At 34.9% G+C, this 127,500-nt stretch overlaps 5 protein-coding genes across 13 annotated transcripts; 3 read left to right on the forward strand and 2 right to left on the reverse strand.

The window, feature by feature from the left end:
* Positions 1–5,181: 5,181 nt before the first annotated feature.
* Positions 5,182–41,132, reverse strand: LOC125650660 (uncharacterized). 4 transcript variants are annotated; one of them, XM_056166827.1, is made up of 3 exons: positions 41,003–41,132; positions 12,703–16,300; positions 5,182–9,282 (listed from the first exon to the last, which is right to left on the reverse strand). In XM_056166827.1, the coding sequence occupies exons 2-3, from the start codon at positions 16,283–16,285 to the stop codon at positions 9,011–9,013; spliced, it is 3,855 nt and encodes a 1,284-aa protein (XP_056022802.1). In that variant the 5' UTR covers positions 16,286–16,300; positions 41,003–41,132; the 3' UTR covers positions 5,182–9,010. The 4 variants fall into 4 exon arrangements, with proteins under 4 accessions (XP_056022802.1, XP_048735077.2, XP_056022803.1 ...); XM_048879120.2 differs by having other exon boundaries at positions 12,703–16,304; positions 41,003–41,108; XM_056166828.1 differs by having other exon boundaries at positions 40,999–41,098.
* LOC130055165 (uncharacterized) lies at positions 39,157–47,534 on the reverse strand. Its single transcript, XM_056166830.1, has 3 exons — positions 47,115–47,534; positions 45,418–46,892; positions 39,157–41,155 (listed from the first exon to the last, which is right to left on the reverse strand). The coding sequence occupies exons 2-3, from the start codon at positions 46,792–46,794 to the stop codon at positions 41,042–41,044; spliced, it is 1,491 nt and encodes a 496-aa protein (XP_056022805.1). The 5' UTR covers positions 46,795–46,892; positions 47,115–47,534; the 3' UTR covers positions 39,157–41,041.
* Positions 47,535–47,566: 32 nt separating this feature from the next.
* LOC125650649 (uncharacterized) lies at positions 47,567–59,294 on the forward strand. Of its 3 annotated transcripts, XM_048879106.2 has the most exons (8): positions 47,649–47,689; positions 49,352–49,440; positions 52,381–52,453; positions 52,607–52,643; positions 54,091–54,669; positions 56,346–56,512; positions 56,945–57,041; positions 57,312–59,294. In XM_048879106.2, exons 5-8 carry the CDS (start codon positions 54,153–54,155, stop codon positions 57,530–57,532), a joined length of 1,002 nt encoding a protein of 333 aa, XP_048735063.2. In that variant the 5' UTR covers positions 47,649–47,689; positions 49,352–49,440; positions 52,381–52,453; positions 52,607–52,643; positions 54,091–54,152; the 3' UTR covers positions 57,533–59,294. The 3 variants fall into 3 exon arrangements, with proteins under 3 accessions (XP_048735062.2, XP_048735063.2, XP_048735064.2); XM_048879105.2 differs by lacking the exon at positions 49,352–49,440 and having other exon boundaries at positions 47,567–47,689; XM_048879107.2 differs by lacking the exons at positions 47,649–47,689; positions 49,352–49,440; positions 52,381–52,453; positions 52,607–52,643 and adding an exon at positions 53,845–53,966.
* A 695-nt stretch (positions 59,295–59,989) lies between these two features.
* On the forward strand, positions 59,990–83,126 carry LOC125650648 (DNA repair protein RAD51 homolog 1). Of its 3 annotated transcripts, none has more exons than XM_048879102.2 (10): positions 59,990–60,077; positions 64,971–65,083; positions 68,021–68,158; positions 68,803–68,920; positions 70,887–70,978; positions 75,081–75,175; positions 75,427–75,540; positions 77,614–77,743; positions 81,232–81,353; positions 82,182–83,126. In XM_048879102.2, exons 2-10 carry the CDS (start codon positions 65,000–65,002, stop codon positions 82,303–82,305), a joined length of 1,017 nt encoding a protein of 338 aa, XP_048735059.1. In that variant the 5' UTR covers positions 59,990–60,077; positions 64,971–64,999; the 3' UTR covers positions 82,306–83,126. The 3 variants fall into 3 exon arrangements, with proteins under 3 accessions (XP_048735059.1, XP_048735060.1, XP_048735061.1); XM_048879103.2 differs by lacking the exon at positions 59,990–60,077 and adding an exon at positions 60,120–60,391; XM_048879104.2 differs by lacking the exon at positions 59,990–60,077 and adding an exon at positions 61,163–61,202.
* Positions 83,127–104,337: 21,211 nt separating this feature from the next.
* LOC125651554 (interleukin-17D-like) lies at positions 104,338–108,925 on the forward strand. 2 transcript variants are annotated; one of them, XM_048880208.2, is made up of 2 exons: positions 104,338–104,658; positions 108,284–108,925. In XM_048880208.2, exons 1-2 carry the CDS (start codon positions 104,536–104,538, stop codon positions 108,704–108,706), a joined length of 546 nt encoding a protein of 181 aa, XP_048736165.1. In that variant the 5' UTR covers positions 104,338–104,535; the 3' UTR covers positions 108,707–108,925. The 2 variants fall into 2 exon arrangements, with proteins under 2 accessions (XP_048736165.1, XP_048736166.1); XM_048880209.2 differs by having other exon boundaries at positions 104,338–104,599.
* The last annotated feature ends 18,575 nt before the right edge of the window (positions 108,926–127,500 follow it).

The following is a 127,500-nucleotide window of genomic DNA, read 5'->3' on the forward strand; positions in this document are numbered from 1 at the left end:
ATTCAATTATTGCTCTCATCATTTGATTTAATGCGCGCATTATATCAATTATTGCTCTCTTCAATTGAATTGTAGCGCGCATCAATTCAATTGTTGATATAATTAATTCATTTGAAGAGATCATTAATTCAATTAAAGCGCGCATCAATTCAGCAGAAGAATTAATGCTATCATCAATTCATCTAATGCGCGCAATAATTCAGAATTGAAGATATCATTAATTATTTGAAGAGATCTTTAATTCAGTTGTTGCGCCCATCAAATGAATTGATGATATCTTCAAATAACTGAAGATATATCTTCAATTATTTGAGTTTATGTTAATTTGTCGCTCCATACTGTTCAATACGTTCTCAACGGTATAAACACGAGTTTTCATCTCCACAGTTTTAAACTTATAGTCATTTCATTAGAGCCAGTCGTTGGCCACTGCTGTAAAAATGGTTGGGAAACGGGTTGAGAATATTAAAGAAATTAGAGTTCATATAAAAGTTCACACAAGTTCGTCTATGGCCCTCGTATGTTCAAATTTTTTTTTATATGCTATAGATTCTTCTGGTATGTCCCCAATTTTCGTTGGTCGCTGTTTATATGTAATATAGATTTTCTAGCAGTTGACGCGATTTAAGTTCTGTAGATCCGTTGGATCATGTTGATTTAATCGTGTATACATGTACATACTCAAGTGTACTTATTCAATCTCTACCCAGAGTTATCATTCCCGCTACGCTCCACTAATACTTCTGTCAACGTCTAAAAATCATATCAAACCGTACTAAAACTAACTTAGCATATCAAACTGTAATGATCATATCTAAGCAAATCAAACACTTGTATGAATTTTATAAATGCAGAAGCTGGTAAATACGAGACACCTGAGCGAATTAAAAGGTTTTATATAAATATTCATTCATCCAATAATACTAGAATAATCATTGAATTCGTTGTTTTTTGTGATCTTACTGTAAGATTTTAAGCTTAACACTAAAACTTGTAAAATCATACTTTATAATGCAATAGGTAGAAATAAGTTTTGTCAAGATTCTTGACATTCAGACGTTGACAGAGGTGTTGTAGCGCAGCGTAATACGCCCTCTGGTGAGAGCTAGGTTTGTACTTATTTTCATCAACCAATTTTCTTCGATTTGTAAATGCAGAGCCAGTGCTGCATCATACGCATGTAGGGACCCGACTGCTTCGAAATAAGGAAGCGGATCATAGGACCTGCATTTACAAATCGAATTGGTTGATGAAAATAAGTACGCTGTTTCTGCTGCCTAATTTCATTCATGTACTGGGTATTTGGCTATTTTTATTAAAATTGTGTACAGCAAAGTAAACACTCGAACAGACATTTAATTGAGTTTTCAATGGACACCTTTGGATTTCAAAGTATTGGCTTTTCAATGGATATCCTAACGTTTAATATTAGTTGCTGTCGATAATTTATGATATTTAGGCACGGCCATAGTCGGAAGCCCACGGTTGATTACGTGGGTTTCCGACGATGAGGCGCGGCCAGGGTCAATCTTTTCATCAATGCTGCCCTATCTAGAACTGCCGTTAACGGATTTTGATTTCATATAGTCCATGGAAATACCATACATATGTGATTTTCTTTTCTTTTTGTTGTTGTTGTTCCTTTTCCTTTTTATACGCCCGTCAATAGACGGGACGTAGTATGTTAAAGAGCTACCCGTGCGTCTGTCTGTCTGTCTGTCTGGCTGGTCGATCGTCCATCCGTCCAGGGTCCTGTTTTCAGGACTTTTCCCGTAACGGATGCATGTACAACTTTGAAATTTGGTCACAATATCTCCTTCAAGGATTGTAAGAGTGAGTTTGCATTTCAGCAGGATTGGTCTATCCTTGATCTACTTTAGGGCTATAAGTAGGTCAAACAGTTTTCCGGACCTTTTTTCGTTACAGATACAGATATTGCCCTGAAAATTACACATAACTTCCTTTCAGAGGAATACAAGTTTAGTATGCATTTCATATGGATTGGTCCATCCTTGACCTACTTTTGAGCTAAAAATAGGTCAAACAGTTTTCCGGGCTTTTTTCCATTGTGGACACAGGTATTGCCCTGATATTGAGTCAAAGGCTTCCTCTTGGAGGAATACAAGTTCAGTTTGCATTTTAGCTGGATTGGTCCATCCTTGACCAACTGTTTGGAAAAAATAGGTGAAACAGTTTTCCGGATTTTTTCCCATTACGAATACAGATATTGTGCTGAAATTTAGACACAGGGTTCCTTTCAGAGGAATACAGGTTCAGTTTGCATTTGAGCTGGATCGGTCTATCCTTGACCTACTTTTGGGCTAAAAATAGGTCAAACAGTTTTCCGGGCCTTTTCTCATTACGAGTACAGATATTACCCTGATCTTCAGTCAAAGGCTTCCTCTCGGGGGATGCAAGTTCAGTTTACATTTCAGCTGGACTGGTCCATCCATGACCTACTTTTGGATTTAAAATAGGTCGGACAGTTTTCCGGGGGGGGGGTGTTCATTATGGATACAGATATTTCCCTGATATTTAGTCAAAGTCTTCCTCTTGGAGGAAGACAAGTCTAGTTAGCATTTCAGCTGGATTGGCGCACTATGACCTACAGTACTTTAGGGGTAAAAGTAGGTCAAACAGTTTCCAGATTTCTTTGGGTATGGTCACAGGTATTGTTCTGAAATTTAATCACACCCTCCCTTTCAGCGAAATACATAATCAGTTCACATTTCAACTTAGTTGGTGCACCATGACCTACTTTATGGCTAAAATTAGATAAAATGGTTTCCTGGACTTTTTAATCATCATAGATAGATATTGCACCGACTTTTGTCACAACCTCACGCTGAGATAAATACATAATCAGTGCTCATGTCAGATGGATTGATGCACCATGACCCACGTACTTTAAGGTCTTTCTATAATTCAGAATGTGTGTTGTATCAATTCAGAGTGCACAACATATGCTTCGTACCGATTGTTAAGCCGTTCTTGGCACACTGATTTTGACTGCGGATAACTCCGTTTACCTGATCAGGATATGGGGCTCACGGCGGGTGTGACCGGTCAACAGGGGATGCTTACTCCTCCTAGGCACCTGATCCCACCTCTGGTGTGTCCAGGGGTCCGTGTTTGCCCAACTATCTATTTTGTATTGCTTGTAGGAGTTATGAGATTGACCACTGTTCGTTATCTTCACCTTGCATGCTTCCAGGTTGAATTTCTCTCTCCGACAAAAGCATATTGTACCGTTTGCGGTACTCTTGTTCTTTCTTTCTTGTGACATATAATTTGCTAACAAATCTTTTTGCTGATTAGCTAATTATTAGCTAATAATTAGCTAATTGCTAATTAGCAACAAATCCAGTTGACCCTACAGAAGCGTATTACATGAAGAATCATGCACCAATATATTTCTTCTGAATTACAAAAATGTTCGTTATCATGAAAAACAATTTATAACTAGTCCTCGGATTCATACAGGGCGCCTGAATACAGTATCAGTAAATACACAATTAAAAATACAAATTTGAAACTACAAATGAGTCATTTGCATTTTAGAATTTTGTAACTTCAAATAACTATAATTTCAACTTAATAATTTGTAAATTTGTTTCATTACAAAATTTGAACACCCTTGCCTTAGGGCCATCTTTCCAAGTCAAGGGTTTCTGATCCGTTCCGCTCCACATAAGATCAGAAACCCTTGACTTGGGAAAACGCCTTAATTAGGACCTGACTATAGTAATAGGACCTACATTCACAACCCGTTGTCCTTGTAGTTATTGATTATGCTCGTTCTATAGCAGTGAATATAAGATTAGAAATTTAGACATCGAGAGTTTCAATCTTGTGGGAATACAATACATGATGAATTAATGTTTTAGCTCTTTATCCAACCTGTCCAGTTTGACAAGATAGGATGGTTTACTTTTCTGCAAGTCTCAAATGCAATCCGACAACAGATTATTGGAATTAGGGAAGCAGATATGGCCTACCAGTTGAACAAATGATGTCATCTGTCTTGCAAGATCTGGAAGATCCCTAAACCGTCTATTCGGGGGATAATGCACTCACAAGGATGGTTCGACGAAACGTTTGTACCAATAGCTCAGTTTAAAGAGGGAATGCAGTAGTTGCCACATCGTTTGCTTTCAAAGAGATCAGTGCGGAATCAACTGAAGTCATGGTGCAAGAAGACCTATACAGAGACGTTTGCTGTTAATGGCAAACTAACAACTCAACTTGATGACAAACGGGATGACTTCAGCTTGTCCATTGCCAACTTCCCTTATCTACATATATATGTAGCAATATTCCATTATCACCTGCATATGGTGTTTATGTCTCTCAATTTATTCGACACACAAGAGCTTGTTCAGCGTATGATTTTAAAGTCAGTATTTCGCAAATTCTATGGCAGTTTGAACGGTCTAGTTTGCCAATACAGTCTCCAATAGGGTCCTATGTTGTCTGGCGTGGATAGACTGTTCTTTACACACTGATTTTGACTGAGGATTACCCCGTTTATCTGATCAAGATATAGGGCTCATGGTGGGTGTGACCGGTCGACAGGTATTCCTTATAGGAGTTATGAGATTGATCACTGTTCGTTATCTTCACCTTTTCTTGTCATAGTGGAGCACTAAGTTAGCATAAACTCAAATAACTGAAGATATCTTTAACTATTTGAAGATATCAATTCATTTGATGCGCGCAACAATTAAATTAAATATCTCTTCCAATAATCAAATTAATGACAAGCGCATAGCCAGAAAGAAAATGAAGTGTCTGCAAAGTATGGCAAGGGGGTCTGGGGGCTGCCTTGAGGCCCCAAGTGGGTCCAGGGCAAAGCAATTAACCAATATTGCACTTGTTTCAATTCTTTATTACACATAATACTTGAGCAGAAAGGGTTTCCTTTCATTTTCAGGGATCCCTGAATTTAAGGAAGTAACATTTCAGGGCTTTGCAAAAGGAGACCATGTCTAAAAACAATATGCGGTTTGTTTATTTCACAGAAAGAGGACTTTAAAGCAATTTTCTTTTTGGAGTAGGGATTCAATTGATGTTTGTTTGAGAGACTTTCGTAGCAATACCCTGTTATGACACAATTATTACTGGATGTATTCATGTTTTTGTATACAAACTAGCATTGAAAGAATTTCCAATAAACCATAGTCATAATGTTTTCTTTTATTATCAACAAGTTTATCTCAAATATGCTACTTTTCTCAACATGCTGCAGCACACACTGCACATAACATATATCAGTGAATTCACCACATGCAGATATACATATATAATACCACTGAACAACAGTCACAGATGTACATATTTACTTTTAAAGCAAGAAACAATATCAACTGTATGGACAGAAGTAATGCTGCTAAAACAGCTACAGTACAACCCAAAATTACGGAGAATTACTGTAATAATACATAAAACCTTTGGCTTCAAATTAGTAAAAGTCTCTAATATTACAAAAATTAAACCCAAAACAAACAAAAGTTTGGCGGCTATGGTAACTATGAGCAGTCTAACACAGTGCTGAGGCAAGCACCATATGTCCAACATGTTGATGGGTCCACTGAATTTCCAGTCTTGTATAGAAAGCCAATGTATACTCTCAAAATACTGGTATCACTAGCAGTAAAAAGGTGACAATAGCAAGGAATGGTGGTCTTCAGTTGCCAAAATGCAAAATTAATTGATAAATAAAAAGTATATGCATGATAACTTTCAAATTCATAGAATCCATACAAGACTATTGTTGCATGGTGCTATACCAATTAGTACTGTGCCAATAAAAAATTACAATGACAATCTAATATTTAATACATTGTATACACGTATTCCTGTCTTAGTTTACACATTGCAATAAGGATTTTGCATAAATATTTTGACTACCGAGTACTGTATATACCGTATATAATCTTGTCTATAAATTAAGATACATGTACATACACATTTCCAGGTTAAGAAAGGTGGAGAGCAAAACAAAGAAATTCATCACATCTATAAATGCAAAAAAAAGTATGCTTATCAATGAGTGCTGGACCAACATCGTGTGAAGATATATTTTTTGAAAATTTCATTTCCTCATAAAATCCCAGTGTGATTACGGGTACTGACAAAATGGTATTAGTGATCCTCTTCTGTTGCTGCCTCTATAGTGCAAGAAAGGACCACAGATCTGTTATCAATAAACTTACAATAATCCAACTAGAAAAACTAAAACTCATTTGTGAACAGTCAGATTCACTGACTATCAATAAATATCTTGGAAATTGAATGGTGTATATATATTATTATACCTGACCAACAAATACTGATAATATGAAATATGTAGTTATTATGTACTCATATAAATGTAAAATAATAAAACTATGTAATACAAATAAATATATTATACATGTATATCAGTTGAAGATTTCACATTTATTTCAAAGTGCTTTCGCGCTATGACTCTTCATGGTAATTTGAAAACAAGAACATAAACTGATGTCGTTATCATGACGTGATAGTATAAGACAATGCAAACTTTTGGTGTAAGAAATGTCCAAAGAAGCCAATAACAAGTACTTTTTTTTTTTTTTTTTTTTTTTACTTTTTTACAAATTAAAGGTACAGCCATGGGTACAAAGGTTGCACTGATGTAGGCCAGCCTTGTTTTAGGATTTCTGGAAGAAAAAAGGCATACCAAAACAATCGGATCCAATTTTTCTAATTATAGAAACCCTATTTAGATGACCGTTTTATTTTCTGGAAAAAATTTATAACTCTATGAAAACATCAAGTTTACCATGGAAACCAGCCAAAAGGAACTTCCATTTTGGGACATACTTATCATCAATCAAAATAACATTTCAATGGATTTATTTTATAAGGAAATGGACAGGCACAGTCATCAGTATCTTCTTATCAATTCCTGTCACCCATCACATACGGAATGGAACATACCATTTAACTTAGCCAGGAGAATTTCCACAATACATCAAGGACCTTAGAAGTAAAAGATTAAAAGAACTCAGTAATTATCTCTATCGCCAAAAGTATCCCTGTGATCTTATAACTGAAGCTATCAGAAAAGCAAAACAAATACCAATCACAAGAGTTACTGAAAGTTAACAGAAAATCAGATTCTAAAACATTACGCACAGAAATCCCTTTTGTCATCACCCATAATCCGAGAAATCGCAACATCTTCAAAACAATGAGAAATTGTTTACCAATACTTCAACATTCGGGAAATCTAAAGGACGTTATTCAACAAAAGGACATCATCTATTGCAGAAAACAACCACAAAATTTGAAGAAACTCCTTACCAAAGCTAAATTTCCCTCTAATAAAGAAATAGCTCCTGTCTTCAAATTCCGGAAATTCTATAACATTTAAAATTGGAATGAAATTTGATATTCGATCAAATATGAACTGTAAAACAAAATATGTCATTTACTGCATGACTTGCGAAGGATGTGGCAAAAACTACATAGGACAAATATACAGGTAATAAAGTAGCCGAATGAGTACTTGTCCATCAACAGCAAATCACGGACCCATCCATGAGAAACACCCCAATCATAGCGAGCACTTTGATGTGTGCGGCAGAGGACATTTGAAATGTTCCCATTATAAAAAGATATAGAAAAAAATAAACAATTATGGTGGGTATAAGAAAAATATTCATTAATAAATTTAATCAGAAACTCCGCAGATAATTTACTCTAAATGTTATAAGTGACTTAAATTCATAACATTTCGTGAATTGAAATGTTGTTTATGTGAATATGTGTTACACATTATCATATGTATATTACTTTGGTGCCTTCTTCGGACATTTCTTGCACAAAACGTTTGTTTTCTTATACTATGATAATAACAACGCCAATTTATGTTATTGTAGTTTTTCAAATTCCACTGATTCAGAAGAGCTGTAAGGCAAAAGTGCTTTGGAATATATATATATATATATATTATAACACACATTATCAAATAATCTCTGGGTAACAAACATATCAGAATGATAATATCATAAATTAATGTATAAACTTCATACTGCAAAACAATACAGATCCATTCAAAGCAATTATAATCAAACATGCCAAGCAGAAGCTTGTGAATTATGTTTTTCAATGATGAATTAAAACGAGTCATTTAACAATTTAAGATAAGATTCCATTTACCAGTACACTGTTATAGGGAAAATCACATCATCAATATGGGGATTTTAATTTGTAAACAATGTGAACAAAATCTGAAACCCTTTCAATAAATTAAAAAAAACTTGTATCACAGCATTTGTTATAAACAATAATATTTAATGAATAACTAATTCTCACAAACTTTTCAATCAGATTAACACTCAAATGATATCTATACAATCATATTGGATCTTGCAAGAGATTCTCACCTTAGTGTGGTGCAGGTTCCTCAAAATAGTTAAAACTTAAATATGTTTATAAACATTCCAAGAAAAATATCTTTGTGTATCAACCCTGTATCCAAATACAGCATCTAGCCAAATAATACAAATAAATATGTGTATATTATACAAACGTTTCTGCTGTGTGCATTACTACAAATAGCTACAGGAGAGATGCATGTACGCTATGGAAAATTTGTCTTTTTGAGAATACCCTATGAAAATGATAGAACACATGTAGTAAATAAGACAACCATATCATTGAAGAGCAAATTCATTACCAAATAAATTGATTGGTTAAAATGCACACATGGAAACTGAAAAATACGTTTTACTCGGTGGAGTCCTTAAAAAACTTGAGATACTGTCAAATCCTCTAATTTTATGAGATTCTAAACTTAAATCTCTAGGTCTACATGTATATGAAAATGCCTAGTACTCCACAGTAGGACACAAAGAATACCTTGTTTGTCAACCTTTAGTTAGTGGAATATCTACTATCAAGGTACAACCTATAAAACTGCATTGTCAGAGTTTAAAACTTCCATTCGCTGTCACTTAATGCCACACTAGCTGTGTAGATGTCACTCACTATCGCTGTTTGATGATACTTTCGATGAAGAAACTCTTTCGTCTCTATGATCTATCTCGATCTTGTAGTGATATTTAGCGACATACTTGACCCATTTTTCTGGCGGGGTGGGGTTTTCCACAGATATGGAGCGGACCTGGGACTTGGACACTGTACAGGATGGCATGGTGAAGTCCACAGTGGTAAACTGCTCAAAAGAATCGGGCATCTCATCATGAGCTCCAAATTCCAACGTCAGTTTGAACAAGTGGGAGGTATATGCACCTGTTGGAATAAAAAAACCAAAGTCAAATCATAGTCACTCTGATTAGAATTTAGTACTGGATACAGAATTACTGGCTTTGCCTGATCGCCTCTGGCTGAAAAATGGGTATACACTACATGATCTGATTGATTGATGAGCCTCAGCTTGAAAACTGCATTTGAATTAGTGCAATTTATATAAGTGTATATATTAAACTTTTTATGACATAAGCCTTGAATATTTCCATGATCTTCTAACTTATCATAGGTCTGATATCTATATACACTCTTATGGTCAGATTAAAATCATGATCTATGTGTACCAAAACATATTGCACAAATACATTTAAATTTATTTTCAATACACTCGTGTACACCTTTGGAATTATCTCCCTTTAAATGTGAGATTTGACACCATCCTTGAACCTCATTAAAACCATGATGATCGTGACGATTTTTAAATATTTCCTCTAGTTTGAAGCAGTGTCTCTCTTTTGTCATTCCCTATATAGTCTTGATATATTTAATATATTGATTTTTTAAATCTTTCTCTGTATTTGTATCATATTATATCACTTGTACATGTATCGGTTTATATATATTTTTAAGGAGGTATGCTACACCAGAGAAATTTGATAAGGATGAAAAATGGACGATATGTACAACAATATTTTGAAATTGAAAACTTTCAAATTTACTTTATTTAGTAAAAAAAAATGCCATTTTAGTAGAAAACAATCTGGGGGGAAAATTAAAACTCCTAGTGGACTAAAACCCACGATCTACATCAGCAGTCGAAATGCTATTAACCTACTGAGCTACTCCGCTAGGCGATGAATTTTAGAAATGAATAGACAAATATTGCTGATATTTATATTTTCAGCCATGTTTTAAAAGGAAGTCGGCCATAATGACGATGTAGTATACCTTCTTAATAAGCAGCTAGGGTATAAAAGAACGTAAACTTATAGAGTAAAAATTACTTTCATTCCTTATAATTTAATGAAGAAAAGCAGATTTAATGTAATTTCATAAACAATTATTTAGAAAATATATATATTATAATATATATATATATGTAATGCTAGGAGATTTGGTTCCGCAGGTCTTGAGTTCAACCACGGGTAGGGGCGGAAGTGGGTATCCAAATAAAGTGAAATTTTCTGTGCTTTATATCAAATATTTCTTCACTTAGGGCAGTTATGTTCATTTAAGAGTTCATTGCTATTTATGTGCTTTATATATATAATCCAGAAATAGTATAGAAAAATCTACTTGTAGTACATGTAGTATAATAAATAAAGTGCACTGCCACGGCACATGATACGCCCGTCACATATTGTTAACAGTATAGATTCTAAGATGCATTAGTTGACCAATTTTGGTGATTCTAGGTCTAATAGTTTTCAAGTTATGAGCCGGACAAGTTTTTGCCATATATGGCCATATCTTCTTAATGAAAAAGTTTGATGATTCTAGGCCTTGTAGTATTTAAGTTACGGGTCGGACACGAAAAAGCTAACAGACGGACGGACAGACGGATATCTTCTTAATGAAAAGTCACAGTGACCTGGTTTCAATGTGCGACACACCTTCTACCCAAGATGTATCTACAGACAAAGTTTGATGATTCTAGGCCTTGTAGTATTTAAGTTACGGGTCGGACACGAAAAAGCTAACAGACGGACGGACATGATAGCCATACCATAATACGTCCCGTCTTAAGACGGGCGTATAAAAATGACTCAATTGGCTTTGTGATATTTTCATATATATTGCAGTGTAGGAGAGTCTCAATTATGCTGTTGAACTCTTCTTAGTTTAAGCACCTCCACAATTTAAATGAGTCCTCTACCAACAGTGCATTCTTAACAGTATATTTTATGAGAAAACATCAGTAATTTATACATAAATTTGATTATAGTGAAATCACCACTCCAAGGATACTTTTAATTAGCAACTTTGAGCAAGGCATTATTGGAAACAGTTTATCATACATACACTTAGAGGTCCAACAGTAGTTCTATTAGACATAATGTTGTGTTTCGTATGATCAATATTTCTGTGTTAGACCTAAACTCAATCAGAATGACAAGTTGTTAATTAGATTTATGTACTTTTTCACAGAGTATGTCAAAATCAATTGCCTTCCAAAATCCTGAAGTGTTTACAACAATTTGTATGTTAATCTTGGCATTTTTCTTAACTTAATGAAACTGAACCTTAACATCCATATTCCCAATATTTTGGGTATTTTCAGGCAATTACATAGACCTTGATTATCAACTGAGCATGAATGTGATATTATATATAGTGTGTTCAGCCATGGTAGCAATTTCTCATATGTCCCTAAAATATTCAAATTTGAGCATATTCTTTAAATTCGATCATGGCTTGTGTAAAGCTTCTGACGAAACTGGAGATATGATATACTCATTTCAAATGTAAATGATTGAATTCAAATAATTTGAATGGCATTCATTTATATAGATTATATCATTCATTGGTTTGCTGCCAAGCAACATAATGACCACTGTGATTATTGTCACAATGCAGAATTTCAATACAAATCCTAATAATCAGACTTGTGGACCCATTAATAAAAGTATAATTCTATGCTCATGTGACATCAAAAGATTTTGCTAAATCAATGATTTATTTAGATTTATACATGACAGGAACATAATTTTGTTGGTCCAGGAGTCTTTTCCAATAGTTATTGTAAAATAAAATATTTCAAAAGTCTAAATCAATGATTGAATCCAAGGGCAATAACTCTGTTTTTATTGATTTCTTGCACAAGATTTCCTTTATTTTTCAGACATTTTCTGTCAAAAAACTGTTTCATGAAATTGTTATGAATATTATTTTGTCATTATAGCCAGTTTTTGTGAAATTTTGATGATGCTGTTTAAGGAAAATTGCAATTTTCTGACATTGATATATGATTCTGTTTATGTATGTCTTGCATCTTAAAAAGTTCAATGACATGTATATTTGATTTGATAATTTATTAGTTTTAACTCAATCAAATAGAAATATACTTTCTATAAATTAATCAGATAATGTAAATATTGAGTTACCTTAATTAAATTCAGATTCTCTAATTGAAATGATAAATATCGTTTTTAAAAAATGAAAGAGGCTAATTTACATACTATGATAGTACTTTGGAACAGTTCACACATTTTTAAAACCATTTTCACAAAACAACTGAGCAATAACCGTGAATTCTTTACAATTACCCAACTCTTGTTAATAAACAGACTTTTTTTCTTGTGAAATTTACCTCTCTACTAACAGAAATGTATGGCAATAGTTGTCCCTTGTATCACATTCAATTCATAAATCAATGTAATCATTATCAATATGAAAAATGCATTAAGAAGTAAAATTAATATTGCACTCCCGACATTAATAGCAACCTATGAAATAGGTTACCTTCATTCCTCTCTGGCAGCCTGGGAATTCGCCACACGACAGCTCTGTTTAGATGCTCGTACTTGGCACTTCCCACATCTGCTTCCATCAGAGTTGGAGTTAGCAGTCCTTGTGCAATCATGGTCAGTCGCTCCAGTCCCTTGATTTTACCAGGCTTACGTGTGGAGGATTTAAATGATCCATATCTGAACCTTTTTTCATATCTGAACAGGTAAATCCACTGTTCTGGAATAGGAAAATGTACCTCGATATCTTCACAAGGAAATTGTCCATGCTTTTTACTGAATGAATGATAACCTGTCACTAGCAAATCACATCGTATTTCACATTTCTTTTCTTTCAATGTCTGCTGAATTTTGAGTTGCAGAGGAAGTTCTTTATTCTGACGTAGCCTCACTCGGTATCTCAGAACCTCAAAATGACAGGCATCAAGAGGATGAAATTTGATGTTGTTCGTCTTATCAAATTCCTCTTTATCCACACAGCAATGAAATTCCACATCCTCCAATTTGATCCACTCCTCTGTTTTGATTGGGATGATGTCATAGCGTCCAACCACTTCTTTCCCATCTCTTCTCTTGTCATTCAAACCAATCTCGCATGTTGGCATCCCAGTGACAAAAGCCAAGAAGAATACCCTAACTCTTGCCTTTTGCTTGAGAAGTGAACCTCCTCTATCTAGCTCTGCTTCGTATTCATCCACCACCTCTGCACATGCTTCTTCCTTCACATATGTCAATGTTTTCTCTCTGTGCGCATCCAGATTCATAAGAGCATTTTCAATTGCCCTTCCAAATGACTTAATTTCATTTCTATCCAAAGAACCATACTTCATCATTTCTGAGACCTGTGGAGCATGATCTAAAATCATCGTTGCCTTTGGTTTTTTGACAAAAGAAGGGGTGATCCTATCTGCTTTAATGCCCACACGTTCACGATAAAAGATGTATTGTATCTTTAAGGTGTAGATTTTCCCATACTGATCATAATGCTGCTGGGTTACACCAGATACTGAATAGCAAGGCTGAAGAGGAAGTTCATGAAAACACTCACCATTGTCTTTTTCACTGAACACTTTGATGACAGTACCTTCCTCTGATTTAACTAATCGTACAATGACACTTTTCCAGAAGCGATTTGTGGTAAGTTTCTTCTTGGTTGGCTGTCTAAGCATGAGTTTCCAGCCATCCTTTTCTTCTTCAGGATAGAAGGGTTCTAATGGTTCCAAATTCTGCTCCTCCTCTGGGGTGACACTCTCTGTTGTCGACACAGTTGTAGAAAAACTGATAGATTGTTCTGGCATTGTAGCTTCTTCAGCACCTTCTTTTTCATGCATGATTTCGAACTTGGCAAAATCCTCTTCTGGGGGTGAGTCCCTGTTGAAGGGATTTTCCCGTGGAGGCTGTGGTGACTTGGGGATCTTAGGAGGTGGTTTCAGTTTAGGCATAGCCCCTAGGTCAGTTGGAACTTTGGGTTTATTAGGATCTGATCCAATAGGTTTGATTTTTAATTTAAAAATATCATCATCATCATCCTCTTCATCATCTCCATCATCTACAATCTCCTTCTGATTTAATTGTGTACCTTCCACTTCAGAAGGAGTTGAGAAGCCTGTTGCTTTTTCATACGTGATAAAGTCTTCATGAGATTCCTTGATTGTTTTGAAAGGATCAAAGTCATCCATTCTTGTTTCTATTGGTTTAGTTTCCTTACTATTATTACCCATTAGAAAGTTACTGACATCTGACACGCCAAAGTCTGTCATATCCTGTGTTTGGGTGGGTGCAGAGTCTAAATCTAAAAATGGATTTTTTGAAGTGTCGGTGCTCATTACTGTTTCACACGAGTTATTCAGAAAAGGATTGTTCTGTTCAAGTTTCTGTTCATTCACAATTTCTATGGTACTGTCTGTTGCAAAAATGTCATCTTTGAAAGGATTGATGGAGTGCTTTTCCATTGAACTGTCATGCTGAGAACCCCAAGCTGAATCTGCAATGGATACATTTGGATTGTTTGCCAGCTCAAGAAATTTCTCTTCAAAAACATCTCCTCTCATGGGATTCTCATCTGTTAAAAATGGATTAAGGTTATCGACCTTTCCACACTCTTTTATAACATCTGAATCAAGTTTTAAGTTTGCATGATCAATGTTATCTTTATTGGTTTCATTTTCATCTGATGCATTTGTTAAACCAAATCCAAAATTGTCATACACATGAGGAGAAATCGAGCGACCAATGGTATTGTCTTTACAGCCATTGAAAGGATCAAATATTGGAGCACCATCAGTTGTTAAGGGTATCTCTTCTTCTAGAATAGCTTCCTGAGGTTCCTGTTCTGTGGGGATGTCCACATTGTTGCCAAATCCAAATGGATCTAGAGATGCGGCTTCGTCAGACTGCTTTTGCTGAGTGTTATTAGTTGATGAGTTTGTTGATGTAATGCATGTATTTACATTTACAGTACTAGCAAAGGTTTGTGAGGTATTTACAGTAGCAGATTTGGATGAAAATGGATCTAATGAGTCCAACAAATCAATGGATTTTGAAGTGTTTTTATTTGTATCTAGTTCCACAGATGCTGCTGCCTCTTTCATGGTATCCAGCTGTAGAAATTCATCCACCAGGTCACTGACAAACTTAGAAGTCATTGTACTAGATTGAGTAGATGATCCTATCCAGGAGCCCTGATCAAATCCAAGGGGAGTAGTTCGTGCTGAGGATCTTGCACTGTGCATGTTGCTTCCATAAGTCATGTCTGGCTCATCAAAACTACTTTGCATGCTACTTCCATAGGGAGAGTCAATGGATGACATCAAGCCATCTAATTCTAGAAGGTCTGGGTTAATGTAAGTGTTTGTGGGCTGTGAACCCACTTTTCCATTGTCCACATCATCTGACAAACCTAGTAAATCCCCCTCAGTGTCTGCAGAAGTCTCTTCAACTTGTGACTCACTCAGATTTTCCATGCTTGTTCGTAAACTGTTTGCTGGAGGTTTGGGAATTCCCCTTGGACAAGGAACTGGAGTTACAGAAAGCTGCTGCAATTCCAGATTTAAAAGTTCTTCATTATCACAGGAAGTCTCATTATTAGCACTTATACAATCATCCAAAATTAAAGTATTTTGGTCTACAGCTGCTAACTTCTCTCCCTCCATGTCATCAGCACAATCCTCTGATGATTCGGAAGTTAATTTTGTTAGACTAGATTTGGTTTTGAGCACATTTTGTTTAATTCTGTCCTGCATCTGTTGAAACATTTGCCATTCTTCTGACTTCTTTTCACTTATTTTCTTTTCAATATCCTTGTAGTCCTCAGTCAAGTGCTCTTGATCAGATTTGGATGTTTTAGATGAAGTCTTGGGAGACTTAAAAGGTGATTTGATGGGTGATTTCAATGGATTTCGAAATGGTGATTTTGCCCTCTTTTTGATGAAATGGAGCCCACCTTTATGTTTTTCTTTGAAACTGGACTTCTCTAATTCACCATAATCAGCAGATTCAGCACCAGCACTGTCTGGCTCTGTAGGGGATGTAACTTCTATCACCAAATTGGAGGACTCATCGAATGATTGAGATGACATCTCTAGGAAAGCTATCTATCTGGAAAAAAATAAATAAAAATGAATGTATAATGACAACATTTCTCACAATATAACGAAAAGTCATGATGCTTCAAAATTTTAATATACTGGTATTATTCAAAGAAGACATTTAAGAATAACATATACATATGTAGCCACAAAGTCATATACATTGTAATCAATATTACTAGTCAGAACATGTTGCCATCAAAACAAAGTGAACTGATAACAAATATTCAATTATAGTAAGAAAACTTGAACACCATCATATACACAATTTCCTGGCTGATCTGTTTGGATGAAATTAACTCTGAAAAACAAGTACATGTTTGCACACCATACATTCACTGTGTCCTTCAGAATCAGCAGCAATGCAGATAGGTATCTCAGTACAGCTGGTCAGAGCTGCAGTACTGTGTTCATGATTGCTAAGGAACTTTACATTCCCATTTATAGGTGGATTTGAGCTGTCAGACAATGATTTTCTCCCAGTATTGATAAGCCTGTATATTAGTTAACAGCATTGATCACGAGACCCGCAGTCTGACGGTCTAAATCTGGGGGAATTTTCTCTAACTGCATTTATAGTACTTCTCTCATTATTGATTGTCATTTTCAAGTGATGCAAAAATTTCCAAACAACCATTGGCTGCCATGGAATTTCTTTCACAGAAACAATGTCCTTGAGTCATTTCATGATGGAAAATGTACATTATGTCAAAAATATTAATGCAGTTAGATGTAGTCATCTTTATGAGATTACATTTGTACCCATCACGAATGTCAGGATTAAAGATAACAAAGACTACCAAACATCATTTTCACCAACACACCATGATTTTCAGTGTTCCATAAATAGTTAAAAGAATTAGTGATTTATTTGATCTATTTAGCTGAGTCATCTGTTTATCAAACCTACAAATGGATGAAATGAACTGCTCCAAAGATCAAATGATAATAATAAATTTCATAATAAAAATTGTTCGGGTACATGGTGGTGCAGTGTAGGAGTGTTTTGTAATGTGTATGCATACTGGCAGAAAAAAGAAATGCATTCCAAGTTTATTTTTGATAATCAATATTTGACATGATTCATTGATGATTAGTCAATTGTTTGGGTTTCTTGATTATTTCATCATTACTGAATACATTTTGATGACTTGTTGTCCTATCACAGATGGTGTTTGCGAATAGCGTTAAAACCAGGGTACCCCACGCTGTTTCCGGGTCCAATTCAGTGGCATGTGTGCCTACCCCTGGCTTCCGTGGCTGCTCTTACTCTCCTTTACATTGATCCCATTAGGGTGTTTATTGACCTTTGAGGGATATTATACCACTCCTAAATAAGGGCCTGTGTGAGATGAGCAACACTATATGGGATATTGACACGTATGTCGCTTTCTAACTGTCCAGCTCCTCCCACATATGCTTGATTGGTGACAAATCTGGACTGTATGGTGGCCAATCAAGAACTGGGATGCTGTTTTGAGCCAGAAAGTCGTGACAAAACCTAGCAACATGGGGTCTAAGCATTGTTTTGACATGAAGAAACCAGAACTAACGTTCTTTCAACCCTTATGGGAAAGATTTTTTTCAGGTGGAGTCTTTAACACATTGATAGAAGGGGACAAAATATCGATATTCTGGTGGAAATCTGAATTTAAGTCAAAACACGTTAGTTAGACCCCCTTCCTTTTTCGATCAGTTCACCTCTCCAATGTCGAATACTTGCCGACACTCCTGTACTGGACTGACATTGCACTAATAAGTGCTGCAATTAATTGTGAATACAAGATTTTGTTGCATTTGTTTCAATTAAAACATTAGCTTCATTTGGGCCATATAGATCTTGCATATTATAGTTATATGTATATGGTCAAGAGAGTTGACTGTAAGATTAAGACTTGATGACATGAAAAACATAACACTTCTTCTACAATTCTGAGATGTAATTGAAAATGTCATTAAAAATCATACCCTGCATTAGTCACAGTCATGAATATTTGATGTTAGCTAAAAGTGGTTGCTGAATAAGAAATCGTTAAATGTAAGCAAATTTCTGAGTGATGGCCTTCTGAGGCAGAAAGCTTTCAAATTGGTAGTCATATCACTGTAGCACCTCCATAAAATCAAAATCCACATCCAGTAAAGTATGTAAACAGAGAAGAACCTTGTCAAATATCATCTTAAAGTTCCAATACATTAATTATGCAACTTAGGTAAGAGTGCGATTCTGAGCAATGTTTTTACTTAAAACATAAATGTGAAGATCATTCCCTCTGGATTTATCTTTAATTTTTATCAATAAGTATAGAGGGGAAACAAAAGCAAATGAAACAAGAAATGCTTGTGAAGCACTTTTTCAAGTGTATACTTGTATATTTATTTCAACTATTGTATTTTATATCATTTGATTGTACTTGGAACTTTCTTCATGCACATCATGTTTTATATTTTAGTAATTTTACTTCACATTATTGATGTTTTGTTAATGTTATTATAATTTCCTTTTACTATTTTTATAACATGCTGTATCATTTTTATTGTGTGCAGCGCTTTAGAGTGGTTATTTATAGTCATATAAGGTGTTATATAAATAAATATTATTATTATTATCTATGCCCCCCGTAGTGCAGAATTAAAAAGGGTTATGCATATAATGCATCATTTGAATGATAGTAGTGCCAAACCATTTCAAAATACCTGGTACAGCAAAAGGAGTGGATGACCCCTATTGACATAGGAGATTGACCATGTGAACTAAATATCAATAGGGGTCATCCACTCCTTATACTGTACCAGGTAGTGCACCAAGTTTAGTGCCAATCAAGCAAATGATTCTGAAAATAAAGGAGACAATTATTACTATGTCCAGTTTAACCCTTGACCTTTGCCCAGATGACATTAAAATCAATAGGGGACATCTACTCCTTAAGATGTACTAGTGTACCATGTTTGATGTCTGTCAAGCAAAGGGTTCTCAAGATATTAAGGGGACAGTATATTCCTATGTCCAATTTGACCCTTGATCTTTGACCTAAACATCAATAAAAGTCATATTCTCCTGAAGATGTACCAGTGTACCAACTTTGATGTCTGTCAAGCAAAGGGTTCTCAAGATATTGAGCAGACAGTATATTCTTATGTCCAGTTTGACCCTTGACCTTTGACCTCAAAATCAATAGGGGTCATCTTCTCCTGAAAATGTACCAGTGTATAAGTTTGGTGTCTCTCAAGCAAAGGGTTCTTAAGAAGGATATTGAGCAGACAGTATATTCCTATGTCCAGTTTGACCCTTGACCACAAAATCACTAGGGGTTATCTTCTCCTGAAGATGTACTTAAGTGTTCCAAGTTTGATGTCTGTCAAGCAAAGGGTTCTCAAGATATTGAGCAGAGAGTATTTTCCTATGTCCAGTTTGACCCTTGACCTTTTGACCTGAAAATCAATATGGGTCCTCTTCTACTCGTATCCAACTCACATATGAAATATCATTACAATGAAATAAATGGTTCTCAAGATATTGAGCAGACATGTGGTCTACCGACCAACATAGCGACCGACCGACAGGTGCAAAGCAATATGCCCCTCTTTTTTGAAGGGGGGGGGGGGGGGCACAAAAAGGCTATCAACAGAATCATGCATGCAGTCTGCATGCCAAGTTCTGTTACTGCAATCAACATATATATTTAATGAAAGAAAAAGTGAGCAAGCTCACATACCCCATGCTCCAACATTGCTTGACAATACTTCACATAATGAATGGTAATGCTATATGCAATACTGCAAGAACAGGACATACAGGCTTCAAATTCTTAAGTTCAAAAGGGGCATAACTCCCAGAAAAATTATTGAATCAGAATTTCCTGGGAACATGCACATCAATACACAGTCTGTCCTTATTAACTACAATTAAGTTTCATGAAATTCTGTTGAGCTGTCTCAGAAAAGTTGCGCTGACAAGAACAGGACAGATGGGCTTGAAATTCTAAGATCAAAAGGGACATAACTCCCAGAAAAATTATTGAATCAGAATTTTCTGGGAATATGCACACCTACACAGTGTATCCTTATTAACAACAAAGTTTCATGAAATTCTGTTGAGCTGTCTCATAGGAGTTGCACTAACAAGAAAGGGACTGATGGATAACTGATTGACGGACGGGTCAAAAACATGCATTATACCCTCCGCAACTTCATTGCGTGGGGTATAATTATACTCTGTTACAAAGAAACCATGTATTCCATGGGTAGTCTGGGGTGAAGATTTGGACATTGATTGAACATGATTTTTCATTGGTCATCTGGTCAAGCTACATCATCTAATCAGAAGCTTCATATGCATTTAGTCTAATGAAGTGTACATGTATTTGACTTTATGTACTGTATGCTGGCATGATCTCAGCGAGTCCCAGTTTACCCTAGATAATAAGCTTCATACAATAGTGTTATCTGTTTTTCTCCATGCCGAAAATCAATTCTAACCTGAAGAATAGTTCAGAATTTGCTTACTACATGTATCTCTGAAACAATCAAGAGAAATTGTTGGTTTGGACATTGGAGGTTAACCATATAATCCCCTTTATTGCGCCAATGTAATATTTATTAAATAAATGACAATAAATTGAATTGACCTCATGATTTTGTCCAAGCTGGTGTTCAGTATTTCATATTCTTAATCAGAAGGAGGAAATTAATTGAACAGTTTGTACCAGAGAGCACTATAATTTATTAGTTAACAGAAACAACACAGCTTAATTTGAATATGTTTACCGAGAAAAATTGCAGTGCTGTACAGAAATGTACCTTGATGCACTTCACATTATATGATGCACAGTGAAACTTATCGGTAATACAGCAACATACATTTAGTCATTATAGCATTTGTTGTTATTCACTATTACTATTATCAAGTTTTAACCTGTGTATATATATAAAATTAAATATATATCCCAGAAAAAAATTCTTCAAACAATATATTCCTATATTCAAAAGCTTTTTTAAACAAGGAGAGCTTTTTTTAAAATTATGAGCACTATATAAACATGTAGATATGTTTGAATCGCAAAATGATAGGAAAAGATTATTCACACGAGTTTTTTCTTTTATATTTGTAAATTTGAGTATCACATGCTCAACACTATATGGACAAGTTCATACCTGATTAGAGGGATTGACTGTTAATGTACGATATCTCAAAAGCATTCGACTCAAATAGTGAAATGAACATTACATTCCCTTCAAAGTATTCTCTGGAGTTTGAAATACATAAATTTCAATCTCTGAATCCATTTCTGAAATGCGTCACGGTACGCTGATTTAGGTAGACCTCTGAGACACTGACAGATGGCCGAGTCAAGGGCTTGTTGGGACTTCTAACGACGACCAGATAAGAACTTTTTAAGTTTTGGAAAAAAGAAAAAGTCGCATGCATGGGGCTAGATCTGGAGAGTATGGTGGGTGTGGCAAGATGGTAACCTTCTACGACTTCAAAAATTGCTTCACAAGCTCAGATGTATGTGATGGAGCATTATCATAGAGTAGATGAACATGCCTAAATCCTGACACAGGGTGTCGTTTATGATATTTCTTGAGCTTTTTTAGTATAACATCTCGGCAATACCGAACTGTAACACTTTTACCCTTCGGCACTGGAATGTGTACAGCTATACCATCACATGAGAAGAATATGCAATAAAGAACCTTCTTTGTGCTTATGGTTCTTTTGGCAACTGCAGGTCTTCTGCCGTGCTCAGTTAGCCATATTTTATTTCCAATTTTTCTTACTGGTTCGAAATAGTGAACCCATGTTTCATTACCAGTAACAATGTTTGCAAATTGTCTTTGATTGTATTTGGGAAACATTTTGAGCAATTGCTTAGCGGTTTGTACTTGTACCTGTTTTTGGTCATCTGTCAATATATGTGGTATCAATCTGGCAGAAATCTTTCGTACTTTCAAAATACGCTTCAAAATGAAATGCACCCGCGATAGTGTTATGCCAACAGCTTTGGCAATATCACAAATCGTGTATCTGCCATCACTTACAATTATTGCCCTGACTTAATTTGAGACAATGCCAGATATTGCTGCATCTTTGATGGACTCAGTGCCAGTCAGAAATTTCTTTCTCCACCTACGAACTGTCTCGTAAGATACCTTATCAGACCCATAAACTTCCCTAATTCAGTAAAAAAAACTGCATTACCGAATGACCGAGTTTTGTGCGAACTTTTATATAAGCTCCAATTTCTTTAATATTCTCAAACTGTTTCCCAACCATGTTTACAACAGTGGTCAACTACTGGCTCTATTAAAATGACTATAAGTTTAAAACTATGTGGAACTAAAGGCTCGTGTTTATACTCTTAGAAAGGTATTGAATAGAGCTATTCAAGAGTATCATCATCCACAAAATCGTGCAAAGCGTTATCGCGCTGTGGTACAATACACATTACATATCGAACAGCCCTTGCTCTCATATAAATATTAATTCATTGAACTAATATTACATGTACTGTGCAAATTTAGTGAAAATAAATCAGTGTTATATATATATATATAAATCCCAGTGGAATTGCTTTGATATATACATGTATAGTAATTAAGTATATATATTTCTGCTTTAACCAACTGCCACAGAAATCCATCAAAATTTGTACCCTAGCTGTACCAGCAAACTGACATTAAATAAATAGTTCAGTCTATATCGAACATAGATTTTTTTGAATCTGTGGACTGAACACTGAGGCAGAAAATATAATTTTATCTGTGGACTTTTAACCCCTGGAAAAAAGTTTCTCATGCACACTAATTTCCATGCTGCTATAGTCTAATAACAGTCTATTACCACTTGGGGACATGAAAGGACACTGATAATTGCATGTACTTCCACGCTATTTTTCCTAAGTAAACAGATAATGTAGTGAAATTGTTTGTCTCACGAACGAATAAGTTGGTATTTGTACAGGTAATAAAATAGCAATTTAATAATGGTTATACAGCTTATTCAGAGGAACTTGTATTGAAAATATCTCTAATAAATATAATTCTTCTACAACATTTTCTCTTTTTCTTTGCTCTAAAATATCGGTTAATTTGAGATTGCTTATTCTAAAATATTTACATTCACTGTGTGCATCTGCTTACCATTGCTTTCATTTGAGGCTATGAAGACACACTCGTTTCAATCTTGTTAGGTCCAGTGTTTTAGTACAAATTATGTCCACATATGAATATATATATTACATGAACTCTGTGACCTAGCTACTTTGAGACAATTTGTTGAAATTGCAAAAGTGAAAAGATGTTTTCTGGTTTACTTTTTACCTTTCATCTGATTTAACGTAGTTCCACACTCGTGTGACGTCATAGGATTTTGCAAAGTCAATAATTTAATGATAGGAACATAAATTTTGTTGGAATCTTTTTCAATAGTTATTGTAAAAAATCTTGTTAGCCATAAAATATTTCAAACTTCTTAGTTTTATTTGAATAGTCAATGATATGTTTCAAAATATTGAATCCAAGGACAATAACTCAGTGTTTTCATTCAATTATTTATCAAGTCCATAATGCGATAGATTTCCTTTATTTTTGACAAACAGTTTACCAAGGTGATAAGGAATCATTATCTGTGTCTTTTCATGAAATTACATACAATTTTAATCCCGAGTGATTTAAATAGCTCAGCTGTATGGTGCCAGACTTCAGTTTTTGATGGGGGTATACATAATCTGGAAGCTATAGATTTGAAATTAAGGAAAGGTATGGATTTTTCCCCATGAATAACTATAACAGATGTAACTCTACTAATATAAACAGAAAAAATGATATGTAAACCATGCTATAAGGAAAATGCGTCCACATTTGTTTGTTTTTAACATTTTGGGGAATAACGCTAATTCAATAATTTTCCACATATTATTCTAAAACTTGATGAACATATTGAAAATGACATGTGTTTTAGTTATTGACATGTTTCCCAATAAAGAAATGCAATTCAAAAAACATTTTGTTGTTTTTATATTAAAATAACAACACATAACTGTTTCCAATGAATTTCATAAAAATCTACATCGGGGTATATGACTTTAGTGGTGTATGTAATGAAAATTAATATGGAAACCCTTAACTGTTTTGCCTTTTTTCATTACTCTGAATGTTACTTTATTGATTCCAAACAAAAAAATGCTACCTAAACCCCAAAAATCCAGGACTAAGGACCCACCTTAAGTATATCAAATAATGCTTACATCTCATATGATGGTTTATATTAATTGCATTTAGAATTTGCCTTTGGACTATCTTCCTTTACCATCATTCAAACATGAAAACCATTACAAAATACGGAGACATTAAGTCAAGGTCAAATGATTTTCAGCTGTAAAATCTAAATAACTTAACATGTTAATAATACAATGTATAGATCTATATTTTACAAACTCAAAAGTATCCATATTAGAAAACAAGAGGCTCATGGGCCACATCGCTCACCGAAGCTACAGTTACTAGTAATAAACAAGTTTGAGCAAAACTATCATTATACAAGCAGCTTGGTTCAGAAAAACTTTTAAAAGGTATAACAACTATAAACTCATTAATTATAAAATTTAATTATCAAACTTGACCACAAATTCATTAATTATCATATGCCCTTGTAGATGGGTATGGCCTTTCATATTAACAAATTTCATTTAAGGATGTTTTGTGCCAAGTTTCCCGTTCCCTATACATTTGCATGTAAAACTTTCATTCCCTATTGTAGTCCCACCCTAACCCCAGGGGTCATGATATTTACAAACTTGAATCTCCATTTTGTCAGGAAGATTTCATGTAAATTTCTATTTTTGTGATCATCTTCCTCTTGAAGAGGCATGGCCGGGCCTTCATTTGAACAAAATTTAATCCCCTTCACCCAAGAATGCTTTATGTCAAGTTTGGTTAAAATTGGTCCAGTGGTTCTGGAGAATACTTTCCTATATATCAGTATGTAAAACTTTGATCCACCAATGTGGCCTCACCCTATCCCAAGGGGTCATGATTTTAACAAACTCCAATCTTCACTATGTCAGGGAGCTTTCATGAAAATTTCAGCTTTTCTGTCCCAGTGGTTCTTGAGAAGATTTTTAAATGACCCCATCCTATTTTTGCATTTTTGTGATTATCTCCTCTTTGGAACGGACATGGCTCTTTATTTCAACAAACTTGAATCCCCTTCACCTAAGGGTGATTTGTTTCAAGTTTGATTGAAATTGGCCCAATGGTTCTGGAGAAGATTTTCCAATATACATGTATACATGATATCCTATTGTCGCCCAACCCTACCCATGGGGGCAATGATCTGAACAAATCTGAATCTACTCTATATCAGAAAGCTTTCGGGTAAATTTCCACTCTTCTGGTGCAGTAGATCTTGAGGAGAAGATTTGTAAAGATATTTTTTTATATGTTCACATGTACAATTTTGATCCTCTATTGTGGCCCCACCCTAACCCCCAGGGTCATGATTTTAACAACTTTGAATCTCTACTAAGTCAAGAAGCTTTGATGTGAATTTCAGCTTTTCTGGCCCAGTGGTTCTTGAAGATAATTTTCAAATGACTCCACCCTATTTTTGCAATTATGGTATTATCTCCCCTTTGAAGGGAGCAGGAGTCTTCATTTGTGCAAACTTGAATCCCCTTCATCCAAAGATACTTTGTGCCAAGTTTGATTAGAATTGACCCATTGGTTCTGGAGGAGAAGATGAAAATGTTAAAAGTTTATGACGAATTGTCAAATTTCAATCAGAAAAGCTCATGAGTCTTTGGCTCGGGTGAGCTAAAAATACTAAAAAATATAATGTATTTCTTGGTTTGTTAAACAGAACACAAAGGTTGCAAACATTGTAGAAAAAATTTGCATAACCTGCTTGTGCAGGTTAAATTTTTTTTTCTCTGCAATGTTTGTGACCTTCACCCTCCTGTTTAACAAATTAAAAAAAGCATTTTATTATTGAAATATCATTTAATCTGAAGTAAATTAACAGTCCTCTGAGCTGATAACTGAACTGTTTTCAGTAACGGTTATATTGAAGTACCCCACGTTGGTTGTCGTCATAATCGATGAATCTGTACTCTTACAGGTATAGCTACAGATAGGTGTCAAGACTACAAATGTAGTTCTTTACCATGCTTTTATAAAAATGAACAAATATGTAAATAATTTGGTTCGATAAGTATTGCTTAGGTTTATCAGCATTATTTTGGGATTGATTGAAATCAAAAATTATTTTTTCCGAAATGGACGAAAGATTTTTTTTTAACTTTGGATTGATATATTGTAAATAATCATGCTGTTCCCCTGTATTTCAATTCATCCAGAGTAGATTGCAGTATTGCTCAAGATAAGCATGTGCAACAACAGTCACAGTACTCAGATAATAAAGAAAAGTTAATCACCATAAATGACTCAATGAATATAAAGGAAAATTATCAGCAAAACATGAGGCCCATGGGCCTTATTGGTCACCTGAGTATTAATCAAAAGTATCACTAGTCCGAAAGGCAATGAAATCCGGAAAATATTTCCTGTTCTGAATTCTAATATTCTAACAGTATAAAACAAGATGTGTTCTTAAAACTTGAATGCCCTCAAAAGTGTCTATACTGATGGAAGAGTACGATATTGACATATATTATTTCATATATAACATTAACATGACATCATTCATTTTGATCCGTCCTAGTGTCAAACTCTGGGGTTGTGAAATTTACAATTTTGGTAGATTATACCGTATCAGAAAACAAAGAAGTCTTTCAATGATAAAGACAATAATCACTATAATAATTTTGGCCCCACCCTGAAACCAAAACCCTTAACAGCCTGGGATCAGGAAACTTACAATTTTGGTAAAGGACTACCTACTCCTAAAATTCTATCTAATTTCAATTTAGTATCAATAGTAAACAAGATATTATTTGAATGTTTTATACATATACACTATATATACCAAGTTTGGCCCTGCCCTGGAGTCAGAACCTCTTCCCAGGAGGTTATGAAATTTACAATTTTGGTAGAGGCCAAATTAAGTTCCTGCTGAGCTACATCGCTATGCATTTAGTTTTGCTTAAAGAGGTTGTAAAGAAAAAGAGTTTTGAAAATTGGTCGATATTTCGTAGTTTTTGCTCCAACCCTATAGCCCCAAGGGTGCAAGAGTACTGAAATTTACATTTTATGTCATCCTTGTCCAAAAGATGCTTCATAACAAATTTGAAAAGAATTAGAAAAGTAGTTATCAAGAAGTTAAAAAAAATTTCAATTGTTAACACATTTAATCATTGAGTCAGACCATTTTGGCCCCTGAATATTATACCAAAACCCCTACCCCTGGGATCATCAAATTTACTTTTTTTGATAAAGGGCTAGCAGTTTATTCTAAATATCTCTTTAATTTCAATTAATGTTCTTGTCTGTATAAGCTTTGAACTCTGACAACACATTTAGTTGCAAACAATTCAGTTGCTCCACAGAATTCTAATTTATATGACTCTGCACCCAAGGTATCATAGTCTATTTCTACTATTTTAATAACAAATTTGTCACAGAAACTGCAGAAATAAGCAGTCTGATTCTTTACTATAACCTGCTGAATGCAGCCATGGAGTAAAAACTGCATGACATTGTCAGCTTAACATGTCAAAACAAGACAACCATCTCTATTAATAATCAAATAGTACATAATAATCATATTAAAATTTTACATTTCTGAACCACAGAATAAATTACATGTATTGAACTGTTGGTAGAATGTACCTTCCTAGTCCTATATATAAGTAACTGATAACACCAACCCCTTACCAAAAATCAATTCACAAGAACCACTGCATTGTTCCTCTAAACTGCTGGCTTCATACAAATTACACTGTGAATGGAGTCTTGGAGTGGAATCAATACAAAATCCAATGATCCAAGTTTAAGCCCAAAGTCTTGAACATGATCTAATGAATATTCTATAACTTTCCTACTTAAAAGTGATGCTGCATGTCAGATGTTCAGAAAATCACCGAAGAGAGTAAGAAGTCCACACAGTTCTGTATCTCTACACAGCCATTGCTTCCTCCAAAATATGTCTGCTATAGTCTGAGTAAAACAAAAAATCAATTCATATTGATCCAATGTGTATTTTCATATTCAGTGATGCCAGGATCCACCGTAGAGATCCACAATGTCTTTCCAATACAGAGGAACCCGGTCTACCATGGCAAACAAAATTGATTTTATTTGAGAACTGACACACTTGCTCATTTGAACATATATATGTATTAAATCATATTATATTTCTATTGCCTAACAAGTGATGATCACAAAGATCATGTATTTTCTCTGCAAACAGAATAGGGCACATTGTCTTGCATAAAGCAACATGCTATCCCCTTTAAAACACCATATATCCATGATCATAGTTCTGTAATTATCATCAAATTAATTTTTCTGTTACCTACTCTTTAGGGCTAAATGGTTGAAATGCATTCCTTATGTTTTCTTGACAAAAACTAACTATAAAAGCCATTAATGGACTGTTACAGTATGATTTAAGTACAAGTTTAGAAGTCAATATCCTGCATTACTATAGTTTCGACTTCCTTGTATTTTCAAAATCATCTCAAAATTCATATTTGATAAATACAGTCATACTGGCATATGATATATATATTCATTAGAAAATGACAATCTGTGACTATGTAAAGAAAGACAACTCCATTCTGTAGCTGCATGCAGTCATGCACTCGCTGAGATCGATTATTGTCACCCTTCACACAACTTATATATTCTAAAACCGTAATATGTTGAGATGGCGCCACTGTTCGAGTGAGTGCTGAGTGAGCTACGTATACATATGCAGATCCATAATATTATCCCAGGGCAATGGGGCAGATCCATAACATTATCCCAGGGGAATGGGTTCCACCTATTGCAATTTTTCATGGGAACAGAACCAATACTATAGGGACTAACACTTTGTGTTTACATCTGACAGTGCAATAGTAAAGATAATTATATTTATTTTCTATTGAACTCGAGGGCGGGGTGTCAGATCCTCCCTTTATATCCTGAACACCTAACACATATATCCTCTTCCAATGGAATTAAAATGTAAACAATATCACATGGTATAGAATCCTAATTTTTGACACAATGATTAAAAATATTTCAGTAATAGGAAATGTAGCTATACATATTACCCCCCCCCCTTCCCAATTTTTGTATTTTCTAATTCTTTGAAAATGATAGATTTTAAAAGATCTATTCAAAAGCCTGAAATTAATGAAGCTGATCATGATCATTTCATTACATATTTTCATCTAGACATGAGTACAATTTCTCTGTCATAGTAACAAAAGTGGCATTATTGATTTTCCCCTTCTGTGAAATGCTAAATTAACCATAAGGGCAATAATGGGGGTGGGTGGGTTGGTGGGGGGTCACCATATTGTGCATCAAGGAGTAGAAACTGAAAATACAATTTGAGTGGTTGCTATTAACCAGGTTTTTATTTTCTGTTGCACAAAGCATTATATACTCCTCAATTTGATCCGCCACTTCATCATTTTGTTACATGATGACAAAACAAAGACTGTGAAGTCACATCCATCATCTGCCCTTAATCAATCTTACATTCTGCTATACAGTGTACATTCATTATAAGGTCTGCTTATTTCCAATATATATGGAGCAATGTATCATATGACTAGGATGAAATTCATAATCTCAGGTTAACGATATGCAACTTTGCGTGATATAAAAAGGACACTCAATAGGATTATGGAAGTGTTTTTTATTAATGTCAAAAATTTATTGGATGTACAATGTGTATATGTCCTAATCTTTAGAGTTTGCTGCACTTGCTATAAAGGCTATTCATAAATTTACCAAAAGTCAAACAACATACAGAACTCAAAGATGGGGGTTTATACAGAGTCCACATCTCCATGTTCCTGCAGTTTTTTTTCTCGGTATTTTGGTTACCAAGTATTGTGACAGGGGCAATAACTCTTTGTACATATCAAGGTGATAAAAGAAAATTATAACAGTTTCTGCGCATTGTAGCCCCAACTTCATGACATATAACTGCTTTTCTTTCCAACACCACATTATATCCAAACAAGACAATAAGAGTACCAAAAATGGTACATAATACGCCCATGAAAACGCTTACAGAAGATGTTTTTCTTAAGCCATAATTTGTAGAAATTCGCTTCAGGTAGTATCAGACTGTGACATACTTCTTTGCATAATATGAATTAAGGGTCTTTAGCTTAAAACTGTGACAGGAGTTTTGACCAAGTTCAACCTGTAAATATTCAAAATGTCAAAGAAAATAAAAAAATTTTGAGAATCAAAATCCTAGCACTATGCACATCTAATTTATTTACAAATACCATAGCTTATAAACTGTGAGAGGAATTATAAGGGCAAACGATTTCCTTTATTTAATATAATATTTCCCCAAAATGGACTAAAGCCCCTTTCACACATTCACCGATGAGACGCTGGTTCCTCCCCGCTCATCAATCTGTGATAATCCACCATCACTGTGTACAAACCATATATGCATCCATCTGGCTTGCTGGTCAAGCCAAACCGTAAAAAAAATTAAACACGTCTAATCCCCCCCCCCCCCTGAATCGTCGCAGAAGAAAATCCTCCATATTGATCCATGTAGGCACCGTGTATATCTGTGTATCAACCGAGAGGTCCGTGTATCAACCGAGAAGTCTGTGTATAGCTACCATAGTAACCTTGTAAAGTCTGGGGTCATCCGCCGGTGCGAAACTTCTCTGCTGAAGAAAGCAGATGTCTAAGGTTTGTACACGGATTGTTCACGGTAACTATACACAGACAGTCATGATAAACACAGGGAAGAAAGACCATGATAATCCGTGGACATCCATGTACCATGTATCTCCATGAAATAACCATGGATAGACTGGTAGAAACCGTGAACATGTGTACGCTCTGTGATCATGCCGGCACCAACCAGGATTTTTTCAAAGGACGTACGGGTAGCTACCATGCTTATTCATAGGAAAACTGGTGTTTTCCGTGTCTGCATCATGATAAGACTGTGTTGATATCGTCATTACGACGTCACAGAACCCAAAGACGCCGGATCAAGCCGGATGACTGCAATTTTGCATCTGGCCTCGACCGGCTCCTCAGGTCCGTGAATGTGTGAAAGGGGCTTAAGTTCAACAAACCTGTAATTCTCTTAAAAATTGAAGAAAATCTAAATTCTTGCCACATGCACACCTTCCATACCCATACAAATACTCTGAAAAATAACAAGGTCCTCACATGAAAACTGGAAGGGAAAATAAAAAACAAATCATGTACTCTCTATGCAATAATTCCTCCAAACTGACTATGTTCAATAACCTGTAATTTTCTCAAAAAGTGAAGAAAATGAAAATCCTTGCCAAACGCATATCTTCAATACCCAAATAAACACTCTGTAAAATAAGATGGTTCTCACTTGAAAATTGTGGGAGGGGTTCACAGAATAAATCATGTACTCCCTTTGTAATATTTCTTTAAAACGGACTAAGTTCAACAACCTGTATTTTTCTCAAAAATTGAAGAAAATCAAAATCCTCACCACTTGCACATCTTCAATGTCTATACAAATACTCTGTAAAACAAGATGTTCCTCACTTGAAAATTTTGGAGGGAGTTCACCGGACAAATTATGTATCCTCCATATAATATAAATCTTAAAATAAAGGGGCAAAACTCCAGCAAGAGAGGTAGAAAAAGACCAAAATCACATGATAGAAAGTGATCCACAAAGAAGCTACATAGCAAGTTTCAGCTTGATATGTGGCAGAAAACCCCAAATGGACGGACAGACATTGTTGTACCATAATACATCCCATCTAAAGACGGGCGTATAAAAAGATATTGAATCAGATGTTGACAAACTCAAAAAGTTTAATGTATTCCTTGAAACTACGAACCAGTTCTGAATTAGAATTAAAGTAAAGATGAAATAGCATTAAGCCATTTTATCTAATATGTATTTATCATATACATGTAGCACAAAAATTTCTGATTGACTATTGTTTGAAATAAATTTATTCAGGGTACACTATTCATTAGTGGAAGGGCAAAAGGAAGAGAGTTAAAATCTTACAATTAAAGAAAATTGAAGTACATTCATTTAATTAATTTTGTTAATGAAAATTGTGAAATTACAAAAAAAATTTAATCATCAAAATAAAATTATCAAATCTTGTCTGGCATATTAAATTTTGTGAATAAGAAAGCTCTTTCAATTTAGAATATTTAGTTCCCTTCCCTTCAAAATAATTTAAAATATCTTAATCATCATTAACTAACCAGCAATCTATATGTAGTATATGTAACATTATAGTTTCCACTTTTTCACAAGAATTCAAGCCTGAAAGAGACTTGAAATGCAACCTATATACATGTAGTTGCAAATATGACCATCCAACTGGTATGCAAAGCATTCTTATGATAAATCAACAGCAGTCACACTCTTTTATCATGTGACCTTATTAGCAATCCACTGCACAGGCTGTAAAGCTCTTTTATCATATTAGCCCATGGTACAAATATGTCACCATCCAACTGCAAAGCATTTTTGAAATAGGTAGTAGTTGCTAACCAAATTTCTGATTTTCTGAATCAGCTAGATCAGCAGCTGTATGAGTGTATTGATATGTGATCTTTGTTTGATTAACATAATACAAGGAAGGAATATTTCATGACAAAATACATGCACATAAAAATAATGGCAACCATTATGATTACATTTGATGGGCTATATCTTAATTACTTCAGTTATTCACTTTCACAGTTTCTATCATTCACAGTGTAATAAGTCTTGAACAAATGACATCATAAAGTCCTGAATATTAAAAAAAAATCAAAATGGTCCAGAGTTTTATTCTTGTTGTCTTTAATTGTTTTAACCCTGCACAAAACTTTCTGTTAAAAAGCGCAACCTGTGAAACTTTCGGAGACACACTACTCGCTGTCAGTAGAGGAAGAGGATAATTCTCCAAATGTAAGACTTTAAAATTACGGAAAGGAAAAACAAAACAAAATTTTCCATATATTGGATTGGCAGTCATGGCGGATATTCATGAAAACTATGAGCATGAATCTAACCTCACAACGAGTACAACATTTCAGAATTCTGCTTTATATTACTTCTAGACTCTAGATCTATGGACAATTAGCAGGAGTCATGCACATTCCTAATTTGTATAAAAGACCAGGCCCAAAAATTATTGTTGTTCATTCTAAGCTCCCTCTTAAGTAATGTGTTTATAAGGAAAGGTAGGCATTATAGACAGTAGTCCCAGCTGGAATAAATGCACAGATGATTAAATCATTTTCTTTGTGTTTGACAAATTGTGTTTTTAGCTTTTAATTCCAGTTAAAACCAGACAAGATTTCCATTTATTTTATAAATTTCTTTCAATTCTGTTTTGGATCAGAAATATCTTGACCCATTAAATTGTAAAGCTAAAGGTATTTTAATGTAAACCATTAAATCCCTGCACCAAAGAAGCATTTTCAAGTAATTTTCCTGCTTTTCCAAGACATTGTCAATAAGCTATTTTGGGGGGTAAGAAAAAAGGCTAACTTACTTGTTTAACTTACTCTTAAAAGAAAATGATACGAGTCGATATTAGGAAAATTTAATGTGTTCTGAAAATGGCACATTGTGGACACCTTGCATATTTTATGTTTGCAGATGGGGCTGATATTAATGCTTTAGGTATTGTACCCATTAATGGTGGCACTAGAACATGAAACTCTTGTGCCTAATTATCATCTACACTTTGTTATTTCATTGGGTGATGAAGGTAGCAAGCATTGCAGAAAAAAATTAGCGGTTTATGCATTTTTTGGGCAATATTTAATGATTGATACCTCCATCATCCAAAGAAACAACAAAGAAAGACATAATTATTGTTTATATTACATTTTTATGTATTTTTAAAAGATATAAACTAGACTAAAGTACTAAAATACCATATGTTTGACTCATTCGTTATGTTAAACAGAACAGCCAATGCACCCTTTGACCTATGATGAAAGGTGAAGATAACAAACAGTGATCAGTCTCATAACTCCTATAAGCAATACAAAATAGATAGTTGGGCAAACACAGATCCCTGGACACACCAGAGGTGAGCTCAGGTGCCTAGGAGGAGTAAGCATCCCTGTCGACCGGTCACACCCGCCATGAGCCCTATATCCTAATGACGCTCCAAATTTGGTAATGATTGCGCAGACAGGTGGTACTAAAAAACCGGATCGAACTAGTTTGCAACAAACATGCATTCATTGTCTATGATGAAAGCAATGTCAATTTCAAAAGAAAAATAAGAGAAAACATTCAGTGAATGTAAAATATTCCAAATTTCTATTTACATGAATGATACACTCGTTAAATAAAATTGCACCAAAACATAAAGATTTCAGACTTAAAACTTTCTGAGAAAAATCAGCTCTCATCATTCTCAATACTTGATTTCTAACTGTGCATATACTACATATAAATATGCTAGTGTAATCACTTGCAGTCCAGCAATATTTCCTGTTGATATAATATCATTTTGGAGTGTATTGTCTTTATTCAAAGAAGGAAATAAGAAATAATACATGTTTTTTTCCAAATGTTTGCCAAGCAATCAGACTCAAGATTTTGACATTAAAGCACATAATTCATAAGATCATAAAATTAAATATCTAAAGCATTATCAAATACAACATTGTATGAATGTGAATATCATTTTACATAAAAGTGTGTTAAAGTACTAGTGAAAGGTGAAGATAACGAACAGTGATCAATCTCTAATAACTCCTATAAGCAATACAAAATAGTGAGTTGGGCAAACACAGACCCCTAGATATACCAGAGGTGGGATCAGGTGCCTAGGAGGAGTAAGCATCCTCTGTTGATCAGTCACACCTGCTGTGAGCTCTATATCTTGATCAGGTATATCGAGTTATCTGTAGTCAAAATTAGTGTACCAAGAACGGCCTAACAATCGGTATGAAACAAGTTAGACAGCATTTGACCCAATGATAGGTTGTATTGGCAAACTAGATTGTCATAACGACCATAGAATTTGCAAAATGCTGACTTTTAACAAGACTATTGAAACCCCTGCACCATCAACTTGTTTGTCAGTAGCCTGCCTCAATTTAAAATCTGATCATATGCAGAACAAGCTCTTGCGTATCGAATCAGTTAAGAGATATAAACACCTTATACAAGTGATAACGGAATATTAATTGCTACATGAATTTATGAATGTCTTTCATTTTGAGTTCACAGGGATATATCGAGTCGATATATGAATGAAAATTAGCATTGTTAATAGATAAAACCTCATCGATATATTTAAATGTCGCATTAAAGGCCACAGCAAGAGATTTTTTCTTCTCAAGCAGAAGTTTCTGGTGTGTCCAGGGTTCCGTGTTTGCCCAACTATCTATTTTGTATTGCGTATAGGAGTTATGAGATTGATCACTGTTCGTTATCTTCACCTTGCAATAAATTCTGCTTCATATGAATAAAAAACAGGTCAGCTAGTATCATTTTTATATGTCCATCAAAGATGGGACGTATTATGGTACGGCATTGTCTGTCTGGACCTTGTAGGCAAAATGCAATATGAACTGATCGTACAACTTGGTACATTTGATCAACATGATGAGAGGAAGATGCCTATTGGTTTACAAGGTCCGGGGTCAAAGGTCAAGGTCATAGTATCAGTTACAAGGAAAACCTTGTAGGCAGAATACTGACCAATCTATTGGAGCTAGGATCTTGTAACTTTGTACATTTAATCACCATGATGAGAGAAAGATGTCTATTGTTTTTTAAGGTCAGAGATCAAAGGCCAAGGTCATATCAATTAATAGGAAAACCTTGTAGGCAGATTATACAGACCAATTTATTGAGACTCAGGACCATCAAACTTGATACACATACTCCTCATGCCAAATGGAGGACACCTTTTGTTCTTTGTGGTATAAGGTCAAAGTCGTAGTATCACTTAGTAGGAAAACCTTGTAGGCAGGATACAGATTGAACCATTGAGGATCTGATTATAATAAGGACTGTCAAACTTGGTACACATACACCTTATGCCAAGTAGAGGATGCCTATTGTTTCTCAAGGTCAAACACCAAGGTCATTGTATCACTTAGTAGAAATACCTGAGGAATATAAGTTCAGTTTGCATTTCAGCTGGACTGGTGCACCATTATAATATGTACTTTTGGGGTAAAAGTAGGTAAAAAAAAAAATTCTAGTTGTTTTGGTTATGAATATAGGTATTGACCTGGGATTTTGTCACAACCTCCCACTCAGAGAAATACATAATCTGTTCACACTTCAACTTGATTGGTGCACCATGACCTATTCTGGGGCTAAAAGTATGTCAAATAGTTTTCTGGACTTTTTCTCATTATGGATACAGATATTGCACTGAAGGTCTAACCGTGCAGGGATTTTTTTTACCCCATTGAATCCTGGGGCCAGGGCCTTCAAGTTTGGGGAAAATAATGATATTTGATTGAAATTGGGAAATTTGTTTCATACAAATAAATAAGACAAACAAGCAAAAAGTTAACCATTTGATATTTTATTATCAATGTGCCTTAGACAAACTTTAAATTCCGGTCTTTGGCAGAGAAAAAACTGTCAAAAATGTTTTGCAACAGAGTGGCACCGAGGTTGAATGCATGGCCCCTCATGGCATATTCTCATCAAAGCATCCATCATTTGGGAATTTTTAGGCATCATTTTGGGAAAAACAATTGCTTTTCAGCATTGGGAATGGGGCCGAATTTCAGCCCTCTACAGACCCTAAAAAAATCCCTGTAACGGGTGTATGTTATACTGTTTGCGGCGCTCTTGTTATGCATGTAATTGACTAGCTTAATTTTATAGCAAAATTTCTTTCTACCACAAAAAATATTCATCACATATTATCATGAATGTTTTGATTACTGTAGAATCACTTCATGGAGTCAAATTTTAATGATAAAAGTTTAAGAAAAATATGGAATCCTTTGTTCATGAGATTGGATTTCATGGCTGAAGAATCATTATTCCAAATTATAGATCAGTTTCTCTTGATCATGGGTTAATATTTACTGAAGTTATGGAGTACGTGTAATTGAGATTTGAAAGACAATTATAATTGATCGAAAGGATTTGGAATCCGATTCCTGATTAGGCAGACATCCTTTTAATTATGCAATATTGGATCAATGTTATTGTCATTTAATCAGAGGATATTCAAAGAAGTCTGCTTTTGCAAACACCTTCAACAGTCTGCAGTATTGATTACAGTGTGCTTCCTTTATATAATCTTAACCCTGAGAACCATGCAACCCACACACTTTGTGGAATCCCATCGTCTCGTGTCTTGAAAAACAATCATTGTCTGGAACACTGCCGTGGAAGAGCAACTGAAACATCCTCTGCAACTTGAAGAATACTATAATTGCATTGAAGACTGATCATCATCCATTATTTTTGCCACCTAAGCATCATTCCTTTCCTCTAAAAAACTTGATAAGATTCCAATAACAAGGCCCTTGGTATTGACAAATAGCTATCATTATGCTTGATTCAAAACTCAACACAGCATTGGCTAAGTACAGCACATCAAGACATTTATAGAACTGATAAAGCAATTTGTTCCCTCTTGTTTGGATCAAATTCAGTTAAATGTCTGCAAGTTTGAATAATTGAGTATTGAATGGGTGAAAACTGCAGCCCATAACATCAATAATTGTTGTTGTTACAGAAATTCAATATATGCGTTAGTATTAAACAAACAAGAGGCCCATGGGCCACAATGGTCACCTTTGAATCTTCTTGCTTTTGTAGACGGTTTACAAGCAGTAATTGCCAATAAAAGATCTATAAATACATTGGACTGTATATACTATATGAGGATAGAAGCATAATATGTTGACAAATTGTAACTAATATTGCAAAAAAGATTATATGGCATACATTCCAATAGAAAATACCTGTGCCATAGATGCACTTTGGTCTACATGATCATAACTTAATGCACAATTAACTTACAGTGTGCAATTTAATTAAATCTTGACTAACAGCTCCAATCTAGGATCAGGCTGTTGGATGAATCTGAATTGAAATTGACCAAAATAGCTACTCTAAATTCAAAGAGATGTTTTCCCAGAGCTTCAGATCTGCAGCTAGGTGGTGGAGCTGGAGAGATTGATAAAAAGAGTCCATCTTGTATGCCATGAGTTATCCCAATCTAAAATAGGATGATCCAAAAAAAAATATCCCAACACTGAGGCATTATGTTGCGCTGATTGAACTGAATTAAATGTATTATACATATGGAAGCTTCAATGCTTTATGTTCTTCTGAATCAGAAAACTTAAAGAGATTTTATATATAAACATATTCCTGTATTCCAAGGTAAAAATTGCACCCCTAGTGTCAGCTTATAGGCTCCCCCCTAATCCAGTGAATTAATTAGTTCAGAATTTGTTGGCATATTTTGACAAATTGTAGTCCAAGTACTTAGAGAATACTTGAGAAGAATTTTGAATGTATTCTCAGGTATATATTCATATATCAAAAAATTCTTATTGTGGCCTTAATTCCAATTGGCCCTCAGGGATATTGGTTTGACAAAAGTTGATTAATGTGAATTTGACAAAATTTACTCATGCAGTTGACTCGAGAAAACTTTTTAAACTTAAATTATGTCTTTCTGTAAAACTTAAAATTTCTATTGTGGCCTTTAGGTCCTGCCTGGCTCTGGAAGCTAGTCATTCATTCATTTTTGATTTTCTCCTTTTGGAGATTATTGAAACAAAGCAATTAATACAACATATTTACATCAACACAAAAATGAATGTACATACATAACATTATGCTGTTTGTACAATATACATACACGTATACTTTAACCATTTAGAGTGTTGACTTTACATGACGTGTTTACAAGCAAACAATCAATGCTGGACGTAACAAATGAGTAACATCTTAACATGAACGTTTCATGTTATTTGCACAAGAGATGTCCAAATAAAATCATTTAGGGTTTATATTACATTTTTTCTCCATAAAATGCTTAACCATTAATACTTTGAAATATACTGCTTACTCTGTACATGTCAACAGTAGATGCTTACTCCTCCTATAGGCACCTGATCCCACCTCTGGTATATCCAAGGGTCCGTGTTTGCCTAACTCTTTATTTTGTATTGTTTGTAGGAGTTATGAGATTGATTACAGTTCGTTATCTTCACCTTTAATGTTTGTGAAAAAGACAGAACTGGAACAGCTGATTTAACCTACTCAATACCAGATTAACTTTGTCTACAGTGCAGACTGTTAAAGTCCTTGATTTTTAATACCAGATTAGCTTTGTCTGAAGTGCAGACTGTTAAAGTCCCGATTTTTCTGATGGAGAGTGGGGACAAGAATATTCTCAGTTTTCCTGTAGAATAAAGCACAGAATTGGAATGGGGAATATACAGTGGCATGTAAATATTCCTATGTAAAACTTTAATTGTCCTTGAGCAAACTTGAGTTTACATATTACATGTATTCCAGGGAAGCTCAAATGCTTGTTCTGTCTTTTCTAGATGAAATTTATACCACTCTGCATTGCTGTTAATGATACCAATCAATAAACAGTATGTAACAAACATAAATTTTTGTTCATTATAGGGTATTTGGGCATCATTGATGTTTTGTCAAACTCCAAATTACTCAAACTGTCACCATCAGTCTTACTATAATAACCTTAATTAGTTTGGTCTATGTTTGACACAACACATATACTATCAAGTTAACAAATCAAGAATAACATATTATTCATTGAAATTTCATATCAAATGCTTGAACATGATTGGCTAAGAAACATGTGTCATATCCAGGGTAAATATTTTTTAGCAACAAAAAAGATTATCCGACAACTTGCACATGTAGCATAAATAATGTTGTGGTGCAAATTTGAAATGGGTTAGATACACATGCATCATTTAATTGATAGCAGTGCCAAAAGAATTCAAGATATTGAGCAAATAATATCTTCCTATGTCCAGAGTGGACTGATATTTGACCATATTGCATGTGACCTAAAATCTACTCCTAAGGATGTATAAAGTTTGGTGTCAATTAAGCAAATGATTCTATTAAAAATAGGAGACGATATATTACTATGTACAGTTTAATCCTTGAAATATGACCATGTGACCTCAAAATCAATAGAGGTCATCTACTCCTTACAATGTACCAGTGTATCAAGTTTGATGTCTGTCAACATGGTCAAGCAAAGGGTTTTCAAGATATCGAGTGGAAAGTATCTTCCTATGTCCAGTTTGATCCTTGACCTTTATCCTTTTGAACTGGAAATCAATAGAGGTCTTCTTCTACTCAGAAGTGAATGGTTTTCAAGATATTGAGCGGACATGTAGTCTTACCAACATACCGACAGGCAGACATACCGGCCGACACGGGTGCAAAGCAAAATGCCCCTCTTTGAAAAGGTGCGTATCCAGTAATAAATGTACTGTACATGTATTAGTACCATTATAAGCTGATCAGGTAGATTTAATTCACACCATACAGATATAGTATAAACCTCCATTTTATATAACCAGAGTACCGGTACTTACCTTAACAACAATAAACTAGATACTATCAGAAACTTTGGGCTATGATGCGGGCATGTTGGGAGAGTTGGTTCCTTCCACAGGATGGGGAGCAGACTGTTGCCTTTTCTTCATTTCCAATTCTATCTCCTCGATCAAGTCAAAACTGTGACCCTCCTGTTTGGAGTATAACAAAATACAAATTTATATACCTTCATCTGCACACTATCAGTATATCAAATATCATTACCTGCTCTAATCTTAGATTGTGGTAATCATCCATCAGTTCATATTTTTAAATTTAATTTATCAATTAAAGCATCTTTACCATTTTCTTATTAAACAGGATGCCACCTATATAACAAGTACCAATTTAATTAATCTGATCTGCCCACTTATACGTACAGTTGCCATAGATACATTCATTATGTTGTATGTATGTACAACCTTTTGTAGAGAAGTTTAGAGGATTATCAAAGGACCCAAATTCACATGTATATCATGATATCATTGAATTGCCTAAAAGTACAGACTAGGGCTGCAACGGGTACCCGAAATAGCCGAAAACCGTGGGCCATGTTGTTCGGGTCGGGTTTGACTCCATTTTTCCGTATTTCGGTTCGGGTTTGGTTTTTAAAATAGAATCATTATGTCTTCAAAATCCTCAAAGGTGGCTGTATTTTGATCAATTGTTAAATGATGGCATTGTGAACAAAACTTTAAATAATGACAGTATATTAAAGATATGTTAGACGCACTGAAAATACGCTACAGGAGCAACATCGTCAATGACAAAACATTGAAAGCATGGATGGAAACGAGTAGAAGTGACAATGCTGTTTCTAGTACCATGGATGTCGAGACTAAATATCAGTCCACGTCCCAGAGTAATTATTGTAACAAAATACAATAAAGGTTTTTGATTTTAACTGTATATTAGATTTTTGAAATAGTTATATAGATCCGAACCGAAATACCCGAACCCGAAGTAAAAAATTTAGAACCGACCCGACCCGAAAATTTTTGGAACCGTGACAGCCCTAGTACAGACTGTAATTAGAGAATGTTGCACTGACAGGTGATGACATTTTTGTTAAAAATCAATGACTGCGGTATAGCAGACTCACAGTTTATATGGAAATAGACTTACAAATATAACCTTATATTAGGCTCTTCCCATGAAATTGTTTTTGATTTGTTACATGTAGCTGCCACACCATTTTCTTGTAACAGCTAGCATCAGAAAAAACAAGACTTGTAAACTTTAACCATGCCTTATACTATTGCTGGCATGCTGTACATGAAACTGAAGCTGGTGCAAATTAAATCTGGTACAGATATTTTTCATAAATAACTAAAGTAAGCTAAAGGATCAGAGATCTATATAAACAAAGACCAAAGTAAATGCACATTTTACATGAATATTACATGTCTGAAGAATTAATTCAATCCCCTTTATAATTTTTGCAGTACATACACTATACATTTGGGTTACACTGCCAACTCAGAAAGGCTGCTGGTTCAAATCCCAGAGTGGTCACTGGCAACTTAATGATATTGTGTTTATGGACACTTAATTGAGAAAAAAATCATTTTTGAAAATACACGAGGGTAATGAATTGCATGCTTCATCATGTTCATGCCAGCATACTTCACGAAATGTGTTAATGAAGCACGAATTAGTGCTTCATGAAAAGTAAGCCTGCGGGTGATGAAACATCACAGTTCAATTGATACCCTCGTGTATTTTCAAAAATGAAATTTAGTTTTTATATAAATTACATTCTTAACTTTCATTTCTGTCAGAATTTCCAGCCATTAAAATTGACAAACATGTAATATATATCTTAGTATATAAGTGTATAAAAATGTTCACAACTGCACCACATTCATTACAATTGGTAACAATATCAAATGCAAAAAAAATGGAAATGTAAATATTCAAACAATAAAATGCTTTCTTTATTGTTTTATCTGGTGATGAAGGTAGCTATAGCATTGCAGAAAAAATTCGTAACTCATGTCAGTTTTATTTCTTTGTATTGTTAGAAAATAAAACAGTGATTGAAAATATTAGGTTTGTTTTGGAATGATGAAAGATTTTTGATGAACCATATTTGAAATTCACAAGTATTTGTAATTGAAAAAATCGCTAAAACGCATCAAAGATGCATATGGCCGAGTTGCAGTTTGGAAAATTATGCACGCTTGTATTCACAAAGTAAAAACATGCACGTATTTAATATAGTTTGTAAGTATGAAGCTTTGAATGGTCGCAATAGGTATTAAGTGTGATAATGACCTTGACCTTTAGATTTCAAAAGCAACATGAATGTCATCAGGATTTGAAGTCTACAATATATAGTGAAAAAGAGACCTTGACCTTTTGACCTCAAAATAAATAGGAACCTTCCTCTTTTGGATGTGATCAAAATATGCAAGTCTGACGCACCAAGTAGTATAAAAGTTTTGAGACCGGACAAGCTCAAATCTATGGCATTTAGTGACAAAGTGACCTTGACCTTTGGACCTCAAAATAAATAGGAATCTTTCTCTTTTGGATGTGATCATGTTATACAAGTTTCACAAAGATGTCCCTAGTAGTATGAAAATTAGAGACCGGACAAACTGACTTTGACCTAAAAATAAATAGGAACCTTCCTCTTTTGGATGTGATCATGTTATGTAAGTCTCACAAAGATGCACCAAAAAGTATGAAAGTTAGAGACCGGACAAGCTAATTGTGGACGCTGCCCACCCACCCACCCGACTGGACGCGCTGCCATCCTTCGCAAATTTAAAAGCCGAGATTTGCTACACAACTCAGCTAAAAAGTTCGCAATGTTACATATCTATTTTAATTAAGTGAAATAGTGAGATACTGGCTAAATTAGTCAGAATGGAACAATATCTAAAGTCCATACACTTCTCAAGTTATTTACTGACAAACCAAATATCTACTTAGTTAACAAAGGTAATGCATTTTGACCCTGTGACCCAAAATACATTTATGATGGTGTTAATATGATGCCTCTGTCTCTTATTTAGCCAAAGTTGAAATGGTTGAAGACAGACCAAAAACAAAATGCCCCTTCCACTGCTCTTTAATTAGGAGGGGGGGGGGGCTGAAAATTTAATATACGAATTACCATATTACCTAATTTGAATAAACCCAGGATTTTGCTTGAGCTTAAGTTAATACCAGTATACATTTTGCTGTGTCAGTGAACATAATGCTGTCCAAACATACAAAAGGTCATAATGTATCATGAGAGGTTAAAGTAACAACAGTTGATCAAGCATCTTGTCCTAGGCGGTACCTGCATTTAAAGTACCATTACTCAGGTGTGGACAATCCGTATCAAATTCTGAAAATCATCATTCCATGACATTTACTTGACCCATGTAAAGTCTACTACATGACATTATGTTTCTGATATATAGAATTGAGTTTGTTGCATTTAACTAACCCATGGATAAGAAAATGTCTAGAGATTTGATAGTTGTCATTTGAGAATTTATCATGCACTAAAAGCTTTTTTGGGGGGTGGGTGGGTTATATATATTTTCAACATGAATATAAAAAAACCAGCTGGAAAGTTACTAGTTTATTGTTGTTTTAATGTAAAGCGCTTAGAGTAATTTTTTTTATTATAATGCACTATATAAATACTGTAAATAATAAATAATAATAATAATATATCTACAATGCTTTTGATTAACAGTGGTGGATTTAGGGGGAGGGGGCATGTGCAGCCCATCCCCTCCTTTTTTCACCACAAATTTATGAGGCATTACTGGCATATGTAGATATAAAGTCCAGATTTGGCACCCAAAATGGCTGAGAATTTTGGCTAATACTTGACTTTCACATGTGGAATGCCCTTTTCGGAAATTCTGGATCTGCCAAAGTGACTGACATAACACTGCTATGGATTTTGTTTTGAAACTTGCCATTAACTATCTTTGTGACAGAGAAAACTGAAAAACCAACTCTAGACAAAGCAAATAATCTGCGAAACACTTTAGAATGGTATCATATGCATGCATCACTCAAGTTATATATGGCATAAAGTTTCAAGCTCTAGATTTTGTGATACTTACATCATTTTCAAAACAATACTCAAAGCTATAATATTATAGGGAATGGCCTTTGACACATTAAATTGTGAAGTGTGAACCATACTACATGTACATAAAATACAAGTTTAGAAGTGTACAGAGACTATTTACTACTATCTGTATGGATTTAGAGATACTGTTGTGAATGTGTCAATTTCAAATTTATGTTGTGGTTGACTCGATCCTAATAGAGACAAGCAGCCAAAAAATTAAATCGTCTTGCTCAAGCAAAAGTAACACTAAATCTGGATGACCAGTATACCTTATCTTCTTGACAGTCATTTTTTGGTACAGTGTATTATGCAAAAGCATTGTACCTGTTTAGAGTTTGCATCTGGCAGACCAGTGGTCTCTCGAGCTATCTTTGGTTCAGTGGTACTTTGGCAATTATCATCAATGTGGTCTCTGTCTTTGTGCTCATTTGTCTGCTGCTGACACTTGATATCCACCACTTTCCTTCCATCAACTTCTTCAATATTCACAGTTAACACATCCTCTTCTTCATTATAACGTTTCTCTCCAAATAAAGCACTAAATGAAGCAGAGTTAGAAATTGCAGCTTGATCTCCAACTAGCTGAGTATTAATTAAGCCTTGGTTAAACCAACTGTCATTTAGTTCTGATGATTTGCTTTGATCAAATGCCACCCAGTCCAATGCCTCCGAAGAATTATTTTCACTAGTAATGTTCACGGTGGGAGAAAAGTTTGTACTTATTTGAACATTGCCTCTTGTCAGTACAGGACTTGATGTAGGGGTCTGGGAAGGAGGAAGAAGCACCCTCCTGGGTGAAGGAGTAGGACTTACCCCATCATCATGCACAACAACAGCAGACTTTGTTCTTGAAAATAAATGATCCTCATTAAAGTTAAACACACTTAAAATCTCCTGACTAGATTTCAATCTCCTGGGACTTTTATGCTTATGAATGAATTCCTCACCAGGAAGTTTTATCTGTAATTTTTCAGCACTTTCTGAACTTGATTTTTTCTCTGGAGAATCAAATTCCTTCACATATTCATCAAGAGTGTGAATATTTATTGGAGTAGTACTACGGGGCCTTTCCACAGGTGTATTTGTTACCTGCAACCTTTGAATTTTTTTCTCTAATGCTTTCCTCTTGGACTGGATTTTTTCATTTTGTAGTTCACCTAACAGTGTTGAGATAGACACTCTTGGTAATATGGGGGAAGATGTTGGAGTCGGTTCACAAGAACTATCATTAGAGTGGATAGAATCAGATATATGCTTGAAGTAAGAAGTTTCAACGTGAATTCCAGAATTTGAATCACCTGATTGTCTGCTTTCTACTTTCACATACCCAGAACGCAAATATCCACTATCAGAATCCGAACTTTCAGAACTTGAATCGGAACTGTTACATTTTGTGACATCATATGATTTTGAAACAATATCTTTCTCACCTTCATGATTCTTCTCTTCTTCCTTTGTTTCTGATATTTTCTTGTACGTTTTGACACTTAAAAACTTTCCAATTTTCTTCCGAAGCTTTGAATCACATTCATCAAACACATTTTCATCCAGTGGGTTTTTGATGGATTGATCAATTTCATGCTGATTATTTGTTTTTGAAGTTCTAGCAGTCTCTAAAACATCTCTGAAGGACCGTTCTTCTTCTCCAAGGTCAACTGTATCAAAGGATGCTAAAGGAGCCCGAGATGAGTCATTCTGCATTATGCCAAGGAATAATTTGTTCCCATGTATAGAGTGACAGTTAAAACATCAATACTGGATCGAGAAAACACTTCATTGATGCTTGCTTTCCATGAAATCTAAGTATACACAAGTGAATGCATTTTTATCTATAACAGTATATACGATTAGTAAAATCAATAATACTAAAGTTAGATAGCTTCACATGTGATGTATAGTTTACTATGTACATAATCCTGGTGTGAAAAAGTTTATTGATCATGCCATTTTCCTGAGAAATGATCCCAAAAGAAGATATTTATGTCACAACAAATTGCAGTGGATGATTTGTTTTCACAAACCTGTAAACTCAGTAGCCAACACATCCAACTAAATTATGAGACATTAGACCAAAGTCATGTCCTACAAAGACAAAAATACGAGTGCATCACTGAAAATATAGTTCAGTCCAGTTCAGTTCAGCGTCGGTTGATTCACATTAGCATGATTAAGACGCAGTGAATCCACAAATGTCCTACAGGCTACATGCTGTATACACATGTACTGAACTGTCAAATGTGAAATGAGATCTGCCTAATATTCTAAGATTGTATGTTGAATCGTGATGGCTTCAACCATAAGCAAAAGCTTGATTTCTACAATTCATAGATTGCTTTCCTTGCTCATTTATGTACCCAGTCTAAGTAAAATCACGATATCGATCATAACTGGTTTTCTGCTTTTGACAGTTGTCTTCCGCTTAAAGTGTTTACGGAAATGACGTTTCGGATGTTTCGATAAAAATGTAAGGCGCATGCGCAGCTTCCTTATCAACAAGTGCTGTACATGTGCTATTGGTGTCGTTCGCATTTCCACCCAGATATATAAGAGAAACCGATGGGATAGCAAACGAATCTTGCTGCCGAATCTTTTAAAGGTATGGGCATTTTATTTTCGTGATATTTTATGAAATATGAAAAAAAGGTATTGATATTTTAAATGAGATGATTGATCGCCTACTACTTGTTGAAGATTATACATGTAGCTATAGGCGTGAGGCCACACAAGGTTTTGAAACAATCTGAGCAAAGTTGTATATATAGTATCCTTTTTTACTATAAATACCAGTTTGCACAGATTGTATCAAAGCCATGTGGTATTAAAAGATTGGTAGATAAAAACAACATGATTTGAGGGTTAAAACCATTTACAATGTAAGGCATGTGGATTAGTATTGATTATGAAGCTGAAACAGCTGCTTTGAATGATTCAACTGAGATTGTAACAGGTTTTTAGGTTGATAATAAACAACTCCTGTATGGGTTCAGGGAATTTAATATCACAGTGAAGGATATCTCACATGTACATATTTTTACAGCCCTGCAATACATGTAAAATAACAATAATATAATATCACAGAGTGCATTAATTAATAATCGACAATATTACTTAAATATGATTTATGAATGTAATTTCCATCAAGATAAATGTATTACTTATCTCTAAATCACAATCAAGGGAGACAACTCTTAAAGTTACATATACTGGTAATGAACAGATTTCTCCCATAAATAGTCATAAAAATACATTATCATTAAAACTTAAATCATATATTTACCATTTTATGGGAATCTTGAGGCTTCCACATACATGTACAGGGTATATATCTATCTATGTGAATATGTACATGGACTCTGCAATTTACATACATAGGCCAAGTCTAAAAATACTATTTATTAAAGTTAAATTCAGTTGCTCACTCTGAACAAGTTAATCAAATATTCTAATTATAAAATACAGGGTAACTTGATAGATTCACCAATTTACTCTAATTATAAGCAATTGATTTATGAAATCAAAAAGAGCTTTAAACAAAACTATCATTCTTTCTAGACCTAGCCTTTCTCTCAGTTCATATTTGTGCAAAAGGAATCTCATTAAATTTGCAAATATATATAGACTGGACATATTAATTGACATTTACCAATAAGGATAATTAGTAATGAATTACTTACCAGAAAAGAAGGAAAAGTCTTTGTAGAAGGTCGTAGTCAATGTTTTCAATTTGTAGTCAATATGAAGTCTGTTCTCTCTCAAAACTAGACAAAGAATGCCCAATTTAGGAGGTAAACCCCAATGACCAAAACAATTAAAACCAACCAAAAAGCAACTTCACAAAACACAACCAATGAAGTTCAAGAACACTACAAGACCTTTGACATATGCCTTAAGGTAATGACTATAGTAAATGTGTTCACCTATATATGTACATGTACATGTAAGGGCTAGAGAAATAAAGGAGTGGATCTAGGTTTTTCTAAAGTAAAATACATTGAAGCATATATCTATAGAAAAATTTATTCATAAACCAAAGATCACTCTATTACAAGATGGTCATTACAATGGAATTGGAATTTTACAAGATTGACATCTTGATGCATGACTTTAAGTTCAAGGCAACAATTTGATTAGATTTTTGCAGAGACCTGTAAATCTCGCAATCTTTACTTTGATTATATGATGGCTCGATATCTCTTTCAATTTCTCCCTGGGTTCAAATCCCTGGTCCACTGTATTTTTGCCCTTAAAATTCCTTCAGAATAGCAGTACCTTTGCTAATCTCAGCAAGATTTGTTAAGGCTGGATATTTGGACTGACGCCTCTTCGGAACTCTTCTGTGTTGAGAAGGTAAATATGAAATGGTGGCCATTTGCAACGGCTTTAAAAAATAGCAACTTTATTTACTGTGGGATTTACAATTCATAAAGGTAAGAAATGCATGTTTCATTGTGATAGGGAATTAATAGGATGTCTATGGCGAAAAGTTGAAGCGGACAAGAAATTCAGTTTAACCCATTTTAATAGCAACAAGCAGCCGAATTAAGTTCAGGCAAAATTTCCTGAATCACTTAGTGTGACACTGGTCTGAGATTTGAAAGATGCATCAGTCCAAATATCCAGCCTCGACGAATCTCGCTGAGATTATACCTCTGCATGACTACTGATTTTTAGACCGCACAACACCAAGCTAGAACAGATGTACAAGTGATGATATGTCTTGGGTTGTGAGGCTTTGGATTTTAAGGAGTTAAAAATTTGGAATAGCTTAATTGATATCAGTTCATATATGACTACAGAGATTCAGTGAGCCTGTGTTCAAATCCTATTGTGGTCTGTTGCATTTTCTTCATACCTTCCTATTACAAAGCTTTGGCATTGAATACAATCTAAAACTTTCACATTTGGCAGATTCATGTACTTGTGGTTTCTAAATATTTCTGGGAGGGGGGGGGTGATTGATTGACTGTATATTGTTTAACATCCTGCTCGAAAAATTTTCACTCATATGGAGATGTCACCATTGCCAGTGAGGGGCTGCAAAAGTTAGTCCTATGCTCGGCGCTTACGGTCTTTGAGGGGGGTGGGGTGTCTTTATTGTGCCACACCTGCTGTGACATGGGGCCTCAGTTTTTGCAGTTTCATCCAAAGTACTGCCCCATTTAGTTGCCTCTTATGACAAGTGAGAGGTACTGAGGACCTATTCTAACCTGTATCCTTGCGAGACTGGGGGATGGGAGTGGGGGTGTTCAAATCAAAGTTGCTCTGTTATTGCAATATTATGCATGTAGTGGTTTAAGCTATATGGACGAAGGATAATGGCCTTGATAGCTCAGTGTAAAACACCTGTAATGCAGGGGTCCTGGGTATAATAACATGATTACGCCCTGTAATGCAGGGGTCCTGGGTTTAATAACCTGGTCCAGCCATAATTCTTCTCCTTTCATATTTGGTGCAGATGACCACGACACCCTTCCTGGACTTACAGATGAAAGTCCTGCCAGGGGCAAAAAAAATTGGGTTGTATGCCTTCAAAGATGAAGACAATGTAAAGAGTGATGAATGTAGTGGTTTGGGCTTTGATATGGACTGTGGATGTCAGCTTCTATATCTCAGTGGTTAGAGTCCCTGATGAGTTATGTAGGGGTCCTTACAGGTTCAATTCCTGGTCCAGCCATGATTTCTTTTCCTTCCTGTCACATGCACATAATGTACTTGCATATAAAAGAATAAGAAATTTCATCATTACATATGTATCTTACAATTTTAAAATCCTATTTTTGCATGTTAGACTTCCAGTCTGAACAATGAAATATTTGAAGTGGCACTTTCCACCAGTCAGAAACAATTTCCCATCAACAATTAATTAAACCTTCAAACTGGCAGTTTTCAATTTTAAAATTGTGATATTCAGTACTTGTATATACCAGCCCATCAAACAAATGAGCTAGCTTGGCATGCATTGTAAATGCATATTTAGATGGGGGATATGCTCATTAATTGTTAAACCGCTCATGCAGTTTAGACAATCATTTGCAATAACTTCAAGTATTGTAATGTAGAAGTCAAGGGTTTAGCAGTCCATGTGCAGTTTTTGGATTAAGTAAATGAAGACATTTAATAATTCCTTCTTACCATGCATTTTCAGTAATGGGGAATCTCTTGTGTGAAAATATCAATGGTAGAACATTTAACATAAGAATTTGAGCATATTATAATGTGATTTAATTGCTTATAATATCATAATTGATGTTAGTGTGATTATAAGAATATGATTCACTCAGTCAAGGATGTGCAATACTGTATAATTACACCAGAGAAAATTGTTATAAATAGAAAGTGGAGGATATATGGAACAATATTCAGAAATTAGAAACTTTAAGGTTTTAGTTAATTTAATAGTGAAAAATTCAGTTTAAGTACAGCGTAATCAGAATAAAAGTCAAAACCTTGGCAAGATTCAAACTTATGATCTATAAAACAGTTGTTACATATTAATTCAATGAGCTAACTGGCTATATAGGCATTGAAAATTAAGAGATATGTATTGGTTCAAAAGGATATCTTTCATCATGACAATGTGTTAATCATCCTTAAAGAACTGAGGTTGTGTATAGTGTAACATCTCTTTGAGAATTTTTCACTCATATTGAGACATCCCAAATGGTAGGTGAAGTACCACAAATTTAGACTTTGATATGCTTGGTGCTATGGGGCTTAGGCAGTGAAGGTTTTTTGATGTGACAATGCTTGCTATGAAATGGGAGCTCTGTTGTTAAGGTCATCCAAAAAAACCCAAAAAAAAAAAACATGTGTTATTCTCCTTTCATTGTACATACTGATATTATTAATTATACAGATGCAGCTGGCATTCAAATCACTTAGTTTATGGTACGATACTGTCCCATTACTTATTTATATCTGTGTAAAATTTGTTTTCACTCTCACTTCATAACTGAAGTAGGATAGAAAAACTCTATTTGCTTTCTATCCTGTTTCCTCTTAAATTGCTATTGACTATGTCAGGTTTTGTTCATTTTGAAATTGTTACAGATATTGAAGACAATTTACCATTTTTATTAAATTCTCAAAGAAGGTAAAGGTTTATTGAATGGATTTTAAGTGGATCCTGCAGACAGGCTTTAAATGATCTCCTTGAAATAAACTTCCATCTCAATCAACTTGATCAAGTGTTAGTCAGATAAGTTAACCTTGACTACAGTTGTAGAGTCTTTGTTTCCAAGCGTTTATCAGCCAGTCTTTAAGATGGCATACCAATATATATTTCAGGTCACAAGTTCCATAGCTGCAGTTGATTATTTAATGCAGGGATGTCAACAACTCTTTATGCATCTACTAGGAGGTAATTAATATTTATTTTTTATTCTTCAAGTTTTAATGTGTCATGATCCGCAGATCCAAGATAACATTATACATTTAAAACCTTAACTCTATTTGCATTCATTTAAATTTTTTGAGTGGTTGATCTTTGATTGTGTTTTATTGTACAAAATAGGTAACTGCTGAAGATCAAAGATAGGAAACACTAAGATGTAAGTACATGTATTCCTAATGATTTTGAGTGCAACCCTCTCCCCTTTCGAAAATTTTTCTAGATATGCTATATATGGTAATAGGACATAGTTTTCTAATAGTTACTCCTTTTTAAAATGTGATCTGTACTTATTCTAATGAAGATATTATTAAAAAGATTTTTTTTAAAAGTATGCACTTCCTTTTTAGCTCTTCTAATCTAATAGTGTACTGTATGATATCCCCTTCATACACTATCATGTAAAAGTTTTTTAAATCTTGTTAATTGATGAATCTTGGTTAGTGAGAATTTTTGCCTGTTCTACAATGTATCAGAAGAGCAATTCTAGGCCCATGGGCCTCTTGTTTACCATTTCTGCAAATAGGGAGGAAATTTACGAACACAATTCATATTGTTTTTCTGAGGTACGTACGTCATCATACTAGGGAAAAAAATAAATTTTATTTCGGTTTTGTTACACAAGAACTTAAAGTTCGTAAGATACACTCATATTTCTAATCTCAGAAATTTCACATGAATTTTCCTGTTTTTTAGGAACTTAACATATATACATGTATATGTAAATTAGGTTATATATAGGTCCATTGATAGAGCTCAATGAAAAAATGAAATTTAAGTGTGTACTTGGATTTAAAAGACTCATAATGAAGCATTATATGTATAAGCCATTTTCACCATGCATCAAACTTAAAGTGATCAATACATGATATATTAAACCTTTTAGAATTTACGGATGTATGTAAATATATGTACTTTAAAAAAATCAATTAACATTTTCTAAAAATTTCTCAGGTAATTGTTGAACACAGGGAAGTGTAGTGTAAAACTCGCTGCTTCGCAATATCCACGCAATCAGTCTGAGACAGGATTCTGTTGTGTACCTTGTAATTAATGTGGTTTTGGTCATTGTAAAATAAAATCGGACATAAACTTTGATTGAGAGATCTCACTAGTGTTTTTTATGTCTATCATTTCACAGGGGCTCTGTGTACAGACAGTTATAACTATATTTGCATGGAAATATCAAAATAATCTACTTCAAACAGTTATCCAAATACTTTAACGACTGAATAGAGAAGCAAAAGAAAAACTAGATATTTAAATGTCCCTGAGTATACAAATATTTCCGTTTGATTGTCAGGTGTTTCCAATATTTTAGATATATGCATTTCAATTCATACGGTTGGTTATCAATAAAGAGTCACCATGCATGGTTACACAGTGAAACTTTTTATTTATCTAACAAAATACTGTAAAAAAAAAAAGAAGCTATATTGATTGGCAATCCTGATTCTGGCTCTAGCTTATAATGACTACAAAGGTATGGATTAGAGAAATGATAAATTGAATATATATGCATGTCTATGTAGCTTTTACTTTCTACAAATGTTAGTGTTTGTGACTATTATAGTTGTTTTGAATGCATTTGAAAAATTCTGTTTCAGACATAAAGCTTTTTGGAAGTAGTATTGTGCATGTTAGTGCAGATAAGTTAATCACCAAATTCATGGCAAGTAAACAAAAGAAATCGAGCATGAAGAAGGAAACCCGATCAAATTCTGCTAAAATATCGGCATCTTTAAAGGAACAGCTCATCAATAAGGAAAAGTTGGAAGAATTAACCAATGAAAATGAAGAATTACAGAAAACAATTCAAAGATACAAGGAGGAAAACAGTCAACTAAGAGACAAAGTGGAATACCTCTCCAAAAAGATCATGGAGTATGGAAAAAGCAAAGGATATGAACTGTCCACTGAGGAAAAATTGAAGTTGCCATTAAATGTGTCTGTGGAGAATCTGAATAAAATGTTAGACTTAATTACAAATGGGGACAAGCGTAAAAAGAAAGGACCTGTGGAATTAAGAGTTGAGGAACTAGAAACAAGAATCACTCACTTAAATATGGAACTTGCCAAGATGGTACAATTACGACTGAGTCTAGAAAATGGCTTAGAGGATATAGAGTTTTGTGAGACGCTTGTAGATGCTAAAACAAAGGCTAGATTTTTGCTATATGAACTAAGTAAGTCTTAGAATTAACCAATCATGTTCTAGTAGTTTAGAAGATCATAGCTTCAATATGCAAGTTTTGAGATGCATCCAAGTTATTTTCATCTAGAGATCAAACTTTCATTCTATGAGTAAGGTACAAGAAAAAAAGAAAAAGAAAATGATTTTGCACATGCTGGATGCTACAAATTCCCATATCTACATGTATTTATGTGGAAAATAAGTTTCTGATATGCAGTTTGACTCAAACTTAAATTTGATTGGTTCACAATCCAAATGATCAGTATTGCTTATTGTCTTATGTTATTTCTTTGCTTGTATGGACTGTTACTAGGGTATTACGGTACTTCAAAATTTATAAGAAATTGTTTTTAATATTCTTTTTTAAGTAAAGTATTTGTTCTGATCATCTTCAATAACTTTCTTCATTGATCTTGTCATATTTTCATCACTTTGATGACCAAACTGATTTTAGACCTGTGAATATACTCTGTCCCACTTAGACATCATTTACTTAAAAAGATGTCTGCATGCACGAATTACTAATTAAAACACCTCCAACTCAGAAGAGTTTTCAACTCAAAACTTGCATATTGTTAGGTCTTATGATCAGTGATTGGTATAATGGTATATATGACGTGATATCAGCTCACGTTTTACCCTCATCTATAAATTGTTCTGTAATACTATCCTTTTGAATTTAAAATTACTTCACTAATTAATCCTCAAAATATCCAGTGCAATAATTATATCTAAAATCTAAATACACGACTGAGCTCCTCAATCTAAATTTCATTTTCCTCCCACAGTTTCTCATGTATAACTTTACTTCCTGTCTAGATTCTGTGAATTAATTAATTCATAAATTTTCAAAAATTATTTCTTGAAACAGGTAAGCCTTAATTGCCCTTGTGATTTTCCTATCCTTCAAATTGGTGATGGGTATTTTATGTACAGTGCTGTGTAGGAATTAATTTAGATTGAGAGTTAAAAAACTCAAGAAAGATTGCGTATTGATTATATGATTGAACAATTCTGAGCTTTCTGATTGGCTTAGATCCAACAAACCAGAAAAAAGAACATTTATATTTACCTTCACATATTCAAGGTGAATATAACATTTAACTATTTCAACAATGGACAAAACGTAAATTGGGAACTCCCAAATTGATATGGTTGGTTATTTTGGTCATCCAATGAAAATTTTAATTCACATCTCCTATAACTTTTGATTGTGCCTTGCACTCTAGCTGTAAAACAAAGATGGCTGATGAGGTATCATTTTATAGCTGTAGTAGCTGGTTTTAATATATTAAATTATTCAATAAGATTTGTATCTCTAATAATTTTTAACCAGGTCTTGCACTCTTGCTGTAAACAAAGATGGTTGAGCAGGTATCAATTTGTAGGTTCTACATATGTAGTAGCCAGTTTTGATGTTTTAAATTATTCAATCATATAATTAATAAAACACTCTTGTACTTCTCAGATACTGATTTGTTTGGGATATGGGAATATATTAGAAAATTTTACTAGTCAGACACAATAGATCTTGCATGCAAAGTGTATAGAATAGTCTGAAAAAAATTAGTATCAAGAACTGGATTTAAATAAGTATAATAAAATGATGATTGGAAAAACACATTTCAAAAGATCCATAATTCTGTTTGTGACATCATTACATTACAGAAGGAAATCGTTTGTTTTCATGTTTGGAGCAACAAGAGGATGAAACTTATGACATAACCACAATCCCCCCCAATGAAGCAGATCACCCAGTGTCTACCACAATACCTTCATTAGACACACCCAAACCGTCTCTAGTCAAGGAATTTCAACCTGTTAGCCTGTCACCAGTGAGTTTTTCATTCCAAACTGTTTTTCTTCACTTTATTATATTTTCCCAAAATAAATGTGATAAGGGGAAAGCTTGTATGTGTATATGTAGTTGTAGAAAATTTTATGGTATTTGTTGTGGAAGTGAAGATTATTTTTCAATACTTGTAGAAGAAAGGCATCATGGATATATGTATTGATCGATGCATCCTTAATATTTTGAAGTAATATCGATTCATATTATGAAATATTTCAGTAAATCAGTTTAATGTAGACAGATACACATATCAGAAATTGAGCTTCAGTTACAAGGTAATAATCCTGATCCTGAAAACACTTGACAATTAATGTCAGGTGTAAATAGACACACACATGGCTAATTAGTCCATCTTGACAATACGCCAGTCAGTGGGTTTGAACAGACATGACAGTAATCTTTATGATATTTGCAGCCTCTGAAGAAACTTCCTGGTGATACACATGTCAAAACCATGAATCCTGATCTCAAGAAATACATCATACAGAACCTCAGTATGTATAAAGGAAATGGTAAGGATAACTTTGTCACTCATTTCTTACAGTAGCCATTCCTTGGTAAATGGATGAAAATAATTCCGGATTAGATCAGTTTTATTTGGTTCATAGGTCCAATGATCAATTTTAAATTCACTCCTCTTTGTAGAAAAATAGGATTTCTTAGTCAAACCATATGAATGTCTATGAATTGCTAGTGCAAATTTAGAATGACCTCCCTTAAATTCTTCTTGTACTGTGTGCAGTTTTACATATAAGAGTTATATCCCTTATATTGTGCTTTAGGTGCTGACTGGAGGATGCTGGGAGAAAGGGTGGGGATTCCCCTGGAAACTATTCAGCAGTGGCGGCGATGGAAGGTGGAGAATCCGGCTGAGTATGTGCTGCAGTCCTGGGGTCAAAGTGTGGGGGCCACAGTGCGCTTGCTGCATCGACATCTCATTTCACCACAAATGAGTTGCATCATTCTTGCCAAACGTGTCAGTGACTTTTATTTGGTGGAATGAATCATGTGGAAGATTTAATTATACTCATGAAAATATGCCATATTTATTTATTTGAGCACAATCAATGACTATACTGCAACATAATAACACACAACATGATTCTGTATAAACTTGCAATAGCAGTGATGATGTTTGTTCGGACATTGTGATAGTGCCAATATGTTGGGATACCAAATCATCATGTATTCAGTATTATATTTTATATTTAATATTTATATCCTTATATACCCTTTGAGAGGAAACGTAATCTCATTTTAAGTTTTAATGCCACTGTTTCATATGGTAGGTGTAATATTTTACTTATTCCTTAATTATATTGTGCATGGAAAATATCATTGCAAGAGAAACATTTTTATGGTTAACTGTTTTGACTGCAAGCACTTTTTTTATATGTGTTTTTTTCTGTATTACTATTGCTTTTTTTTATTGATACCAATACATGTACTAGATATATTTGTTTTATAATTGTTTTTACACTAAAGAGAAAAGGAGTTTTTGATATAAGAAATTCTCCTGAATTTAATTACAATTAAGTTTTAACATACACAATTTAAATTGATAAATTAAAAGAAAATCACACAAAACCAACAAAAGATCAAATTCTTGATTTTAAAAAAATCAGATTTTGTATATTAGAAGACATTTCAGGAGGGATGATGAAAATTATGATCATCTCCCTACATTCTGCCAAATTCAAAAATGGCAAATATGTAATGTAAAATTAAATTATGTTACATTGTATACCTTCTGCCAAAAGATATTTTGAAAGTGGAGATCTTGATTGTGGTGTTATTTTTACTGATTTGAGGAATTGAGTTCTCTGGCAATAGCATTGCATCTTTGAAATATGTTACACTTGTTGATAAAAAAATAATTAACTTTCTCCATGTTGCATGATTATAAATACAATGCAAGATATCTATCTAATTTTCTAAATATCACATCATATTCATTAAGTCTTCTGAATTGCTTATCAACTCTTTTTTTTTAATACATGAATGATTATGTAAATCAATATATGGATGAACAAAAAACTTTAGACAGAAAATTTTAAGAAGGTTCCATTTAACATACTTGAAGGGGAGCATTTGGTAAAAAATAAAAACATTAATCGGAGGCATAGGGTATTCTGTTTGTTGATGTAAGAAAAATAACATGGATTAAATTCAGATTGATCTAACATTTTTTATTTCATGAATTTTGATAACAAAACACTAGATCCTTGATGTCAATGAAGATTGACTTATGGATGTCAGACAATGTAAATAATTACTAGTGATAATCATGAATTCATTTTTATTTTTTTTTACATACCAAGATATTGTTTATGGATATCAACAAATATTAAGCAATATACATGTATAATAAAACAGTCTCCCATATAATGCTGAAGTTCAAAGGTAAGCTTTAAGATTATAAGTGAGGAATAATCCCTATAACCCACAAACATTCAAATGTCTCAATGATTTACTAGAAATTATGGTCTTTGTAATCTGCTTTTTTCCATATAAATCTCTTGACTGTACATTAATGAAATGAAAAATTATGATGTCAATATTTCATGGGATGAACAGACAACATGTTTTTGACAATTATGTACAAATGATTGTACCAGATGCACAGTTTGTGTTGTAATGATATTTTTAGTACTGTTATATGTAGTTTGTTCACGGAATCTGAATGTTACAAATATTTATTTTTTTTATTGGCCTACCTCACCTTGTAAATCATGTACACACAAAATAAAACAGGTAACACATAATATGCATGTATTATCTCAATGTCTGCAAGAATTAATTGTATTAGTAACATGATAAATATAGATGACAATACAAAAATTAACATCTGAGGATTAGGAAAGAAACGGGTGCCTTTAAGAAGTTATAATCAGTGGGTTATAGTCACATCCAAATTATATGTTTCCCAGGATGATGTGTTCAGAGTGCTCCAATGTGTTTACCAAAAATACACCTCAAAAGTATTACAATGCTGGTTTGTATTGAATGGTGAACTGAATGTTGAAGGAGTGACTATATACTCTCTGGTTGATATAGCTTGTCCCTATTCATTAATTAATCAAAGGCGTACTTCCTCAAAAATGATGTCACTGAGTTCGTGTTAAAAATTTGGAAGTGATATTATTGCAGGAGAGATGAAAAACAGAAAAAAATATTTTGGCTCACTTGGTAATGGTATTATGTAATAAATTGTGGCAATTAATGCAATCAAGAGAGATTTTTTTTCAGTGCATTTAAAATTACAATTTATTTTGGGAAGGTTTATAAAAACTGAAGATTAAACCATGCATGTTGAATAGTATGAACAAAAAATATTTATTCAGTACTTGTCACTTTTTTCCTAAATTGATATGTCCACACTAACGTTTTATTCAATAATTTGTATGATTTTTTATAAGGTTTTTTTTTTTTTTTTTTTTTTTTTTTTACAATTATCCGGAATTATTAAATCCATAGAAAATGGTTTCATAATTTACCGGAAGTTGCGTTTATGTTTGGCGCGACGTCTGAAAGGAAACTTGGGTGATGTAAGTATTTATAAATATATCGATGGTACTTACATCTATACAAATCATTTTTATTTCATGCAAGTTGCTTAAAACAGGAAAAGAAGATTGTCTTGAATCCACCAGTCGCTTCATGACGACCAAGAATTAGAAATTATGGAAGGGGTGGTTTTTCTGCATTCTCAGATTCTGCTATAACCCAACAACACGTTCTCAGAGTCAGAGCACGGTCTACAATACCACCACAACTTTCCTTTCGGCGAAAGAAACCATCTAAAATTAACTTTGGCCGTACCCTCCCCCTCCAGGCTCTGTGAAAATTAGCTGTGCTTGTCGTAATTTAAATTAGTTACTTTGTCAACATTATACTATTTTATAACGCAGTTTATCGAAGGTACTCATTTGTGATCATAATTTCATGAATTTATTTGTTTTGTGGAAATGGGGAGGTGACAATATTGACAAGGCACAATGTTTAATCTCGTGGAATACTGGGTTACATATTGGTATCATGCAAAGGAAAGACAGGACTTCAAAGTTTGTTTACTTTTCACATAGTTTTCACTCTTTCAGTACTCTTGAAAACATTTCCTACCAACGTGGCTTGGAGCACTGTTCTACATAAGGATTAAGAATTGTTTCATTTCAGGTATCAGTTGTCTGATTGCCTTGGACAAGTAAAATCCCCGATTGGCCAAGTGAAATTGCTAACATGTAGTGTTAAACATTTTCATAACTTTGTATTGATCTAATATGAAAGAAACTTGAATGAAGTTAAAACTAACATATCATTTTTATTTTACATTCTGGAAAGTATAACTAAAGGTAGATTGATTTTAAAAAAATGAAAGGTTGTTGAGTTGAAAAGCACTGCCCAATTTAGTTGCAAAAGTTCAACCAAAGAGGAGTTGCATATTCCCACAATCTTTTCTCTTGATATGCCCCTAAAAAATGTCTTGTACAAAATGGACTCCTCAAAATGTGTTGGGGAATCGTCTAAGAAGATGAGTGAACAAGGCAAGAAAATGCTTTTTTTTCTTCAGATTTTTAAAGTGGGTCAATGCTTCATCTTTTTAAAGACTAAAAAATGTTCATTTTTAGCTATCCTTTAAAGGCCGAGGTTTTCAACCGGTTGGTTTTCCTCAGGTAAGTTAAGTGACGGGCGGAGCTAATTTAAGGCAGGTGTGATTGTAACAGTGAAGCCCCGAGCCCGGCCGAGAAAATCCCTGCTAGCTTGTATGTATATACCGTCCCAAATACACAGGATGTTATCTGTATTACCTGTACGTTTTTGTAAGATTGAAAAAAATCATGGTGGTGATTTTACTTGTGCAGATTAATTGAAATGTTGATAATCAAATCTAATGAATCAAAAGTAAAAATTAAAGTGTGATAGATCTATTCTATATAAATGAGAACGTTAACCATTGAAAACTTAGGCAGAGTATTCTTATTCAAAGTCTTTTTTTGTATGCATTTGACTGCCTTCGTAGGATACCCAGTATCAGACGATGTTTGACTGCCAAACATGCAGTTTCCAACGGGAGTTCCTGCGTAGATTTTCTGTCTATGTACCGATCATCGTCCCACGCCCCATGATGACTATATATTCCAGCTTAAAATTTTTTTATTCTGTTGGAATAAGTTTTTCTGGACCGCACACCAGAATTCTCTGGCTACCAAAATCGTCTGTCTGACTCATCCATAACGCATGGCCCACAAAAACAGGACATTCGTTTTTTCCGACAATTCCTTCAATAACTGGTCTAGACGAAGAATTTGTTCTTCCTCTGGATCCCAATTCCAACCATTATTAGTGATGTACTGATTGTCGCCGACTTTCGATTGTCGGTCGCTATAACTGAAACGATGTGAATAATCGATTGTCCTTTTCAAAATCGAAAATCATCGACGTCTGTATTTTTTTAATAATACGAATATTCCTGCCGCGACTTAACTAAAATCAAAAATGGCTGATGAAGCTGAATCATCCGATAAGATTGGATATTGTTTTAACATCCCTCTTGAGAATCTTTCACTCATACAGAGACGTCACCATTGCCGGTAAAGGGCTGCAAAATTTAGGCCTATGCTCGGCGCTTACAGTCTTTGAGCAGTGCTCCCACTGGACCAGAATTCCCTTTCGCCACTTTTTAGGGGAGCTGCGCGACACAAATAATCACATGCTTTACAATTATTTCCATCATATTATATATTATTTTATTCATTACACTTATTTTAGCATTTTGAATCAGTTACATTACTTAATCATATCCAGCTACCATACCTAAACATTTCTTTCTGTAATAATAAAAAGTTGATTTGTTTGATAAATTCTATTATGGAAATAAAAATTCAGATAATAAATCATATAAATATAAACTTTATGATGCTACACCTCTCAGTGAAAACATTGTGTACATTGGCCGAAATGCAGATGTCACAAAACATCAAGCCCAATTTAGAGTCGTATCTCAACCATTCCCTATTAAATTTCCGTTTTTGTATGGAAGATTTTGCAAGTTGGACAGAATCAGATGTTTGAGGAGGTGGGGTTGACTGTAAAGCCAAACATAGATATTTTTTTAATTTTAGACTGACTAGGGCCAGAAGCTACAAGTTTAGTGTCAAAATAGAATGGGGTGCATAGTCTTATGAGATTAGCATTTTTATACTTTTGCGCACCAAACTTCAAAGAAAATTATTTATTAAAATTGCTATGGCCATATCAATGGTGACCGACCGCATAGTTTATGAAATATTCGAACTAAAATCAAACACATCAAAATCTTGTAATCAACGAGTTTGGCCGCAAAAACAAACAATTGATGTATTCATATATACATTATACACAATAATACGGCCAATTTAATTACCGGTCGGTTCTCTGGTTAAGAATTCACATTAATGTGGAGATGATAACACGATAATGAATAAGACTTTAAATGTTAAACAATTGATCAAAGCAGGGTCAACAGCTGTCCGATGTACTTTATTTCATAATCACCGACTTTTTTGCAGCCATAAATTACCTGAGGCTGTGACCAGCTCTGTGTGCACTGGAGTGACGCGAGATTTCCGGTCGCACGCGTTGACTGAATAAACAGATTTTGACTGCATAAACAAACAGGCGATAATGTGTCACTGACAAAGGATTAAAAATACAATTTATTGCAAAAAGGGATTTTCGCCACTTCCAATTTTTGTTCGCCATTTTTGAAAAAAATTCGCCATTGGCGAAAATGGCGAAGCCCAGCTCGAGCACTGTCTTTGAGTAGGGGGATCTTTATCATGCCACACCTGCTGTGACATGGCCCAGGGCCTCGGATTTTGCCTCTTACAAGAAGCAAGAGGTAATGAGGCTCTATTCTAACCCGGATCCCATAAGAACAACAACAGTTGAGAGATCTATCCCTATTCTGGGAAAACTAAATCGAAAGTATGGGATTATTAACTTCAAATTTCAAAATGATTTTAGACGTCTCATAGTAAAAAATTCTCGAGAGAGACGTTAAACAATCGATCAATCTTATGATTTTATTCTAATCAACGTAATATTTAGGGTAAAAAATAAAGTAAATTTAATATATTTCTGCCATAAATTTGAAATGAATAAAATTCTATTATTTTTCGATTAATCAATCGAAAAGGTGCATCTGATTAATCCGATCATCGATTAATTTTTTTTCCTGATTGCCCATCACTAACCATTATACACAAGAAAGAGCCCTTATAGCGTCTAATTTCTCCTCCGATAAGTTGAACTTTTGTCATCATGTTTCGAGGGGAAAATTACGCATATAAATTTTCAACTGGGTGTAAACAAGATTTCATTAACGTACAATGTATTTACTCATAATTAATCTGTTTAGCATAAAATCGATGTGCGTGTAAATCATATTCAACAATCCATAATAATATTTATCAATGGTACCCATTTCTAAGCATAGCCTACTATATTCTATTATAATTTATGTAATTGGATGCAAAATTTACTACTATTATTGTGTGACTCTCTGTCTTTCTCTACATGAAAAAGCCTAAACCGTTTCCCTATCTAGCTGGATTAAGCGGTAAGCATCAAACGATTGCATGGATTCCTCAATCGCCAGTTAAGATAGATAAGGTACATATACAAAGACTAGTACTCAAATGTCCATCAATTTCTAGCATCCAATCTGAAGCTTGATTTCTCCTGATTGACAAGGGTTCACATACCAGGTAAATTTGAAGGTGGTGCTTATTTTCTCGGTCTTTAAGTATTTGATTGCAAACAAATGGAGTCGACCTACACACAATCACACATTAAAATTTCACCAAACTCAACTATAAAATCTTTTGGTCTAAGTTGACAATTTTGACTGTGTTCCTATGATAAATATACATTACTTTAAAACTACATGTAATTGAGGAAGTCTACCTCTTTTTCTTTCCTATCCACCCACTTGTAGACACTTTTCTTACCTTGTTTAACCATCTTCTTTTCATTGGACTTGAGCTGGTCATAATTTGTGAATTTACACATTTCATCTTGCTGATCACTTTGTAAATCAGGACCTTGGTTAATGGTGGGACAGGGCCAGAAATAGGTAGGACTTTTGGAGATTTTGCAGGGCCATGATGTTAGGCTGAGAAGTGGAGGAAAAACTAGTTATTGTTTTCATAGGTTTACTCTATGTATTGTTTCAGAGAGTTTATGTTTGCTGTAAAGATGTTGATTTGTCTGAGATACCACATGTTAGAGTATGTCTATTTAGTGAAGTTCATCTGCAATATTTAAAAGCAGCTTTATCATATTAAGGAGTTTCATTTCAGATTTTTTTTCCTATAAGAGGAAATCTTGATTAAGGTGACTATTTTACTGTGGATTATGAAATTTATATCTCCGTCCTATAAACCTTTGTCTTGTTGCAGATTGTTGAATAGGAAAACACTGATCTAAGATGGCTATGCAAGCAAGACAGCAACAGGCAGAGGTAGAAGTTGAAGATGAAACCTTTGGTCCCATGCCACTCAATCGCCTGGAGGTAGGTTAATGTATCACTATGGAACCGCAGGGATCAAAATTAACTTTTATTTACTACCAGCAAATTTTACCTAGTGGGTTCTCAGTCTTCACGAAAAACTTTGTGAAGCACAGGCCCTTCGGGCCTCCCAGTACAGTCAAACCTGTATTAAGAGACCGTCCAACGGAGAATGGAAAAAAGGTCACATATGACAGGTGGTTGCCTATTTTCCGCAGTTAATGGATAAAATTTCGCAAATAATTTGTACAATGGAGAAAATGACTACATGTATTTGGAATTTATCATTAAGAATATCAAGTACGGTTTTAATAGTTGTAAAAAATAAATTATTAATACACTGTAGTTAAAAATCTAGAATACAATGTATTGTATCATAATTTATTATTCATCAAAAATTACATTTAATCTCTAAGAATGATAAACTTTGCATGCATTTCATATTACACATTTACACGAGATTTATAACTTATTTATAAACTGCATGTAAATTTTCTAAAACTTAAACACTTTGTTGTAAAGGGTATTTATGTATAGCCTACTTGTACAGTGTAACTAACAAATGCAATGCTTGTGGTAAGAAAGCAAATGGTAAAGTGTTGCGTCTCCTTTTGTATAATACATGCTGGAAATATGTTATTTAATTTGAGAAACATTAAATAAAATACAATATCCATTGTACATGCACAGCAAATCTTTTAAGCTTAGAACTAATTCAGGCAACTTTCTTGAACTCGGACGTGTCAAGTACTCGGGACATGTCGAAGTGAGCCGCTAGTTCCGGTCATTATTCTGGAAACCTCGAGTATCTCATGCAGGAAAACTGCGAATACTCCGTTTAAAATTTCAGTCCTAAGCATAATATTTACCTGATTTATATCACAATCGGACAAAATTTTCACTCTGTTGAACATAATGGTATAACAAGTGATAGATTTTCATTTCCGATCTAGCCTACTCGGCACTTCTTAAAGTTTGTCGAAATTCACACCTTCAAATACAACGGCCTTGATTCCCTGATCCTTGATTTTGTTAAATAAACAACAACTCGGGGTTTTATTAATTAACCACACACGACACTGCATGTTGACAGCTTGGGTATAATAATTTATTATGTTGGCCGACTAAACATCACCGCCAAACTGTGCGCATTAGAACGAAAGTGTTAGGGGCGATAATTCCCAGAATAGTCGGCTCAACCGAAATCGAAAGTAGTAATCGCGTTGTAATCGAAAAATACACAGTCGTTAAATAGAGGTAAAATTTCATGAAAATACACGAAAAGGTTGTAAAAATCATGGTCGTTGGTCGCGTCAGACAGGTGGTTGTTTAATACAGGTAAAATATATAGAGTAACGTCTTGGGGGTACTTTGAGTGGCTTAATACAGTGGGTCGCTATGGCAGTTTTGACTGTATAATAATTTTGCAAGCCCGAACAATATTTTACAGACCCAAAATGTTTTTTTCTAATTTGACCACTTGTCATTTGCAAGGTGCTGCATGCTGATTCTACACTATAGATACATGCATGTTCTACTGTAGGAAAATACAGGTCAAGATGATCATAGTTGGAGAACAACTGACATTAAAAGGATTCTTATTTTATTTTTCAACATATTAATCTCGCAGATACATCAGCAGCTCATGTTCTACTTTGTTTTGTATACACCACGTACAAAACATTTTGTTTTCTCCAGAATCAAATCTTAGCCAAGGCCTACCCTCGGTCCAATGAGGCATGAATTTTTGTTCTTTTCTCCTCTTACGATCTGAAGGTTGTTCTTGTGAAATACGCTTGGGTGGTTTTGAATTTCCCGGACGAGCCCCCTCCCTATACTTCAGAAAATGCAGCATGGTTGATCTTTTTTTATGCGAAATTTGACTACTAAGTCATGACAAAGTCTGAGTCAATCTCACGCTTTATTTGTAATATATACAGAACATATAAGAAAACATTTATAGGCCCGCCGGACTCATGGGTTCAATATTTTAAGAAGCCCGATCCCGATTTTACTGGTCTCGGCCATCGGGCCACTGGTTAATGTCGAAGACTGGTGGGTTCTTTTCAACTAGCAAAATTGAGTTTTTACTAGCATTTTTCAATCAGTTATGGTTTTTTTTGCAGGAATTTAAGAAATATTAAAGCATGTCTCTATATCAAAATATATGAAAATAAGGTGCAATATTAAAAAAATAAGATTGAGAGTTCTTTCATTCAACATTTTATGAATTAAGAGACAACATATCATTGGTGAGGGGCATAGAGGACATGTGCGGCGTATTTGTTGTCCAGAGATCCACCAAATATTTACAACATCACTTGGCTTGAAATTCTGAAGACTGTTAATGTAAATTTAAAATACATATCCAAAACATTTGGATATTTCATTTCAAAAACTCTAGTGGGAAAACATACTTAAAATAACTCGAAGTGTTTTGCTATACCAGGCAGCAGGACACTGTCTGAAGCGGTGATACTAACACCTTCTAGTGTTGAGTAAATAGTAAATGCAGATGAGATCTTAATGATTGTTATTTAAATCGGACGTCTCTGAGATGCCTGAAATACGCTTAAAGTACTTTGTTATTGAATGCATCACTGAGATGACCTTTGCCGTAGTTATTTATTTGATCCATGTTTACTTTACAGTATTTTTTTAATCATTCAGTAAAGCGTTATTATGCACAAGAAAAATCATTGTAAGCTTTATTAAAAGTACAGCCAATAATATAATTTGAGAAACTCAACAACAGCAAAAAGATTGGGGGGGGGGGGGGTAATCCTCAAATTGTATTATTCATCAAAATGATATACCGACTGGATGAATAAATTCAGTAGATAAATCCAACCATTCCCTATCTGGTATAGTATGAGCATGGTCTTCCTGGTCAAATTTATAATCGATATGAATTAAAATGATTTTATTTATATTCATTAGGCAAATGGTATTAGTGCTGTTGATGTGAAGAAGATGGAGGAGGCAGGGTACTTCACTGTAGAGGCAGTAGCGTATACACCAAAAAAGAATCTGTTGGCAATCAAAGGCATCAGTGAAGCGAAAGCTGATAAAATCTTAGTAAGGAATGGCACATAGAGTATTTTTAAGGATTTCTAAACAGTTACATGCAATAGCCTGAAGAAGTTCAAAACATGACATAGAAATAAATTAATAGAGGAATTCTTTTATTTCATGATTAAGACAGATTTTTTTTTTATATTTTCACGAGTGCAAAGCATGAGTGAAAAAAAAAAAATCTTGTATCACAAGTGAAATAAATTCTATATCCAACAACAAAAACTTTGAATTTTTTGTTTATTGCATTTTCTTCGGTTTTTCCTTAAGCACTTTTAGATGTCCCTGTATTTTTATTAAAAACAACATTGCACAGAGAATATAGTACCTCGAGAAATATGCAAAATATATAAAAATCAATACATTTGAACAATAAGAAACTTTAATTCAATTTTATTTTGGGTATTCAAATAAAAAACATGAAAAATAAATTCATAAAATGGTGATCTTTTGTATCACGGATAAATATTGTGGCAAATAGTCTCGGTTGTTATTTTGATAGTGAAAATAACACTTGTTGTTTACACAGTTTGAAAATAACAACTGGAGATACCAATTTTTATTCAGTGGATAAATTTTAGTATTTCACTATTGAAAATGTAATAAAAGATATGCCAGTCCAGTATTCAATTAATTTGTCTGTTCAGGCTGAAGCTGCTAAATTGGTACCAATGGGCTTCACAACAGCAACAGAGTTCCACCAAAAGCGGTCAGAAATCATTCAGGTGACAACAGGGTCAAAGGAACTCGATAAACTCTTACAAGGTTTGTAAATTCAGCATTTATAGCATTACTCGGGATCAGCACTCAGGGGCTAACAAATCCCACTGACCGACTCTCAGGGCAGAGCAAGTAGATTTCTGTCGACGGGCATTTGTATCATATGTACGTACATTTAATATAAATTTCATGATCATTGCATCATTTATAAGAAAGTTATGGTGATTTTGGAACTATCCAATCATAGCTTAGGCCATCTTTGCAAGCCAAGTGTCCGATTTGTTTACTCTCATCTCCCCCTTGGTGGATTTAGTTGTGACTGAACTGCCATCTAACGGATTGAGTGAGTTATCATTCTTGACGAAAACAAAATCTAACCAATCAGATAACGCAATTTAATTTCTGTTACATGTGTATGTTTACAAAATGGAGTTGACAGATGAAAACAATAAAATTGGTTTTTTACTTATGTGTGCATACTTGCTGGACGTCTATGCCACTTTTGTGTTTAAGGCGTAAATCACGTATCAAAACAATTCATTAAGATTTCAGCGTTTCTACTTTCATTTTGATATTGTACTCAATTTCACCAAATTTATTCAGTTCGTTTCAGCACATTTTGTCCTTTAACGTCATTTGGGTGAGTTACATGTACTTTATCAATTATCTCTAAAAGTTGGTTGTAAACCCCAAAACTTTCTCCGAAAATCCCCCGTCTTTGTGTTTTAGACAAAATGTCGTGGCAAAGGGACAACACAGGCTAGACAGGGGGGGGGGGGGGGGGGGGGGGGGGGGCACCATTACTCAAACCAAACTGTTTGTATGGAGCAATTTGATTGGATGCCTTGGAAAGCCAAAGCGCGATAATTTGAAGTCTTCGAAATGCGACTAAATCGTCCAACGGGGAGATGAGAGTAAGCGAATCAGACACTTGGCTTCCGAAGATGAGTTTAGGCACACGTGCATGCACATGCTGGCCAGTAATTTTGACCATAGCAAATTGTAAGGAGTACCAAAGTAATTCTTCAACATAAACTTTTGATGAAAAATAAGATCGTTTTGGTCCTTCAAAGAATTGCACCATCAAAATGTGATGTACCTGCGCGTTGGCAGTTTTAGATCACCTGAGTAAACGCAAGTGACCTATTGTTTTGGTTATTAATGATTAAATGTATTAACAATTGAACATTTTTAACTTCTTGATAACTACCATTCCAATTCTTTTCAAATTTGGTATGAAGCATATTTGGGACAAGGGGAACATACATGTAATTGTAAATTTCAGAACTTCTGCACCCCTTGGGCCTTAGGGATGGGGCAAAAACTGTCAAAAATTGACACATTTTTAAAAATCTTCTCTACAGCCACACATGTGTAAGAAAAACTAAATACATGGTGATGTAGAGTAGAATGGCCTCAACCAATATTATAAATTTCATGATCTGTTGGGTAAAGAGTTGAACAGATTCCAGAGTTGTGTATCAAATATCCAATGCAGATTCAAATAAAATGACACTCGTTCTGTACATTCACATATGGTATATACTATCATCCTAAAAGTGGTTTCATCTTAATCCCTCAAGTAATTTCTGAGAACACTAAAAAAAACTTTGTTTTGGGGACATAATAATATGATGTACAGCATATTTAGGCGGGAATTTGCTACCATTGCTAACACGTAAAGCAATATGTTTTATACTGGGTGCATGTTATTTACTTATATTTCATTGTTTTGGTAGGGCAAGTGAATCTCAAGGTATTTGACTTGTCACTTGCCCATGGACTAGTGAATAAAAAATTATTTGTCAGCCCCTGCAGTGCTATTAAGTTCATGTTTTGTGATTATAGTCATTGCAATGGTAACTATACATACCTCTTGATTTTTGGAACAAAACAAATTGAATTGCAGTCGTAATTATGTCAAGACATCAAACTGTTGATTACATATTATATGCATAGTGTTACTCAATGAGAATTTTAATAATTCTGTGCAATGCACTTTTCTTTTCAGGTGGTATAGAGACAGGATCCATAACGGAAATCTTTGGTGAATTTCGAACAGGAAAAACACAGCTTTGTCATACTCTTGCTGTAACTTGCCAGGTACACTATTGAAGATAAATTTCCCACAGTTCACATTCTGACAGATTGCTAGTTTAATAAGTACTGATCAGATCTGTCAAGAGGTCTGAATGTAATGAGGTTTTAGGTTCACCTTAACTGATAAAAGTTTATCCAATGTATGTTGGTCCATTTTCTTTCTTTTGTTAAGGATGGAGCTTGAATTCTCTCTTAAACTGCTAAAATTACCTTTGTGTTCTCAAATGATACAGGGCTGTCACTTCAGTTTTTGGGACAGGGTCCTGGTCCCTTTAGATTGGAAATTTATCGGATTTTCTTGTTCAGATTTGGAATTTTTAATCAACATTCAATCACTGGTTTTTGTTTCAGTTAAAGCTTTTTCTTTTTCTTTTTAAGGTAGCTCACTACACTAAAGCTTATACTCTTTATGACGCTATGTCACAATGATGGCGATTTAAATGTTTTGTGAAAGTATTTGTATTGATCGATTTGTTTGTCTATCATTGTAGCTCAGTGGTTAAAGCATTGGGCTGGTGAACCACAGATCTCGAGTTCAAATCCACCAAAGTCTTTTGTTCACATGTGTTGAAATATTTTTTTGGAAAATCATGTTTTTATTCAATTTTACATATTTTCTGCCTTTATGGCATATATACTTATTATATATCATCATATTTTTTATGATTAAACCAATTCATACTGCTTTGAGAAACTATGGGTGGGTGTAGTGAGCCACCTTAAAGGTAAAAACCAAGATAGACCCACACTCAAGTTACATTCATTCATTACCCCCTCCCTTTCAATTGGGAGGGACGCAACACTTTGTAAGGGGAAATAATCAAATGTCATGTTTAGATCTGTTAGGACAGAAATGACGGAATTTAAGTGAAAGTACAGTACCCGCAACGTTATTCTTGACATGATAAACGATAGAACACGATACACGCACGATAGGATAGGATACACGCACAATACGATAGGATACACGGTAAACCTGATAAACGCAAAACCTGATAAACGATCTTCACGATAGACATGATAAACGCAAAACACGATAAACGATCTTGACGATAAACGGAAAACCTGATAGAAATGTTGTAAATTTAGAAACAATTTAGACAGAATGAAAGTTTGATACGTACAAAATAATTACAGTATGTTGATAATAATATTGAAGGATTTCAATATTCAATATATACCTAAAACGTATAATTTATTTATCCACGGTTGTACGTTTATTTTTGTTGTTTTTTTTTAATTCTATTTATGGGTTTTTTTAAGGTCATTACAGCTAAAATCCAAAAGCTAAGCTATATACGGTATTGAATTCATTATTTGATATCTATATGAATTTTCTCAGCCAATGATTCTAAAATGTATATTGTCATCTAATGTTTAATATATGAATCATACAGGGAGTGATTGATTTTTATCTTGCTTAATGTCTCTCTCGAGAATATTTCACTCATATGGAGACGTCACCGTGACCGGTAAAGAACTTTTAAATTTGGGCATATGCTCGGCAATTACGGCCATTGAGCAGTGAGGTTTTTTTTAGCATGCCACACCTACTGTGACACGGGGCGTCTGTTTTTAAGGTCATCTCCAAGGATTTAGCAATTAAACAGGGAATTAACAAAATGTAATATAATGTAGTGATAACATGCTTCAATAGCTCTCTTATTCTAATGTCTATTATCTTGGATATCAAATAAAACCAAGTAATATTTTGTGTGTAGCGAGGAGGGGGGTTATTTTGCATCAAGCTCTGAGTTCACCGCTCATTCAACAACTACAATTAATTTCATAATGACCGCTTTAAAACTATCCACTGCACTACACCATATGTTCATATGTTAGATATTTCTACACTATGAGTGATAATTGATAGTCATAAGTAATTGGAACATATTTATATGAATTGATATTTAATTGTTAACAAAAAATAAATAAACTATTAAAAAACATACATACGAAACCCGGCTTGATTGAAATTCGCAATTTAGAAACGCTTTAAAATGTTTGTGTTTAGCATGTAAAAAATTCAAATAATCATCAAAACCAGCATATATTTCCAGTATCTACACGTACGACTATTGGTATATGTGTACATGTACATGTACAAATAAAAAAAACCCAATGATGACAGCTGAATCGTGCCCAATTGAGTAGAATTTTGGGAGATGCAATACCCTTGCACTCTTTTAAAATTTAATCTTCTAAATGTGTGAAATACAATGTCCCTGAGAATGTTTACTATCAAAACACGGGTGATACACAAAATCAGATAGATAAGAACGCGCACAAGTTCAGTAGTTGGTAAATAAGTTGAATACAGGTGGGAAAAAAATCGGAAGAAAAAGAACCATTATTAAAATATATGTAATAAACAATGTAATTTACTGACTTTTCCTTTCAGATCGGAACTTCCTATTTCTCTGTTAGTGTTAATTACAAATAATTGTTTTTAGACAAGGAAATGTTTATGAACTCCAGATGAAGGAATTTTCAGTTTTACTGTCCTCGGTTTGTTCGGCAAACCACTGCCTACTTTCCAGACTACTTAGAATGAAATTGTGATAAATTTACACCCTCTCTGGACAGACATATAGCTCTTTTTCTGCCTTAAGATCGACAGCTTTATGTTCTCCTTCAAACATACTGTCTTTCCTCAATTCCTAAAAATAGCTTCTTTAACAAAACGAATCAAGCTTTCGGAAAGTATCACACTTTTTCATTAGATTTAATATACGATCCCGATAGTTTCCGAAGCTACACGATAAACGATTTTCACGATAAACGGAAAACCTGATACACGCAATACACGATAGACCTGATAAATGCAAAACACGATAGAAAACGGAAAACCTGATACAAGATAGGATAGGATGCACGCATGATACGATAGGATACACGCACGATAGAGCAAGATAGGAATGTCAAGAATAACGTTGCGGGTGCTGTACCCTAGTAGATGTATATTCAATGTCATGTGTTTATAAAATCAGAGTAACAGTATTCTGATTAATATGATACTAGTCATTCAGGTGACCTATTGCTATCTTTCATTGTCATCCGTCATGCATCAGTGGTTAAGTTTTGAACATTTTCAGCTTCTTCTCTACATACCAATAGTTTAGTGACATCAGTGCTAAATTTAATGTCAAAATATAACATTGGTGTCATTAAACTATTAAGTCACCTTAGTCACTCTGGTGACCGATTGCTATCTGTTTTCATCTGTCAATATTAGTTGTGCATCAGTTGAAAAAAAAAAAAATTTAAAAAATTGGCATTTTCAGCTTCTCTAGAATGGTTGAACCAGTTTCAACCAATTTTTGGTATGCAACATATATAAGTTAAGGGGAACAAAAAATGTGAATTTCATCAGCTCTTTTTTCTGGGGCCTGAGGGGGGTGGCCAGAACCACCAAAATTAATGTGATATTGTAATTCATAATAGACATTAAATACCAGTATGAGGAGTGTTTTAATAAGTAAAATACATGAACAAAAATACATATGAAAACAAGAATATGTTGATGAATTAGAGTTTTCGGTTTTTGCAATGCCACGCCAGAATAACACATTATATTATCATTTGCCTTAGATATTTATCAGGCTTCAAATTTTGTTGAAAACATAATTTGGTCCAAAAAAGACAAACAGCTTCATAGCTTGTAAACTCTTTCAGTGTTGAAAATCTGTTAACACGGAACTCAATTTCTTGCAGGATGAATGCATCAATTCCACTGAACACAGCTGACATCTCTTAGATCCATTTAAATTTCCAAGAGTTGGGGTGGCATTTGATTATAAATGTAAAACTATGCTCGCTAGCTTGGAATCTGTAAATTGTCTCATTTTGTTTTAAACATGATATCTTCTATTAAGCAATCTAAACATGGCATAACATAACAGAATTGTGAGTGCTGTATCTCACTTGTAACTCGACAGCTGATATTCAATTTTTGGTTGACCATTAGAAATACTTTAGTTAAGCATTATAAACAATAACAATGGAAAATTTTCTTCTGAAATCATGTCTGTGCCCCTTTAAAACCGATTAATCATTGCCATTCCTGGTTTTTATGTCTACGTAAATTGTATGTCTAAAATTTCAGTTGCCAATTGACATGGGAGGTGGAGAGGGAAAAGCTATGTATGTTGACACAGAAGGAACATTTCGTCCAGAGCGTTTACTTGCTGTTGCTGAAAGGTTCCCAATTTCAAAACTTGTCTTCTTCTTTTTTCAAAATTATGTTGTGTGGAGTTCAATTCATAGTAAATCACGTACTTAACATATATATGTTCCAGCAAACATTCGTCTAAACATATAATGGAACATTAATTCTATGTGATGTGTTAAACTTGTGTTGTGAAGAGTTAATGCTCCTTGCATATAATTTCAATGTAGATTTTTTGGATGTTGTAAACGCCATGCTATTAACAATCGCTTTTATGATTTAGATATGGCCTGTCGGGCAGTGATGTGCTGGACAATGTGGCATATGCCAGGGCCTATAACAGTGACCACCAATCTCAACTTTTGATTCAGGCTGCTGCCATGATGGCAGAATCAAGGTACATGCGCATATACAGTGTATGTTAAGTGTTTGAAAGTTATGGACGAGTGCTAGTTTGTTTTACAATATACATGATCTAAGGTGAACATAATAACAAAGAGTGCTTGATTATAGAGAAGTATATCCTACAATGCACACAAGAACTTCCATTTCCTTAGGACTAATGTTTTATAGTCTTTTTATTATGCCCCCCTTTGAAAAAGAGGGGGCATATTGTTTTGCACCTGTCGGTCGGTCGGTCTGTAGACCATGTGTTGTCCGCTCAATATCTTGAGAACCATTCACTTGATGATAATGATATTTCATATGTGGGTTAGTTATGAGTAGAAGAGGATCCCTATTGTTTTTATGGTCAAAGGTCAAGGGTCAATCTACTCTGGACATAGGAATATAATGTCCGCTCAATATCTTGAGAACCCTTTGCTTGAAAGACATCAAACTCGGCACACTGGTACATCCTAAGGTGTAGATGACCCCTATTGATTTTGAGGTCATATGGTCAAAGGTCAAGGGTCAAACTGGGCATAGGAATATACTGACCATTCAATGTCTAGAGAACCCTTTGCTTGACAGACATCAAACTTGGTATGCCAGTACATCTTCAAAAGAAGATGACCCCTATTGATTTTGAGGTCACATGGTCAAAGGTCAAGGGTCAAACTTGACATGGGAATATACTGTCTGCTCAGTATCTTGAGAACCCTTTTCTTGACAGACATCAAACTTGGTACACTGATACGACTTCAGGAGAAGACGACCACTATTGATTTTGAGGTCACATGGTCAAAGGTCAAGAGTCACACTAGACAGGAATATACTGTCCGTTCAATATTTTGAGAACCCTTCGCTTGACAGACATCAAACTTGGTACACTGGTACATCTTCAAGAGAAAATTACCCCTATTTATTTTGAGGTCACATGTTTAAAGGTCAAGGGTCAAACTGGACATAGGAATATACTGTCCGTTCAATATCTTGAGAACCCTTTGCTTGACAGACATCAAACGTGGTACACTGGTACGTCTTCAGGAGAAGACGACCCCTATTGATTTTCAGATCACATGGTCAAAGGTCAAGGGTCAAACTGGACATTGGAGTATACTGTCTGCTCTATATCTTGAGAACCCTTTGCTTGACAGACATGAAACTTGGTACACTGGTACATCTTCAAAAGAAGATGACACCTATTGATTTTGAGGTCGCATGGTCAAAGGTCAAGGGTTAAACTGTACATAGGAATATACTGTCCGCTCAATATCTTGAGAACCCTTTGCTTGACAGACATCAAACTTGGTACACTGGTACATCTTCAGGAGAAGATGACTACTAATTATTTTAAGGTCACATGGTCAAAAGTCAAGGGTCAAATTGGACATAGGAATATACTGTCCATTCAATATCTTGAGAACCCTTTGCTTGACAGACATCAAACTTGGTACACTGGTACATCTTCAGGAGTTGATGACCCCTATTGAGTTTTAGGTCACATGGTCAATCCACTCTTGACATAGGAAGATATTGTCTGCTCAATATTTTGAATTGATGATACTACTTTCAATTAAATGATATGTGTGTGTGTATAACCCTTTTCAATTTTGCACCATGGGGGGCATATGCATTTTACAAACATCTCTTGTTATAACTAGCCTTGAGGTCCTTAATGTAATAGCAAACCAGGTTTACTGGCTATGCATTAATGGACTGTTTCAGTTTGTTTAACCAGAATCAATAACCTCAAATATCAGGAAACCAAGGCTAGTTATTCTAATGAAATTTGCATTAATCTGCTTTACATTAATGTCTTTTATTTTGTTGATTTTTTTTCCTTCATGAAATACATGTACGTTACAAAATTATGTCATGTTTTGCATTATTCTACTATAATGTTACAATAAAAAAGCTTTACCTCTTGTCAACACTTGTTTAATTGCCTCAAAGCTCAGTGCATTAGTCAGTCAAAATGCAACTTACAAAACATTTACATTTCAACATTCTGTATTTTGTGTGAATCTTTTAAATTTACATTAACTAGTGCAATTTTCTTGATGAATTTCCCTTGTTTTGTTTGTAGATATGCCCTGTTGATAGTTGACAGTGCCACAGCTCTCTACAGAACAGATTATTCAGGGAGAGGAGAATTATCAGCCAGACAGATGCACTTGGCACGCTTCCTTAGAATGCTTCTTAGACTAGCTGATGAAGTAAGCTGAAACACAAATACACTATATAACTAAAGTAGTGTGTGTAGTGCACACTTTTTAGCTTACCTGAGCCAAGAGCTCATGTAGGGTAGGGGGGTGTTGAATCTTTTGCCTTTTGAAAAACAAATGTTTGATATTCAAGCATCCTCATGTATTAGTGCATATTCAAGTGTTTTCAAACCATGTCCACTGGGCCTTTACAGTACATAGGGCAGTGCATTGGAATAAAATATTTTAAAAAATTCGTTTCAAGAACCACAATGTTAGGATCCAGTTAATCCAATTAATATGGAAATGTCCTAATGATATGCAGATTTAATTTTCTATATTCTATGATTCTGGATCCAGTGTGGGTCCACTGTAGAAATTTAAAGATTGTGCTCTTAGTATTCTAAACTTATGAGTGTGTATGAACAAGATGATGCAAGTGAGTATTGTGGCCTGTGATTCTCTTATTCCATCCCAGAAGGGGGACATATTGTTTTTGTGTGAATTCTTCCACTTCTCTTACAAAGTTTGTCCAGGCCATAACTTTTGTCTTTTGATATAAGCCTTTTATTTAGACTAGTATGTGGGTATACCATAAGACAGTGTGTCTTGTACCATTTTTGATGACCTTGACCTTTTATGTAAAGGTCAAATAATGGAAATTTTGGGGTCCGGACCATAACTTTTTTTGTCTTCTGACATAGGCCTTTGATATTTGGTTTGTAAGTATACCATGATAAGATGGTGTGTCGTGTGCCATTTTTGATAGTAAAATGAAATAAGCATACATGCTGTATAGTCTTCTGAACAGTGTTCTATATCATTTAGTCGACCTCCAACCTAACAATCTTGATTTTGGAGTACACCATGTCTTGTCAGTATTCATTATCCCAGATTAGGTTAAATGTTCATGTTTCAGCAGCTACACATGCACTACACATTTGACAAATCTTGTATAGGAATTTCATATACGTTCAGTCTTATTTGACAACAGCCTTAATGATTGGTTGCCATTTTGCCCCTTTTGCATGTTTAAAAAAAAAAAAAAAAACCCACACAGGTTGAGCTCGATGTATTTTAGGAGACCAAATTTTAGAAAGCACATTGAAAGGAAGATTGTAATAAAGAGGTATTTTGGGAAATATATAATTTTGACCCATGTAACAAATAATCGCTATGTAATGTTTGATTGAAATCCTTTAGAAGAAATTAGATCTTTGTGGGCCTCTAACACAAGATCTATAGATTGCCAATCTGCATCTTTATCCACAGTTGAATCTACCGGTAACCAGACAGATGATGAATTTTAAGTAGATAAAAAAAATGATTCTTATTTTATTCTGCATCATACTCCCGTTTGAAAGTTGTGAAACTGCTATTGCACCTTAAATACTGCTATTCCTCCTTAAATGCTTGAAATATACATTTTACATGTACAAAGCTAATCGTAATTTTAGCAATGAACTTGTATAAAATCACAAACACGTGCATTTCTTTTCATTTTCTTCAAACTTGCCAATAATCACTATTTTGCTAAGCTAAATTTCTTTTGAAAGTATGTGCCACTTGAGTTAGCAACAATTAAATCGAAATGTATAAAAGTGGTTGTGATTTAAGAAATAAATATCATTTTTGAAAAGACATTAGAGTATGAACTGCGATGCTTCATGCCAGCTTATTTCATGAAGGGCATATATTTCTTATATTGGCATTTCTACTTTCATTTCTATTGAAATTCCTAGCTGTTAGAATAATAGTCAGTTTTTGAATAGAAAGTTTGAAAGTTATCACAAACATTTTAAATCATGATGTAGGCCTGCAGCATTCATGGATTTAATCTGTCAACTGTCTAGCAGTTTTGTCAGATATGCTGAAATGCAATTTCCTAATGTAGCAAAGTCAACATTTCATGTATTCATTATCATTAATCAATGAAAGGACATATTTATGTGTGTCAATATTGATTATGAATAGGAGTAAATGTTGGAATATGGAAACCATATCCTTATTAAGGTCACTAAGAAAAGATAACAAATTAACGTTAGAAAGGGAGAGAATACCGTATACTACTTTATTTTTGCTAGTTATGTGCAAGGGAAAACTCTTAAAGACAGCAGCAAAAATCACATTTGAACCATAGTCTTCACTCAGAATATGTAAAAATGATGTGGAGAAAATTCAAAGTTGTATATTTTGTGCTTAAGTAAATACATGAATTGAGCTGCATGAATTATGAAAAGCATTAAAGCTTTGAAAATGATGGCAACCTTTTTTTCCCCTAAATCTCGCAATGGCAAAGGAATATATATATATATAAATAACTAATAAAAACATTTGTTTTGTACAAAAAGAAGAGAAATCTAATAAAACTACATTAGATAACCAGTTTTAGTGTAAAGAAATTCTTGTGCCTGCTTTGAAGGTAAAAAGTATTTGAAATCATTAAATTCTGGTGATATTACTGAAATATGTAAGATGGGGGGCAATTTTCATTGAATTCAAGTTTTGGGTGACAAAATGGCAGCCCATAAGAATTTTGGAAACTGTTATCATTATACTCAGTATGTATCAAGTAAAGTAGGAAAAAGACATTTTGTATCTTTTGATGATTTTGTTAATATATTGGAAACATTTTGTAATATTTATGATTTAATTATTTTTGTAATGTTGCTAATATAATTTCTGGGATGAATTTTATACCAAGTCCCAGAAGTTTTACAATTAATGTGCATGCAGGGAGTAAGGATGATAATTCATCAAGGAAATTTTTATCAACTTTAATTTGATGTGTATGTGACATGTATAAAGGGAAAATAATCTTTTTCAAGTCAAGGCGACACAACATTCAAATTAATGGGTAACTCAACCATATCTTGACTTGCAATTAAATGTAGAACTAACAAGTTGAAAAAAAAATTTTATTAGTATATTTGTGTTGTGTTATAGGAAAAGTCACAACTGAATTATGCATTTTCAAATGTGCTACTCCATGACCAAGATCACTATAGAATGTCTTTTAAGTGGTGTTGAGAATTATAATTAAAAGACTGTGTTTAGCATATGTATATACATGTACTTAGTAGTATTGTTCATGTCTGTATGCCTGGAGTAAATTTCCTCTAGATATGACAAAAAGCATACTCAAGAAAAGAGAAGTACGATCAAATAAATATAAATGTCTCATCAGACATGTGTAAAATCATTGTCCGGATTATGCCTTCTTTCCTCTGGGCTTACTGTCATTCACAATTCACCCATACAATGCCCTTGGGTAGTAGATGTACATGTACATTGACTTCTTCAAACATCAAGCTCAAAACAAAGTTTTAACTAAATTATTAATTTTTCATATTACTAAGAGAGCTAGGTTGAAAGAATAAACTAATTAATAGGCATTTCATTGATGTAAATGTAAGTACTTTTGAGATGGCTCCATCCCATAGTATAATTTCAATATCATGTTGCATGATTCAGTTCAGAATTGATTTTTTTCATTTCAGTTTGGAGTTGCTGTGGTAATAACCAATCAGGTTGTTGCACAGGTTGATGGAGCAGCCATGTTTACAGCAGACCCTAAAAAGCCAATTGGAGGAAATATTATAGCACATGCTTCAACCACAAGGTTTGATTTTATGATGAGGATCTTAAACCTTTCATTCTTAATTTAAGCCACGGTTTGACATTTTGTTCAAGGTTGTGAGTACAAGGTGAAATATTTGTTTGGACCATTACTTTGTAATGGGGTGACACTAGAAACTCTTAACTGGTACAAAGAATGTTTATAGCTGTACAGTGTGTCATTACCCTGGACAAGGTCACCTGTACAAAAAAAAAGAAGCTACTTTCCAGGCCACAACTATTGTATCTGAGAACTATAGATATTTTTCTGGGTAATTAGTTTGTAATGGGGAAACATTAGAAACTAATTCTTGGCACAAAGGATGCTTAGGATCAGCTGAAGAATATCATGAACTTGGACCAAAGTCAGGGATAAAAGAAAAGTTAGAAATACAGTTGTAGGCCAAATCTTTGTAATGGAACATAGATTGGCCAATATGTATTACAATATAGAAATTATAATGGGTGTTACAGGTACGTGCATGTACAGTATATCAGAACATCAAAATGACGTTTGTACAGTACATCAGAACATCAAAATGACGTTTGTACAGAACATCAAAATGACGTTTGTACAGTACATCAGAACACCAAAATGACGTTTGTACAGTACATCAAAACATCAAAATGACGTTTGTACAGTACATCAGAACATCAAAATGAGATTTGTACAGTACATCAGAACATCAAAATGACGTTTGTACAGAACATCAAAATGACGTTTGCTATCATCATGGATTCTTTTGATGGTTTTGTTTCATAAAAGTTAACAATTTTGAATTTTTTTGGCTCATGTGGGCAGTTTTTAGATTTTTGCTCTTTATATTTTCAGGTTGTATCTTAGAAAAGGACGAGGTGAGACAAGGATTTGTAAAATCTATGATTCTCCGTGTTTACCAGAGGCTGAGGCCATGTTTGCCATCAATGCTGATGGAATAGGAGATGCCAAAGAATGAAACATGATTAATGAGCTATCTGAGATTGCATCAAAAGTGTTAAAACACTACTGGGACAGCCAGGCCTCCCAATACTCTGGTTCCTAGACACTGCAGGACTTCAGGATAGCAGTGTGCAGACAGCAGTCAGAGAGAACACTTTAGGATAATGAATTTTTTATTTGCATTCTATACTCATTGCATTCATTTTTTTGTTATTTTCTTATGTTTACATATCCCTCACACAGATTATTGGCTTTATTGAACTTGTAAGGCCTATAGAGGTTTTTTAATGTGGTAAGTGTAAAACATCTTAAATTAATGCAATTAAACATTTGACACTTAGGTCTGATCCATTTAATTCGAGGGGGAGAGGGGCTTCATATGTTATCAATCCCCCAACCAATAGGAAAAAGCAAACATTGTTTTCCTCCATAACAATATGTATGATGTATCATACATATTGTTTCTTCTTTTTTTTCATGTAAACTTTATTTTTGATTTTGACACATGATAGCAAATGCTGATGTTATGAAAAAATCCAGTAAAAAATGTATTTTGTCTCGTATTATACTTTATATATTTGTACAGTTGTATAACATACTGAATGCAGAGTAACATGTTATGAAAATCAGAAATTATGATTTATAATTTTGTGCATGTGTGCATTCCCTAAAAAAAAAAAATACTGATTGTATTGCTTGATATGAAGTGTACGTGTAAGTCATGAAAACATTCTTTACAAATGAAATAAAAATACAATGTTGCTTTGAGAACAACAACTTTTGTGAAATTTGTAAAGGGCTATATTGAATGAAATAAAAGCTTTTTACTCCTACAAATTCAGAATGATGTCATTAATTGGATATAATGCCATGAACATGAAATTCCTGCATACAAAATTGTGGAAAAAAATTGAGTACCTTAGAAGTCTGTTTCAGCTCGCTGGCAAAGTCATAGGAGCTTACATTTTACCAATTACATGCATATGGTTAACACATAACGTATATATTGTATATTTTGTAAATTTGCTTGGCATACTCAAACATCGCACATAACATGTCAGATTTAGTCATCAGAATTGAGGTACAATGTAATTCGATAATGAAACTTTCCATCCTGCCTAAGTTAATTTTTGATGATGCAATCAACCAGTCAGTTAATTTCTGATGGTGCAATCAACCAGTCAGTTAATTTCTGATGGTGCAATCAACCAGTCAAACTTTGATGCTTTATGTACTGCAATAAATTTTATGAGACGCTGTATGTGATACTGAATGAAATTCCATTATAGTTTTACATTTATATCCTCATTTTTCACACGTGTATTTTGAAATTTACAGGAATTGTACTATACTGAGATTTGTTTGTAATGGCTTTCAAGGTTTAATGTTGACGTTCAAGGTCATCGATAGGGAAATTCTTATGAACTGTACCAAAAGTTACATTTCTTATCCAACTTTCAGTAATATGAAAGGTTACTTTGACTGGAATGGCAGTTCCAAAGTTCCATGTATTTTGAAAAAGATGATATCTTACACTATGCGGTCTTGGATTTGATGCCCTACTTTGAGGAGTTGATGATGAGAGTTAAGGATGCGATGCTTACTATCACACCTCCTTTTTTATGCCCCAATAATCAGAGATTCGAGGGTATGTAGTTTTTGGTGTTATCTTTCAGTTTGTCCCCAAAAATTTTAATTTTGGTCATAACTCTTGAATGAATAGTGATGGGGCTTTCATATTTAATGTTTACTCCATGTGACCAGACCTTTCTGTTAGTACTGTAAGTTTTGACCTTGGGTTTAACCTACTTATGTAAAACCTAGCTTTGTCCATATAAATTTTGAATGGTTGGTGGTGGGGCTTTCATATTTCACACAAGATTTTTCTTTAGGTAGCAGAATGTTGGATCTCTTGACCTACTTTTGAAAAACTACCTTGTCCCTAACTTTTTAGGGCTTTTATATTTCACGTGTATTTCTTGTTTCGGTACAAGAATATTGCCTTGCTCTCCTGCAGGGGCGTCAGTGTTTAACAAACACATCTTTTTAAATTAACGGACACAGACCAATAGCAGTACATTGCAGATTATCATGAGCATATTCAAATCCTTTCCGAATTTACTCACATCTAGTACATGCAGTTATGTGCCTTGGTATATTCATGCATTTTTAACCTAGTAGGAAAAATAAAATTCATCATTTCTACGACAAGTAAGTCGTATTTATAAAGTTGATTTAGTCAATCGTATATACGATTTGAAAGGGGGGTTAGTAAAACGTATAAACCATTTGAAAGTTGTCTACGATTTAAAGAAAATTTGTTTTTACAAATCAATAGTAAATCGCATAAATTTATTTGGTATAGCCTGGGTGGTTTTTCACGCCACGTCATATGGCTTGAAAACTGGAAAATCAAATAACCCGAAGGAAATTCCTAAATATTTTCTAATATCGGTGGAATGCGCTGATTGATGGCCAGTTAAGTTTTAGGCTGATAAAGCCGGGACAGGAAACCCGACATGTTGAGCAGCTTGAAGCTGTGTGTAGAGGTGGTAACTTCATGCACTTTGAATACCTGGAGTGCGTTAACGACACTCGTATAGTATACTAACCTCCCCATCCATGAAAATCAGGTGCCTAGGAAGAGTAGGCATCCCCTGTTGACTGGTCACACCCACCTTGAGCATATGTCTTGATCAGGTAAATAGAGTAATCCGTCGTCAAAATCTATATGTAAAGAACGACTTAACAATTGGTATTAAACACGTTAGGCAGCATTTGACCTAGTGATAGCATGTATATGCAAATTCTATCATTGTAACAACCATAGAATTTGCGAAATGCTGACTAGAAACTAAATTGTTGAAACCCCTCAAACTTATACTTGTTTGTCAGTAGCCTGTCTCTATTCTAAAATCGATCATACGCAGCACATGCTCTTGTGTATCGAATCAGCACTACATGCGGGTGATAATAGAATGTTTCTACACAAATATAGTAAGTTGACGGTGGAGAAGCTGAAGCCATTGACAGCTATGTTCAATGAAATATAAAAATATGAAGCAGATATGGAAGACTGGTGTCATATTTCGAGTTCACAGATGCATGTATATCGAATCGACATGGTCCCATTTTCTGAACAGCTTGATGATCGATCAGAGGGAATTGCTCATTACTGTTGATGTTGACTTTTATGTTGATGATGCGCAGTACTCTGAAGCCATCATGTTTCTGGGGATTTTAGATGATTATGAATTGGTTCAGCGCGTCAAAGGATCACATAGAGGAGACCACACCCTGGGTGTTCTGATGGTGAAAGATTCTAAATACATACTGAATAAATTCTAATTAGTGAATTGTGTGTTTTGAAAGGACCCAACATCTCGCTATCTGTTCCAAACTTGCATTATCCAACCCACCAAAGGAGTGTAATGCTATCGAATTTTGGAAATTGCGCAATGTCGCATTAAACAATCTTAAAGATAACATCCGTGCTTCTGCTGAAATGCACACACGTGTAGGTCCTGTTGAGGAATTAGTGCAAACATACAACCCTACACCACGGAACATTCTAAACGCTGCTGCACCTGAACAGTCTAGACTTACCATGGTACACTAGTGAACTTCGAAAATCCAAAAGGGGCGTAAAAAGGCAGAGAGACAGATGCGTATAACCAATTCAACAACTAGTACATGTATCCACAATGAAATATCTGTGCCCATGTATCAAAGTTTTCTGGCCACTGTAAGAAAGCTTACTATTCCAACAAAATCATGGAGGTCGGGAACGATCAGAAATAACTGTACCGCATCACAAAATTATGAGAGTCGAAGTAGTGCTGTCGGTCCATCAATGGGACGAAATGCTGGCTAACGCGTTTGAAAATTTATTCAAGACCAAGGTTTAAAAATCAGAAAGGAATTGTGAAATGGCAAACAGTTTGATGTAGATCTACTATAAGCTGATAAAGAGTTTCCCGGTGTTCATCTACCTACCTTTAAACTAGCATCACAAACGATATTCATGATGTCACCGGTAATGGTGACGTCTCTGGAGATATGAGTGAAAAATTCTCGAGAGGAAGTTAAACGATTTACAATCAATCAATCATCATCCCAACACCCCAACACCCCCCAAATCATGCGAACTTGAGCTGATACCAACATCCTTACAGAAACTCTCTGGATAGTCTCCTTGCTAATCAATCGCTCAGCCAGCCTATTTTTTCATTGTCTATCAGGTGTTCGGGTAACGCTCTTGCTTCTCACCGCTGCGACACGCGTTCGATCCCCGTGATCGGCAGTGGTCGTATATGAGAGGGTATGACAGGCACATGGGTTTCCTCCCATATAAATGACCCCCTAGCGCAAACATCCGTGCACCAGAGGATCCCGTTGGCAATAAGCTTTTGAGCTTTCATGGGTTATCCATGGTATGTATGTATGTATGTACCGAAAGATCACGAACAAACGTCCGGATTCATGTACTGGTTTAGATATCAATAAGAACAAAACTGCATAGTTCGGGGGGGGGGGGGGGGGTGCCAATGCGTCTGGTGAAATTAAAAAGAAAGAAATCCACATTTGCATTCAATCTAGATGTACTTCAAAACGAATTAATTTCTGCTCTGACCGAAAACATGTTTCTGAATTTTCGGGGACGAATCTTGCAGACAAAATAATTAATAGGGGAATACATAAATTCGAACTCCTTTGGGATTTAATGAAATGTACATATGCACTTTTCTTTCAAAACCAATTGAACTTCTTCCGTTATTACAACATACAAAGTCAGTATTTTCTACATGCAGAGTTCAAACTGATATTTTTTTTTAAAAATTTAATGATGAATTCAATTATAAGCACCGATGCAACTCCTGTAGGTTTCCAATACATGTATATTGTCAATCAGAAATTTTAAAATGTTTTAAAATTGTAAAATCAATGACTATGTACATGCAAAATGACTGTAAATAATTATGCGATTCCCAAAGAGACAACGAATCTCGAAAGTCGTACTATATTTTCGTTTATATATTTCCTTTTATATGTGTACTTGTGTAATCAACTGTTTATCTTGGATTGCAAATGTACCCGTATTTTCACCTAGATGTACATTTCCGATCATTATTCCCTTATTTATCTAAGTTTGTATGTGATCATCAATAAATTTTGAATTTTGCACGTAATATCTCCAACCAGATGTTCAGTGTCTATGTATAATTGTACGTGCATGATCAGATGCCCGATTTCTATAAACTGCAAAATTATTTTGTTTCGTGGATTTATAGGAATAAAGATAATCTAACGTTTTCAGTAAGTGCACATCTCCGGTACCTGTTGAATAGATGTCCACATTTGATGCGTTTATTCCAGTGGTGGTGGTGGTGGTGGTGGTGGGGGTGTTGGGTGTTGGCGAGTTAGGAGTATGTCATGTACATTACAGACTATGTATATGCACCTGTATTTTGCAAGAATTGACGTGAATAATACATATTTTATGTTATATGCGTATTTCATTCTATCAGTATTTAATTGGCAAATGATTTCTTTGTATTTATTTCATAAGAAACTGTAAATACTTTCATGCACTTGCAAGAAAATCCCCCCCCCCCCCCCCCCCCCCCCCCCCCGTATATTTGTCTACATTATCTAAACTTTTAGAATGTTTCACTACTATACAATTATACATTTTGTAATTTTGAGTAAAACTTGATGTTTTAAAACGTGAATTTAGGGCCTATATATGTCTCATTCCCTATATATTACTATCGGAGATGTGCACTGGTCGAGTCCACCTAGAAAATCACTCAGGTGTGACAATCACTTAGGGGGTATATACGTGTAGAGTAAATAATGCTATCTGAGAGAGGTGAGAAATGTACGTATTTTTGAATTCATGTCAGCTTTAACTACAGGTATGAAGTATGACGACTCAATATACGCACTCCTGAACCAGTAGGTGATTACCACTATTTCATACCGAACAGTTTTCCCATTCATAGAATTCTAAATTGATCTACTGTAAATAAATATTCCCACAATAAATTTAAAACGAGCCAGACTTATCAATAAACTTGCAATAAAGTGAAGATCTACTTTTCGTCACACAAATCATATTTAGCATTGCATGGTTGGCATTTTTACTTTACTTATAGAAACACTAAATCAAATCATTATAGCAGGAACAAATACTTCGTTACAGGATTGACACTATAAATTATTTTGTTCATCGAAGTATACATTGAATAGATTTTATGTCCTCCTTGGGAAAAAAGGTGGAAATTGGTTTGCACCTGTCGGTCGGTATGCTGGTTGGTAGACCAAGTGTTGTTCACTCAATATTTTGAGAAGGTTTTTAAAGATTTATCCTATATATCCCCTTTTAAAGCATATATTCCCAACTGTGGCTCCATCCTACCCTCGGGAGTATGAAATTTGAACAAACTCTAAACTGCAATACCTGTGGATGATTACATGTTACTGTGGATTTACAGTAAGTGTGAACGAGACATATCGGCAAGTACATGACGTGCTTCAGATAGTTCATTGGAAAGTCCCCGAGTGATTTTAAAGAGCGCTTTTGATAGGTCGGTTAAATTATAGGTAGGCGGTCCCAAGTATTTGGCATTATATTATCTCGTGCCTAACAAGTGTAAGTTTCAATATTTGATTTCAGTGTAAATTGCACCGTACGTAGCGTGAGATTCAATATCGGTTTTGATTTGACAACGGAGATTGAGATTACGTTAATAAAATGTCTTGTAAAGTTTATCTTATATATACTAGATCTATATCTGCATGTATAAAAGTGATGGGATATCTTCACAGGCACTCGACGTTTTAAATATCTATAATAAAAAAATTGTCTTCCTGTAAACATAATATTATGTTTACAGGAAAACAATTTTTTTATTATAGATATTTAAAACGTCGAGTGCCTGTGGATATCTTATAAAGAAAAAAATATAAGATGTCTTATAAAAGATACAAGATATCTCGTAAACTTTAGAAGATATAACTTTTATCAGATACCTTATCTTTTAAACAGGAATAACCGTGTTATACTTATAATCCATCGCAGTATCAATAGGTATGGGAGGGGGAATATAGGGTGAAAAGGGCGAGCTCCGATATGTAAAGAAAGGGCAGGATAGCAATATCCCAGAATTCAAATAGTGCTGAATATTGAAAAGAAAAGAAAAAGACGGGATCGAAAATGCTGCGGGAAAAGGCAGGATCCGCAGTTGCCTCGATATCCCAATAAAAATTGAAAGGTTACTCCCTTAAATTCCTGTAGATACTTGTCAGTTTTAAGTGATCAGAAATTTCAGTACGTGTTTCTATAGGCGATTTTGTCCGTTTAAGAACAATGCTTTTGTTTTGTTGTCTCTTTCACATTCGCAGTTTCCATATCGTTATTTTAAAATAAATCTGTCAGAGGATATTTTCGAAATCTTGCAAAGCATTGGAAAAGATCGATGTCGGAAAAAATTCTAAATTCAAATAGTTAGGGGGAAGAGGGGGTAAAAACTCGTAAGTTTCTGTCATCTGACATCGATTACACGTTAGTGGGATAAAAAGACAACTGACTTTAAAACCACATAATAATACATTTTAATAAACGTTTAATAGTTTCAATGTACACTTTCATTTGTTTTACTTGTTAATCGATTAGTTTCAACATACTTCATATTTAGTTTTGTATTGGGGGGGGGGGGGGGGGGGGTGGGGTGTCTTGGTGAGAACTATGCGAACTCCGTTTTCTCTAATATTGAACATTTGATCTCGCCCCTAAAATAATTTGTCATATTAGGTAATAAGATCAATAGATATTCTACTTCGAGAAAACATTTATTTTCAACACATGGCATGCTTTGATGTCTTTTACTGTTATATATACCCACATTTTCGTAAGAAATTCGGAAGTAACCATCGCTAGATACTGTTAATTGAATGAACAACGGCAAGTTCTGTGAATTCTAGCAAAAAACTAAATTCCCCAAACCACCCCTCTCCTGTACATGTAACACATTATTAAAGAAATTCAGCATTTCGTTAGCATTCTATAACGTCATAATAAACCACAGCAAAGGTCGATTGTTAATGTTGCGATACTGGCGTACCTTTGAACCTATATCACTGGTCCACCCCTAACTGTATGTCCATAGGAGTTTGAAATTTTATCAATAAAGTTAATAAAATGTACTTGATTGACCAAGCCTTGAGCTATGGTCAATCAAGTACATTTTATTAACTTTATTGATAAAATTTCAAGTTCCTATGGTATGTCCATGATTGCGATTACCCGTTGTACGAACGCGACACTCGCTTCGTCAATATATATATATATATATATATAAAGTCTCTTTTTTGGAAGTAAAATACAGAAAAAACTCTAAACACTTTGTTGAAATATTTCGACCGTGTTACCGGTCTTCTTCACGAAAACACGACTGAAGAAGACCGGTAACCCGGTCGAAATATTTCAACAAAGCGTTTAGAGTTTCTCTCTCTCTCTCTCTCTCTCTCTCTCTCTCTATATATATATATATATAACTGACTCGGCCTAAATTGCAATAAAATCAGTAGCAAAGAAATTTTCAACACTTCGTTCGTGTTCAGACCACAGGGGCTCGTCACGAATTGACCCTCTCTATTCTATATTTACATTTATTTGTAAATATAGAATAGACGATGTCAATTTTAAAAAGACAAATATTTCGTGACGAGTCCCTGTGTTCAGACGAAATATGCTTCTCTTGGATTTTCTTTGCAGTTTCTTGAAAGTCATTTCCCTAAAAATTTCTCGCAGTTCTACAAATTAAAGACACCTTTGGTACATTGTCAGGGGTACAAATATTTCTTCTTAATAAATTTTGTCTGATTTCTCTATTAATATACACTTGATTTCTTTTTAATTTCATACTCGATTAACAAAAGTACATCCGGTGTGAGCATTGCCGGTATGAGCTTCGTTGGCGACATTTTCGGTGCAAGAGTTCCCATGATTGACAATTTTATAACGTGGCCTTTGCGACGCCTAATTTCTTACTGATTTTACCATAAAATAAACTCTCGGTATGTAATTTTAAAATCAACGTCATTGTTTTAGTTGGTATTGGTTTTCCCTTTTCGCAGTCTCTTCCATCGTGCTAAAAGATTATGTGATGACACGCTAGTGTAAAGACACGTGTGACCATCTAAAATTATTTTTATTCCCGCCCCTTTAAATATTGGTCCAATCGCAGTGATTGTTCTTTCCTTGATGCGTCAACATTGACAGATTTGTTTTGAAACCAACTATCCGATACCTCGAATGAACTTGAGAAGCTGAGTCGTTCACACTTACTGTAAATTCACAGTAATATGAGTATTCGTGGCCCTGCTCTAAGATTTTTCAAGATTTTCTCAATATATTCCCATGTAAAACTTTGATCCCCTATTGTAGCCTCATCTTATTCCCTAGGGACCACAATTTGAACAAACGAGAATACAAGTTTACATATTAATTTGATTAAGCATGGCCTTATATATCACCCTAGAAAACTTTGATCCCCTTTGCTTTTTCTTGATTATCTCTCTCTGGAGGGAGCACGACCCTTCATTTGAACGAACTTGAATCCCCTTCATTCAAGGATGATGTGTGTCAAGGTCGATTGAAATTGGGCTAGTGGTTCTTTAAAGATGTTTAAAAAATGCCACAAAACTTTACGAATTCTTTTAGAATCATCTCTACTTATTTTTGAACAACCGTGAATTCTTTGTTAGAAATTTGGCAGAAATCAACACTGGTTCTTAAGAAGTAGTCGAAAATGTTAGTTTACGGACGGACGGCTACATACGTCAACATACGAAAAGAAGCTGTGCGTTTTCCCGGTCGCATAGGGCTTTAATGAGTGTTTAAAGGTACGTATGTTTGGATACAAGTATAGTGGGAAAATATGTTTAAAATGTTTAGATATTAAATTTTTGAGACGGCGATGTAAGACTACAACGATATATTTGAATTGTATATTTTTTCATTCATATTGTATAAATTTTCATTTGTATTGTATAATTTTCCATTTATATTGTATATTTTCATTTGTATTATATAATTTTCCATTTGTATTATTGGATTTTTCAGTTGTAAATAGTTGACATGATAAAGAACCCTCACTGCTACGGCCCTGAGCGCTAAGCAAAGGTCTGAATTTGTACTACTTCACCTACGGCTGGTGACGTCTCAGTATAAGTGAAACATTCTCGATGAGACATAAAATAATCAATCATTTGTATTGTATAATTTCCGTTTGCATTGTAACATTTATTCATTTTAATTATATCCGTGGGGATCCGGGTTAGAATAGGTTTTAAGTACCCCTTGTTTGTCGTAAAAGGCGACTAAATGGGGCGGTCCTTCGGATGAGACCGCAAAAACCGAGGTCTTGTGTCACAGCAGGCGTGGCGCGATAAAGATCCCTCCCTGCTCAAAGGCGTAAGCGCCGAGCTTAGGCCTTAATTTTGCAGCCCTTCACCGGCAATTTTGAAGTCTCCATATGAGTGAAATATTCTCGAGAGGGACGTTGAACAATAATCAATCAATATATCCGAAGGATTATTTCTTTTGATTTGTTAGGAAGGATTTCATTAGTCAACGCCCCTTCGAGAATTGTTCACTCATATTGAGACGTCACCAACTGTAGGTGAAATATCACAAATAGACCTATGCATAGCGCAACATGGGATCTCTGCTTTATAGGTCACATCCGAAAGACCCGTGATTCTCACTTCTAAATGCCGAGCGTTTGTATTAATAGATTACTCTATTAGAGTTACTACTCTTTGTTAACACCATTTCCTGTTGAACACTTTAGCGGCTCCAATGCCCCTTAGCCGTAATTCATATGTGCACTTCATATCTGGCGAGCTACGCCCCTGACTGTGGGTGATTTTACTAGATATAGCCCGAAAGGGGACTGTTTTTAACTATGTGGGATTCACATATCATATGCAATAATGTTTATGCAGAAACCTCACCGAGGATTTATGATTATTCTTGATGTGTACAAAGATAGCCTTGCTTAATTCTGATTACAAATCCAATGTTTTCACGGTCATCCGCGCTTAATCGTACCTGCCCTTTTCATTTGTGACGTCAAATGTTTTGACTGTAACAGACGACAGTCACGAACGCTGTGTATTTCCAAGCTTGCCAGTTAATGTTGTCTTAGTTGCCCTTCACGTCACCTCACCTACCCTCTTCATGTCCACTACTCAGTATCACATAAAGCCCCAGTGTCCTTCACGTCACCTCACCTATCCTCTTCATATCCACTACTCAGTATCACATAAGGCCCAGTGTCCTTCACGTCACCTCACCTACCCTTTTCATGTCCACTACTCAGTATCACATAAGGCCCAGTGTCCTTCACGTCACCTCACCTATCCTCTTCATATCCACTATTCAGTATCACATAAGGCCCAGTGTCCTTCACGTCACCTCACCTATCCTCTTCATATCCACTACTCAGTATCACATAAGGCCCAGTGTCCTTCACGTCACCTCACCTACCCTTTTCATGTCCACTACTCAGTATCACATAAGGCCCAGTGTCCTTCACGTCACCTCACCTATCCTCTTCATGTCCACTACTCAGTATCACATACGGCCCAGTGTCCTTCACGTCACCTCACCTATCCTCTTCATATCCACTACTCAGTATCACATAAGGCCCAGTGTCCTTCACGTCACCTCACCTACCCTCTTCATATCCACTACTCAGTATCACATAAGGTCCCAGTGTCCTTCACGTCACCTCACCTACCCTCTTCATATCCACTACTCAGTATCACATAAAGCCCCAGTGTCCTTCACGTCACCTCACCTATCCTCTTCATATCCACTACTCAGTATCACATAAAGCCCCAGTGTCCTTCACGTCACCTCACCTATCCTACTCAGTATCACATAAGGCCCAGTGTCCTTCACGTCACCTCACCTATCCTCTTCATGTCCTCCACTCAGTATCACATAAGGTCACAGTGTCCTTCACGTCACCTCACCTATCCTCTTCATGTCCACCACTCAGTATCACATAAGGTCCCAGTGTCCTTCACGTCACCTCACCTACCCTCTTCATATCCACTGTCACATAAGGCCCTAGTGACACATCTCTATTTACCTCTGGCAAAGGCAATCACCCTAGTTACACTCCAGCTTTCCATCGAAGTTGGTCTTTTTCTTTTTTGGTTGTTCTTCGTCAAGTTGTTTTCGGCCTTCCCACTTTTCTTCTCCCTTTTGGTTTTCTGTCTTTCACGTATCTATGTGAATTTAAATTCCTGATGATGTTTATAGATTTATCAGAGATGTCATAATACTTCATGAGTTGCCAAAGTGTTTCTCTGTCTAGGCTATCAAATGGTGGGTTTTTTTTTTTTCGAAATCAACGAAGATTACATAGAGTGGTGGCTCAAACTATTTATGTTGTTCTAAATATAATTAGCAGAGTTGCGATTTGGTAAACACATGATGTGATTTTTGTCTAGACCGTGCTTGGTTGTCATAAAGTTTGCCATCCACTTTTGCTCTCAGATGTGGATGTAATTTGACTCGATTAAGCACTTTTCCCAGAACAGACAGGAACATTACCCCTCTATAATTGTCACAAAGACTTAGAATTTCTTGTCACAGATACTTAGATTTCCCTTTTCGGGTAGATTTACGAGGTGGCCTTCCTTCCTTCTGATGGTACTTCCTTCCATAACTAAATAAGATGCATGTATCATATAGCATCTAGGCCATTATGTCCACATTGTACATATGATTTCATGATTTCTGCAAGGTTGTTTTCTAGTCCAAGAGCCTTGTATTTCAAGAATGATATTGCATTCTTAATTTCTGCTTATAAAAGACGCTTATGGATGATCTCCATTAGATCTTTTGCATGTGGTCTTCTCGTCTTTTACGTGTCGGTATAAAAATGTCATATCTGAAGTGCGTTACCCACCTATGCACTTGTTCCTCCAAGATGTATAGTGTATTTTCCTCTTTATCGTTAAACGATCGATTCCTTTTATTTTCTGATGTTTTTATAGTGAAAAATCGGATGTTGTTGTACGGATGTTGTTGTACGGAACTTTAAGGTTGTTCTATATAGCTGCTTCTTCTGCTCCCGTGACGAGCTTTGCTGTCAAGATTTCTTTTGTCTCTCCTTGTAATCTGCTTAACTTCTTGATTTGATTTACTGTACACCGCTGAGGCTGCTTTATTGATGCTCCTTAAGTCTCTTTCTTCTATCTTTTGAAGAGATCCATTCTTGGTGTCATCTCTTTCTGGCTCCGATTGACTTTCCACATGCAGATTTAGTAGATTATTTGTTTATCTGGTACCAGTCTTCTTCATTTGCCTTCACTTTGTAGTTCTTGAAGGCCGAGAAACGGTTTCTAAACACCAGCTGAAATTCTGTCTTTGTCTCACTGTTTGCTAGCGTAGTGATATTAAAACGTATCACCTAGTTCTGTAGAAAATGTGTTTCATCAATAGTTTAAGCTTCACTTTTTTCAGTTGAAGATAATGGTAACGTTTTCAATAGAAGTTGATGGTTTAAGGCTGTATCCGGCCTAGTTTTCTTTACTCTCCAATCCTGCTAGCTGTTTTGAAATGCAGGTTTATAGTGATAGCCTTTCGGTGTATCTCGTCATAGAACACCGAGGATTTATCATAAATAGAAAAACATTGCATTGTATACCCTTTTCATATGAGCTTTATGTGCATTCAATGGGCTTAAGTTTTATTTTAAACGAATTTAGATTGTGATAGCCAAGATCAATCATTGCACGGTGTAAAACGCCCCGCCTACCGACAACCCACAGGCAATGGGTAGGGTACGGTGTAAAACGCCCCGCCTACCGACAACCCACAGGCAATGGGTAGGGTACGGTGTAAAACGCCCCGCCTACCGACAACCCACAGGCAATGGGTAAGGTACGGTGTAAAACGCCCCGCCTACCGACAACCCACAAGCAATGGCTTTATTTTTCACAATCCCGCTTGAGTCATCTCCCCCTGAACATACAAAATGTAGGGCTTGCACAGTACGATGCGGTCTTCGATTGATGGCACCATGCTATTTTTTAACTTGAGCTTAAATTGTATCAATTCCTCAAATGTGTTATATTCACCTCAGTTAATAAATGGAGGGTAGTAGTGGACTTTTGCGAGATGAGCTGACTTTTACAGTCAACGGCTGACTTTGACACCAGCATATAACACGGAAACCTTTTCGTGACATATCTGTATACATGGATAAGTGATGAACCGCTGCAATGTACAGAAATGTTTAAGTTGTCCAAACATTATAGAGTTGTTCCGGTTCATTTCCATACTCGCACTGTTTCTAAAACAGTAAAGTCTGTGACTTAATATCCCCATAAATATTTTTAAGTCACTTAAATTAATTAATGCAATTGGTCAATATCCGTCGTCGTGCGTGAACACTTGACCATTCTTATCTTCCTGATAACTGCCATTTATTTATTTTTTCATATTTGGTATGAAGCATCTTTAGGACAAGGGGGTATAAAGTATATATTTCAGGACTCCTGCACACCCGGGGCCTTAAGGATGGAGCAAACATTGACCAATGTTTAAAAAACCTCCCTGATGACCTTACGTCTGTAAGAAAAACTGAATACATAGATCTGGTCATATAGAGCTGAAAGTCCTCTACCGAAATTGTAAATTAGCGGGTGTGACCGGTCGACAGGGGATGTTTACTCCTCCCAGGCACCTGATCCCACCACTGGTGTATCCAGGGGTCCGTGTTTGCCCAAATATCTATTTTGAATTGCTTATAGAAGTTATGAAATTAATCACTGTTCGTTATCTTCACCTTTCATCCATGGTAGACGTTCTGAATCCAGGACGGGGCCAAACTTGGTATTTAGTGTTTATGTGTAAACATAGATCTTCTTCAATGGAGTTTTTTCTCACGAACCTTTTGATAAGACATGTAGAATAAAAGTTGTTCAGTTTTGCAAGATCTATCTAATGATATCAAAAAATAGGCCTCCGGGCGTCATGGCTCGCCTGAACAGTCGAATTTGTATCACAATTAATAACATTAATAACTTTTTTCTCGAGAAACTTTTGCCGTTTGCCTATATATTTTAAATGAAACAGTTCCAGTTCCATCCCCGCCAATTTCTGTTTTTATGTCAGTATTGAAAAAATCATCGGGGACAGGGACCAGACTTATAGCATTCATAGCGTACTAGGATTACTTTTCAAAATTTACGTCCAGTATTCGTGTTTATTATATGAAAGGTGATGATAACGAACAGTGATCAATCTCATAACTCCTACAAGCAATACAAAATAGATAGTTGGGCAAACACGAACCCCTGGACACACCAGATGTTATGTATAAATGAAGACAGAGTACGTACTTCATATTGAATGGAATGAATAGATATATAAAAAAAAAATCAACGGGATTCGAATTGACTGCTACCTAACATGGCTATATCTACAAACGTAATCAATTAAAGATGCGAGTTTTCGGTTCACATGGGGCTTTAATAAATGTTTGGACAGAAATATACTGGGAAAATATGTTAGGAAGGTTTTGATATCATCATGCAAGAATACAGCAACCTGCGCCGTGAATCAAAGCTTTTTATAATGGATGGATCTGTAGCTCTCTGGTATGACCAAATATTTTCCCAGAGAGCTACAGATCTCCATTAGTGCAGATATGCACATGTAATTCCGAATTGTCGGTACGCTTAGCATGCACTGTTTGTATATGTGTGTGTTTAATCGAATAAAGCTGTATAACAACTTCATACATTTTAATGATAAAATAAAACGCAAAACTCCTGCATTCGATTTGTCATGATGTAATGACTTTTTGTAAAGTTTAAACATGAATCAATGTATCCGTGCGAGTTAACATTGTACATCTAGGTATGCATAAAAAATAGCCTTGTGAAAGAAGTTCAAGTGATTTGAAATGTAACAGGCCTACCGTAATAATATTGTAACGTGCAGCGATTTTAACACACTAGCCGTTGCTTCAATAGAGGGAGACTCTGCCATTTCACTGGAAAAGCTAGCTCACTAGCGAGGCCATAGAAATTCCCTACATACTGTCTGCTACACTCCCCCCCTCCCCCCTGCTCAGGGAAGCTTCGTCCCGAAGCTTAGCATGGGCCTTTTCTGATTGTTTGGCACCTCTTCAGCATCTGCCGTTCACGACGACAACCGCCGTCGTCCCAGGACGAAACCAAGTGCGTACATGGACACAAAGTCCCAAACATACTCTACCTGAGCAAGCCTCTGGACAGCCAAACACCAGAGTCACTACGCTGCCACCATTCTGTAACGTGCAGCGGTTTGAACACGCTCGTCTTTGCTTAACGTGCGTGATCGAGAGAAATCACAAAAAAACATCTAGCTCAAGAGCGAGGCAGAAGAAGTTCCGTATATATTGTCCAACAATTCGATATTACATATAGTTAACGATATCGTGCTTCCATACCATACGCAGGTTTAAATGTCCAAGTCAGCCGTTGACTGTGAAAGTCAGTCGTTCTCGCAAAAGTCCAGTATGCGTTCAAAAGTTCACAAAACTAAAAAATATTACACTTTAACATTATCCCTTTTCATGATGTAAAACATTATTAGGACGATTTCTTGTAAATATGTGAATAGCATACATTGTATTTTCATGCTGTTTGTCAATTTCCTTTGAAATTGCCATTTCGTTATCTAAACATTCGAAAATGTCACATTCACGTAATTAGAGAAATTGTGGAGTGGGTTCAATCAGACGAAATGTTCCAATGAACTAAATATGGTAATTATATCGAATGAATGTCTCGTGTGTAATATGTTGTGTGGTTTTTTTTTTCATTTGAGTTGTGTGATTTAATCTTTTGAAAATAAGACCAATTTACCTTGAACTGACCGTCCAGTTTGATTACGTTATAAATAATGTACATTATGTTTTAAACTGTTTAAAGATATGTGTTGGACACAAGTGTAATGGGAAAATATGTCAGGATATTTTTTATATTAAAATGCAAAAATACAGTGATTTAAGACATCAATCGTGCGCAGAAAAAAATGCGTAATTGAATAAAAAAGGTTTTTATAAGGGTGGATATGTAGATCTCTGGTGTATCCCAATTTTTTGTTGTAATCTAATCGACCATTTTTTAACAGTGCATGGTACAGGCACAGTATATTGCCAAGGACAGAGGTAGATGGAAACAACTTGTTGAAGCCTTATGTCCCACCGGGGACGAAGAGGATAAGTAAGTAAGTATGGTACAACGTTGAATGTCCGTTAGATTAACCTTGTTTTATGATAGATAATGAAGAATTCAATAATGTAAGGTAAACAATACACGGATTTCGATATTTACCTAAAGATTAGGACCACAACCGATCAGAATACCCAGTAGTTTTAAGAAGAAAAAAAACCTTGATGTTTCAGGAATTCAAAGTGAAAGTTGACGAGCTTACAGCATGGTATGGTTACTCGTTAGAGACATTTTTACTGTTTCAAAATTTCAAGACTCTACCAGATTCGAGTTTACAATGCAACTCACAACTGTGTGGCTACCAGAGATAAATCCAGAAATGTTCAAAGAGGAAAGGGTGGGTACGATCCAAGATGGTATTTCGTGGCTCAAAACGGTTGCAACTCCGCAATCCTCCCTCAGATCCGCCACTGGTCGCAGTCGGAATGATCTTCAAGAGTCTGGACGCCTTGGTCAACATCGGTCTTATACTGAGGGACGAAAAAGGAAATCACATCCGACGCAAAAGTGACCGCTATTTATAAACCAACTGTAAGGAAAATCCAGGCCGAACAAAAATACCCATATGTCCTTGGTGTATGTGGTGCGTGGCCATTCCGACATCGGGCTTCAGAATGTCATTAATGCGTGCATCAATTCAATTAATGAAGCAATAATTGATTTGATGCACGAATCAATTCAATTATTGCTCGCAATAATTGAATTGATACACGCAACAAATTAATAATAGCTCTCATCAATTGAATTGATGCGTGCATCAATGTGGTGGAATTATTGCTCGCAAAATTTAAGGAAGTACTCTTCAATCTACTTCATTAAAATAGCTGACATCATTTGAAAACATGAAGAAAAATATGAATATCAGCAATTCATTCAAATGTCATTGCCTAGCTGAGTAGCTCAGTAGGTTAGCACGTCGACTGCTGAACTGTAGATCGCGGGTTCGAGTCCAGCAAGGGTTTTGAACTTTTTCAGATTGCTTTCTACTCAAACGGCATTTTTGTCTAAAGAAAGTAAATTTGAAAGTTTTCAATTTCAAAATATTGTTGTACTTATCCTTCCCTTTTAATCCACATAACATTTCTCTGGTGTAGCATTCGAATCCTTAATTTGGGGTTCGGTATAAATTATATGAGGATCTCCTTGATTCAACTGAAGATATATTTAATTATTTACAACAATTTTGTATATGGGGTTAGTGCACATCAATTCTTTTTAAAGTGAGCAACAATTCAATTAAAGAGATCATTAATTCAATTGTTGATTTGTTGAATTGAAGATATCCCACATTGAATAATCGCTCTCTCGCTAAAAGAATTATTTAAGGAATGACTTTATTTCTGGGGCAAGTTATACGAGTGTAACCTGGTTTGGTCAGTTTACGCTTTATAATTCGCGAAACGGATTATAAAATTTGAAGATATCATTAATTATTTGAAAAGATCTTTAATTGAATTGCTGCGCTCATCAAATAAATTGGTGATATTTTCAAATAATTAAAGATATCTTCAATTATTTGAGTTTATGTTAATTTGGAGCTCCATAAGAAACGTAATTATCAACTACACCAAAATTTGAGACACATTCTCTTCGTCCATATTCAAGGCATCCAACAGGACTGTATACACACATAGACCCATTTGCCAGAACAAATGTCCAAAATAAAACAAAGACTGAATTTCAATTATCTTAGAAAATTTCATAAACGTCCTCTACAGAAATACTGTGTAATGGGACAGGATGGACCTCTACAGAAATGTAGTGTAATGGGACAGGATGGACCTCTACAGAAATGGACAGGATGAACTGTCCTCTACAGAAATGTAATGTAATGGGGCAGGACGGACCTCTACAGAAATGGACAGGATGAACTGTCCTCTACAGAAATGTAATGTAATGGGACAGGATGGACCTCTACAGAAATGTAATGTAATGGGACAGGATGGACTCTCCTCTACAGAAATGTAATGTAATGGGACAGAATGGACCTCTACAGAAACGACCATTTCTCATGATAAATTAAAGATTATACTTTTTGACGACATAAAAAGGTGCTTCTTCAACAAATATGGAAAACGGAAATATTCATATTTGGTGATCAGTCATTCAAAAAATTAATTTGTAAAACACCACTCAGATTCCACGCACAAGTACTCTGAAGTTGTTATTTTAAAATTCAAAGATGCTCCTCATCTTCGTAGACTTTGGTGATCAGGTCCTCCAGCAGTCTATTGGAATTCCAATGGGCACGAATTGTGCTCCTTTAGTAGCTGGCCTCTTTTCATATTCTTATGAGGTAGAATTGATTCAAAAGCTTCTACATGAGAAAAAATCATTTTGCTGTGGCCTTCAACACTACATTAAGATAAATCGACGACATTTTATCAATCAACAATAATCATTTTCATTCATATGTCAATTCTATATATCCCTGTGGACTCTACAGAAATGTAGTGTAATGGGACAGGATGGAGAGTCTTTCACATCTGCTTCATACTTAGATATATTTTTTGAACATAAATGGTAACGGCAAACCGACGACTCAACTTAATTACAAACGGTATAACATCAGCTTTTCCATTGTCAACTTTCCATATTTATGTAGCAATATTCCATTATCACCTACATATGGTGTTTATGTCTCTCAGCTGATTCGATACGTAAGAGCTTGTTCTGCATATGATAAGATTTAAATCAAGGCAGGCTACTGACAAGCAAGTTTGTTACAGGGGTTTCAAAAGTCTCGTTTAAAGTCAACATTTTGTAAATTATATGGTAAATATAACGATCAAGTTTGCCAATACAGTCTGTCATGGGGTCAAATGCTGTCTGACGTGTTTCATATCAATCGTTAGGCCGTTCTTTATACACTGATTTTGACAACGGATTACTCGGTTATCTGATAGAGGGCTCACGGCGGGTGTGACCGGTCAACAAGGGATGCTTACTCCTCCTAAGCACCTGATACCACCTCTGGTATGTACAGGGATCCGTGTTTACCAAACCCTTAATTTTGCATTTCTTATAGGAGTTATGAGATTGATCACTGTTCATTATCTTCATGTTTTCATAATGCTAACAACAGAGACAATGATTTTCAAAATTAGGAGAAAGGCTAAAACTGTGCATTCTGTGAGAGAAAGGATTGATCTCGGTTTACGGTCTCGGTCATTTCTACATTTCTCCTATTCCTAAATGCATATCTGTAGATTCTCTAGTCTTGTGTATCTGTGAGTCTAAGGTCATATATGCGTGAAATTGATTTGATTTGCTATCTAGAAATGAGTCCGTGACACACAGAGAACTTCAAAATCCAGAAATGAAACGGGGCTTGTAACCGAGGGCGGCTTCTCTGCCATATAAAAAAACCCACCTAGACTCAGATTCATTTTGTGCTAGGGGAGTAGTCTATTATTACCCAGGAGCATTTTCTCCTTACAATGTTCAATGTTTACTGATATGGTTTTCTTTTAATTCGTGGTGTACAGATAATTAACGTAACATACATGTTACTGAAGACGAGAGTTTGGAGGTGAAGTGAATGTACAGACAATTTTCGCGATGGTCGGTTTCCGATCGTTGTCATTCGGTAAATTTCGCAAGTAATTCAAATTAACCTATTTTAGTTCAAAATCTTTCAAATGGGCAGTATTTGAATTCTTCAAAGGTATTTTGAAATTGATAGGAACTTCAAATTTCCGATTGACGCAAGTAGCATGAAATTTATTAGATGTTGTTTATCAAACGATGAAGAGGGAATCCCCTTCGTTTTGTTTTACGTCATCAGTATTGCCGGTCAACTTTATAACGGCACCATGTTAAATGTGCAAACATAATTTATGACCTTTTTGGCCGTTATTTTCGCAGCTTTTATGATAAAAATTGGAGATGCGTGTATTTCTACAATTTTACTTGTCAGATTAAATTCAAATTTGATTAAAATCCTTCAGAAAACATTATTTCCCCCCGAGAATCCCACTTTGTAAAGCAGGGCTCCTGTCAGAGTCATCTCATAATTACCGAATACTACGTATCTCATTTTTGGGATGAAGGAATTAAGATGTACCTCTTTACATTACATTCATCACTAATATATCAAATAAAGTGTATGATGAATCGAAATCTACATTGAGAGACGATTCTAAAATCATTCATCGAATAAAATATGAACAGGTCGTCAGGAGAGTACTAAGACAGTTAAATTGTAGTTTACAAATGGAGGGAGAAAAAAAACCAATTATCCATAAGATTCATATACTCTGATACACTGGCATAACATAAGTCTATCGATACAGGAAACGAAATGCGAGTACTGTTTCTTTATTCAATACTTCAAAACAGTTGCGAGATGCATTGCATTCTTTCCCCAAAAATTATATCACAAATAAATCCACATTCATCAATATTTTGTCAATAATAAATTTACGGTGATTCAATGTATTTTATTATTCGATAAAGCAACCTAGCGTAAAAAATATATATATTGCAAAATATAGATATAAGGAGTAAATCTCTCGGCTGTCTGTATCACGGTAACATGGGGCAATGTATCTTCCATCAATTAACTCCATGCCTTCATTTCTATATGCCCAATGATATAAACCCAGACATGAAACAATGATATTCCGTCTTTAGATAATTTTGTAATAAAATCATTATCATTTAAAATCAATTTAAGACTCGAAATTAACTAAACATAGGCAAACATTCATTTACCCCTTCCTACATTTCTAAAACACAATTAATTTATTGATATATCTCGTAATGTAGATTTAACTTTCATTTCATATATATATATAGAATATAGCGATTTTACGTCTCTATAAATAGTTCCAATACGAGTGTTGAATCATTGAACTCCCAAAGAATCTTGTATAACATGTTTTTCGTGAATGATTATTAAGATTTTTGGGGAGACACATAACTTTGGGGAATGGTGGCACTTACATGTGGCTCACGAAGAGGGAAATACCGCTTATGTCCAGGGTCACACACAGGTAACTCAAAACAGGAAGTAAAACAACTGCCGGTATGGCTTCCTCATTTTATCAAGATGGTAAGTCATAAATTTTATCATGGCAAATATCCCTCTTGTTGAGTATATAAGAAACTTTCGCCGTGCATTTTCGTCAAAAATAACACCCGCAAATAAACGGAATGATCTCCAAAATTGTACGATTAATGGTAAGATATTTTAAAAACGTTGATGTTACTATCTTTGTTTAATGAGCGAATTGAATTTCAAATTCGTCCAATCTATTATATAAATTCACGAATTATGTAAGTACAGGGTGTTTTAGAAAACATGCAACGATTTCATCTACATGTTAAAAATATTCAGATAACCTAAAATGGACATATTTGGTATCAACTGATAGAATACCACTAAAGGCTTCTTTTGATAGTGAAATTGTGTGAATTTAGCTTTCCGTTGATCAATTATCACGTCATATAGATTTATGACATCGATGAAAAAGTTATTCAATACGTGGAATCTTTTGTTTAATTATTCGTACATTGTACATGTACAAATGTGGTTATGAGAAAATCATATCCAAGGGACAAAGAGTTAAACATATAGATATGCACACGCATTGTTCAAAGGTTTGAGATAATTAGTGGGTGACAAAGCTTCGAAAAGCTTAAATATAGCGACATTGTGTGAGAATATCCTAGGTTTAATAATACCAATCAAAGATTTGTGAATCAAAACTTGAAAAATGTAATAAAGATATGACAAATGAAATGGTAAAAAGCTTTTTGAAACAACTTATATAACCAAAATCCTACATTGTTGATTTTGGATTTTTTTCTTTCGATAAATACTATAATTGAAAAATTCTAAATTAGTGTAAGAGGCATAATTAATTAGTCAAATAATTTAATAAACTCTTAGTAGGAATATAACACTTTTTAATGTTCACGACTTGAGTGATTATTGATCTCCAGGATCACTAATCCTTCTAATTTAAATTGAACATATTTTATCAATTCAATTAAATGTATTGGATCTCATCACCATTATGCAATGGTATACAGAGATTAAAAAAACAACAACCAACAACCCAAAAGCTGTTACATATACATTAGTAGATGATACAAGCGTGTAATAAAGTATTTATCCAGTGTTATTATTAATGAAGTATGGGCATTCTAGGCACAATAAAAAAAAGAAGATCAGAAACAAGGTCTGTTTCTTACTGTATTCTCCTTACGTAGTCGGTACAATTGTCATGTAAAACATAAAAGCAATATTGCGGTTGGAAAGATATACACTGTATGTATTTAGATTTGATTTAGAGTAGATGATAGCTATAAAGCGTTTACCAGATGAGAATATCTGGACAGTTTAGAATTATAAAATAGGTACATGCATATACAGTTTACATTTCCATAAAATTTACCAAGACAAATTGCATTGGTTATCTTGATTCTAAGTTTTCCATTTCCTAATCGCATCGGTAACAGATACAACAAATGATAAAAATTCTCCGTATATGTAATTTTTTTTAAAAGAAGAAAATATCTGGGTGTATGACTTTGTATATATACAGACAGTCGCAAATATTCCTATATGTATTACATTTCAGGGATTATATCCATATATTTATAAAAATATCGATATTCATATGCGTCCAGAAGAATAAGAAATATTTATAGCAATTTTTAATCAGATGTTCTCGAAACTAAAATTAATCAAAGACTTTTACAATGTATTTTGGAAATTTGTATTTTCAGCATGACTAAATTTTTATTCTTTTTGTATTGATAATACAACTGTTACAACAAGTCCTATATAGTATAATGATTTAATAAGATCTTCTCTTTGTTGTTCCTTTAAGAAAAATAATAAAAAATAAAATTAAAAATTAACGTACAAAAAAGACAGAAAACATCCTCATTTATTAACGATGTACAATTTATAAACAGGGCGGTAGGTACTTTGAGAATGCTTGAAAACAATATAACTTAGTCCCGTGGGAATCCGGGCTTAGGTCCTCAGTAACCCTTGCTTGTCGTAAGAGGCGACTAAATGGGGCGGTCTTTCGGCTGAGTCCGCAAAAAACGAGGTCAGTGTCACGGCAGGTGTGTCACGATAAAGATCCCTCCCTGCTCCAAGGCCGAAAGCGACGAGCATAGGCCTAAATTTTGCAGCCCTTCACCGGCAATGGTGACGTCTCCATATGAGTGAAATATTCTCGAAAGGGACGTAAAACAATATACAATCAATCAATGTATTTTAATGATGTACATGTAGCAGATAATATGTTAAGCTCACAGGATACCAAAGATTTAATTTGGACGCATCAAATGAAGTACATGTAGGATGTTGCTGTTTACGTGGGATTCTCTATCAGTTGAACAAACAACAACGTAAAAAGGTCATTTCAAAATACATGAAATGCACCAATAAAAAAGGAGGTTTTAAAGGACTTCAAAGCTTAAGTACTGTTTTAAAAAAAAAAGTAAATTCAAGATTTCTAAATAATGTTAAAAAATAAGGTGTTTTCGGAGGATAATTCCGTGGTAAATATGGGGTTTTAGCAATATTAAAACATTTCAAAATAATTTTACAAAATTCTCTAACGATATTTCGGAGTAACCTACGTCCTTGACCTTTTGTGATTTGTATAATATTCTGTGTAGCTGATTGACATGCTTCACACAGTTTACTTAATAGTGAATTTAAACTTGAAATTTGTTCTAAACGGTGGCTACTGAAATTTGATCCAAAGACAACAAAAGCAGTATACACGGTACTTTAGCACCAGATGTAGTGCAGACAGTACTTGTCTCAATTTCCAAAATTGTCAGCCAGAATTTGTAAAAACTCACAAGCATCTTGGCGTATTTTTCTAAGGATCTCAGCATATATCAACGCTACAACAGCCAATGCTTCCGAGAAATTGTGGGACTTATAAAAAACCAAAGTCCTTATCAAATTACATAAAATGTGTTTTATCAGACAATGTTTCTGAAGTATTGGGAAAGTGCAATCCTGTGGATTCCGAAAAATTAGAAAAACTACAACAAAATACAGAGGGAATTGTCACAACACTGTCTAGGTATTCTCTTTGTTTAATCCTTTAAGTAGTAGACAAAAAAAAAAATAATACCAGCCCGACTTAAAGCATTGTAGTCAGTAGAGGTTTTATTCAGGACCGATAATGAAAGACACAAGTAAACACTATAATATATCAAATCATGTGACAAGAAATGTTATGAATTATTGTAATTACAAAGTGTACAGGTCATGAATGAATCAATTCGAAAAACTGCAAGTTGTTAATACCACTGTGCAATTTGATGATAAATTGCTTACTTAAATTGAGAATGAATATCTATATAATTTAAGCCATACGTGTATGAAAAACTAAAAAAAAATTAATATGTATTTTAGAAGTACAAACACAACTGTATACGTAGGCATGTTATGCAAAATTCAATAGCAATGCCTTTTCACACATGCAAATTTGAATAAGCCCACTTCTGCCCGATCCTAATTGATCATTTCAAGTTCAACAGAATATGTTTAATTATAACTTTCAGACAGTATTTTCGTAAGGAAAAACTGTCATGTCATATTTCAAGTTCACCAATGATATTCATGTTAGATAGAGACAAACTAATTCAAAAGAAATATAATAATAGAACAAATAATATGAAATTTTTGTTTGTAGGTAACTGTCCTGGCGATTCATGCAGACTGTCCATGTGCAAGGTCTGTCCACAATCGACATTCGACCACGACTGAATGGTTCTCATCACAAGCTTTAGGATCTCTACAGCAATGCCGAACGAACTTTGTTCCCGCTCTTCAGTGTCCAGCGACTACACACGAAAACTCGCCATTTTACGACAATGAATTTTTGGGGAAACGATCCACATGTCCGTGGGTCATGTGTCGAAATACGGATGTTCAACGTCAACCACGTGATATTTATTACGCTAAGTGTTTGTGTACCGGATGCAAGGGGCAACCGAGTGAATACTCTTGTCAACCAATATATATATCCATGACTGTTTCTAGGGTAACAAGTAGGGGTAGTCATGACAACAACATTCGTGTGCCTGTAGGTTGTACTTGTGCCAAAAACAGGTAGCAGATTATGATTTCTGCGCGAATTAATCTTTTTTGAAATTGTATGTGTATTGTTCAGTATTATATTTTGATGGCAATCATACAGGAATCACGCCCTTTACAGAAATCATTGTTTACATTTGTTTTGATATTGATCTACTTTGCTGTGTACATTATTATGGCTATTTGAAAGTTTTACCAACTGTTAAAATCATATTTGAAATAAAACATGAAATATCTACTATCTAGTGCAATGTTAAATGTCTTCTGGTGTTAGGTAAATCAATCAGAAAATGTTTCAAGCTGCAAGATTTTAAGTACAGCTGGTGACCCCAATCTACCCCACCCTAAATTTTTCAAAGTCTTTACCAAACACTTACATTTCCAATGTTTTGTCTTCCATATTGTTTTAATGATAGCCATGTCGCCATGAATGCGTTGCAGTTATGCGCACAGGGATCTTGATATAATAAGTCTATTTCAATGGCTAAGAATTCCGACAGAAATGAAAGCAGAATGTAATTATAAAAATAAATTTCATTTTTGAAAATACATGAGTATGAACTGCAACACTTCACACCGGTATACGTTTCATGAAGCGTGTTAGCCGAAACGTTGGAGTTCATACGTTCATGAAGTTTCAAAAATGAAAGTTTTTTTTGTTTTTGTTTTAAAATATCCTCATGAAATACATAAGCCATTGGAAAACGACACGTTTAGTACCAATCTACTAGTTGCAAACGGAATCATTTGAAGCTGGGAGTTTTCGGGTCGTATGGGGCTTTAATGAATATTTGAAGGTATGTTTGGACACAAGTATAGTAGGAAAATATGTTAAATCAAATTTATGAGACAGCAACACAAGAATACAACGATATCAGGTCTCAACCGTGCGCAGCTTTTTGTGTGCCGTAAATCAAACGTTTTTATATGGGGTGGATCTGTAGCTCTCTGTTCCGTCAAAATATTTTTTCAGAGAGCTACAGTTCCGCAGCTACCAATCTACAAGACAACAAAGTAGCGATCTTATCGGTAAGGTCCATTACATTCACGACAGATCGGTCGCGGTAGCTTTTGCTTTGTAACCTGCAAACGCTCGGCATTTAGAAGTGAGAATCACGGGTCTTTCGGATATAACCTTAAAAACGAAAGTCCCGTATCGCGGCAGGCGTTGGCACGTTAAAGACGTAAGCGCTAAGCATAGGTCTAAAGTGGCTCTTCACTCACAGCTGGTGACGTCTCAATATGAATGAAAAATTATCGACGGGAAGTAAAACAAACAAACACGACAGGAAAGGTTATCAACTTCATGAACTATAATTATATTTACGACCACATTCTTTGTAGAAGTTTCCTCTGTATAAAGTATATTTTGCGGCGGCATAAGGAAAACGATTGATAATGTGTGGCTTCAATGTCTACTTTATGAGCAAAGGAAAGCGGGGTTATCAGGAGCAGTCGTCCATTTACCCAGCATGAAACAAAGAGTGGACTGGTTCTTGATTCGATTCTCGATCCAGGCGTCAAACCTAAGACGTTTAATGAATGTGATTGTTTAAAGAAGTGAAAGTCACGGGTCCTTCGGATATATGATATAACCTTAAAAGCTTATACTTCGAGTATAATAATCAAATAACCTTCGGAGTTCAATCGTGACTTCTGAAAAAACGGGGAAAGGACGGAATAATTACGATTCAGACGTATCTCAAATATACAGTTTTCCACACTTTTTTCTCTGATTTTACAGATATTCATTTGATATTAACAAGTTACAGATCAAGTTTGAATTTGGTTTTGGTTCGTTGATTTTTCACTAAATTATGGCCCTTCGACTTAGAAAAATAGCATGGATTATCAGTTTTCTGGACATTTATTTGTTGTGCTTACTGATATTCATTTGATATTTGGTACATTCCTTTGCCATGACAAGATAAAGATATTGCTTTGCCATAACAAGTTACAAATCAAGATCGAATTTCGTTTCGGTCCGTTGATTTTTCACTAAGTTATGGCCCTTGGACTTAGAAAAAAAATTGCGGGAATTATCTGATTTCGGACTCCTTTTCTTTTGGTTGTGCTTGCAGATATTCATTTGATTCATTGCTTTGTCATAACATGCTGCAGATGAGGTTTGAATTTTGTGATTTTTCGCTGAGGTACGACCCTTGGACTTCTACAAAGTTAATTTAGTGGAGTCACATGCACACCAACTTAAAATTTACATTTTCTTATTTATGTAGGTCAGAGTACTACACTCATTAAAACTTCTAGCATAATAATACAACAATGTAGCTAAATTATTCATGACCACCTACATTTCACTGATTTGGTTAAAGACCAAAACCTAATTATAAATTTGTCTTTGTTCCTGGTCTAGTCTTTGTAACTTACTACATTTTGTAGTAATTGATTTCCAACCACTCCTATCCTGGTTCCCCAATTGTTTCCCTTCATCATATCTACCTAATGAACTTCGAATATTGTTGCGGTCTAGTCATGCAGTACTCTGAATGCTTTTCATTTTTGGCTTGCTAATCAAATTTTTTTCTGGGGAGCGCTCCCTATAAAACATTTGATTTACATTGCAAATTAATTCACGTTTAATTTTGTAAAAATTTGATATTTTATTTGATAAAACTTGTACGGTATAAGAATGCACATGTCCAATAAACAATAATGCAAAATCTAAATCGGTATTTGTGATGTCTATTTGAAGAGAAAATAAACCATAAACGTAAAAAAAACAAAGGGACCACCGACTTGCGTATCCCCTCGCGATTTCAGCGCCCTCACCGGGATGTATAGAAAACAACTTCTGTTGTATGCAGACTCTGTTGTTTTGTACATTTCAAGGAAAATACAGGCGCAGAAATTTAACTATGTCAGCCTTTCAAAGAAATTAATACACTGTGGGACATACAAAGTCGAGGTTTATTGCCTTATCTAGCAGAATACCGTAGTTCATACAATATTGGAATCTAACTAGTGAATTTATAATAATTAGTTTTTGATATTTTTATAGACTGCAGCTGATTTACGAGAAATCAAAAAAATATGAACTGGCCTTGGAGAGTTCTCATACAGATAATCAAAAGGAGTCAATATTACTGGTTTTGGCGGCCGGTGATTATTTAATCCCCTCATGATGTATCACTCTAGTGTGTGTATTTCAGACTTAATAATTATTAGGATGACCTAATCAGGTCTAATCACCTACAGTTGGAGACGTCTCAATATGAGTTAACAATTCTCGACGGGACGTAAAACAAACAAACAGCAATAGTTTTACATTTTCTGAAAGGTTTTGGTTAGTTATATAAATTTAATTTGTGCTCGAGAATTTTTCACTCATATGGAGGGCTGCAAGATTTTGGCCTATGCTGGATGTTAACAGCCTTTGAGCAGGGAGGGATCTATATCGTGCCACACCTTTTCCGGGTTTTGCGGACCTTCCCATTTAGTCGCCCTTTACGACAACAAGGGGTACTGAAGATGTATTATAACCCAGATTCCCATGGAATTTCTAAATGGTGAACAGAGATATTTTATTAGGCCGTTGATTTCACTGAAAATATTGTCTTCTGAAAGGTGAAGATAACGAAGAGTGATCAATCTCATAACTCCTACAAGCAATACAAAATAGATAGTTGGGCAAATACGGACCCCTGGACACACCAGAGGTGGGATCAGACGCCTAGGAGGAGTAAGCATCCCATGTCGACCGGTCACACTTGCCGTGAGCCCTATATCCTGACCTCTATTGTTTTCTGTATTGTATTATTCAAGATTCCCAGATCCCATGTGTAATGTGGCTTCACGTTTGATAAGTGAAGATACCGGGTATGGCGGATATCGTCCAACTTGTCTGAATATTAATAAGAATTCTTCCTATGATCTCCAAGCAGTTTCAAACATTTCAAAAGACCATTTTATAAATGTACAGCAACAAAATCTTGCATTCATATGCAGTGAATCCTTCCTAGTTTAAAGTCTGCAGACTTTTTTTTAACCAAGTCATGGGATCATCGTGTTGGATGAGTATGATCCTGCAATATCTAGCGCGTACCAAACATGCCTTTTAAAATGCATTTAAATATTGATGTTTGTCTTGGAGGAAAAAATGTAGATAATTTAATATTTCCTCTTGTGTTTTCATCAAGTTGCTTATTTTTACAATACACTTACTTTCTTAATTCTTTTTATGGCCCCGAAATCGAAGATGGGGGCATATTGTTTTTGTCCTGTCTAGAGCTTTGATATTTCACATGAGTATTCCTTGTGAGAAGACTTTTCCGTGGGTAATAACATTTTTTACCCTTGACCTTGGAGTTTGACCTACTTTTTTATTGATTGAATATTGTTTAACGCCCCCCTCGAGAATGTATCACTCATATGGATACGTCACCATTGCCGGCCGGTGAAAGGCTTCAAAATTTAGGCCTATGCTCGGCGCTTATGGCCTTTGAGGAGGAAGGGATCTTTATCGTACCATGGGACCTTGGGTTTTGTGGTCTCATCCGAAGGACCGCCCCATTTATTCGCTTTTTACGACAAGCAAGGGGTACCAAGGACATATTCTAACCCGGATCCCCACGGGATTACTTTTTGAAAACTTTAACCTTGCTAACAACTTTTGAACAGTAAGTGCTAGAGCTTTCACATGAGTATTCCTTGTGACAAGACCTTTCCGTGGGTACCAAAATGTTTGACCATGTGATATTGACCCTGGAGTTTGACCTACTTTTTAAAAAAATTGACATTGGTCACAACTTCTAAATGGTAAGTTTATATTAGAGCCTTCATATTGCACATGAGCATTTTTTGTGACAAGATCTTTCTATTGGTACAAAGATATTTGTCCTTGTGACATTGGCCATTTTAGGAATTGGCCATTATCAGGGGCATTTGTGTTTCACAAACACATCTTGTTCATGTTGTAGTCCCGTGGGGATCCGGGTTAGAATAGGTCCTCAGTATCCCTTGTTTGTCGTAAGAGGCACAGGTGTGGTACGATAAAAATCCCTCCCTGCTTAAATGCCGTAAGCGCCAAGCATAGGATTTAATTTTGCAGCCCAATTACCGGCAATGGTGACGTCTCCATATGAGTGAAAGATTCTCGAAAGGAACGTTAAACAATATACATTTCATCTTTTTCATGTTCTCTCAGATTTTGTGTGTGTGATTTTGTGACCATGCGAACATTGCTTCAAATATGAACAACCATTGGCGAATAATCCTTGTAATCACAACGGTGAATCATTTGAATGACGAATCAACGAGCTTATACAGTTATAAAACCTCCACACACCATTACAGATTCGGTAAAATGAAACTTTATTTTACTCTATTACTCATCTCCCGATGTTTTTCACTTGTATAAATATGGAGAGAGAGAGAGAGAGAGAGAGAGAGAGAGAGAGAGAGAGAGCTGTTAATCATTACCAATCATGCAATATCGTCCTTTACTTTAATGTCCTTTACTTAAATAATTGAATATTCAAAATTGGTACCAAAGACATGATTACAAAGATGAATTAAATTACAAGTTTTCGATTTGCTTTCAAATCTTTATCTGCCATCACATGATGTATATTTTCCTCTTTTTCAAACAAAATATTGATTACTTTAAGCCAAAATACATACTTAAATATTTGATGTAGCCTGTAAGCTTTTTAAATTTTAGTTTGAATTTAATTAAATTGTTTTCTGAATTCCGCCAAATTCCAAATTGAATAACGGTCATAAAGTGTGTAAAGTAGAATCAAAATATTATCTCGCAAGAAATTATTGGTTATAGGGAAAGGAAGGAAGAAATATGATACGGAAGTGTAGATATTTCCACTGGTGTTCATTACATACACGTCATGGTTTCTGAACTATGTTATCATCTGCACAGATTTAATTTGGAATTCATTTACCATACTAAATTAACTTGCATAAGGATCACGCGGAAAGACACGAGTGCAATATAAATGTATTTTGGATGTGAACTTTTGATTGGAGAGAGTTTTATTTGCCTTCCCCCTTTATCTTTTCATTGGATGATAATTTTCTATCGATAATGGTGTTTAACTATTAATATTTGATGATGTCAATGATTTACATTGTTTACTCCGGGTATAAATGCAGAAGGCAAGCTAATCTTTATTTGAAGTGGGCATGGTTAGAACGAGGAACACAAGGACTTCTAAAGACATAAATAAAAAATCAATACACGAAAGGAGTTATACAAAACATTCACTGGCGATGACTTATTTAAAAACACAAATTTAGTAAAGGGTTAAGAGTGAACAACAGATGAATAGTTGAAGGGACAAAAAAGACGAGAAATGTAATTTGATAAATACACTACATACATGTAATGCATTTACACCTGATAACCTATCCACATACAAAGCAAAACCAACAACAGTATATAAACACGTAAAATACAGAAACACTGCCTTATCTGATATTGTACAACACACCCCCCCCCCCTCTCTCTCTATATATAAATAAATGTACGTGCGTGTGTGTATAAAAGTCTATAAGAATCACTTAAAAAGAAAAAAAAAGTAAAGGCGCAACAATGCGAATCAAAGGCGTAATAACGCAAATCAAAGGCGAAATAACGAAGATCAAACATCTTGCCAATTGTTGGGTGTTGACACTACTCCATGTACTGGCCCCCTAGTAGTATAACATGTCTACATGGCTAATTGGTGAAAGTTCCTTAAGGGCGCACTCATCGGGTGTCGGGGACTCTATTTGAACCAGCTTTCGGGGACTATCGGAGTACACTTATTTGACCCGCCTATCATTCGCTTTCTCGGAAATAGTAAAAGATAACACATTTAATTTTTTTTTAAAATTCTAAAACGGTTTAAACGTTGAATTATCAAATGTTCTTTGGGGTTGTTGCTTGTCAAGGCTATCGGGACCGCTGTTGTTTCACCTGGCTATCGAGACTGCTGTTATTGTACTAACGCAACGATTGTTAGGTCTAACTTCAGTCTCGTGCATTGTGCGCATCGGAGAAGCAGGACGGCCGTGTACAACTTTCGCTTTGATTTCTCGGAAAAGCGGCTATTTTCTGAAAGCCACTCGCTTGGACATTGTTTCGTAAAACGGTGTAAAATAACATGTTAGATTTACAGTTTGTTGATTGTATCTTGTTTTACGTCTCGAATTTTTTTACTCATATGGAGACGTCCCCAAAACCAGTGAAGGGCTTCAAAGAGGTATAGCGCATTTGCTGACGATACGGCCGACTCAGAAAATCTAAATGGAAAACACCGGTTTCCAATAATAGACTGGCGTGTTATATTTAAATATAAGGCCAACGTTTTTTATGTTTCGTTAACCAAGATAAATAACTGCCGCAGTTTAGCATTACTGACATTTATAGGAGTCGTTCTTTACTTAATAAACCATTTCCCTATTTGGAATGATGAATAGTACAATATTTTCATAGACCTGTGCATTCATATTACACAACAACCCTTTTACATATGGCATTACTTTACTCACTGTTCTGACATGACTGCAGCGCCTTTAATAGATGTCATCAGTTCATTTGCCTTTGGTTGATAATTCGAGTGTTTATCTTTGCCTAAATATCATATGACAGTTGCTACATGAGTTTTTATTTTATTTTATTATTATTTTTTTTTTTTTGGAGAAGTCAAACTGTATAACAGTTCTTTTCCTCCCTTGACTTATTTTTACTTATTACACGCTGTGCATTTGTATCCTTTTTCTTGTAGTGTTTGTTTAGCTTTTCGTCAGCCACATTACGGTTTGAAATTCCTGTGCACACAGGAACATGTTAGTGTAAACAAGCGGAACTACAATGATCTCGGAATAAATTCCCTTTCTTTAAGTCGTAACTTGCAAATATTAGAAGTTATGATGAAAATGACTAATATTTGTTATAATATATGTATCCCATTTACCCCCCCCCCCTCAAGAAAACGACCCCAAAAAATTAAAAGCAAAAAAAAAAAAAAAAAAAAAAAATAGATTGGAAAAATATTGGACTTGAACTCGGGGAATGTATGGTTTAAGTGTAAGATTACCAAGCACCTAAACCACTAGGCTACCCAGGCTTGTAAGTTTAAAGGTTTAACTTTTAACAGGCTGCTAAATCTCAAGGTAAATTTTGAGAACGATTTTTTTCATATTTTATCCATTTTTAACAAGAGGGCCACCTTAAACCAAATTTCCTCAAACGGACTTATATACAGTCATAATCAAGTAAAACAAATTCAGTGTTTTATTTCTGGTTTAAGGTGGCCTTTTGCAACAGTTTGCAATTTTTTATGCCCTTTACGTTACATCTACTATATACTCTATATAATCACGGTGATGTTTATGCTTGTCAAATAAATATACTATCGACATATCAATATCTTTAGTAAGTAATTTGGGTAAACACAAGTATAAACTAACATTGTATAGCAGAATATTTGTAAAAAATGATATTCAAGAAAAAGGTATTTATGTAGGCGAAATTGCATACCAAGTGCGCTATACCTCTTTAGGCCTTTACTCGGCGCTTACGGGCATTGAACAGTGAGGATTCTTTAGCGTGCCACACCTACTGTGACATGGGACATCCGTTTTTCATGTCATCTCCGAGGACCCGTGACATTCAAACCTAATGCCGAGCGTTTGGCGATGGAACTGTCACTACCTGTTTCTCCCACGCTTGGAACCGCCAGTTACACATGTATATCAGGTAAACTCTATAACGACATGAGAACAAACATGACGTCACATTCTACCACGGTTATTACAAAGATCAAAGGAATGCCGCGGTCATTATTCTACAATGTACCTTCATACGTAATAACATTATGAGAAAAGAGGTATAGCGCATTTGCTGACGATACGGCCGACTCAGAAATCTAAATGGAAAACACCGGTTTCCAATAATAGACTGACGTGTTATATTTAAATATAAGGCCAACGTTTTTTTATGTTTCGTTAACCAAGATAAATAACTGCCGCAGTTTAACATTACTGACATTTATATGAGTCGCTCTTTACTTAATAAACCATTTTCCTATTTGGAATGATGAACAGTACAATATTTTCATCGACCTGTGCATTCATTTCATATTACACAACGACCCTTTTACATATGGCATTACTTAACTCGCTGTTCTGACATGACTGCAGCGCCTTTAATAGATGTCATCAGTTCAGTTGCCTTTGGTTGATAATTCGAGTGTTTATCTTTGCCGAAATATCATATAACAGTTGCTACACGAGTTTTTATATTTTCTTTTGAGAAGTCAAACTGTATAACAGTTCTTTTCCTCCCTTGAACTATTTTTACTTATTACATGCTGTGCATTGGTGTCCTTTTTCTTGTAGTGTTTGTTTAGCTTTTCGTCAGCCACATTACGGCTTGAAATTCCTGTGCACACAGGAACATGTTAGTGTAAACAAACGGAACTATAATGATCTCGGAATAAATTCCCTTTCTTTAATTCGTAACTTGCAAATATTAGAAGTTATGATGAAATTACTAATATTTGTTATAATATATGTATCACATTTAAAACACCACCACCCTCTCAAGAAAACGACCCCAAAAAATGAAAAGCCAAAAAAAAAAAAGAAGTGTAAGATTACCGAGCACTAAACCACTAGGCCACCCAGGCATGTAAGTTTTAAGGTTTAACGTTTGACAGACTGCTAAATTGAGAACGATTTTTTCATATTATATCCATTTTTAACAAGAGGGCCACCTTAAACCAAATTCCCTCCAACCAGACCTATATACAGTCATAATCAAGTAAAAACAATTTCAGAGTTTTATTTCTGGTTTAAGGTGGCCTTTTGCAACAGTTTGCAATTTTTTATGCCCAAAACGTTACATCTACTACATACTCTATATAATCACGGTGATGTTTCTGCTTATCAAATAAAGATACTATCGACATATCGATATCTTTATTAAGTAATTTGGGTAAACACAAGTATAAACTAACATTGTATAGCAGAATATTTGTAAAAAAATGATATTCAAGAAAAAGGTATTTATGTAGGCGAAATTGCATACCAAGTGCGCTATACCCCTTCATACACATCTCAAGTTGCACTTCAAGAATAAATATAAAGGTTTGAAAAATGTAAAATCCACCATGCCCATATATATTGTGTATTGTTTTGAGCATTTTTTTTTTAAAGCGAAGCTTGGCTGTTCCATACCCTACAATTTTGACATTATGCTTTAAAACAATGAGGTAGAAAACTGATAAAAAGATAACGCGAGACGCAAAGTGATGTCACAACCTCCTTTAAGACTGTCAATGGACATAAAAGCTCGAGTGCGATGAATAAATGACAGACTACGACAAATAAAACGCATGGCATGCATGGGGTTTAGATGAAAGACATAAGTAGAACTACATTCGCCTGACGAGATATTCGCAAAAATCCCTTCGATAAAGTTAATTTATACCCCGTGAATCGGCCTCGAAGTAGGTAGCCCCCTGTTTGATTACCTGATTTGTTGCACACCTTTACAATACATAATTAGTATCTCACAAATGGTCATCTCCAAAGCTTACAGAAGGTACAAACGATTCAGAACGACTTATGGGGGTGATCGGTTGGGAATTAACTTATTTTGGTTCTGTTTAAAATCATTTCATTCTAATGGGGGGGGGGTGTATATACACATAAGATCTATACAAGCTATCCACACAAGTGCCTGTGGCTTCAAGTAGTATCAGCAATCATCAGAGTGTGACATATTATCTTTGCATCGTAAACAGATCATGTACTCTCTATGTAATATTTTCACTTGGCATAAGATGTATGTGTACAAAGTTTGATGGTCCTAGCCCCGACGTTTCGGTCTGTATCCTGCTGATACGACCTTGACCTTGAGTAGGCGTCTTCCAATTGGCATAAAGTATGTGTACCAAGTATGACTGTCCTAGCCCCAACAGTTCGGTCTGTATACTGCCCAAAAGGTTTTCCTACTAAGTGATACTGCGACTTTGACCTTAAAAAACAATGGGCATCTTCCTCTGCTTATGGTGATCGAATGTACCAAGTTGTAATATTCTGGAGTTTGTATCCTGCCTACAAGGTTTTCCTATTGAGTAATACTACGACCTTGACCTTTGAACTTGAAAAACAATAGGCATCATTCTCTCATCATGGTGAATAAATGAACCAAGATGCAATATTCTGGAGCTTACGGTTGGGTTTGTATCCTGCCTACCAGGTTTTCGTACTAAGTTATACTATGACCTTGACTTCTGACCTTAAAAACAATAGGCATCTTCCTCTCATCATGGTGATCAAATATACCAAGTTATAATATCCTGGAGCTTACAGTTGGGTTTATATCCTGCCCACAAGGGCTTCCAACTAGGTTTTTCTACAAAGTGATACTACGAATTTGACCTTTAGAAACATTAGGCATCTTCCTCTCATCATGGTGATCAAATGTACCAAGTTGTAAAATCCTGGAGCTTACGGTTCGGTCTGTATCCTGCCCAAAAGGTCCGAATAGACGGACGGACGACACCATACCACAATACGTCCCCCGTCTTCGACGGGCGTGTAAAAACTGATCATATGCAGAACAAGTACTTGCGTATCAAATCGAATCAGTTGAGATATATACATACCATATGCAGGTGATAATGGAAAAGCTAGAATCATCCCGTTTGTCAAAATGTTGAGCTGTTAGTTTGCCGTAACATATGATAGTAAATTAATATCAAAGGTCTATATCAAAAGACAAAAATGTTATGGTCCGGACACCAAAATAGCCCCCTAATATTATTTGATCTTTACATAAAAGGTCAAGGTTAGTAGAGGTTATCAAAATGGCACGTGACGCAGTCTTTTAATACTTCCTATTACCAGCCCATCAGAGTTATCGCGCTTTGATGACTCTTGCGCGTCAATAAAACAAGTCTCGCGAGCAAGTGCGAGATTACCGGGACATAAGCAAAACGTTGACCCCCCCCCCTTTTTAAAATATATATATATATATATATTAAAAACATGGTGCCATGGTAAAATAGCCATTAGTCAAGTTACATTTAAAAAAATCTAACACTAATATATAAGACTAATGTGTTTTTGAACGCCATCACATCTGTTTCAAAAATCGATGTTTTATATCCGATTTCCATCGACATATGTAATTTTTGAAATAGCTTAGATGAAGTTCAGAAACATAGCAGTTGTGTTAATTAGTGTTATAAACATCTCAAAATTAAAACAAAATTGCAGTTTGACAGATGGGTAATTTATTTTCTAATATTAGAAAAGGAGGGGGTGGGGGGGGGGGGGGGGTGGGGTGGGGGTTGTTACATGTAAAACTTATACTGTACCAGTTTATACTTACAAAGTTCATGCCATATGAACCAGCACTAATTGTATGATAAAATATCTTCATAGTCTGACAGAATAACTTAGGTTAAACCTTTACAGTTCTTCTTGCAGTTGATGCTTTATATCGGTCAAATTTAGCAAATTCAGTACCTATGCTCCCTCACATAGTTTAATAAGTTTGTCTTTTTTCTTGTTAAAATAATTAAATTTTTCTAACTTTAGAATTTTGATCAGTGTTGTGTTTTGCACTTGATTATAATTCGTATTCAATGCCATATTTGTTTACGTTGTCCCGGTAGCACGACTTTACGCGCCTTTAATTTGAAGAGTTCCACTAATGGAAATCAAAAGTATTGTATACTCATCGCAAAAATTCAATTATTTGACCTATAAATAGGTTAAGGTCAGCAAATATGGCACGTGACACACTGTCCTATCATGGTATACCCACATACCAAATATCAAAGACCTGTTGGTTGGCCACCCGAGAATTTTTCACTCATAGAGACGTAACCATTGCCGGTGAAGGGCTGTAAAATTTAGGCCTATGCTTGGCGCTTACGGCCTTTGAGCAGGGAGGGATCTTTATCGTGCCACACCTGCTGTGCATGGGACCTCGGTTTTTGTGGTCTCAACCGAAGGACCTCCCCATATAATTGCCCCTTACGACATGCAAGGGGTACTGAGGTCCTATTCTAACCCGGATCCTGTCAAAAGACAAAAAAGTTAGGGCCCGGACAAACTTGGTATGAGAAGCGGAAGAAGAAGAAACGGAGAAAGAGGAAGAAGAATTCACACTTAAACAATGTGTCCCTTCTGGAAAGTGGAGACATACAATATGCACTTAGATAACCAAATTAAACAGTAAACATCATTAGTTGTATCCATGCTTCAACAGAATTGAATAAATCCACATTCATGCATCTTATTGATCACCCCTTTCAACGACGTTAATATTTTATTTAATCGTCACAAATAGAAAAGCTGCGCATGACGTGTAACAAACGTTTTCTTCGTTTAAACAGATAAATCGCTGTGAAATAACTCATTAAGATGAAATTAAACATTTAAAGATATCTTGGAAAACACTTCAGGCTATTTGTATGGCAAATCATTCTACTATTTATTCGTAAAATAAGATATCTCTTTAAATAAGAGATATCTCTTTACATTAGAGAGATATCTATATTGGTTGTAGATATATCTCTGTAAGTTAGAGATATATTTTTACGTTAGGGAGATATCTCTTTAAAGCTGTATGACCCGATGTTCATATATTATTTTTGTACAAAATTACTTTAAAGCAGATAAATTACTTTACAAAGTATGAACTTTCCCTTAATTACATGCTTGAAAACATCTGCATATAAAAGAAAACAGTGACAATATTATATAGAAAGTAAATATAATGTGGTACATATATAAATCATCCGGAAAACCTCAGGCCTTTTACCCAAAGCACGGTGTATTCGGTGAAAGGCCCGAGGTGTTCCAGATAACGCATAAATTATGCAGTGTTAGACGTCTATGAATAGCCCCATGCGCGTCAGGGGAATCCCAACATGATGTATTAACTCATACGCAACTGTCTAGTTTTAAGGCTGAAAGAGCGTAAAACAACGAATTACTAAGAGGTATTTGATATTTTTACTTCTATTAAACTTATGGCACGGTACTGTTGTAACAAAATACATAGCTTTACACAGATAAGACCACCGATGATCTGAAAGTTTGAACTGGTCACGTGACTGTCACTTGAAATGGCAGAGTGACGCGGTTGTTTGTAAACACCGATTTAGAATTAAATAATTTTGGTTAAAACAAGTGAAATAATGTATGACATGTCATACAGCCTCATAACTACATACGTGCGATGATTAATAGCGTTTTTACGAGATGGAAAAAAAATGTTGTAATTCGGACCATACAGCTTTAACTAAAAAGATATCTTTTTAAACAAAAGAGATTTCTCTTTACGCTCTAGCGTAAAGAGATATCTCTCTATCAATGTAAAAAGAGATATCTCTTTAAATCTTAATTAAGAGATATCTCTTTAACTTAAAGATATATCTCTTAACCAACCAACCCCTGTGATCATAACGACTTCTCCATGTTGCATCGCCTTTAATATGATGTATCCCTTGTTTTTTAACCAATCAAAATACTTGTAGTGTAAATATGGCGGAAAAGGTTAAAGAGGTGGTTGGAGAAACGTAATTTGGTATAATTGTAAATATAAATCCAGCCTAGCTCACATATTTTATCATTTTATTGTCTTTGTTTTTTTGTTGTTTTTGTTTTGTTTTGGTTTTTTGTTGTTACCTGTATATAGTTCACATGCGGTAAACGCAAAATATCCCGGGATTGCAACCATCGTGGTAAGATTTGCTTTGGCGGGCTTCCGGTTTAGGGAGAATTCCTAAAGTATTCAAACTAATGAAAACTATTGGAAAGAGATATATCTTTCTTTGAGAGATATCTCTTTGTCAACGATGAAAGGGATATCTCTTTTATACTTTGGGAGATATCTCTATAGGAATTCTTAGAGAGATATCTCTTTAAGTGAAGGAGATATTTCTCAAAGTAAAAGAGATATCTCTCAGAGTAAAAGAGATATCTATTAAAGTATAAGAGATATCTTAAAGTATAAGATATATTTCTCTAAGTGTAAGAGATATCTCTAAAAGTAAAAGAGATATCTCTCTAAGTGAAAGAGATATCTCTTTAATTGAAAGAGATATCTCATTTTTATGAGACATCTCTTTCAAATAAGAGATATTTCTATAATTTAAAGAGATATCTTATTTATCGAATAAATAGCAAAAGGGCTTGCCATATATTTATCTCACCTTTTTGGTTAGAAAAAAAAATCCATGACACTTCCCAAAGGAAATGTCTTCGCTGAATGACGAAGGAGATTGCGGACCAATCAGATTAGAGTGTACACGTTCGCCGCAAATAGCCCTAATTCGATTCTGCGATAGGGTTTACAGTCAGCTCTGTTTACTTGTCATGGCAGATCTTGTTTTCGTGGATGATGCTTAATCTCCTCGACGTCGAAATGTTGTTTGAAATACAAAAGTATCGGCGTACGCCTCGACTTTTTTTTTTATTTCAAACATCGTTTCTACACAGAGGAGGCTATTATGCAACAACCACCAAAACAAGAACATTATTTCTTTAAGAGTAGCATTGTTTTGATCAACATGCAAAGTTTTTTTTATCACAGATCTATGAGTAAACAGTTTATTTTGTGTATTTTTTGTTCACTGTTTTCACGTAGTTGCGTCAGATCTCTTTCTCTAGTCTGCGGGATTTCTACATTGTATGTTATGTTTACTACGGTAAATTAATGTTTTATGCTATATATTTCATTGAAAAATATCTTTTGGTTGAAAAGTCATTCTAAACTTTGACCAATAACTGCAGAAATATGAACATACTGAAACTTTAACATCCAACTTTTAGCACTCTATTGCCCTGTATATTCCTTTGTAAGGCTCGAGTGCGATGTTATTGCAGTCATAATATAATATGTATGGCTGTTTAGTAAAAATAAAACAGACTGTGACCAGAAACTACAAACATTCGTGTTGTTAATGGTGTAATATGATATTTACTATAATAATAATTACTATATATAAATTGATTCCAAATAATAGTGTTTCGTCGGTAGTATACGTCACACACCCTTTTAAAAAAAAAACCCCCAATAGGCCCTAGCGAAGTCAACTTCTCTCCCTTGAAAATAGTGGTGGTCATATGGTGCGGACCTACACTTTTTCAAACACTAAGAATATTCATAATTGTGCAAAATTTGAAGACTATTGGGAAATTATTCATGGTTATAACATCACAACTAGAATACCGGTGTTAGGATAACAAATGGATTTATTTTGCAAATAACTTTTATTTCATAGTGAAGTCCCTCCAATCTATTAACCGAACATTTATAATTTTTACGCAAAGACTGGGACATAATCCACTTGTCTTGCTGGATACTGTCGTGTTGAGCTGTACTATTGAGAGTCTCTTCCGGCAAATGCCGAGAGTTGAAAGTCCATGTTATTATACAAACTAAACCATAGTGATTGTGTAACGTGTAGCGGTCACCAAGACAAGTTCTGATCACGCTCGTCTTTGCTTAACTTGCGTGATCAAGAGAGAGACTCTACCACATTACTAGAAAAGCTGGCTCTCTAGCGAGGCAGTATAAATTCCCTCTTACACTGTCCGCTACAATTGCATATTAACATTGTATATCGATATTGTAAAAGGGAGATAACGACAGATTGTCTATTGGAAGGTGTATGATAAATAGTTCTCCACCCGAGAATTCGCCTTCGGTGTTAACTTTCAGAAATTAATACAGAAGTCATGTGCTCCATTAGCGTGCATTCATCTGAAGTTCCTTCGCTAAAAGTTCGATTGCATGTATCTTGTTTAAAGCTGTATGGTCCGAATTACAATATTTTTTTCCATCTCGTAAAAACACTATTAAATCATCGCACGTATGTAATTAAGAGGCTGTATGACAAATCATACATTATTTCACCTGTTTTAACCCAAATTATTTGATTTTAAATCGATGTTTACAAATGCCATTTCAAGTGACAGTCACGTGACCAGTTCAACCTTTCAGATCATCAGTGGTCTTATCTGTGTATTTTGTTACAACTGTACCGTGCCATAAGTTTAGTAGAAATAAAAATATCAAATACCACTTAGTAATTCGGTGTTTTACGCTCTTTCAGCCTTAAAACTAGACAGTTGCTTATGAGTTAATACATCATGTTGGGATTCCCCTGACGCGCGTGGGTCTATTTATCGACATCTATTATGGGGTGATTTATATATGTACCCAGTATATTTACTTTCTAAACAGTATTCTCGCTGTTTTCTTTTACATGCAGATGTTTTCAAGCATGTAATTAAGGGAAAGTTAATAACTTTATAAAGTAATTAATCTGCTTTTAAGTAATTATGTACAAAAATAATACATGAACATCGGGTCATACAGCTTTAACGTCTCTCTCTCTCTCTCTCGAGAATTTTTCACTCATATGGAAACGTCACCAAGACTGGTGAAGGGTTTCAAATGTAGACCTTTGCTCGACGCTTACGGCCATTGTGCAGTGAGGGTTCTTTAGCGTGCCACACCTACTGTGATACAGGACATCCGTTTTTGGACCCGAGACATTCACACCTGATGCCGAGCGTTTGGTGATAGAACTGTTACTACCTGTTTTAACGACTTAGGTCTGTCGCGGCAGGGATTCGAACCCCGGCCTTCCGCATGCAGGGCGTACGCTTTTTAAACCTCTAGACCAACGCAGCGGTTTCAAACGTTCGACATTTAGAAGTGAGAATTACGGGTCTTTCGAATATGACCTTAAAAACGAAGGTCTCGTGTCGCGACAGGTGTGGTCAGGTTAAATAACCCTCACTGCTACGGCCCTGAGCGCTAAGCATGGGTTTAGATTTGTGGTACTTCACCTACAGCTGATAACGTCTCAATGTGAGTAAAAAATTATTCCGGACTAGGCGTATAACAAACAGACAATAAATCAATCATGATGTTTTACACATACTGTATGATATTGGTAAGCACAATACGTTGTTAGGCTAGAAGATGGTCATGATATGTGAAATCTGGATCTTTTATAAATAATGGTATGCCCACAGTCTTCCCAGTCAATTGGGAGTACAGTTGCGCCTAAGTTAGTACATTAATTTGGATAGTGACTTTTGTCTTCATAGTTGTTCAAAATTCCCATTTATATGAATAGTACTGAATAATTTGCATATGAGCTGTGTTTCTATAATTGAAATACTGCGTATAATGGGAGGATTTGCAAATAAAATTCATCAGACATCATTTGCATTCTTTGTGATCATAAAGTATCATACGAGATGGAGGTTAAAAGTTTACAACGTTCCTTGGATTTCAGCTTAATAGGCGATAAAGCTGTGGAATGTAAATATTGCCTATACATTGAATATCTTCTATTCTGTGTCAATATCAAACACAAATCATGTACAGTGTATGAAACGATGCTACAGAATGTTGACAATTCTGTTTTCTGTCTGAATTTGGATTACATGTATATCCTGTAGTTAATGAATCGTCAACCAGATAGTAACAGCCACAAGATATTGGAAGACGGGAGCTTTAGGTGAGCCGATCAGTCTCTTGCGAATTTGGAAAAGAAAAAGAAAACACCACATTGCGTGAAATACCAAGACAGCTTTATAATTAATTTTTCATCGATGCTAATTTTTTAAGCATTAAAGATACTAGTCTTAAACGACTTCCGTGATTTTATTGACGAAGTACATGTAAATATACTAGCGGAAAAAAGAAACTGTGCATTATAAAATTTAGTATAATTTGTCTATATTTATTGTTTATATATATAAAAGTGTTCGTACGCACGAGTTTTTCTGGCCAATACTGTTTGGAGT

The sequence above is a fragment of the Ostrea edulis genome, chromosome 5 (assembly GCF_947568905.1).
Source record: "Ostrea edulis chromosome 5, xbOstEdul1.1, whole genome shotgun sequence".
In the NCBI taxonomy this organism is placed as follows: Eukaryota; Metazoa; Mollusca; class Bivalvia; order Ostreida; family Ostreidae; genus Ostrea; species Ostrea edulis.

Coding starts and splice junctions, on each gene's coding strand:
- LOC125650660 (XM_056166827.1), bottom strand. CDS start 16,285: ATGTCATCTCAATCATTCGATGAGTCCTCCAATTTGGTGATAGAAGTT. Junction 9,283..12,702: donor GCTGCCAGAGAGGAATGAAG/GTAACCTATTTC, acceptor TTATTCCAACAG/GTGCATATACCTCCCACTTG.
- LOC130055165 (XM_056166830.1), bottom strand. CDS start 46,794: ATGCAGAATGACTCATCTCGGGCTCCTTTAGCATCCTTTGATACAGTT. Junction 41,156..45,417: donor CAGATGCAAACTCTAAACAG/GTACAATGCTTT, acceptor TACTCCAAACAG/GAGGGTCACAGTTTTGACTT.
- LOC125650649 (XM_048879105.2), top strand. CDS start 54,153: ATGGCAAGTAAACAAAAGAAATCGAGCATGAAGAAGGAAACCCGATCA. Junction 54,670..56,345: donor ATTTTTGCTATATGAACTAA/GTAAGTCTTAGA, acceptor ATTACATTACAG/AAGGAAATCGTTTGTTTTCA. Junction 57,042..57,311: donor CAGTATGTATAAAGGAAATG/GTAAGGATAACT, acceptor ATTGTGCTTTAG/GTGCTGACTGGAGGATGCTG.
- LOC125650648 (XM_048879102.2), top strand. CDS start 65,000: ATGGCTATGCAAGCAAGACAGCAACAGGCAGAGGTAGAAGTTGAAGAT. Junction 70,979..75,080: donor CTCTTGCTGTAACTTGCCAG/GTACACTATTGA, acceptor CTAAAATTTCAG/TTGCCAATTGACATGGGAGG. Junction 81,354..82,181: donor GCACATGCTTCAACCACAAG/GTTTGATTTTAT, acceptor TTATATTTTCAG/GTTGTATCTTAGAAAAGGAC.
- LOC125651554 (XM_048880208.2), top strand. CDS start 104,536: ATGGTGGCACTTACATGTGGCTCACGAAGAGGGAAATACCGCTTATGT. Junction 104,659..108,283: donor TTCCTCATTTTATCAAGATG/GTAAGTCATAAA, acceptor TTTTGTTTGTAG/GTAACTGTCCTGGCGATTCA.